Source organism: Tinamus guttatus, unplaced genomic scaffold (genome assembly GCF_059628265.1).
Source record: "Tinamus guttatus ecotype Peru unplaced genomic scaffold, ASM5962826v1 Tinamus_guttatus_pri_ptg000171l, whole genome shotgun sequence".
NCBI lineage: Eukaryota > Metazoa > Chordata > Aves > Tinamiformes > Tinamidae > Tinamus > Tinamus guttatus.
In genome coordinates, this window is record NW_028288705.1 from 2,859,843 (window position 1) to 2,965,936 (window position 106,094).

Here is a 106,094-nt window from a genome sequence, read left to right on the forward strand (position 1 = left end):
GATATTGTCCAAAATTTAGGTACCAGTATTCCAGCAGAGAAAACTCATAGATGCTAAGCTGAGTCATTTCAATGACTATGGATTTAGTTGGCTTAAGAGAAAGGCAAAGTGTCTTCTACTTCTTGACTGTGTCTTTAGGCTTTCCCTGAGAAAAATAAATAAAATAAGTAAGAGTTACCTAATTTAAAACCAGAATAACACTTCCCAACAATGTTTTTCATCTTTCAGTTTTGCGGAGTACTGCATATTAAAAATACACGGTAGTAGTGGCATTTAAGCACCATAATATATTGTAAACAAAGTAGAACTTTAATGTATGAACTTTTCGTATCGGCTTGAAGCGATATAATATATTGTAAACAAAACAGCTCTTCTGTAATAAACTTTTTATACTGGTGGTTATGTGTAAAATAAAGATGCTGCTTTAGTTTTCCGAGTGGTGATCGGTGTGGTCGGTGACAGCCGCGTGGGCGCTGGCGGGCAGGACGGCTGCTCCGGGTACCTTTCTCACTACGATGCCACTAAATCGCACCTGGCACCTGGCGTGTTAGTTCCTCAGCTCCAAAAATTATTTCAGAAGAGCAATTTCTTCCTTCCGATGGAAGGAGCAGGTAGCACCAAAGGACGGGCATTGCCATGGGAGTGCATCTGCCCTCCAGCACAGCCTCCTTCCCCCAGCGTCTCCAGGTGGTCCTGGGCAATTTTCCTCCAGGAGGAGGGTAATATCCATGTTAACAAATAAATACCATCCCCTGCTCTAGTGCAGTCCCGTAAACACTACCTGCAGGAAAAGAAAAATATGTAAATAAAGCGCACAGAAATTTGTGCACAGACATTTGCACACAACATTATTCTTAATTAGCAAAAGGTTTTGAGTTGCAAAAGGAAAATTCCCAATCCAGATTCTCTTATCTAGGCAATGGCCCAGCACACAAATATGTTGTGGTCAGTGGGAGGGAGGCCGGGCTGGAGTCTGCTCACAGGGGAGGCCAGTGGTGCTTTCCAAAAATCTCCCTCTTGTCAAAATAGGAGAGTGTGTGAGGAGCACAAGGCATGAGAGAAGACCCTTGGGCAGCAAAAGCTCTGTTGTGGGGAGGAAGATGGGGAATTTTTATATATATATATATGTATATATTTTCCTTAAAAGAGAGGAAAGAAGGATCTTCATTTTATGATGAGGTGAGGAGTTTCATGGCTTGGAGGGCTTTGCTGCTCAGAGCTGCCAGCTGGCCCACAGGGCGACTCCCGGCGCTCCTGGGGAGCGGAGGCAGCAGGGTCTGCCGGGGGCAAGGCGCCTTCTCCGAGCTGCACGCATGCCTGGTCCAGGTGCAGCTAGGTTTCAAGGCATATTAAGGTAAAATTATAATGATAAGGAAAAAATGCCAAGCTGTTCCAGATGCCTCTTCAGCTCTGTGCCAGCAAGATTTGCTCTAGTGCAGCGGTGAAACAGCAAGTGGTTGAAACAGGGCACCCACACACACAATTTCACAAGTAAAATCAGTCCCGCTCAGTGCCTGCTCTTCATTGCAGCCCTGAGCTGAGACAAGCTGTGCCCGGGCAGCTGCTGAGCTGCAGGGCAGCAGCATGTTGGTGACTCCCAGCCCCACATTTCCCCTGGGTCCCAGCTGGTTGCACGTGCAGGCACCCGCCTGGCAGCACAGTGCCCAGCAGGGCTGTGCAAAGACTTGTGCACACAAATGCAGCCCCTGCTCCCTAAAAAGAAGCTGCATTTCATTCCAGGAGACCTGGTGAGACAGAAGAGAGATGTGCTGCGGGACGTGGCTTTGTTAAGAGAGTTTAGAAACACAGGTAGTCACGAGTGAGTCCTCCTCCTCTGTGGCTTTCTAAAGTTCACAGCAGCATTCAGCTTATATTATTTTCAAGGGAAGCATCACAATATGAAGTTTAAAAAAAAGGGTACTATATATTTTTGGCTTTGCTCAGGATATTATTTATATTAGCTACAGAGAGTGAATTTTAATCTCTTTATAGATAGCCAAACAAAGGTCAGAAACAGGCTTATTGCACAAGTCTTTCCATGGGGATGTGAATTTTGCAGATTGCATCTGGCCAAGTGCAGCTCATAAGCAGCTCAGGCACTCGTGTGGGACATGTCTGCACAGGTTCTTTTCAACACTTTCCCCAGCACATCTCTGGTAGCTTCACCTGGCGGGGACAGCCAGCCCTGTGGCAGAGGTGAGGAAGAGGACAGGAGCCTGCCTGCAGGCTCTCTGCTCGTCTGAATTAGAGAATCACAGAATCACACAATGGTTCAGGTTGGAAGGGACCTCTAGAGACCATCCAGGCCAACCCCTCAAAAAAGGGCACCCAGAGCACATGACACAGGGTCACAACCTCCATACCATAGTGCTGAGGTTGGAGGTTGGCCCTGTTTACCACCATCTAGTATTATTTAAGTTAAAAAATGAAGAGAAACCCCTCTTTGAAAGCTTGGTTTTATTTAAAGCCTTTTACACTTCTGTTCATGTCTAAATCAGAAGCCTACATGTCGTAGGAGAAGGGGAAAGGGCTTAGCCTGGGACAAGCCGTGCTTCCAAAACATGCTTGGACCTAGTTTCAGAGTGCAACTAGATTTTACAGCGAGATCGAGGTGCTGGCTGAACTTGCAGTGACGCCATTGACACCATCTGTTGGCACATCCCACTCTCCCGAAAAGCCTGAAAAGCCAAACATGAGAGCAGGGAGTCATGCACACGAGAGCAGGGAGTCATGCACACAGCAGCTCTGGTGAGTTTGTGGCCCCATATAACCAACCTCTGAGTGCACTGATGGGCCTGCAGACACCTCCTTTCGGAGTCTCTGTTTACAGATCCCACTCCCGGCAGGCATGAAGAGGCAGTAGCAGAGTGACCATTTATGTTGAAAGGTTGCAAAATCAAACTGCGGGTAAATGCTACCAGCCTCTCCCCCTGTGCACAGTGGCGACAGCCCCTCGCTAGGCAGCTCCTCAGGCTTCTCCATGCTCTTCTCTTCCACACACAGCCTCCCACAGTCTTCCTGCATGTTATCAGCTTCTCAGAGGGGTTCACCACCACCCTTGGACAAATAAAACATATTTGTTATCTCCTCTCATCCTCCCCATCGGCCTGAAGAAAATAATCCCAATGCACTGATAAGATGCAAAGATTAAGGACAAAATACACACTAATTGTGAGTGCCTGATATGAGACACATTGGGCTTGTTTTGCAGAGTCTGCAAGTTTATAGCTCTTGATATATCCGAAGACTTGGATCCAAAGCATAGCCAAAGACTTCAACTTCCTTTGCAGCTGCAGGTGCTGAGTACTCCTGCTCATCAGGCTCAACTTTCACCAGCTAGAAAATAAATGCTCATCCCCCTCTGTGGTACAGTGATTTATCAGTTGCATGTAGGAGCACTATCGCAGGAACAGAAATCAAATTTGGAGCTCCAAGGCAGTGCTCAATTGCCTTAACCTTGCTACTACCCTCTCACTCACCTCACTCATTGCGTGCCACCTAAATTCATCTGCACATTTGGTTGGAATCCTGCCACAGCAAAACTCAGCTCCATCCCCCAGCCAGAGCCTCCATGCTTGTAGGTTCTTAGGAAAGGAGGATAATAAGTGACATTACCAATGGCTGTCTTTTAATTCATACACATAAAGCTGCCTGCATAACTGGCCAGGTCATTCTGTAATTCATGACTTTTTAGTATACAACATTTTGTCATCTCAATAAAATGCTCATCTAGCAGCGCATGCAGTCATGGGCGTGTGCAATTTCTTCTTTTAAATAGATTTGAGAAATCCTGAGTACTAAGAAGTTCTGGATCTTTGTACAGTGTTTTACTCACACATCTCATCTTTGGGCAGTAACCTGCAGCTCCCCTGAGAAAGCCGCTCTTGGTAGCAGCAGCAGACGGCCATCTTCGCCACAGGTCTCATATACCCATATATCTCATGTACTTGGGGATGAGAACCAAACTTTACTAGCTGTTTTTGTGGTTACTTTCTGAGAGCAGAAGAAAGAGGAGTTTCCATAGTAGGATCGAGTAGGTGCAAGCTCTGCTCTTGATCTCTCCACACCTGAGCACTTCTCTCCCATCCTTCCTTACCTGACTCAGGCATTTCTTCTATCTTAACTCCTGGGAGCCAGGGGAGGTTGTTTGCTTGCTTCTTTTCTTGCTTTGTCAGATAGTTTTTGTCTCCTTTCATAGGATATTTTCATAAATTAAGCAGCAGGGATCTCAAGCAGTTACATCTTGGGCAGTGATTAATGTGAATAGGTTAGAGATGCCTTAGAGCAACTCCTATGTCTGAAGAGATTCAGACTGCCCAGAGGCAAGCCGGTGAGTTCAGCTAAAAGCATCAGACATAACCTAAAGTTAGAAGCAATTTGAAGGGAAGAGGAGGCCCCTGGGCAAGGCAAGGCAGAAGGGGCCTCTCTGCCACCACTTGTTGCCAGCACTCACTCCAGGCTGCTGGCACAAGCCGCGCGGGTCCCGCCAAGGAGGGCGGTTTGGAGTCACAAATCTGTGTCGGAGGGATACAGACAAAAAGGCCCAATCTAACCCTTTCAAAGGTCTCCAATCACATAGCAATTCAGACTAACTCCGAAGGCGGTTTCATGGCTGCTCATTGCTGCCAGCTTGCTGCTCACAATAACCCACCAAGGTCCTCTCTTTCACTTCGTACCTCCTGGCTCTCATTTTATTTTTACTCTTGCCAGCTTCTCCCGCCAGCAATTCAAATGAAACCCTAGAAATTGTATCTGGAAAGGCAAATCCACACCACTTGAACTTCCTGTGCCTTGTTTTGGCCTCTTCTGCATAATCCATCATGCTTCGATTGTTGGAGCCTTGTCCAAATGGAGTCCCCCACCTGACGCTTCCCCCTGTCTTCATTCTACCATTCACCAGACTTCATGGGACAAACTCAGCTGCTGGGCAAAATCTTGATGTGTTCTGGCCTGGAAAATTGCTACTGAATCGATTTATCGCTTTAAGAGTCACATGTAATGTGACGAGTCCGTAGTGACGGTTTCACCTCCAAGGCTTATACTTGAAAGGAGTCAAATGCAGCTGAAACACCAGCCTAGTCTAGAAGCTTCTCCCACCCACCTCCCACCAAAATTATTAGATCTTACTAGTTTTTCAGCTGTCAGGAGTTACACAGATTCGCTCAGCAGTGAGGCTGAAAGTTTTTCCGTTTTTCTTTTTTTCTTCTGTTTTTTAATTTTTATTGTCATTTCTGGGTACCTTTGAGATCTATAGGAGTGACCATAGAACCAAATAGTTCTCTGTCAGCACCATGGAGATAAAAATGGGATGAGCAAATTCCCCCATGGGTCTCCTCAGCTGTTCCTCAACATCTCCCCAAAGGATGATTTAGTGATATTTTTCCCTACTATTTCTACTCCCTTCTTTGAATAACTTACAACTCAGTAAACTTAAATAAACAAAAATAGGCAAATAGACCACAAGTAACTGAAAAAAAAGCAAAAATTGCGCATGTTCCGAATTTCCCACTTCTAGCCTATTCAGAACAGCCTTTCAATACCACAATAATGATGTGTTTAAATGTACCCTTTTCCCTTGCAGTACAACATTGCTGTAACATTTTCGAACACCTCGTGGACCACCCATGAGCAAAAAGAGCAGCCACTGCATGGCCAGCACAACCCTTGAATGTGGTGTTTCCTTGGGGATGTGGAGGACAATAGGGAACCAGTTTGCTGGTTTGTATTTTGACTGCAACAGCTTTTGATCATTCAGATGAGTCTGTTCTGCTCAGGAAAGACCAGTTTTCTCTGAAGAAATGAGTCCCACAACCACCTAAGTGAAATGGGGGAGCTCTTAAGTATGGAAAGCACCTGAAAAAAGGCATGAGGATGGTTAAATATTTAGATTTCTTTTCAGTTCTTAAGTGGACTTGATCCATCCTCATGCAACAGCTCTGACTATGCTGCAATGCTCTCGTTTCCATTGCAAAAGTTGCTCTGGAAGAACTTAAGGTAAAACAAAAAGAAGAGCTGAGCACAACAGCTTGAAGGGAAGAAGAATGCAAAATTTCCACATTTATTTTTAATGATGCTTCCCCTCCTAACACAAGAGCATATGTGCTAGGAGGGCTACCATTTCTTTTTCATGTGGCCCCTTTAGCATCCCAGAAAATACAGAGAGAATTATTACAGGCAAAAGAGGGACTGGGCAGGAGGTCTGTTTTGTCCATCTTAATGAGTGCAGCCAGTCAAGTCCTTTTGGAACTGCTCTGGAAGGAGGAAATAAATCTATTAAAATCCTTGCAAGCTGTTTACAATAATTCTCACTTCATCAGCTATTAATGTCACCTTCCTACCTGCTGCCTAACATTGCCTTCAGGCTTCCTCCTCCTGCAGGCTTCCTCCTCCTCCTACGACTCTGTTATTTCATATCTCTGAAGTTATTATTAGGCCAATAATTTTGCAGTGGCAGTGGACAGTGCTGCCAAGCTGCCACCTCACTGCTTCAGTTGTGAAAACACAGCCGAATGGGTGAAACTGAAGCTGGCTTTTCGTAGGATGTGTCTGGAGCCTAGATGCTACTCCAGCTGAACCCGTGAAGGGTTGTTTGCCTCCAGGCTGTTCTGGATCCCTTTTTGCTCATTGTGGCCTCAAGACTGTCCCGGAATGGTGGGTATCTTGAACTGTTTGATCCAGCCCATTTTTCCAAGTTCGATAGAGCTCTCCCAGCTGAGTTACCCACCCAGGTTACAGGTGGCAGCAGTGAAGAGGGTCTGACTGAGTTCTTCTTCCTTTCAGATCTGACTGAACCATCTCTCACACAAAAGGGCAAGAGAGGACCTTGCAGTGATGCAATTTTCAATGACACACAAATTTAAAGATCTTAACCAAATGTTGTTATTAAAGAGGTGTAGCACGAGTTCCAGGAAAAAAAAAAAAAAAAAAAAAAGGTCCTCTTTCAATATCCATATTTTAAAAGAGATCTTGGATAATATACGAAAGATGAGAAGAAAGCAGCAAGAGCTATTCAGACTCATGGAAAAGCGTGTTAAAGAGTGAGAGCCTTTGAATACGGTTCAACAAGACTGGTTAGCAGACCGAAAGCCTCGCTGCTGCTCCAAGAGAAACCTCTTCCTCCCACACGCCAGCCTTAAAGGAAAAAAATATGAAGTTTTCTGCTGCAGAAGCCAGCTCAGTTGGCTCTCCAGCAGATCAGGTGAGTGGTAGAGAGGAAATCTTTAAAAGGTACCTCAGCCTTGGAAATGCTCTCTGAGGCTAAAACACTGAATCTAAAGAAATTTCAGACTGGATTCAGGGTATGCACTTTAGCATTGCTATAAGTAACCACTAGAAGTTATTTGAAATTATAGCAGAGTTAAGTAACCATTAGGTCTGACTTGAGACTTTAGCAGATTCTTTATCACCTTAGTCTTACACCCAGGACTTTGTAAAGGACGCGCTATTAGTTAAAGAGCATGAGAGGCTTGTTGCAGAAATGACTGGACAAGGTTCAATTCTTCCCGCGCTGCCATCGTCTGCCCTGAGCTTTCATCTAATGGCTTATTCTGTCCTTTAACACAGAAAATGACAAGTAACCCCAGAATTGGGGCCAAATGCGGGCGTTATATTCCTGATTACCTCTCGATGGTTTCAAACGACTTTATCGTTCTTCTCTTTCTGTTCTGTAAAACTTGGCTGGGCAGAGTTGTTCTGCGGTGCTGAGCAGCTCCACGCTTCACTGCTGAGATGAATGAGGCTTCTTAGTGCTTAAGGGCGCCGCTGTCTGTTGTTTCTATCCTGATTTTCTGTAAGAAAATGAAAAAGTTCAAAGCCATGTCAAACCCTAAAATGTAAAAATTCAGAAAATTCAGGGCTTTTTCATTTCATTCCTTGCTCTTGGGCTCTGAAGCATGTGTTTTTCATGGCAACTGCAAGTTTCTCCTTATCACATTGTTATGCAACAGAATCTAAATACATATTTATATATATGTATATAGAGAGAGAAGGAGTCACAATGAAAACATCCCAAATTTGCATCATTTAGACACAGGGAACAGAGAAAAGTTCAAAAGAAGGACAAATAGCAACAGGCCCACAGACAAGAGCCTTTATAAAAGCAGTTACTCATGACAGCTCTGCAGCAGAAGGAATGGCTCAGGGTATTTTAAATGAAGGAATTTTGCAGATATGATCATAGCCATGTGGCCTTCACTCTTCTGGGTATCAAGTATGGGTCACAGTGGGTTATGTGATTGTTCCTGCGTATCTTGGCAAGTTGGGTTTTCCGGGCCTTGCCAAACTCCACCCCGGACAAGTGTTGCCGTCATTTGCTGGCAGATGTTTCAAGGGATCTTTTTATTCAAGTGACAGCTGAAAGGCATTAAATTGTACAGTAAATCATTTAACTGGAGCCTAGAATGTGTGAACACTGAACCACAAGCTCTGACAGAAGAGAATCAGAATTTATTTTCTGTTCCGAAGAGTTTTAACATTAATGGCCCAATTTAACCACATATAACAAGCATAATCTGTTCAGTTTTCAGCAAGGTCTTCAACTGGATATTATACACCTCTTTGGTGGTTTCCTATAATTATTTGAGGTTTCTTGCTTGGGAGTTTTGTTTGTAAAATGAATTTTATTCTCTGGAAAGGTGGCAGAGTGTTCGCTGTGGAAGACAAAGTCTATCCACACACAGTTCAGCAGGAGCAGCAGCAAACCTCCCACACTTGACCTCATCCTGCCATGCAGGAACCAAGATTGAAGAAAGACAATCATCTGGGGTGAAAAGCGAAAAAAAAAAAAAGCCATGAAACTGTTCACATTTGCCCTCAAATTTTCCAGTCCTTGGGGAGAGCCCACTTTTTGTTTTCTAAGTTCCAAGAAATTCTGAGAGTTTTATATTAAACAATGCATTTTTATGGGGGGGAGGCAGTTGGTTTTAACAAATCAGCATTTTCTACAAGAGCCATTTCATCACAAACTCCCAAGACGCTCTGATCAGAAAGCATCCTCATCCCATCAGTTGCAGTGCGTGTAAGTGCAGGGGAGAGTTAAAAAGGAGAGCCGTATTCCGAAATCAAAGAGGAGCAACCAAGCCAAGGAGAAAGGCAGAGGCTGAAGAAGAGGGAGCTCAGCAGAGGCAGAAGAAGGCAGCTGCTATGGGAAGACTTGCTGGGAGCATCCTGGGAGCTGGGAATTGGGACTGGGAGCAAAGGCTGCTGTTGGCAGGAGAGCAGCCACAACTGGGGCCACATACAATGATTTATTTACCCTGTGCTGAACTGCCCTGGCAGTTGAGAGCTGGGGAATTCATTATGGATGATGGTGAAAGGGTCATGAAACCGTGAGAGAGAGTGGTGAAGTATTGGAACAGGCTGCCCAGGGAAGTGGCGGTGTCTCCGTCCCCGTCAGTGTTCAAGAAACATGTAGGTGAGGCGCTTAGGGACATGGTTTTGCAGGGAGGGTGGGGATGGGTTTATGGTTGGACTTGATGATCTTGGCCCTAATGATTCTATGAAGCCACGGATGGTTTTATGCCCAAACGCGCATTCGGCGACCCTGCGACATTCCGCTATGCTCCCAACGCCTACGGGGCCGCTGGAGGACGCACGCTGCAGAAGGGCCATCCATGCCGCAGCGCTCATCCGTTCGGCGCAGGGTAAGGAAACAAGAGCTGGGAACGGTGCCACCAGAACCCGAGCAGCGGGAGGCCTCAGCACATCGCTCACCCTGTCCACCAGCATCTCCAGCGCTGCGAGCGGCTGCCAGGCCGCCCCGCGGCCGCCGGGGCTCCCGGGGCAGCGGAATTTCAGCCCTTTCGACTTTAAGCAGTTTGGATGGCTCCCGTGTTTGAAGTTGCTGGAACGACATCAAACGGCCACGAGCAAAGAATGCCGCTGAAGGATTTATTCAGCCTGGATATGAGTGTTGCTGATGGGAGAAAAGGGAACAACAAAGATTTCTCAGTCACCATTGTGATCTCCCCATTTAAAAATATATAAAAAAATAAAAAAAGGTTCTTTTTTACTATCAAAACCATTTGGCTGAACATTTTACTGCAGACCGCAAGTAAGTTCCAAATTGCCTTGGTTACATAAATACCTCTTCCACCAGCGAGCGTTTGGGAAAGGAAAACATTTATAATTGAGTAGTAAACCCTACTGAGTGGCCATCGGGTGACACAATACAGCAAAAAGAAGCCAAATGTCAAACTTTGCAATTGAAAAACTACAGCTGGAAATATAAATTTCAAAACAAGAAGTGAATCAAAATGCTACTGTAATTAAGTTAATTCATTTCACATTGGTATAATAAAACACCACAGTATAAAATGTAAGAAATTGCAACATTTTTACATAAGGAAGATTTTTTTTAAAGAAAAGCATTTTTCTTTAGTTCCTGGTCAGTTTTTCCTATTTTATTCCAGCTCCAGTAAAGAACATAAATCCAATGTATTTTCTCTTTATCTTAAACTTGTCTTAAATTGAGTGTAATTATTACAAAGGAATTTAAAGGGGGAGATGGAACATTGTTTTTAATTGCATGTTAAAAGTTTCAGTCTTGGTTCCTCTGTGACTCTGGAAAAATTCAATTTTCGGGGGTGTTTTCAAGTGTTTATATCTTCTCCTTCAGGGAGGCTCAGTAGCAAAACACTGACTCATGAGGACTGCCGAAGTCTGTAAGGTTCAAGATGGGCAGTGCTCTCTACAGGACTAGGGCTCTGTTTTTCCTTACAAAGGACAGACTGGGAGAAAACGAAGAGCCATATTTAAGATCAAAATATATCAGTTTTGTCCAGCATGCATAAGATCCCCTGACCTGGAGACAGACGAAACAAGAGTTCATAGGTAAAGCAAATACTTGAGAAAAAGTCGTCCCCTAGAGGGAAGGTAAGGAGAAGATGCAGCCAGGCTTCTCCAGAAGGGGCACAGCGATACTATGAGAGGCAACAGGCACAAGCAAAGGATATTCCAGTTCAGTAAAAGGAAGTAAAAAGACAATTTATCATGCCAAGGTTCAAACTTGGGTCCAGGAGCCTGGAGAGGCTTCTTCACCCTCAGGGATATTCAGAGGACACAGCGCTGGGCAGCCTGACGTAACGTCCACACTGGCCCTGCTCCAAGCAGGGCTTTGGACTCTCCAAGGCAGAAGATCTCCAGAGTCCCTTCCAAACCACATTATTCTGTGCTGCTGGGATGGCCCCCAATGAAGGGACATGTCTAAGATCACAGGCAGGGATGAACTGCACCCAAGGTGTACGCTCTAGTTCTGCATATTGTGTCCCTCCATTGGAGCTTGAGACAGAGGATGGAATACTAGCCAGGATTTATGCCAGAGAAGGGAGACAGACATGATTTGCTCAGGCCTCTGTTTTGTTTTGGTTTGTTTTTTTAAAGAGACAACACAGGCCAGTTCAGCAGGGATGCATAAGCAGTACCCTCGGAATCTGAGAAAATTCAGCCTGCAGGTCCAAAAGATTTCTGTGGATGCCTTTGGATTTATAAGCACTGCTGTAAGTTTAAGGCACAATTTGTCCTTGCTCTGCAGTGGTCATAAACACTGATGACATTCTTCACACACAGCCACACTTTGCAAAGACCATAATCCTTGGGACACTGCATTTCCCCAAGATCTCTTGGCACCTCCCTGATGGACACAGGATCACAGAGCAGGAAAAAAAATTGTCTCCCCAAGTGTGCAACTTTCATTTTGTTTGAGAGAGCAACAGGTGAAATCAAGGGCTGATGGTTCGGGGATGTTTTCCCCTGCAGAACAGAAAGAAGAAGCCACACAGGACTGTACATGGAAAGGGAAGAGCAGCAAAGAGTCAAGGAGTGGATAAGCAGCAGCCTTAAGTACCACCCCAAACGCTACTACCTTTCACTCTGACCGGTGGCTACTTACCTCCCATTTCCCTGCTCAGCACACAAAGCAAAAATCCTCTCCTTCTCGTGGTTTCTTTCTGCCTGATGAGAACTAAAATACCTAAGTTTAAGTTAGTATTTCACAGCAGTTTGGAAATATGCCCTTTTTCTTGTGTGTATAGTATAAGTACCTGTTGGTGCAATTAGTCTCTGCTACAAGGGGAGGAACCAACTGCATCAACATTGTTTTCCTGCTGAAGTGCTGCTGCAGTTTCAGTTCATCTTACAAATGTGGCATTGTCTCCTAAAATTACATTACTAATTACAGCTAATACACCCAAGCCCTGATTAATGCAACTTTGATCTGGGTAGCACCCCTACGCAATCCCTCTGGCACGTAAATACCAATTGCACAACAAGGCTCAAATATGGCTTGAAAGTAAAGATGTACAGCCAGTTTATTTAGCACTCCTAGACTAAGCAAGGTGCTTATTCCGGTGCCAGATTATGACTGACTGAGATTTACTCACAGGGCATTTCCAACTGAGAATGTGCAGCCAATTGCAATTATTACTAGTCCAGTTGTGGGTTTTTGTTTGTTTGGTTGTTTTGTTTCAAGCCCATCTTTAGCTGCTATTTTGGCTGGACTGCCTGGTGTTTAGAAAATGACTGCCAACTTCAGCAGCAGAGCAGGATAGGGGAGAAGATGTAGCGTACAAAAACCAGAACAAGGCAGGTGTAGGGGATGGCAACCAACAGCGGGAAGGAAGGAGAAAGAGGAGAGAAAAGGAGAGAGAATGCACTTGAAAAGGGCAAGGAAGAAAGGGGGAAATAAGAGAGATAAAAGGAACATAAGGACACAAGAAGCAAGCTTAGAGAAGGGGAAAACAGATGTGAGAAAATGAAGGAAACTGACAAAGCAAATAGAGAAGACAGGTAAAAAGTGAAAATGAAAAAGATCAGCCAAAGATAGTTGCCTTGAACACTTGCCACGCAGGGGGAAGAGCTGGACCATTTACCTGCAGTTCTGTAGCCAGTTTAGGCTTCTTCTGTTGCAAGCAAGCACGTGAAATCCCCATTTCTCCTATTAAACAGTAACAGGCATGAGTTCAGGAGCAGAGAGCTCAGCGCAGCTAAACCAGAAAGCACTTGCCACGTGGCACCCTGTCCTAGACGCCTTGTGTACAAGTTTTTCCACAAAAATCAAAGTGAAGGAACACAGAAAGGCTTTACTAAAGGAAAAGCAGTTCAGGGTCACCAGCTTAGCAGCACACCAACACAGAACTAGAGAGCTCCTTAGAAAGCCAGGTGTAAAACAGACATATCTATTTGATTAACAATATGCAGAAGTTATATATTGAGGAAAATAATCAAAGAAACAGATTTCTTTTTTTTCATTGGACAAAAACAGGGAAGATTTTTTTTGATGCACCTGAGAGTTACAAGAAAAAGTCACAAGCCAAATCACAATGGTGCTTTTTATCATCCATGATGGCAAGTAGTCATCACAAACATTTGGTAGATAGATCAGGGAGTTGAGATAGAAAAGAAAAACTGGCAATCAATAGAAAAAAAATGAGCAATCTGAAAGCATTTACAAAATTATATTCTTTGAAGAGGTACCAAAATATATTTAGAAAGCACAGATCTCATTTTCCCCTTCTGCAGAAAAGAAATAAACAAAATTATTGTGACAGGAAGACTGACGTGAACAAAATCAAGAGACATAATATGCTTCTCTTAACATGGAGGGTGATCCAAAGCCAACATCTTATTTTTTGTAATTCTGATTTGCTCTTTTTTAAAATTCAAGTCTTATTTCTGCAATTTAACACCCACATTTAAACTCACCAAGATAAAGCATACAACTCTCAAATGAAATTCAGTCTTAACAGATGCAAATAGCAGAGTTATTAAAAATCAGGTGAGTAAAATTGAGAAAATGCATGCAACATTAAAATCTTAATGAAATTCCAGCTAAACAGAAGGCAATTCAGTGGAACCTGAATTTTTTTAAAGCAGGAATTAGGGACTAAACTCTACAAGAGTATAAAATCCTTTTGGTGACTCACAGTAAGCTGATCTACTGGAATCCTGCATAAAAATCCAAGGTAATTACTACTTAATCACTAAGTCATGCTGCCATGTGTGCCTAATTTTTGAGCAGGATGAAATACGGGAATTATCTCTTCAAGCAGCAGATCAGGTTAGGAAACTTTACAGGAAGAAGCTCAGGTTCCTATGTGTGTGCATTATTCTTTCAAGTTAAATCAGTTTAGCCAAAACCATGATTGGACTGCCCAATAACCTGGCCTCTTTCAGTTCTTTGGAGTGTTAACAAGAGTTTCTACCCATTTTCAATCCCTGCTCAGAACAGCCTTTTCCTATAATTAGGAAAAATAGGAAATTATTTACACACCTTTATACCTGGGTAACAGAATTCCTGACATCAAAGGTTTCTTTCCATGGCCTTGTGTAGATTTATATAAGAACAAAGAAATCAAATACGTGCTAAGACATAATATCATAAGGCATCCTTTATGACTATGGATCCAGATTCAGTTTATACTATATTTGCTAGTTTCGAGGGATCCATCACAGCCAAAAGGCAAATGTATTCATGAAACTGTACCAGAGGGATCTCATCTTATGTTTTTTTTTAAAAAAAAAATCAGATCACTTATTGCTCTAAAAAAAGCTTGCTAAAAAGCAGTTCAGGCTTGTAACTTCCTTGGACCCTTGGACAAGGGACTTACTTAGTAAAGACACAGCGGTAAAATGAGGCTAATACCACACACGTACATAGATGTCTCTATTTTGGCCTTGAACAGGGAAATTCTTAAGGCTTGTGGCATCCTTCGGGATAGCAGACATAAAGATATCCATATACCAGATAGCAGGAAGAGTCTGACTGAAAAGTGCTTTGAAAAGCATCTCTCTTCTGAAGCACGGTATTCAGGACAGCAAGACTTTCACCATTATAACTTCAATACAATAACAAGCAATGCATCCTGTGGTCTATTCCTATGCCAAAAGCAAATGTTCCTGCAAAATATGCAATTAACAAGATACTAAAATTGTTCTGCGGCTACGAAAGTGCTTGGAAACATTCATTTTTAGCTCTCAGATTATTTGGATAGATTTTTCCAGGAAGTGGCTAAATACATTAGTCCTGCAAGAACCACTGTCAACTTCAAACTTGTGTGTCACCTTATTCCTACAGGTTTGAATCTCCCACAACATTTAGATGCCCTCTTGTCGGCACTGGCAAAGCTATCAAGATATTGCTATCAGATAAGAAGAAGAAGATATTGCCATCAGATTTGAGGAAGAACTTTCCTGTGAGGGTGACAGAGCCCGGGAACAGGCTGCCCAGAGAGGTTGTGGATTCTCCTTCTCTGGAGATCTTCCAAACGCTCCTGGATGCCACCCTGTGCCACGTGCTCTGGATGTCCCTGCTGGAGCAGGGTGGGTTGGACTAGATGATCTCTAGAGGTCCCTTCCAACCTCAACCATTCTAAGATTCTGTAATAAGGCTTCACAGCTGTTTTGTGCTTTCAGATCCTGAGACATAACAGCATGTGATGTGATTACAGAAGCGTTTGTGGGAACAGGGATCCAAAGGACAACAAGACACCCAGAAGTGTTTCAAAAACCACTTCCATAGTTTTTATGGATTTCACCTGTAAGCATCTAGGGCTTGTGGCCATGCACAGTTCAGCACCCTGCATTAGGCATTTATTCCTTTCACAGCAGGGCAGGTGTCTATGGCTCAGGCTGGGAATGGCCAGAACTGGGCTGCAGTGCTTTTTCTAAGGAGTCCTTACGATGTTTATCCAATGAGTTATTTGTCTAAAAAGAAGAACCCATATTAGGAAAGGAAAGCAAATTCTGGGGCTGTCTCTTCCCATGAAAGGACCCAGTCACCCGTCCACACAAACTTTTAGACATTTACGTCATGCATCTGTTACGTGCATATACGACAGCGTGTCTTAAATTCCTTGTTGTATCGTGATCCAGGATCACAAACATATCTCTAACCTCACAGGTGAATGCTTTAACCACCGGATTTTATAATAAAGAAGGACAGCCACAACTGGTTTTGGAAATCATAGGTTTAAACTCATCTACAAAGAGGAAAAGAAAAGTGGCCCACTTTTGTGGCTGCTCCCCTAATTACTGAACCTCTGTAGTTTGGCCAGGCACCATATTTTATAGGAAGGAAGCACTGACCACTCCTTCCAAAGACAGGCACCGCAGCTGAAAGAAGCAGCTCAGGCTTTTTGCTCCATGTGAATGAAACTACCTTTTGAAGCCATATGTGACAAGGGGTTACGTTTGCTTGCATTTGGGTAACTGGTCAGCACGCTGGTGACTACGGGTCTTCTTCTGAGGCTCCTGGGCACTAAGGAGGCCAGGGAAGACAGTCCTGGGATTTTGTTTCTGTTATAGTGTAGAAAGTCCGCAATGCATTGTCCTACTTTCAGACAGCTAAATGTATTTAAGTTCTCACTTCATGCATGTGCAAGCAGGAGGAGAGTATTTGCTGCTGAGGATCAGAAGCACAGGGAGACAGCTCTCTCTGGCTGGCCAAGAAAAGTTAACAGTGCTCACTCTGACATTACCCTGCTGGCCCTGGGGCTTCCTATGGCACAGACAAATACCTGAAAATGATGCTTTGTTTGCACACTCAGCCATGGACCCAAACTGTCTGATGCTGGAAGTTCCAGCAGGTTCGTAGGGAGGGTTCCAAAAGAAAGTCCAACTGAGCTGCACATAAACTGCTTTTTAGATCCAACTGTTATTCCTGCAGATAATACTGCTTTTGCCACCTCTGTTTGTGTCTGCTTGGGGATTCCTGAAAATACAGCTCCTAGAAAAGAAAGAAGTTCCAAATTTTCTCCAAGTCCCTGGGAATGTCTCCTGTAATTTAGTTCTTCTCTAGGGAAGAAGTCCCTCTCTGCTCACACATGCATATGATAAACATATGGATGGTTAGGGAAAAAGGCTTAGCTTTCCTTCCTCCAACATCACTCAGTGATTTTTTTCACATAATGTAAATTTTATTTTTATCTCCCTTTTAAAACCCAAATCTGAAGGGACATCATGTAAGACGTAAATGTTACATTTCTGGGAGATAAGGCTTTCTCTCTGGAGAAGAAAGCTTGTGCATAATGTTTTTATTTCACCTCTTCCCTACCCTTCTCAATCTTTATCAATCATTTAGTCACAGAATGAGAAAACACCAGGATTTTTACTTAGTCTTCCTTGCTTCCCACTTGATCCAGGTCCTGTCGGCTATGTGCCTCTGAAACGCCACCTAGTCCAGCTGTGGCCAGTTTGATGACTACTAACCAAACAAACATAAGTATGAAGGAAGCTTTATCAAGATTTCATTCTTGATAATTTTGCTCTATAGAGGACCCAGGGTTTACTGCAGCGTAAAACAAGACTGTTTGAGAACAAGACAGTTCATCAATGAACGAGCAACTTCTTAGGCCCAGAAGCTCTAAAGGTTCCACACTCTGCTACTTGCATGGTTGTTGGATGAGAAAGGGACTTAATGCTGGTTCCTGCCATCATTCTGAGACAGTGTCATCAGATGCTACCAGCTAACGAAAGAGAAGTTTGTGGACTGGAAAAGTGCAGGAAGAAGTCAGAGATCTCCAAGTAGCCTTTCCTGGGACGAACGGCAGACAGGCAATGGAGAGGACTTTCCAGAAGTGTCGTGCCCATAGCTTAGATACAGTTAGGTACAGTAGGCAATATTCTGTTTCCTCGTCTTTGAACCACCTCCATCTTCAGTGACAAGATAAATACTTCAGTTTATCAACTTTTCCTTGATTTTCTTTTCAAGAGGAAATAATTGAGGTCTAATTCTATCAAAGTCTTTCAATCTTCAATCCCATTCTGCTTGGGCTGCATAATTAAGATATAGGAGAATCAGGGCCATGGACTAGAGGGAGTGTGCTGGCAAGAGCAACAAAACATCACTATGAGAATAGCTACAGAATCAGGGAAATGACTGTTAAAGGTTCAAACCTGCTTTAGAACTAGGCAAGGAATGTTTTGAGAAACTAGTAATTGCAGAACCTTGGTTCATGTTCAAATCAATCTGATTTATTTTAACTATCAGTGTAGTCTTTTTTTTTTCCCTCTCCATCCTCAAAAAAGGGAGAAATAAACTGTTACCTGTTTTTGTAAACAGTCTGATTTCTTGCTGTGAGTGAGTAGCAAATACAGAAGGCATTTTCCTTGCCCAGAGACATGATTCTGAAAAACACAATAAGGGCAGCAACGCTTCTGTTGAAAGTAATGATCTGATTTTGAAAGCTTGGCAGCTCTGCCTTTCTGCCAGGGACTGTGGTGGCTTTTCCACCTTGCAAACCTAATGCTACTTTTTATAGCTGCCCCTTCTGACTCTACACAAGAACAAAGCATGAGAGCTTTCACTGAGAGCAAGAAGACGCACCCACTTCATCTGTTTATTTTTAGAGATTTCTCATCATTGCTGTTTCTGCAGGTTCAAGCACTGTAGGCCTGTCAGGAGATGGAGAGGCCTTTCCTGCATGCTGCAGGCAGGTTCCAACATCTGCTCCGTCCAGAGGGTCGGAAAGCTATGTCAAAGGAATAGAAAAAAACGACACCACAATTGTTAGTTATTTGCTGGTATGTTTAAGCAATGAGATCAGAGTGGTCAAGCTGAAGAAAAGTTTGCTCAGCTCTGATGAGGAGAAACAAAAAGCTTCTGGCACATAGGTTTTCATCTTACAGTAAATCAAAGTAGTCTCTCATGAACAAAGCCCTTCTTATATTTTACAAACTATGAAGCACTCCAGTGGGTGTTTACTTGTAAATGACAAACAAAATGACATGCAGATTTCACAGTACATTGGAAAACACTGGTCAGAAGTTCGTTTATATTCAAAAGCGGTTGTTGTAAACTCGATTGTATAACATGCTGATCTTTAACAGCAAACATCTGCTTATTCCTTTCAGACATTTATTTTCCCACTTTTCTTCTAACAAAATGTTTTGAATACTGGATAATGAAAGGATCTCCATGCCATGTAGAATAGTCATGTGTGAGCATTTTCCAGACACATCACAAGAAAGTTCATATGGTTTTACTACCAGCAATGTACTCCAGAGCTGAGAGGTGCGTCTGCCACAAAGCAGAGGTAACTATAACTTCATTTTCATGTCTGTATTTCAAAAGACTACTCTTCAAACCGTTCCAAGTTGTCTGTAACCTTTGGAATATTGTCTACATTGAAAAACTGATGAGAAACATTTGCTTCCAAACCTGACTCTCAGACTGAAAATCAACAACACACATTGAATGCAGGCAAAAGTCATTTGCTAAAACATACACTAAAAGGACATTGTGACTATGTTGTATATCTGAAAACTATAGGTATGAATATCCATGTTATCAAATGTTCTTCACCTTCATTCTGTTCTGTCTGAATACAAAGGAAAACTTTTTCACTGTGAGGGTGGCAGAAAACTGGGCCAGGTTCCTCAGAGATGTTGTGGAGTCTCCATCCTTGGAGATATTCAGAAGTCTTCGATGGGCTGTAGGTTCAAAAGGCAACTCTCTTCATCTGACTAGCCCTGCTGTAACCTAAAAAAATAGAGCAAAAGCCAGATGGGGCATTTCTTTTATACAGTTATTTTAAGAGGATCTAGAGTTATCTGGTTTGAGAAGCTGTGTATCTGTGGTATCAGTACAGCTCCAAATTTAAAGAAAAAAAGAATGAACTCAACGAAAATCACCCTTATGGGAACATTACTTGACCCCTGTGCTGACTATTGCTTATTTCAGGTGGATATGTTCAGACAAATGTATTTCAGGTGGATGAGTGTATTAGGATAAGCAAACTGTACTTTTCAGAAGTGAAACCCACAGTGCAAGGAGCTGGGAACTCTTTAAAAGCAGTGATTTCAGTCCTCAAGGGAGGAGGAAGTGCCTCATGCTGCTCAACAGTGATGCAAATGGATAAGAAAAGGGAGGCCTTTCTGGCTGCCAGCCACAGGAACGGCTGGATGCAGGACTCCCAGCAGCTGGATGCACTGGACCAAACCACTTTGGGCACCATGGTGAGGGAAAATAAGAAAATAGTAGCATCATTACTGATTTATCCCTAGCAGGAAGATAGAAAACAAGTGCGACTCTGCCATCATCCAGTCATAAGTCTTATCTTGCCTGGTGTTAGCCAGCCAGCTAAATTTATGCTAGTGACCACGTGCTCCCCTTCCAATCAGCGAAACACCTCTCCGGAACAACTGCTCTGCTTGTCCTTTCAGGAGGGGAAGAATCCAGGCTGTAGAAGTGCCTGTTTCTCTCCTTTAACTAGAGGTGGCATTTAGAAGACTATCTTAGCTGCAAACATCTACGCTAGTCAGATGAGACTCTTTCAAAGCAAAGTCAGCGAGAAGAAGCCCAAAGTGTTTGGGTGCCTCGGAACCCAACTGTGTCTTTCCAGTGTGTATGAATTCTATGGCCGAGGGAAAGCTCAAACATTTCTGGGAAAAACACATGTTGTGAGGTTTACTTAAAAAATGAGTAGTAAAGGAGTGATTGAGCAATGTATATTCCCTGCCTGGTCTGCAAATTGAGTGGCAGCTGAGATGGCATTCACCCCAGCAGTGCTAGCCTAAAACGGAGACGCTGCCCGGTTTGAGCAAGGCGGCCGCACACGGTGAGGGCAGAGGCCTGCTGGAAGCACAGGCGTGGGCACCACGACGTGTGTGTGCTGGGCACATGGGCACCACAACGTGTGTGTGCTGGCTAAGGGGGCACTTCAGTGTTGCACAACGTGGCCTGCAGCAAAGGAGCTTCCATGTGATCCCAGCAACTTCCTAAAGGACATTTCCCTGCAGTACATAGAGGGCAGCTGTGAAGATAAGGCATTTGCAAAGCTGAGCTAGGAGAAAACAATTTGCAAAGGTTGTCGTCATTCTTAAATATGTGAAAATCTGGAGTCTTTGCTGGAAATTTACTACAATATTTCCATGGAAGTGATAGACACACAGTAATCTCACCGCTTCAAAGGATGCCTTACTCCTGAACATGAGGAAGCACTGGTGACACAGACAAACCTTTGCCATACCTTAGGGATGTTCCTCTTAACTTTCTTCTCCTACAGAAGACTCCAGGCAAAATTTTCTGATCAGAGCTCTTCTTAAAATATGGCAGATTTCCAACAAGATAAATTCACCGAATCCTTGTTATTTATAGATATTCACAGAGCAGCAGTTTAAATATTGGGGCTGATCTAGCCCTTACAGTCCCCTCTGAAGTTCATGGCAGATGATGATACTCAAACTTTTTGAAAATTTATGACCAAGACCTCAGATACAGCTATCATCTGGAGCACAGTTAATAATACGGAGCAAACTAAAATCAAGAAGCTGCAGTCCTCGATATTATGACAAGAGTTTGCTGTACATTTTGAGAAGAGTTTTTCATCTCTCAACAGGCACGGTCAAATTCTAGAGATACAGTTAGGGATTTGATTCCCTGTAGAAATCAGTGAAATTAGACATCTAAATGCATATGTGGACCTGGCTCAGAGATATGTGAAGAGTTTTCCAATTCGGCTAAAATCCTGAGGGTTTCCAGCAGCTTCAGCCTTCCAAGTCCATGCTGTGAGCTGCACCAGCCTTTACTCAACCAGGGAACCCCTTCAAGAGATGCAGTTGTCCTGTCTGCCTCTGAAAACTTGAGGACAGGGCTGAAAAGACTGATCCTAAGCAGGTTATTCGGTGTAGGAATAGGAATAATTCGGTGCAGGAAGCAGGAGTAGCAGAGCCAAGAAAGAAACCAGCCAATCTTTAATCTCAGTACCCACATGCAAAACCTTTGCCATGTCTTCTCCAGCATGCAGCAGGCATAACCCAAGCACAGTCACCTTATATGCTAGATCCTGTGGAGACAAATGGTGATCTGGAAATGAAAATTACCAGCTACAGTCAGGAATTAAATTCTAATCTGAAGAAAGCAGCTTTATTTCCTAGGCTTGTCCTGAGCCATCTCAACCTAAAGTTCCCATTCCCAGCAAATGGCTTTCACTAGGCTGTCACCACAAGATCCAGGGATTCTCAGCAAGAACGCAGACGACTTCCAGGCAAGGCAACTCAATACAAATCACTCTTTTCTTCAGCACAGGTAAGCACAGCTGTGCCTCATGCCCACTGCAGAGGACTTTAGTCCTTTTTAAAGAAGGAGTAGTATAATCCAGCTGTAGTTCTTCCCCTGAGTTTCCAGTGATCCTCATAGATGCTGTGTGCTAAGCCCTTGTGAGAGTGTGTAGATCTACATATGGGTATGCATATGAATATTCCACTTAGTCAATGTGTTTTTCTGTAATAATACTTCATGCCTCACAGGGTTTTGGGGAGAGATTGTAGGAGTGCTGAGGCTGCACAGGGAACCACATGGATTAGCGCTAGAAATTTTGGGGCTCAGCTTCCCCTGTACTGAATTTCCTTCAGGTCAGACTTTTCCGGCAAATCTGGAACTCAGTTAATGTCCTCACCAACATTAGGCAGTTCCTTAACACTGAATTATCTTTGACTTCTAGAGAAAAAAAAAACTAATCCAGAGCAATATGAATGCAGAGCAACAGATTCTCTAAATCTATACCTCGTTAGGAGGCGAAAGGAGGACACATCTAGAGGTGCTGCTCTGAAATCCATTTCTATCAGGCCTAATGTTGCATCACAGAAATTTGCCATAGCAAGGGAGCACTGCTGGTGCAAACCTCAGCTGTGGAAGTTGTTCAGAACTATCTGGGAACAGTTTTCTATGGTACTTCTTTCTAGTGCTTTTGGGTGACACTAAACTTTGAGACCTTCCTGTTCCATATCCTCTTAGTTACAAATATTTTTAAGGTTAGGAGATAACCCAATGTACATGAACCTGAGTCCTGACTCATTATTGCTGATCTCACCACAATTCCTACCGATACCAATGAAGTTTTGAAGTATTAACACACTGCAGGGCCTGTGCGTATCAGCAAAAGTGGCTATCGCTAAGCAGATGAAATGGTTAGCCTCAAATATCTCTCTGATTCTGACGTTCACATCAGCATGAGTTGACTTGTGCAGGTATCTTGAGCAGTCTTAACCGACAGGCAACTGAGTCCATGCAAGGGGCATCGTTGGTTTAAAAGACCTGAAGATTTATTTTAGCCACCGTGCCCCAGTGAGACTGAGACTGTGTTAAGTGACATACAAGCACTTAGGCAATGAACCAATATCTCAAGTCCAATGGCAGTGCACTGTGAACCTGGCCAAAGTGTAAAACAGCCTTCTGCTAGACCTTGACCACACTAAGGGTGAAATTTTACCCCCTGGGTCCCATCTCAACACAGCTGAGAGACTAATGGGGTTCCTACCCAATCCCAAATTGAAGAAGCACTACACATTTACCATTTCGAAGGGAGCAAGAAAACCCCTTCTCGGATGAGTGTCTTTGTCTCTACAGACTGATCTTCAAATCACGCAACAAATCAGGTGCAGAAGCAGAAGAATCCAGGTCTTGGACCTATCATCTGCTCAGTACTGATGTTCTATATATCTGTGCCATGCCGATGCATGATCCTCACTGCTCTCCTTCCTTCTGCCCTGTATAAGGTTGAGCTACAATGCTAGAGTAATAACTCCACTGTCGTTCGCACAACTGCTAAAATTTGCTGCTACTTGTTATGGAAAAAGTCTGATAGTTAAGTGCTGCCTGGAAATGTAAAGGATGACTTTCTCTAAATTTGGCAATAAATGGTAAATATGTAAACAAGGAACAGGATGAAAAATGTGGTAAGAAAGATTAATTCTTAAAGAAAAAGTCTTGGTCTTGCTTGGCTCTCTAGGTGACCACCAGATTGAAGAGTAAATGTTGTAAAATTTAGAAAATACAAGCCAGGGATGGAGAACATTTTCCATTTGTTTATTCTGTCTGTTGCAATTACACTGTGGTTTGTGAATCATAAATCATGGAGCAGAACTGCAGTTACTCTAACATTATTATACAAACTCCGTTCTGCACATAAATTTCCTGTAATCCATTTGTACCCTACAGTGGAGTTAATACTTCCACCTGCTTACTCTCTAGTCTGTGAACCCCAAACAGGTGAAATCAGAAGGAAATTTAAATGAGATCAAAAGATATGTTCAAAAGAATGGCTTAAGCCATCTGGAATCCCTCAGAACTGCCAATCACAAATACAAGACCCACTGGAATTTTAAGTGGAATTTCTTGCTTCCCTTTCTTTTTAAGCTGGAGGAAGTTCAAATGAACACTCAGCAACAGTTGGCACTTGCTTTGTAAGATGGCTCATTGTTCTGAGAGGTTAGGTCAGACCTACATTTCAAGGGCGCCAAGACTCAAGCCCTAAAAGGTTTCTGCTTTTGCCTAGGGAGCTCTTCAACACAGAAAAAGTGGATTACTCTTTATTTTTCCATTGTTTCTTAACATACTTTAACATGTCCTACATCTTTCTTTAACTGAAGCAGAACAAATCTAGGAAGGCCACAGGAATATTTGTCTGGCTTTTTGTTTGGAAAGTCTCTTTATTTAAAAGCAGCAAAATAAACAAAATAAGCCCCAACCCTTTGATTTCAAAGAGATTGGTCTGGCTACACAGTAAGCAGAGAAGCTATGGACTGCCTTGCTATGATTGGAATAATGTGTGCAAGTCGCCTACAGAATGAACAAGATTAGAAACCTCAAGTAAACACATCTTCAGTCTTAAAAGTCATAACTGCAATTACAGGGATCCAAGTACTCCAAAGAATCATCCAGTGACATACACTCTCCCCTCTTCTTCTCTCCAGGCTTTTAAAACAAGACACCCCAAAGCTAAGGTGGTTCTTTTTAAGCACTTCTACAGTTACTTTCAACTGTATCTTGATGGACCCATGCTTGACACCATATTTACCCGCTATGTATGCTTCATGGAAGCCAGACCACCCTCCTGCCAACCAGAGTGGCTTTTAGCCGCTCCTGAACGGACCAGGGGAGAAAAGTCTATCTTTAAAAGGGCGAATCCAAGCTTGCATTCCTCCATACTACAGAAATGAGACACGCAGCTGAATCCCTGTCTGCTTAGCCTGGCGTGCACGACCCACCACGGGCCTTGGTAATGGCAGTGCGTGGCTAAGGCTGAATCCAGTTTTGTCCTCCAAAGGCAATGTGAAACCCAGGGGCAGCAGCCCTGCAGACAGCAGGACAGTGTGGACATGCGGAGTGGGGTCCCAGAGCAAACACCTCCGGCCTGATCCCAAGGGCAGCACAGATATTGTATTTAGTCTGTATTTAACTTTGGCCTTAACATATAGAGGTGGTATTTGCATGGGATATTAGAAATATTTCATTATAACAGTGTCTCTGACGCAGAGACCACATTATGGAAGAACTCTTAAAGGAAAGTAAAGTAAAAAAAATCTCTTTTACGTTTCCAGGAGAGACTTAAATACATTTCTACCCATTTTCTTTCCAGGAGAGACATTTCTATCACAACTGAAGCCCACAATAACCATTGTGTGCTGAACCGTGTTTCATAGCCTACGAAGTAACCATTTCAGCCGTAGAAATCCAGGAAGACTGTATCAACCACACACATTCCTAGAAAACAGATACTTTCCTCTTTAAAATGCATGCTATAAATCTGCATAGACTTTCACTAGAACACACAAAGACACCCTTTAGCGGAATTAAAGAAGATCCTGCTGCTTTAAAATACAGGCTCTTCTACAGGAGTCCAGAATCCTGTAGGGGCAGTAGAGTGAATATGAGCCAGACTATTCATGCTCAGGCTTCAACACACAGAGAAGAAAAGAGTGAGACCCTGTCCCATTTCTCGATGGTGAAACAACTGATGAACCCCCACATCTGTCAAAAAGCTACCCAAGATGGACCACGTAAGAGGTACCGAACTACAGTTCTCTTTCTAATGAGATTGAAAGGGTTTATAATTTTCAAATGAAAAACACATACTCTTTCAGCAACCTTGCTGGACACTTTCTGCAAATGGAACAATGCAGATTGTTTGTAAAAATGAGCTTGCAGTCACAGTTTGTGTTATGGATTTGGAAAGCAGACTAGCAGCTCCTGGCTCGACTTTGTATCCACAGAGGAGTCCACCTACCAATACCACTGAGGGTCCTCTTTCAACAACCTCGGGGGGTTTGTGGCAATTAGAAGTCCCAAAAATGCACCTCCTTATGTCTAGTGTGTTTTGCTTTGTACAGGCAAATCCAGAGGCCTACAAAAGTATATCAGACTTTGTTGGCTGTAGAAAGAAATCTCCATATCTGGTTTTAACGAACAGTGCATGATTAAAAATGTTTTGTTTTATATCCAAGTAGAATTACTTCCACAGCAAAAGAACTCTCAAGTTTGGGCTAGGCCAGAGGTTTGAATGATGACTGACTCCTAGAAGACCTATCTGCAATATTCAGGAAGGAGAAATAAACGTTTTAAGAGTCTCGTGCTGCAATAAGAACTTTGCCTTCATTTTTGGGAATCATAGGCAACAACTGAGTTCAAATATTATATCTAACATGAGGAGGATTTATATTTAGCTCTCCTGTTGACACAGGAACCACTCGCAGAACTAGGAACTAGTAGTAGTTAAGGTGCCAGCGATCACGGTTTGAATACCTTTGTTCTGTGTAAGTAGAACAGAGTCCAAACCAGTAAACTATATACATCCTTGGGGCTTGAAAAGGGCCAACTTTCTACCAAGCTGAAAACAATTGACTCAAGTCATCTGGGAGAAGAAAAATGTTAATTAGGAGATGCTTAAGAACATTTACTAGATGCTAAGGAGGCCACAATACCACAATTGGGAAAGAAGGTTGTACTGGTTACAAAATAACCTCACTTAGAAGGAAAGCAAAAAAAGCTAAAACATTTTTTAAATAAGAGGAAACAAAAGAAAGGAGAAATTGATAGCAATGAATACAGATTAGGAACTATGGACTGAAAAAAAATGGTAAGACAAACAAAAACACACAGGTAGAGTTTTATGGCTAGGATATTTAAGAACAGAAAAGGAGTCTACTGGATAGACCAAAACAGAAAGGATTCCTCGTAATGGCTCCATTTTATTACTGAAGAAAAATGGTGGCCCTGCTGCTGGAGACAGTGACTTATCGTGAACTTGTGAAAAGCAACTGTTTCCTAAGCCCTTTACGAAAACATTTGACCTTGAAGACTTAAACCCCTCCATATTTTTTCTTGTCTCTATTTTCCCCTTTCTACACTAAGGCTTGGTTCCTTTCAACCCTCTACCTTAGTCTCACAGCGTAGGCTGCTAAGGCTGGCTCTTTGCCTTACTCTCACAGGCCCCGTATTAGCTTTCCCCCATTCGAAAAAAAACAACTGAATTTAGTCAGTACTCTTCCAAAAGCAAGCTAGGTCTGCCGAGGGAGCAGCAGAATCAAAATCTCAAGATAAAATCTTTACCCTCTGCTGCTTAACCCGGAGGAGAGAGTATTGCCCTTATCTTATCAGATATCCCAGTCTTCTTAAGATCATGATCATCTTATGACAAGGAAGGATTTTCACTTGTTCCAATCAAGAATTTTAAACTGAATTTTAAAGAAAAAAGGGAAACATACTACAGTGAGGTTCCATGGAGCTGAGAAGCAGTTCAAGGTAAGAGAAACGAGTAAAAGCTAGAAGAGAAATAAACCTGAAACTTTCAAACTTTAGAAAGCTGCACACGACAGAACAGTCTTTGCACAACCTAAATTTCAACGGGCAGGGATTATAACAACAGATTTTTATTGAGACATACTCATGAGAAAACAGTTTATTCACATAAGATACTGGATCGTCTAGATATTGTGAAATAGTGGAAGACTATAACTAACATGTCAAAAGCATGACTGAATGGAGAACTCAGAGAAAGGGCACATCTTAGCGTGTATTCAATTATGTGTTTCTTAAGTAAATAAACAGATACAAAATTGATAGTTCAGCTTCTGTACCCTAGCAACAGAATGTATAATCAATCAAACATTGGAAGGAACAAAATCCCACAGTTATTACAAAATTGTAAAAATCTCTGAAAGACAGTGCCAATTATAGACATTTTAGAGGTTACCAGCTTATACCCAAGAGGGATCTTTTTATTTTGAATTGGCTGCTGCAAAGAAACATTTCTTAAGGTTGTATGTAAGCCTGGAAATGATGGTGTCTGTGTTCATCTCCTTGTTGCCTTTGGCTCACTATGTCATACTGACCAAGTGAATTAACTTGTCTCTCTCTCAAACTATAAAACATGAGTATTTTCTATCTTCATAATCTTCAGACTGCACAGCAAACTCTTTAGTGTTCATCTTCTATCAGTATCAGCCATAATGAATTTCCAATTTTATTGATTCCTCTTGATGCCATAGCACACTTTAGCAATAACAGTAAGAATATCTTACTTGACAGTAAGTCATGATATACAGAGGTCTCCACATTCTCCAGCTGTGAAATGTATTCCTTAGGGAAAAAAAAAAGACTGTTCATTGATCTTCAGAGTAGCTCAGGTAACTGATAACCTGATAACACTGACAAGCATGAGGATGCCATTCAGCAAGGACTGCCTGAAATCAGAAAGACCCTGAAAAAAGCAGATAGCCCTCAGGAGTATCTGTCTTTATAAGAGGCACTGTCTGCAAAATAACAGCCTATAAAAATTCCACTAAAGGCCCATTACTACAATTGGTTAATGAGAAGACTGACTAAGCAACAGTGTTAACAGCACGAGTGGCTTCCTCCCTCCTTCTCTCCACCCCTCAGTAGCTCTTTTCTTCAGTATTTCCATCTGATCTGTTGTTATATTACACATTTGTTATATATTATTTACTTAATTATTTAATTACAGGTTTCTACCCACAGTTATTATTAACCATTACAGCAAGTTGGCACCTGATAGGGTGACACACTGTGACAGGAGCTGAGAGAGAAACAGAAGAGTAGAGCTAAAAGCAGAGAACTAGGAGAAAAGATAGTGGGGAGAAAACATGAGATTGAAAGCTCCACAGAACTGGAATTCTTTACAAATGCAGAAAACAAATTTTGGGGTTCTTACAAGAACAAGAACTCTGTGCTTTCTTAGAGACAGCAGGAGATGGTGTTCTTCAGCTTCTGAAGGAGGAGTGGAAAACAGCTTATTTCTTAATGATTCAGGGTTAGAGGCAAGAGATTTAATGACAGAAAATAAACTCTTATCACCAGCTGTACTGGATTAGCCCAAAATTTACCATAGCCCAGTCTACAGCACTGGCCAGAAAAGCCTATGAAGGAGCCTGATAACAGGGTCAAACACAGCGATGCTTCCCTGTTATATTATCCCAGGGATCAGAAGCCCTTGAGACGAGGCTGACATCTTCACGTTGAGTCAGCTGGAGAACGTGAGCCTCTGCTACAGAGATGTGTCTAGCTTTGCACTTCCAGAAAGAACAAGGCTTTCACAACACTGCTGTTTTGTAAAGGGTCAAAATTTGATTTTTTTTATGTGAATCTGAGGATTTGATTCAAATATGCATAATGGGAATTAGAATGGGAAACAAAAAAAAAAAAGAAAAAAGAAAAAAAAAGTTTCCAAGCAGAAGTTTTCAAGAAGATTAGATGGCACAGAGGAAGAGAACAAAACCAATGCTAAGCAATACCAGTCCTTGGAGGAGCTGTTGCTTTTCCAAGAAACAAAACCTGTTTTAAAATGTCTATAGAAAAGGACTACACCTAAAAAGAAGCCAAGCTATTCTCTGAACAGTGCAGAACCTGTAGAAACTGTTCTGGGGGAAATTGCTTCTAGCAACTAATAAATCATCTGGAATATTGTTGAGACCTGTTTTTCCAAAAATTATGTGCTGATGTACAGGATAACATGACAGTAGAAGATTTGAGGAGAAAACATGAGCTGCCATACGCTAAACCAGTAGAACTCCAGCATACATGAGAAAATCACTCTACTGAGAGTATGTGTAAGTCTGTGTGAAAGCAAGAGGGAAATGTCAAGATTCGTCTCAGGAACTAGATCAAAGTTTAAAGTTTGTCAGACTCGACAATCCATAAAGATTAGTGTCCATAGGAAGACAACGGCCCATAGAGACTGAAGAAAGAAGCAGCAGAAAAATCAGGACTAAACATAAAAATAGCAAAGGAAATGCCAGATTTGGGGAAAAACTCAGGGGAAAATATCACTTTATGTGGGTTGGGTCCTTTATTGCCCCAAAGTCCCACCAGGTACCCGGAGGGGCAGACAGGCAACCACGTGGGTGCTGAGCTGGGCACCAGGGCAGCCCCTCTCCGGTTCAGTGTGTCCAGGACAGGCTGGCAGGAGCCAGCCTGAACTATAAAATGGCTCAATCTGCTTCAGCAGATGGAACCCACAGGGTGCTTAATGTCTGTAGGCAGGCACTTGGGAATATTTAACAGTCAGGTGCATCTTACAGAGTGAAAAGAGCCTTTATATCTAATCTAAGCAGTAACTAGACATAAGCTGCTTTTCACTTAATTTTTCTCCATGTGCTCTAAAAGCTTTGCAATTATGCTGTTTGTATTTCAATTTTTGTACTTCTGTTTCTGATTTTCCACTTCCCACATCCTGGCTCGTGCCAGTGTGAGCATGGCAACAGCGCAGCATGGTAAACATTAAGACTACCCCTTCTACAGATGTGGCAGTCTTGAGATGTTTCCATAGTGCCCAACAAAACCACATGTTTTCTACAAAGCCACACAGGAAACAAAATGCTCCTTTTTTTCTCTGCATGAATATTTGGGCCTTAGCAATATGGGAGGGATAGAGGCATCTTCCAGGGGCAAATATTATTCAGGTCAGCATTAGGGCAGAGGGAGAAATGGAATTCAGAAGGTACTTCACCAAAATGCAGTAAGAGGTTTTCTGGGCAGCTCACTATTTTCCCACCCTTGTTACTGGGTCAAATTTCCTCAAAGCTGATTCCCAAAGGAAACTTGCTGAGATTATTAGGCCCTTGCACCTGTCCACCTGGTATGGCTCCCATGGAGAGCAACAGCACAGAACCATGTAGAACACATCAGGAATTTCTCAGAGCACTGACAAAAATCAACTGCTAAATCCACTGCTCTGTATCAAGTCCTTTACGAAACATGACCCTCTTTGATGTAAAGTTAAGGGAGCTTTTTGCATCTTAGAAGATTAATCTAACAGAAAGCATATGAATATTATGCTCATTGCTTAGTGTGTTGATTCTCTGTCCTGAAAAGTGTAGAAACCCTTCCTAATACTCGAAAAAGTCAAGTGCAAATCTCACACTGATAAGAAATATCCCAGGGGAACATACTTTATAGAAGCTCATCTCCTTGATGCTTTGTCCTTCAGTCTGCTCACAGTTTTGGCACCGTTTTATGTGAACTTCAGAAAACATAAGGCCTTTCTAAAAAACAAGAGACTATCTGTAAAGCCCTCAGAAAAACTTCAGCTTTATTTCTATGTGACAGGACACCATAGCTACACAGTAGAAGTCTTTTTTTTTTAATTTATGTAGACTAATGCTCAGAAAAAAAAAAAAAAGAGGAATGGAAGGAGAGGTGCACTGAGCTCTGTTGCAGCCATGACTTGATACCTGAAGATTTATCTGATGTGATGCAATACAAAAGCACAATTGGAGGCATCTCAAAGCCACGTGAGATTAGTCCTGCTGCTGGCTGCATGACCTACCAGATCTTCTCGGACCACACGGTGGGAATTTCTGGTCTAGCTCTTTGCAGTAGCTCCTTGTACTTCGTTTTCTAGGACATATATTTGAAGCAAGTTAGGGCTCCATGTCTGCTTTCTGGAACAGGTCTCATCATTTGTTGCTTTGGTGCTTGGCCTGTTTAGGAGCAAGGTAGCTGTTCTAGAGCAGCAGGGTGGAGAAGACCTGTAGTGGCCCAGGGTCTCCAAAGCCTGTAACAGGGAGCTGCGACTGCCCTGGGCAACCAGCAGTGGTACAGAACAGATGTCCTCAGAGCATCCCTAATGCACGATGTCCCTGCCAAAGAATCCCCCCCAAAAAAGGAAGACATGTTTGGGCAACAAAGACACTCTGATTTAGCCAGCGCCAGGTCTAGATGCCTGACAAGTCTCAAGAGGTAAGCAAACAGAGGAACATAAGGAGGAAAAAAAAAAAAAAAAAAAAAAGGGAATACATTTTTTTAGTGCTTTTTTCACTTTTTTTTTGATAGACTTTCCGTCTTTTCCATTTCTCCTACTTCTATATTGCAGGACATCTCCTTCCCTAGCTCAAGCTATCCTCACATCCCCTGCACAGGTTCTAGCCGTGCCTTCAATAGCTTTTCTTCTCTCCTGTTTCAGTGATTTTCTTGGCAGCTTGTTAATTAAGTGGGATCGTACTAAATTCCCTTTTGGTGCGATTGTGAAATATTGAATAACATCAGAGATTTTCTCTGAACTGTAACAAATAGTTGGATCCAAATCAGAAAGCAATCTGAGATTGAATTTGAGATGCCTGTGAGTATGAAAGAAAAAGAGATAGATTGTTTTCTCCTGAAGTCACAGCTAACAGTTGACAGAAGACGTTCCTTTCACAATGACTTATTGCAGAAATGAAGGATAAAAATTAGTGCAAATGAGAACTTACATACCTATTCTTCCTCAAACCAAAAGCCACTCTGTCCCTTCAGGGCTTCTCTGTCCCTTCATAACTTCCTTGTTTATGTAATCTGGGTGTTGTGTTCTTGCCAGTTGCATCTCATTTTGCACATCTCCAAGCATCCTAACTTGCAATTTTGGTTCAGTTCTGCCTTTGCTAGAAACAACAACAAAGAACAAAACGCACTAGTATTCTCTAAGAAGGACAAAGATCTGCCTGCAGATACTCTGCAGGCAACTGAAGTCTTTGTGGCACTTAGCCCCCAGTTAGCAAAAGCCAGAAACCAGCATGTTCCATCGGTAGCTTTTTGCTCAAAAGCATCTGTTTACAGAAAGGCACTTGTGTGCCGAACAGAGAGGACAAGTGCCAGAAGGAAAATGCCAGAAGATTGGCATGTTCCAAGTTAACTGATTTTTTTTTTATTTTATACCATAGGAAATACAATTTGAGTTAGGTCACCTAATATAAACATTTTAAAAACAGAAACTAAAAATCACAGTGCCTCATTATAAACGTGTGAAGTTTTGTCAACACTTTTAGATATTATTCTTTATTTCACTTTCACTAAGTCTATCCAAAATGTTTGAAACCCCATTCTTAGGAAACACTGGCCTACTTTTTCCTGTCATCTTTATACCTTATGCTTTGGATTCAAATTGATGTTTTTACATTCAGTATTATTCTTTTATATACACAAACAACGTGTTAGCAATTAATGTGCCAGTAGACAGTGCTCAAAAACACCCTGCACAAGTCTCACTTTTTTAACAGGCATTAGAAATCTGTGCACTGTTACAGAGATATTCCCCTTATGTAGCTCTTAAGCTTTCCTACACAATGATCTGTGCCTGACAGATCAAGATGTTTTGTTCATCAGCCTACCTATGTTTTCTATTTAGCTCTCATCAGTGATACTCCAATTTCTTCTAAAATTTCTCCTGTTCAGCACTCCGGTCATGGACTAAAACCTGATGTGTTGTCTGAGGGTGGCCTATGTCCAGCTGCCAGGAGGACTGGATCTCAGCTTTGGAGCATCCTTTCCCCACAGGATACATCATTGATGGCAGTGATTCCCGGCTAACTGGGCACCAATGGGATCTCCTTGCGTAACAATCCTCTTCCTTCTGCCATGTCCCTGCACAGCCTCCTGAGGAGCTGCTGTCTGGTCTAGGCTATGGGTCAAAGCCACCAAAGGATGATGTAAGGATAAAGCCAATTTCCTGTACTTTACCCTTAAACTCATCTCCTCCAAAAAACAGAAATGCCGTAAGTAGGTGCAGCATTGCACAGACCAGTAATCATAACTGAAGAGCCGTGCAGAATCTCCAGCTCAAGCTGCGAACTCAGCCCAATGAAAAGATACGCTATGACCAAGAGCGTCCCTCAGGTCTCAGCACCCTTCCAGAGTCCCAAGAATCTTCCAAATCGTAGCAGAAAAAGGAGTCCATTCTTACTCATCTGAGACCACAATTTGAAGGCAGGCAAGAACCAAGGCTGACATCTACTTCATATCCTGAAGGGGCTTTAACTTCAAACAAGAGTCTGCAAAACTTTGCAGCAGCATTGCATACGATTTCAAAAGCCAAAAAGAGTTGCTGGGAATACAGCTCAGGCAACATACTCATATTGCAACACTTACTCTGAGAGCCATTACTTGGGGTTGCAATGCATGAGGCATTCCCTGCCCCAGTCTGTTTCTGCATGGGAGTAGTGAGTGAAACAACATCAAGAATATGTTTCATCCATAATGATCTGCATATGTGAGTGGCAGAGCTTGAAAACTGAGCGGGCATATGATCTTTCCGACAGAGAAACAGCAGCAACAAGCAGGGCTTGCTCTCTGTGATCCTGGATGGGCTTTAAAGCTGCGGAATACTCATGATGCAGCTTAGCAATCCCATTTCCAATTAGCCAGCCCATTGTGCTTGAAAACAGGAAGATAAAAGAAGGGAATTCTTTTTATTTCTACACATATGGGATGGCTCTTTTCATCATCTTCAAAGAACCTTCATCAAAGCCTTCCACTTTCTCCAGCAGGACCTGAGAGCAGCACACACCTCTGAAAGGAGAAAAACCCCCGTACCTCACTCGCTCACTGCTTACACTGCTCTGACCACAACACAGCCCCCGTGCCCACGTCTCCACCTGCCCTCTGCACCCACTGCTCGCCCTCTGGAGTGAAACATGCCAAGACTGGGTGATTTTAAAGGTAAACCTGCCTCCTAGCAGGGGTCAGCAGAGCAGATAAGGCAGGAGAAAAGCCCTGCGCAGCTCTGAGCTGCAGCTTCGCTCCCATCGCCTTCCCTCTTCCACGCTCTCCTTCTCCTCTTCCTCTGAGAGACATTGCCTCCAAGAGGCAGGTTTGCTTGCTGCTGGCTCTGCCTTCTTAGAGCGGCTGGCACCTTCATCCCTCCTTGCATCCAGAATTTGGCAGCTGCCGTCCGAAACTCATCCTCGTACAGAGGAGACTTGGAAACGCACTGATCTTGTTCTGGCTATGCAAAGAAAACTGTGGGTTTCTTTTCCGGGAAGACCCTGATGTTAGCAGCTAAGCCTCCAAAAAAAAAAGAAGGAAACACGCGGGAGAAAGGCTTCCTGCCATGGAGATCTGCGGATGAGGTGCCACCAGGGAGTGACGATGCCTGCAGCCCCGCAGGCCCTTCCGCCTGCCGCCATTTTGTGCTCCCGTGGGCCGAGCGCCGCCATGTCATTGGCTCCTCACCCCTCCTCAGAGAGACCTCCAGGGTTTCAAAAAAAAAAAAAAAAGATCTATTTCTCTTTTTTTCCTGATACTGGGTTTCACTATATCTCAACCTCACAGGCACTGTGCATGTAGTGCCCTGGCTCCTCTATCACATTACCAAGAGCTGCACAGAGCCTCAGGGGCCAACGGCCACTGCTTTTCTGACCAGTGGCTGCTGGAAGTGCTGCTGCTTCCAGCACTGAGAGTGGGGTGGTTGGAGCAAGCTTCCCATGATGTTAATCCAAATAGCCCTTGATGCTCACAGTGCAGAACAGCAACGGTGTTGCCACCTCAAGAGGGGGTACAGAAAATGCCCCCTGTGTCCCCTAAAATGGACGGCAGCCTGAGAGTTAAGACACCATGTCAGTATAGGTGGTGTTGACAGGAGCTGCTCGGGGACACTGTTCACGGACATTCCTGGTTGATAGCCCCAGGCTGTAGGTTCCTGTAGAAGGTAAAAGCAAACTCTGAGGATAAGCGCAGTTTTTAAATGATGCCTTTCTTTGAAGCATATCTCAAAATGGAGGTTGAAAACCACCAGCTGCTCAATTTCCCCAGGCATTTTTTGGACTAATCACATTAGTGAGAGCTGAAGGCATATCTTGGTGTAATGGCCCAAATCAGGACATTTCTGGCTCTGCTCAGGCACATCAAGACATCTCTGTGTTGAAGCTCATTACTGAATGGCAAGCAGCAGCTCTAGCTGTGCCAGACAAATCACAGAGTCAATTTTTCAGCTTAATTTGACTAGATTTTTACTCACATTCGATTTGCCAAGAGACGCAGAGATGTCATAAGCAGAAGCAGAGCTCTGGCTGCTTTAGGGGTGTGGGAGCCAAAACCGGGGACTTTTACAGGGTGCCTGGGCCTCTCTTGCTATGTAGGAGCTGAGCAAGGGTTTGTATTTCTTTGTATTTCTTTTAAGCATCTTAATAACATCTTGGTCTTGTTGTAAGAGCCTAAGTCCTTAAAGGGATCTAGGGTGTTTGCTTTCAGATGACCTGCATTTTGCAGTGAAGCGTTGGGTAAGTCAGCACCAAGCCCGTGCATCTCCACATGTCTCTGCCTGCAAAACATGCCCCTGAAAAACTGACCAGTGAGTCTGAGGCTCAGCGGACTTGGCTCGGATACTGGCAAAGGACCTCTCTGAGGTACCCCAGGACCTGAGAAGTCAGAGCTGGTGGTGGCAGCGGGCAGCAAATTCAAACTCTCAGCAGGAATGAGAAGTTCTTCAAGGCGCAGGAAATCAAGGCTTGAGACCCCAAGTTTCTCCACAGACTCCAGATGCTGGACAAACACTCAGAGGTTCAACTGGAACATCCCCAGGGCAGGGTAGTGACCTGGCAAGTGTCCGAGAAGGATACTCACTAGCCTCATTGTATTTTATTTTCTTAGTAGTTTAGAATTTTTTTTTTCTTTTAACGTTTTGGATGAACCAGCACACTCTTATTTTCAGAAACCTGTCAGAGATAGGGCCACAGCTGATTCTGCTGGGCAGGATCTGGTAGCCAGTGCTGACCCACTCCAGGACGAAACAAATCTCTACCAGCAACACAGCACATCTAGCAAACTTCCCTCACCTGCCAGCAGCCTGAATCATGCCGGCCAGCTCATCCTCCAGAGATAAACAAATAAATAAATAAATAAAACGATTCTGCCTCTAGCTAAGGAAGAGTGTTTGCAGTGTTTTATCAAACATTGAGACCAGGTCTAAGTTTCCTTGGTTAGGAACGGCAGCTATTTTAGCAGCGTCGCTGGTTTTGCATGGAGCAATAGTGGCATCTAGTGATCACACCTAGAAGCACCCCGTGGATTTACATTAACAAGAGACTGTATGGGCTAAAGGCAGAGGAAATAGCGCAGACCTCCTGTTGGCAGTGTCTGCAAACCCGGTCTGAACATGCTGGATTTGTATCAGTTAGCAACATTCTATCCTTAAAGATTTTATTTTTAAGCATTTTTACTGCTGATGGTATTATGTCCCACAAACTCCCACCAACCCTCTCTTTCGGTCTTACCAACCCAGAAGGTTCAGCAGAGGCTTTAGACCATTTCCCATTGCCACACCGTGACAAAAGGAGCTGCTCCACAGCGTGACTGGAGCCAACATCTCCCAGTCGGGAAGGAAGTCAGTGGCTCAGCCCTGACTAGCTGGGATGGAGAACGTGGCAGCCAACATGGAGCGTCCTGCCCCTCTGCAGAGCAGACAATAGCCCTCTATGTGCGCTGAAGAAGGGCCTCTTCACCACGAGTGCCGGGGGCCAGACAGGGAGCAGTATTGTTGCAGCTGGGTGAAAAGTTTACTAGTGCAGTGGAAACACAGTGTAAAAAAAAATCATATACAGTAATCTTGAGTTCAAAAGGGCAGGATGTCTAATGCTTGACTGGTAGTGTGAGGAAAAAGCAAACCTATATTTTGGTGTGGATAAAACAGAGCAAACAGATGTATGTTTTAAAGAAAAAGCATAAGAAATTTTATGAAAGGATGTCACTGGGCGAGTAAAGAAAATGCAATTACAGATTCAGGTTGTGAAACAATTATAGGTTCTACCTGAATTGGGGGATAAACTTCTTGACTGTGAGGGTGACAGAGCGCTGGAACAGGCTGTTCAAGGAGGTTGTGGAGTCTCCTCTGGAAATCTTCCAAGCCTGGCTGGATGCCTCCCTGTGCCATGTGCTCTAGGTGTCCCTGCTGGAGAAGGGGGCTTGGACTAGATCATCCCCAAAGGTCCCTTCCAACCTCAACCCTCTGCGATTCTGTGATACCTGACACCGCTCTTGAACTCCAGAGTGACAAGTTTATATCTCATTCAGCTTCACTCAGCTCACCTCTCCTTGAGTGACTAGCACTGATGGCAGGCGAGCTATAAATCAACAGCCTATCCAACAAAGTTTTGATACTGGCCTTCCACATGGATGTTGAATGGCTGCTAAAGACGTCATCTCCTTTTCCTAAGAATGACCTTGCTCCAGTGCCCCTGACCAAACTCTTGCTCCACTAGCCCCTTTGCAGTGTATATTTGCACTGACTGCCTCCTGCCTCTGGCTCTGGGCTGGTTTGTGGCTGGGTGTCTTTTGGAAAAGCTGAGGGAATCAGCGGGAATAAAAAGCAGCATGTGTGTATACATGGGCAGAGAAACGTGCCAGAGAAACCATTCTTGACAGAGCACACAAGAACTCTTAGCACACAAACACCTCTTAGGTGCATCCTGAATGCTGAAAAACTGGTTTGGAAGAACTGGCTGCACTTCCTTAACCTCAGCACAGTGGCTCCGAAGCTCTGCCCTTTAGTCAGGATTCTCAGCCCATTTCTAAGCCTTTCGGGCTGCAGAGTGGGTGCATGGTTCTCTCCAACTTCCTGCTCATTTTGGAGGACTCCCTGCGACAAAGACCATAGCATTTCTCAGGTAAGGGGAGTGCAAAGGCCTGTGAACCTCGAGGGGAATATAGACTTAAATACACTGTAAAAAGAGACAGGTATGCATACATGGAAATGCCACCTCACTATCGCATTCTCTGTTGCCTCTTCCCACACCTTTACATTTGGATGTTGCCATCTTTTTTGGTCTGTGCTTTAACGTGGTCTGCTATGTGTGTTCCGCTCTCTGAATAACCAGAGGCGCCTCCAGCCAGAGGTCTGGATTTTCAGTGGCACTGCAGGCACCACAAATGCCCATCATCTCCTCCACAAATAATTCAGACTTTTATGCCCACTGAGTTTCACTTACCTTTCAGTGGCAGACAGGAAAGAGGGTGTATGACCTGTAGCTCTTCTTGAGGAACGCTATTTGAATCTCCTGTGCATTATTTTCACAAGACAGATAACTTTGGAGTTCATTAAATGCATATGCATTAGAGCACATATAGGACCTTCCATAAAGCACTTTGCAGCAAAAATACTATTCAAAGGGTAGTGCTAAAAAAGGCCTAAGTAACTTCATAACAAGGCTACAGCTTCAGGCTCACGTTTTCTGGCATTTATTATTCTTTTAATTCCTGGCCACGTCTCTATTATTTTGGGCTTTTGTTTTGGTGTGTGGCATGTGAAGGAGGAAACCTTGCTCTGGAATGCAGTTTCTGCTGTGCAGGTGAGCACGGCAGCAGCTTGCTGTGTGTCCTGCGCGAGCCTGGAGGTGTCCCCAGCGCTGCTGTGCTGTGTAACGCTGCCACCATCGGGTGGCTGCAGCTTGGGGAGTGGCTCTGGGGAAGGGAAGGCTGCGGCCGGGTAGCCCGTAGCACCTACAGGCCTCCTTCCCAGGCGTTTCCTGCAGTTTATGGTGAGGCAGGACGCAGGGCTCGGCAGACGCGCATGGCTGCTCCTGCCTCCCCCGCGGCCCTGTGGTCACTGCCAGGCACAGCCGCAGGCCGAGCTGGCGTCGAGGCGCTGCCGAGAGCCCTGCCGCGCGGCTCAGTCGTGTTCGTGCGGCAGCGCCCTTCCTGCGAGCAGCGCCTCGCCGCTTCGCTGTGGGGCAGCGTCACCACGGCTGGCGCCTCTCCCCAGGCCTGGCTTGCACCCATCCAGCCACACACAGGCCCAGCAAAGGCAGGGGGTGCCCACAAAACAGCTGTGGTCCCGTCGTGGCCGGCGTTCACGCGTGCGCTCCCTTCTCAATGGCGCCCTGTGAGCAGGGCCGCTGCGAGCTCCCTCGAGCTTCCCCGCTGCCGTCTCCCTTTGGCCGGGTGGGCTGGAGCCTCCGCCGGGCTCCGGAGCGGGCGGGCGGCACCACATGAGCCGGATCCCCGCGGGCGTCAGGCAGGCGACGGCCGGGAGGGTGAGAAAGTAGTTCAGCATGGGAGGAAAAACAGAAAGGCCTTTCCTGTGCCAAGGGTGTGGCAGAATTATTTTGGATTTTTTTTCTTTTTGCCATTTAAGAAATGACCTTAAGAGGAAGGAGGCCAGGCCTGTTTAACACGGTGGAATCTCATTTTTTGCTTCATTTTACTTTCTGCACTTTACGCAATATTTACCTGCTACTTGATATTTGAATAAGTTAGCTGGCATAAATCTAAGTTGTTTCATTACTTGCATATATTCATTGAAGAAGAAAAAAGAGACAGCCTCTCTGCAAGCAGCCACACAGAGCAGAGCTCACCCGAGAGCGCAGTTCTCGTGTAGCTGTCCCAGCTAGAACCGAGTATGGGACTGAACCCAGTTCTGGTGTGGATGTTCTGCACTGAAATGAATGCAAGCTAAAGGGAGTTGCACACTGATCATCTGAGCCTTTCATTGTTGCTTATATACAAGCTGTCTAGAAGAGGCGCAGTGAGCTCCACTCCCCAAAGCACCCACAGATGCTCCTTCCCTCCTCCCAAATTCTCTATTCACACATGTTGCCTCCTACAGCACCACTTCCTGCTGCGTTCTGGAAAGCCAATATAGTTTGATAGGGTTTTATCAGAGGAAGACTTGGAAAAGTTTGGGCGTTTTTCGTTTGTTTTTGTTTTTAACCTGAAATCAACTCTTTATTGCCTACAATTCTGAAAAACAGATTTATTCTATCATAAAAGAAAGGGTAGGCAATTCTGAACAATCTCAGAATAGCCTCAGATCTGTTTCCACTATAGGCAGGCCTATATGCATCCTTGTAACAGAATCAAGCAAAAAAAATACTGGAAACTTCTATGGTGTCTCCTCTTCTCTCCTGGGCCTCTTCTGAACATTCCGGCGCAGAACCAAGTGAAGCTGTTTTTCTGTATGGTCAGCAGAGAGACTCCTGAACTCTTAGGAAACACCCTTTGACCTATTGAGCACGAAATGCAATTCTAGTTAGGGGAGAAAAGAATGAATTCCAACTTAGAGAAAAGAAATTTTCCCACTGTAAACTAATGCACTGAGCTGCTCCTTCTCCTCAGTCTGGACAGTCCAAGTACAGGCCCCTCTGAGCACACTCATGGATACAAAGTAGGTCTAAATTTCTAGAACGAGTATTTTATTGGCATTTCTTTCCCAAGACCAGTATCTGCAGAGCTTGCTGAGTTTTCATTATTTAATCACATTTTAATATGTTGAAAATTCATGCAGTTGTGACATTTTATCAGCCTTTTCTTAGAATGACATTCCTTTTATTTTCACCAGTTCAGTATACAGCTGCACAGCACACTAATGCTAGGTAAAAACAGAGAGACTGAATCACAATGAAATTTGAAAAGAGCATTTCCTTTAAAGAGAAGCAGAAACAACTCTCAGAGTCCATAATCAGTGACTAAATTCTACATTATTTTAAATTTACTCATTGCTACAAATAATAATTGGTGACAATACTACTTTGATCCGAAAATAAAGCAGGGGCAAGATTTGGTCTACATATGTTTGCAATTTGTGATGTTCATACTTGTATATTATTTTGTATCCATACACTTATATAAAACACAATAATAAAAGTATTCCACAACAATAAACAGGATATATTGTACAGCTTATAATTTACGGCATATGATAAAACGGATATCACATCCTATAGATTTTATGACATAAATTAATAAATAGACAATCATATATTAATTTTAAAATTTAACAACAACAACAAAAAGATAAAAGAGGAAGATATCACACATAATGAGACTGATTCATCATTACTGCTTTTACTCCAGATCAGGGTCATGACAATTTTCCGTCACGGGAGACTTGGAAGTAATGAGGTAATGAATCACAGTCAATATGTACAATATGGCAGAGCTGCAGTATTTTAAGAGCAACCTGAATTTCTGGAATCTGAGTGCTTGAGCTTGTGACCCTCACATTGAGTTATCCACACTTAGTGCCTCTGCCTGCCTGCCTGTTTTATATATATATATAAACAAAACAACTGTTTTTAGTCTTATGATATACACCAGCTTTGAAGTACTTTAAGGAGGAAACAACAAAAAGAGGCTTCTGAGAAAATGTTATGAGAAATTAACACCAGGGATTGAGTCAGAAGTAGAAATTCAGCTTCTTTTTGTTTCACAACAAACCAGAAGCAAGTGATGGATCCCACGGCAGTCCAGGGGATCCAATCCACTTACACAGTGGCTGATATGTTGGCTTCTAATGATAAGTGGCACCTTAAGTATCTAATCACTCTATTTATAGGACTGAAACTCCTAAACTACTTTAGAACATTCATATACTTTACATACTGCAAAGCAGGCAAACGCGAATTAATTATAAAAATGGTTATAATATAAATACTAGCTTTTAAAGCCCACGATAACCAGGATGTATCATAATGTTCCAACAACTATACGTATATACCTAATTCAGCTGTGCTGAAACTCTCCAGCAGTCATATGTAATAGAAAAATAGCAAGCCAGTGTTGTGGGCAGACTGATGTCTGTTATTCTCATGCTTGCTGCCCACATTTGCATTATAAACTAAAATATCAGGAGAAGACTGCCATGGGACAAAAAGCATGGAATGCTGTTCAAGAATGTGCAAAGCCAGGTGGCCCAGGAGGTGAAGGCTAACATTTGACACTAAAGGTGGTATTTTTGGCTGCTGGAGCTGCTTGTGCTTCCGTTAGTTGCGGCTGCTCCAGCTTCTCGCACAGCAGGATGCTGAGGCCTAAGGGAGAGGCTGCAAAACAGACCTCAGAAGTGCCCTGGGGATAGGTTTTGGGTCAGGTTTTGCTGCCACAGATGGGCAGTTTGTCCTTAGAGCTCTGACAGAGACATGGGGGCTGAAGGGTTAAAGGCAGCTGGCAATTTTACATCTGCATTAGATTTGAAGGAACAGTATGTTTCACACTTTAAACCAATGTTTATTTTACCACAGAACCATCACAATCTACACTAGGCTGCCAGAGTGCATCCTCTCTGATCTATCCCATGCTACACAGGAGCACAACTTTCAAAGACACCTATTTGTACATCTGGTAACCACTTCTGTCTCCATTACTTTTGAGTGTGGAAACTCTTTGGGACACACATACGCACACATGAAAAAAACCAACTAATCAACAAACAAAACCCCCTTTTCTTTCTTGTTGCTGTCAGAAAGAGGAAGTGGGAGGTGGTAGGTCACCGTTTCCTGGTCCCACTGTTGCCACTGACAGACCTGCTGAAGCTCTTACTCATCTGTGGGAAGTGCACGGTTGGCGTTCTCTCCGTGGGGCCGTAGAGCCCTAAATTCCTGGCCGTGGCTGACTTTCGGAGCGGCTTGACACTGGGAAAAGGGTTGAAGACCTGTGGCTTGGGGGTACTGGGCTGAGGAGATTTACTCAGGTTTGCGCCGTCGCTGGATGCAGCAGAGGATTCAGATAAACGTGCCTGGCAGGATGGAGTGGATGTGGACCCAGCACCAGCTTTGGTGTCCGAGGTGAGGTCCAGCGCCTCCAGTTTCAGCTGAACCACGGACACGTCTGTGCCGGGGTCCTCAGAGACGGGCTGAGCAGACTGCCCGTCGGCTTCCTGGGGAGTCCTCTCATCCAAACCACCACCTCCTCTTTCTCCTAGATCGGGATGTGCAGAAGTCGCCTCCTTTGCCCCAGGGCTGTTGGTTTTACAGCTCTCACTCTGCTCATCTATGAGTCCAATGGTGTCCCCATAGCCCAGCTGGCCTTTGGCCCTGGCAATGTTCTTCCGATGAACTCGTATGTGGGTGCGCCACGGCGAGTTGAGCTTTGCCTTCAGATCTTCCTGGGGAATAGGGGACATTTTCCCTGTCGCGTGGCTTGGGATGTGAATGACGGCATTCTTGAGAGACCTGTTATTGGACTTCATCTTCTTGCCTAAAAGGAGGTGGTTTATCACCGGGGAATAGTTTACCTGAGAAGGGAGAAGGCTGGTAACTGGTCCTTTGTCTGAAAGAAAGTGTTTAAAAGAAACACAGGGTTGTTAAAGATCAAAACAAATTACTGTCCTAAGAATCTACCACCAGAGACAATTTTGATGCCTTTCTTGAGGTATAGCAGAGTCCGTAGGACTGACTCTAGTAAGATGACTGAATTTCTCTTACATCTTGGAGTCAAACAGAAAGCCAAAACTTGCATGATACCTGCTTCTTACCTATGGGTAAGTCTTGCACCAGATATTCTATGAAAATAATGGGCATCAAGAAACAGCTCTGTATTTTTTAGAACTGCAAGAATGGGAACTACAGAAAACTGGGTAGTCACAGAAAACAATTGCACGTCCACAACACAATCCCTTCATTGGGTAGAGTCTTGCACAAATTTTTTGCTCTTAATGCTATTTTTTGCTATATAAACTGAAAGTTTAATATGAATATTAGTCTCTGATTTTCCCCCACTCTTTTCATTTCTCTTCCAACTGTAAGAAGCCATTCAGTCCTTACATGATGTCAGCCAAATAAGCCTCTCCACGAGGCCTATATGACTGAAAAATGAGCCAGTATATTTTTAGTGGATGAAAACACAGCAACTCATTTCTAGTAGGTACTCTGATTAAACTGGAGCCCCGACTCAGTATTAGGTATCAGTTTGATTAAACCACAAACCTGGCCATTAATGATTAGTAAATTAGAAAGACATTTTTTAGCAATCCTTGGGAGTCAACATCTGTTTGCACTGTTTCAGCATGGCTACTGCCTTTGTCCAAAGCAGACACCTTGCTTGATATAAATGAGCTTAGTGGTCATGCAAAGTTGCAGCTGTATGGACTCAAATGCCCCAGGTAGGATGGGCTTATCAAATCTAGGAGAGGAATAAACTTCTTTACAGTGAAGAGATCCACCTGCAGGGTTCAATGCTGGCTTGGTAAGAAGGCCCCTAAGTGGGTGTACTGTGTGCAGCCTGCATACAGGTCCTCTGCTCACGCCTACCCTGGTGCTCTCTGGTTTGTCAATTGTGAAAATAGACGTAACGTAGCTTGAAGCAGGCTAAATAACAGACTAATCTCCAGCTACATTCTCATATCAATGTTGCTTGAACTAGACAGACTATGAACTGCAACAGACCGATCAAGCCACCTCCCTGATCTGCCCCGCGCTGGGGACCTCCGGGAAGTTAGGCTGATATGCACCAGCCACCCACTCTCCATCGGAAGCGTCTCACTTCACTTTTTACAGTGCACCACTATGTCAACTCCAAGAATGCCAAAGATTTAATTTCTTAAATCACAAAGATAAACAAAATGCACCCAGACAGCAAAGACACCTTTAAATACCATTGTTCAGTTGGTCCCTGGGACCCAAAGAGATCCCAGGGTCATCATCTTCAGATCCTGACAAAAGAAGAACAAAACCATCATCTTCTCATTTACAATTTGTGTGTATGAACTGGCACATCCACTTCATTACAAATATATTATATACTGTATCCTCTTTTGTTTCCTCTATTTGGTTAAATGTAAAAGAATATTATTTGACTTGCCTCCTATTATGCCAGCTTGTAAATCAATAAGTAAAGTTTGTTTCAGTATGTTACCTGCTCTGATGTACACATGGTGAACCTGCTGCTGCTGCTTCTTCTTTATCCTGGAATATTGCTTCTTCAGTGCATTTATGTCAGTGGTCATACGCTCCATCATCATGCTGTTAAAAGCAGCATGATATTCACTTCGGCAAGAGTCTATTGCTCCTGGACTTAGTTCTGCGATGTTGCTGGAGCCCAGACTTTGTTCTTCATTCTGATCTGCACAGAGTAGGAATAAAGAGAAGATGAGGAATATATCAGCACAGTCAAGAGTTCCTCAGAAGACCTGCAAGCATATACCTATAGTCTTTATTTACCTATGATTGATTGATTGATTGATTTAATGAAATCAACTGCTTTCATTTAACACAGCTGCTATAATTTTAAAAAAAGTATCATATCTCTAAAATAATACAATTGTGGAAATATTTTTAAAAGAGTAAAAACCAATTAACCTGGGGAGGAGGCCTGGGGAGGAGGCCTCTCTCCTCGAGCAGCCGCAGAGCGGCAGAAGCGCCGCGGTTATTCCCACAGCTGCCCCTGCTGCGCCGTCCAGCCGGCGCACAAGGGGTGTCTTTGTTAGGGATGTGTCTTTGCCTTTGGCTCAGGTCGCACGATCAGCTTGAGGCTCTAAGTGCCAGCGTGAAGGGGCAGATAGGGACTTGGGGAACGCAAACACCACAACTCCAAGAAGAGAGGAAGAAAATCCAGCGCTGAGGTCTCCTCAGAACCAAGTCACGGGAGTGGTGATGCACAGCCAGGTAGCAGCCTCTTCCTAACTAGAGCCATTCTGCTTCAGGCAGTGCCTCTGCGGAGCCAGTGAACAGTGCTGCCCCCGCACTAGGCAGCACTGAAAACAAGCAGGTCACCAGCCCCTGGGAGAGAAATCTCAGTCTGTCTTTTCCTGTGAGCCTCTCTCTGCCTCGTCTTCAGTAAAGTAATAAAGAAAGCTGAAAGCTGCACCTGTGAGAAGCTGTTTTGTAGGAATCCTCCTCCAGGGTATCATAAGATCAGTCTCCGAAGTCACTGTTTCACAGACACTGATGCGAGTTACAAATCACCTACTTTCCTCAAAGGTATGAGAATTTTACTTACAGGGCTCACATAGTTGAATGTACAATTACGTGAGAAATTTTCTTTCAATACTAAGGCATGTGAAAAAAAAAGGTAACATTTTGTCACCATACACGATTTTCTTTAAATGAAATTTGACACATCCAAAACATACAATTCTTGGAAGGTTTAGCCAGAAGGAATGTGAAGTGACCTGCAGAATTCAGCTGCTGTTTCATCACTCACAGGTTCCAACTGTATTGACCTGTATACTAATAAAGGTCTAGAATATTTTTCCAATTTTCACTCCTCAGAAGATGCTGACTACTCAATAGCTCTCTTCGAAATTAGCATCAGGATAGATTTTTTTTTTAATATATGCTTGCTTCTTTTGTGTAAGTGGGGAACACTGGGGTTGGTCTTTTAAAGTAGCTACCCCATTTACTGAACATATAAAGCCTTCAAGCTTTGCTTAGAAGGCATCTTCACAGACTGCAGAGCCAGCCTTTTGACATCTACTGTAATCTCTGTGTGAATTTAAAACACAACTTTCATAGCAGCTTTCACAGTTGAAGCTACAGATGATTCTGCAAGGCCATGCAGATTTAGCATGCAGATTTAAGATTCTTCACGATCAGTTGAGGCACCACTACCTTTGATCTGTTTCTGGTACTTCTGGAGCTCTGGTATCAAAAACCCACTTAATGGTCCAAGACAACCAATTGCATTGGCAATAGAGTCTTCATCATCTGGGTCATTCTCCTCATCACTGTCTCTGATTTTGCCAAGCCTCCTATCAGATGAGAACATAAGGGAGATAGGAAAGAAAGACATTATTATATATGATCACTAGCAAACATCTTCATCTTCTTCAAGGCTGTATAAGGGAAGATGCCACCTGTCAATATCTACCTAAAGATAAACAGTGACCCCATATGCCATAAGCAGCGCGGTCCAAACTTACCCTGAAAGGGAAGTTGATTTTACTGCAGCAGGGAAAGGAGTAATGTTGTACGTGTATTTCTCCCGTAATTCTGCCAGCTGTGGGAAGGGAAACTGGGCCATGGAGTAAACAGTCTAGGAAAAAAAAGAAATGCAGATTTTAAAATTGTCCTTTTAACCAACAGACCCACAAAAAAAGATCCCCCTGTACAGATTTTCATAGCTATGAGACTAAAGGCTGCACATTCTCATGTGCTGTAAAAAAATATAAATGGCCTATATTTTCTGATGCAATCAATATTTCCTGTAGGAAAAATAAAAAATGACTCACTAGAAGAAGACTTGGCTCAGAATAAAAAACACATGATGACATGAGAGGTAGCACAGGAGCTTGTGCCTGTGAAATATCCTTTATGTCTGAGAAAGCCTCAGGTGGAAAGAGGATAATCGGAAAATTACATTGTTTATGGAAATGAGGAACCTTACAAAATTGTTCATTTTATCCAACATAAGAACATAAGGTCTTTTTCAACTACTGCATTTATTAAGCAATAATTTTCAATCCACTTCTTGCTAGCGCTTTGCAAAAACTCTTTCCCCAGTTACGATTTCACTTACATAAATTTATTATTTCACTTACATAAATTTATTATTGAGTTTTTCTTCTCCTGGAAGATCCACTTTTCTGCCCAAGCACTCAACAAGACACTGACACTAGCACAAACAGGACGGAGCAGATCATCACCTGACGCAGACTGTTACTGGTCCATGTAAACCAGTATCATTATCCCAGCTGAGCCCCAGGAGTTTGTGTGATAGAAATCACTTTCTCAGCACAAAAGTTACAGTCAAACAGGAAGGACTTCAAAAAGCTAACTTTTTTATTTTCACAGTTAAATTTATTTATACCCATTTATTATATATATTTTTAATATATGTAATAAGCAATATATAAATAAAAGACTTCTGTGATAAACAAATAAACTGTTCTGCCATATTCTGCATTCAACAAAGCAGTCCTCAGAATGTAAACAACACTATAAAAAGAGGCTTTAATACATTTTATTCCAAGACCCGGGGATAAAGCAGACAAATAGTTGCAAATGGATTTACTTTAGCAATATTTTTCTGTAAAAAATGTAAAAATCTTGTACATCATCAGCTGACCCGCATAAAGACACATCATGTTCATTGCAATACTAGTGCAATGAATTTTTTTCTCACAAATTTACTAGACTTTTCTTTCCCTTCCTGTTTCCACATTTAAAATTATTCAGGGCATTCAAACAATTGGCACACAATTCATTTGGAGTCTTGATACCAAAAAGTAACAGCTTCTCAGTGCTTCTTTGAAAATCATAGCTTTTCCTCTATTTTGAAAATTAAACGTCTTCTGAAAGACAGCAACTTAAAAAAAATCTCATTAGTTGTGACAGGAAATCTTGGCTTGTACATTCTTCTTGTGCTGTAAAGCCAGTGGCGTTTTCATTTGAAGGCAAATGGTCTCAATTAAGATGAAAGGGAATTCTGAACGATTTCTACATAATCCATTCATGGGAAATGCCTTGTCTGGAGTAAGTGCACTAAGAAAAGCACAAAAACGGAGTAAGTGCTGGACCCTTCCTGCGAGGAGGACGACAGAAATGCTTCTCGGATGCAATGCAGGAGGAACATGCCCTGGTGGGATCAGGCACCGGGCAATAGTGCAGCTGAGTAGAAATCTGCAAGAAAAAGCTTTTATACCTTGGGGTATGAGCAGAGCCTAAGGTAAAGAAAATGCCTTTGGAAGCCCAGAATATGCACCGAAGCTTTGCCACTTCATGAAACTACAGCGCTACTGTGAAAGACAAATATTCTCTGGGGCCTGAACAGTGAGATCCTGGCAGTTTACCAGACCAGGGAATTTTATGATCTGGAGGAAAGACCTACCTCCGGCCCAACATGTCTGCCTGCTGGTTTGATCTCCATCACACTTTCCTGTTTCTTTGCCGTATGTCTCTCATATTTCCCTCTTCGTGGAGCAGAGGTGTGTCTGGAATTTATTTCTACTCTTTATGTCAACAGCCTTTTTTCAGGTAACTTGTTCCATATGCTGGTTATCCTTTATGTGAAGCAGTCAGGCTGGAGCCTTGTCTTTACTCCTTGCACCTACTGGTTTAGATTATGCTTTCAGCTTTTGTGTGTCGCCTATCTGTGTCTTTTCCAGATCTTGGGCAATTTCTTCCATTTAATGTACCCACTTTTAACTTAATTGCTTGTTATCAGATTAAGCTAAAGCCAACTGGCTAAGAGACCCACACAAAAAAGAAAAAAAACCCAAACACAAACAAAACCCACTCTATCTTGATGTAAGTTCCGCTGAAAATCCAAAAATTGTAACAATTGACACCTCTGATTTCCTCCTTTCAGCAATGTTTCAAAGTTTAACCATCTTGTTCCTAGTTTGCATGTGTCTTTGGATACCATTTAGTTAATTTTGCTGAAACTCTGCTAGTGAGATATGCCTACAAGTAATAATCTTGATGCAACCAAACTCATTAGTTTATTATGGCCATAATGGGCAGATTCTAGAAACATTTAAAAAAAAAATCTCTTCTGACCTTGAGTAAATAGGGTTTGTTTTGGTCAATCTTCTGCCTTGCTCTGAAAATGCAAAGCCACCTCAGCCCTCAGAAGAACACTCTACAAAGGCCATGGGCGGTGACTTCCAAAAGAGGCTGAGTGATTTTGCTTTTCCAGATAGCTCCCAAACACTTCCCTCAAGAGCAGTCGCACACTGGGTGAAGGCTTTTCTATCTCTTTTGCTTTCCCTGGTGAAAACAGAAAACAAACAAAACAGCCCCCCTTCCCCTCCAAAAAAATTTAAATACACTCAAATCAGAATAATAGTGTCTACATGAGATAGTCTGGAAATGTTACGATAACAGAGAGGGACTAATCCTCAGTCACCTCTACCACAGTAAACACGCAGGGATTCCTCTCCTTTTCCTGTTTTCTTCTCATCTCCTCCACGCTGGAATGTTTTTAGGTATACAAACTGAATTAATTTAGCTGCTTATGGAAATGCTCCCTTTGTGAGAAGGGAGGCCAGTGTGCACTGCTCGTAAACCAGCACACAGTGTCGAGAGCACCGCCTGGCACCTGGCATGCAGCCCTCTCTCTCCATGTTAGAGCTAAAGGGGTTTATTAACATGCCAATAAAATGACCTTCCTGAATACCATGCTTGTTTAGCTTCTAGTCCTGACTACACACCTGGCCTAACATCTTGAGTGTGCAGCACTTAGCCTTGTTGACCCAAATTCTTTAATCTGAAAAAGTGGCAGCCTTGTTTGCTCCTCAAATCCTTCCGTGCTCCCCACAGCACAACTAAAAGGACCTTTCGCCACTTGAGGGCCAGCCTTGCAGAAGCTTTAAGCCCTCCATTCCAGGTACATGCACCATCTATATGGAGGAGAAGAGTCTTCAAACGCCACACCTGTAGCAAGCATGCAAGGCAGCAAAGGGAACGCAGGCAAGGCTTCCTCTGATCCAGCTTTGGCATCGTCTGTGCTGCCAGCACTTGCTCCCGAGGCATCAGCCATGCCCGCCTCTATCTCCTACCTAAATAAACAGGCCTTTTAGAGCAGTTTGTTTCCTGGGGTGCTAGAAGTGCCCATAATTGTTCACTGGCTTAAGTGAGGACACAGGTGGCCCAGGTGCGAATGTTGCTGTCATGCAAGTCTTGAGAAGTGAGGTGAGGTGACCGCCACCAACAGACCTCCCTGGTACGGGTGGGAAAGCCCAGCTAGGCTATTAGCCCTTTTACACAACTGAGCCATCCTGGGAAAAAATAAACAGTTACGAGACACTGCTCTGATTTTGGAAAACCAATGAAGGTTTTGAAAGCAAAGTAGCCTAAACCTTAATCTCTGGCTGATTCCTCTGGAAAAGCTTTTAAGTAGTATATAAAATGACGCTTTTGAGCAGCCTGGCGCCCTTCGTTAACGCACTCGTTCATCTTCTCCATTTTGCCCCGCAGTGCACGGCGCGAGCGGCCGGACCGCAGCCCGCGCACGGTTCGGGATTCCGCTCGCCCGCCAGGCGCCGCGGTGCCGCCTCCTCCCCAGGAGGGCGCCGGGAGCCAGGGCGAGCGGCGAGCGGAGCCGGGGCTGCCGCCTCTGCCCCGCGGCCTCGCCAGGGCTGCCGCCTCTGCCCCGCGGCCTCGCCAGGGCTGCCTTCTGCCGCTGGGCAGGCACGCGGGGAACAGCCACGCTTGGCAAAACCCCTGGTACCTCCCGTGCCACCTCCGTCCCCGGGACAACAGCATCCTACCTGGCACTGCTGCAGGCATCACACAATTCACACCTACAGCGTAAATATGCCTGTACTTTGCACAAAGTGCTTCTCACCTGAAGCTGCTAATTCAACATATTCATATTATAATAACCATAACAGTTAAGAAAGAATCCTTCCAGCCCTGCAGTCTGTGAGCTACCTATGATATACCTTCCACTACACATAGCAAGGAAGAAAGAAATCCAGCACAGAGCAATGATACACAGGAGAAGGCATTAGCCCGTGCTGCCCTCCTCACACTCCTTGAGTCTCCAAACTGTCTTGGGAGGAACCATAACATCCACTTAAAAACCATGGGGTGATCTTTTACTTCAGGGCAGTACTTCACAGGCCTCTGGATGTGTATAATCCCAGGCAGCCAACATATACAGCTTCCAGTAATGGATATACTGTGTACAGTAACAAGAGTCATTGGCCAACTGCTGTAAACGATGCATACGATTTCATGTTCCCAGACTAAGCCAGGTAAGAAATTTCAGGTCAATTATTTGCTCTGATACTTGCACCCAATTAATCATCATACTCTAACTCATGGAAAACAGAGTCCTGGGAGTGTGTCATGAAGCCTTCACTAATCACCTAAGTAGACAACTTCTCAAGGATACTAGAAGAAAATGCATGTGCAAATCAATAAGATTGTGTCTGCAGCACTGAAAGGCCCTTTTCCCAGAACAATCTAATCTTTGTTCTTGTGCAATGACGTAAGCTTTAAGAATCCACTGAATACAATTATCTACAAATGCCTTTGTTTATAGTCCACTGACGACTGTTCATGGCCCCTTTTTTTATTTTTTAACTCATGAAGAGGCTTTTTTCCCTTTTCAATTGATAAACTCCAGTCTCCCAGAGTGATTGCAGAACAAAAAGGACACCCTGTAATGAATAACTGGCAAAAAAAGGCAAAACAAAACAAAAGAACATGCCAAAAATAAGATGTAGAATCTCTTACTAGTCGTTTTGTAAAGAACACCAGTTGGCCATTATATCAAAACAAACTTTGAGCTGTCAGAATGACAAGCGATTTTTATCAGACGGAGCCTAGTAGTTTTCTATGCTTAATGTATAAGATTTTAGCTTTAACTGCAGGTCATTTATTTGTTGCCCGGCATGTTATTTTAACCCAGTTACCTTATTTTTAATTCTTGGGAGAGTTTAGGTTTCTGAAGTACCTAAATAAAAAGTGTAATTCTCTACAGATCAGTACACAAAGAATGCAGTGATCACACAAACAGTATCTGTATCATGTTTACTCACCTGCATGAGCTCATTGCTGTCAATCAGACTGTCTTCTAGCATCTCCTGGGTCAGCTTGCCCATGGCGCTGTAAAACTCATCTGCAGTTTCACAACACTCGATCTGCCTACATCAAAATATACGTTGGACTTTTGTTTTATTCTTACATACTATTACACACTTCCAAACTCAAACTAAATTTTCTACAGTCATAAAATACACACTTCCATTGGTCAGTTTAAGCTCACTGCAATCCTCCCCACACCTTCAAATAACAAAATCATGCACCTCTCATTGGAAATACTGGTGCAGTGAAAGAATGGACTGAGTCCAATTTTCTGGCCTGACTGCCCATGACAAAGGATCCGTGCATGTAAGGACAGGCTCTTCATTGGGCTCCTTTCAGTTCTACAGCTTGGAAACTGATAAATGCTGCCTCCTGCTAACACCAGGGAAAGCTGAATGCACTGGCTGAGCTGCCTGTTGGCCAAACAGGAAAACGTTGTTTGTCCGGGAAACATTCCAGTGGAGAAAGTTAATGTGTGTGTGTGTGTGTGTGTACATATATATATGTATATACACATATATATAAAATTGTGTGTATATATACACACACACAATACACAATATACATATACACTATATATATTATATATATATATATATATATAACTGTAATTGTGCTCATGCAGTGCAGAAAACTGCCATATGCTGCATGCCTATGAACACTACTTCCAATTTGTCTCCAATTTTTACTTTTCTTTAAGTTTCTGAAAACATAAAATCAAACACAAAGTGTCACCTAAAGGAAGAGAAGAATGACTAAGATGCCTTTTTGAGCAGCTGTTGGATGTACCTTAGGTCCGTCAATAACATCCTCTCCCATGAAGGGAAAAATTTAGTTTTACTTCTAAGCCAATTAAGTGTGATGCTGGCCAGAGCAGAAATCCATCCCCTCAGAAATACTGGGAATGAATTTGAACTTTACTAACTTGTGTCATTGCGTAGGATTTGGTGCAGTTAAGTGCCTCTTGTCAAATTAATATTGTAATATCTCACAAAGCCATGCAAAAAATAATACTATTCTTTCACACATATACACCTACAAATTGGTCAGCTTAGCTACATATGTTACAAGCTACTCTGCAATAGCTTGATTAAAGGATGCACTGGCCTGATCCAATTAGAAAAGCTTTGAACTTTCAAGGCCCTTCTCCAGACCTCTCCAAATAAGAATTAATCTTATTCCCACCAGTTTTGCTGAGAACCCTTGTCTGACCTTCAAAGAAAATATAATTTATAGCTGGAGACGAGGAAACAAAGAAGAGTGGTTACTGATTAGCTAAAATTAATCAGTTCTTTGCACTTACAACAACTTCCACTCAAAGATACCAATAACATTTGCAAATATTAATTTATCTTTAGAGCATCTTCAAGAGGAAAATAAATATTATCATCCTCATCCTGTGGTTTAGAAGTTTATAGCTTTAAAAAGAAGCATAACTTTATTTTTTTTCCCAATTTATTGCCAAGTAATCCATACTCTTTTAATGTGGCTTGGGTGTCTTAGAACTATACACAAGTTATTTTTTTCCTTCCTAAAAAATATCCTTAAAGAAAAGGAGCATACATTCCTTGGCAGGAAATCTATCTCTGATAGCACTAGAAAGATCTACTAGGAAGGATCTTCAGTTGGAAAAAAAAATCATAGTTCAAGAATCACTCTGTTCTAAATCACTGTTTTGAGTAAAATTTATGGAACGATCTATTATTCATCTAAGCTTTATCTCAAGCATTTAAAAAATGAAACATCTATGTCTGTAAGATGAGGCTTGAGACCCATTTTGCCAGTAGCTTTTGGTCTAAAATCTAAGTCTAGCAAGCTGACTTGAGAAAAACAAAAATACAGGATAGAGAAGTAAATTGCATTTCTCCTTGGGAGTTCATCCTAAAAAGAGGCATCACACTAACAAGTGTTTCAAAAAGGAGCTCTAAAATCGCTTTTTTGTTGATTAAGAGAGCAGTGGTCAAGGCAACAGGACATTCTGTCACGGTATCTAAGATGAAAAAAAAAGTAGAACAACAACAAAATCCAAAAAGGTGTAAAAGTGGACACGGATTTTTTCATGGCCTTTGGCACACAGCATTTGTGAGAAAGTGTCCTGAGTTTGCCTAACTAAGAAAAGATGACCGTGATTTTCAGTTGAACGACTGTAGGCAGCAGAACGGGATTTCTCTGCCACGGCCAGGCTCAACATGGACTAACTTGAGGCCATCTCCATCCAGGGAACATGGCCCTTTCAGTTGATCCAAGTTTCATTTCCCAGGTGACACCAGCCTGTGTAACAGTTGGGTTTCCTTGGAATAGCCTCCTTCTTTTAAAGTACAGCTGCTGGAATGACCAAGAGAGCACATTGCCTTTTTCCTGAAGGATCAGAAGACACAACTTGATCTCCTGATCTACCTTAAGAATCGACAATAGGAAACCAATACTGAACCGGAGCTACCACTGAAATCTTAACATAACTTAGCTAAAAGAATGATTTGGCAGTAAAAATAAAAGAATGGCTGTGTAGCCAATTATCACAGAAACTTACTGGCTATCTTCCTTAATATCTTCCATATCTCATGAATTCACATATTACTTTCCCGATGCCCTTGTTTTTAACTCGGTCTTTCCTTACGTCTCTTTCCCTCAGAACACAAGCATAACAGAGCCTCTCACATTTCAAGAAAGCACTTCTCGTCCCATCTGCATGTCTAGAAAAATATTTATGAAAAGTATGACAATTGCGACACTCTGATCATTGTCTCTTGTTTCACTTCTCTAAATCTCCCTTTTACGACGACAGCATTTAGCTGAGGAGAAATAAACCAAATCACAAGCTCCTTCTAGCCAAAACATGGGGCCAATCTTCTTTGACTTCCTCATCTCATGTGATAACATTAATCATAAACTTACTGAAGTTCAGTTGTTTGGTTTTTATGACCTTTTTCTGCATCTCTGGTTATCACACCACTGCTGATTTCTGTTGAGTGCCCCCATATCTGTCCTGAAGTCACATCAAGCACAAGTTTGGTGTGAAGTGTGATTAACTTGCTCACTTGGTCTTATTCTTGCAGATGATTTCCCCACCTTGACACTTCCAATTTTTATAATCCACATGCTTTATTTTTGCCTTGATTAGAGTTAACAGTAAATTCTTCAACGCAGTGACTTTTTTTTTATCATGTTATGAGTTGAAACATTTGTAATTGCTGCTTATAAGTGCACAGAGAGTCAGTGCACTAGCAACTTTTATCTAGAGGTAGAGTACAAAGTACAATGGGACTACATGTAGCTTAATCCTAATGGGAATGATCCATGCAAGTTTAACTCATGAAATTAACAGTTAGAGGTCTTAGGCAATTATTACTCTAATTATCATTCTTCAGATTAAAAATGAAACACACTAAATGAATCACAAAATGTTACTGGCCTGTGCTGCTATTTTACTCTGAAAGGAAAAGGAAAAGGAAAAGGAAAAGGAAAAGGAAAAGGAAAAGGAAAAGGAAAAGGAAAAGGAAAAGGAAAAGGAAAAGGAAAAGGAAAAGGAAAAGGAAAAGGAAAGAAACCTTCAAGGAGAGAGCTGAATGCAGCCTCCAGGGGTTCACTCTCAGGAAAAGAAGGGAAGTGAGTACTGGTAGATGTCACAAGGAAAAATAAATGATATAGCTGCTCATTTCATCTGAAGTAACTGATCTAGCTGAACTAGCAAGTGCTTGGCCTGTAAGAACCCACATTTTCCACTGAAGTGACAAAACCCTCATTTCTCCAGGAAGGCTGCCCATTCTCTTTGGACAGTAAATATCTGCTATGACAACAGAGGTGGTTATGAAGGAGTAATGATCCTCTGCGTTTTGTCCTATGTGGCAGGTGTCTAAATCCATAAAAGATTTTAAGAAAAAGTTGGGTAGAATGTGCTTAGAAGCAGAGAAAACTCGTTAACTGGAGTTACTAGAAAATAACCATGTAATACTAAATCATCCTGTTAATAAGAACTCTTTTCTTGGGTAGGGCCATTGGGTTCACACCCTTAAGTTCCTCTCCTTGGAAGGCAAAAATGAGGGAAATAATATTCCCAATTTCAGGCACCTAAATTAAGCCAGCCTGTCACCCTCAAGTCTCTGTATTTCTTTCCATAGAGTATTTACAGTCTCCCTCAGTTTCCTCTGTACTTGAAATTCCAAACAATATTTCCGCATAGCATGAAGTCATTATACACAAAGAGCACAAATAACTGGAGACATCTGCTGCAGGAAGGGTTCACTCATCACCAAGCCGATCTTTCTGCAGTCATGATGATGTTCTCCAGCACACGTTTTTGAAGAAGACACAGAGACACTTCATGTAGACTTTTCAAAGCAAAAGTATTCTCTTGAAAGACCAGATCTTGTTTAGAACTAAAACCATGTTATTCAGAACAATATATATGTTATATACTTTGCTCATATTAAAAAGAAAATCAGATAAAAAATCATCACTTACTCTCCCAACTTTGCCCAGATAGCCAGGGCTACTCTCAGAATAATTTCAGAGCCTTCAAAGAACACAGAATCCCAGATCTTCAGGACCGTGTGGTTAGGCAGGCAAGTGGCAAAGAGAGTCAGGAACCACTGCATTGTGAAGACATTTGTAAGTGGGGGTTCATAGCCTCCTGAAAGGAAAAAAATGAAAGAAAAATCCTTAAAGTCGTTCTGATTCTACTGTTATTTTCCAAGGAGCATAAACTGATGTAGCTCTGGAGGCCTGAATCTACCAGTCATTCTAGTACTTCTGTTACTGCTCATGCCTTTTCAGGTTGCAGCTGTCCAGAGAGGAGCTGGGAACACGAGCAGTGGAGGAAGCGACGAACCCAGGCAGCTCTCACCTAGCTGCACTGCAGACAGCCCTGAGCAGCAGCACTGGTATTGGAGAGGCCTAGTGCCTTAGAAAAACACTGGCACAAGGTTTTGTACCGGAGAGATTGCTTTTTCTTCCCCAAAGCCTTGAGAGCTAAAAGCTTTATTTAAAACAAACAAGCAAACATTTCTGCAGAAACTAATCTAATGGAGGGAAAAAAAAAGTCTCTAGCTGCAAGGAGGTGACTCTCCTTTAAAGTCTTATCTGTTGTATTAAAGTCCTAATATACTGTCTTTGCTAAGCTTCTGCCAACCTAGCAAAGTTGCTGCAACACATTCACTTCCCTGCAATGTGACACAGTTGGCTAATAGTTTAAGACAAGATATGTTACTTCAGCCTGAAATTCTAAAATACTGCATTCTTGTTATGCTCAGAGTGATTTATGCAGCTGAGTGCCAGCTGACAGATAGGAGACCACGACCCAAAGAGGCTGCCACCTGCAAAAACAGTTTCAAGCAGCAAATGCTTTCTTAAGGCACTTTGTCCTTAAACAGTTTGGGCACAATCAGGATGTTCTTTATTTACTACTGTGATATGGTAGTAGGAATACTATACCTGAAATGCACAGTGCAAAGTCAGCTCTCAGGTAGTAAGGAAGTGTTGTTTTGTATCTGTGTATTGCTAGGCATCTAGGTGAAGAAATAATAACCAGCCCACACTCACTCTAACCTTGTAACTCTTCCTAAAACAACCAACTAGCTGTCACACATCTTTCCAAGGTAGCTCCTGTACTAAGCTTTGTTACGGTGTCGTCGCCCCACATTTTATATCCTTGTCAACACAATTCTGTTTGCAGTCAAATCTTAGACCAAAGTTCTCCCTCTTTATTTTTCATAAGAGAGCTGCCAATTTGCTATGCTCATCAATAATGGAAACAGGTCATTTTTCTTTCACAATTTAAGAATATATATTCCAAGCTGCATGTTCATGTAAATACTTAGAAGAACAGTGTTTATTATATAATTTTTTTTGGACCAGTGTTCAAATGAAACAATAGTAAGAAGGAATTTAACAGCATTATGTGTCAAACCTACCTCCACTTTCTCTGTTAGCAGCTTTTTGCAGGGTATCTAAGTGCTGGGACAGTTCAGGAAGTTTCATTCTTAAAAGATCTCGGAAAACAGCCATATCCACAGAGAGAGCCCGGAGATTATTGACAAAATAGCTATCAGGAAGTACCTTATCAATTAGGTAAATCATGATCTGTAAGAAAATTAAACAGAAATGTAGGACTGTAAGTGCCTGTTATTTTCTAAGAATAACTACAACAAAATATATATACATATATATATATACACACACAAATATTTATATATGGCGCTAAAATCTTATGTTACTGAAGTATAGCTTTGACCCAGTGGTGACACATGACTGACACCTCCGTTTACATGGATACGGGGCTCTGGGAAAAGCAACATCATTTTAAGTATCCACAGCTAATCCAGGTATCCACAAGCAATCAAGGCACAAAAGTTAAGAGAGCTCAGTCTCTTCAGACTTTATAGACAATTAATGACTGAAATCAGCTTCACAGTGTACAATGCCCAAATTGTAATCACTACTCAAATCAAAGGCAACTTTTCAAACTTCTGTCACTATAGGTGTTTATGAAATGCTCCAGAGTTCCACTACACGTGTCTGGCTGTAAAATGTCCCAATTAGAAGACTTGTCATTGAAAAGATTATCTCTTTTTTTTGGAAAATGTAAGATACCGTTCTTCAAAATAAAGAGCATTCTTAACACATTTTGGTAAATATGATGTGGTACTATGTATGCTGCCCTTCATCTTGTCACTTTGTAAGATGCTAAATTAAGCAACATGAGACAATTAAAGAAGAAATCTGTTTCAAGTGACACAGAAAGTCCAACTACATTGCTAACAGTTGATCAACTGGACACTGGGAAACTTTTAAGAATAAAGAATTGAAACAAAAGCATGCAGAAAATGATATATATGACCAGCCCAATAAAATATTGTAAAATTACATTTTACAACCTCTTTGTCTACGCTACAAATAGTGGCTGCATGTGGTCACCCTGCACACTGCTAGTCTCCAATATGCATTTGTTAAAATTTCAGAAAGGCTTCAGAAATCTCAAATACATGAGAAAATAGCAAAGAACAAAAAACTTTTTTGCCACACTGAATTCTGATCTACTTCACTGGCATCTGAAGAGTTCTGAGGAGGACTTGTATTTTTTAAAAGAATAGTTCCATCTATTTACCAGTTTGCAATACACATCTTTCACGGAATACATTTTTCATGACGTTCTCTACACTTTTCTTTTTATTAATTGATTTCGTATTTTTTTTCCCACAACAATGTCTTTTATTTGTGTTTAGATAACTTCTATGCATGGAAGCTGTGGTTTTCCTACTTCTCATAACTTCACTAGGTTTGTGCTCATTGGTAAGCTGGGCACATCCTCAGGCTGACCCTCACTAACAAAGACTCAGGCCTCCCTGCTTGGTCACTCACCCAACCTGCCGTGTTCCATTCTGGCATTTAGGGCCCAACCTAATCCCTAGGATTATGTCAGGGTGCTAACAGCCCTCAGGGATTTACCTCTTCAGAACTGGGCATGCTGGTGCTATCCTGTTGTCTCCACAAGACAAGGCAATCCCAGCATATATGGATGCCCACAGCTTGGGCATCCATAATTAGGTTGGTGTTCATAAACCTTTACCAATTGGATTTCCAGTACCACCACAATATGTCTTAGGAGCTTCTGGAGAGTACACGGTTACGACAAAATGTAACACATCTAGAGTTGAAAACACTGACAAAATTTTTAACAAGAATCATTCAAAGAAAATTTCCTCTATGATAAAAAGTAGGAATATTGTAGTATGTTCTTACTATTATAGATATCTTGTATGGAATGAAATATTAAATGACATCTAGCTAGACTCTATTTCCAAAAGCTTTATATTTTAAGACCTTTAAGTGAAATTAAGTATTTAGCATATTTAACATTATCTAAGGCAAAACAAGCAACTCATTCTCTAAAAAGCCACAATTATCTTTTATTAATTTGACCCCAACTCGCATGTATGAGCGAGTTTGTTTAAGGAAATTTGAACATGACTTTGGCATGTCCTGTATTAAGCTGGACTTTTTGTGAAGGAAGCTTTTAATTTGAATAGAAAATGCCTAAGAAATCAAAAATTGAAACGAATAAAGTAGCCCAGACAGTAGCTTCAAAACTATTCATTCTTATTTTAAATCACATTTTGTGTTCTCCTCGCAATTAATTTTAAAAGGCAGTAGATGTTTTAGCTTCCTCGCTGAAGCTGTCAATGGAAGTGGAAGGTTTCGGCTGCCTCTGCAGTCTAGGGGAGCTATGGGGGTTCTTCTGAAGCTCCACTCATTACTGATAGAAATGTTAACAGTGATAACATTCAAACTCTCCACTTCAGCTTGGACAGGATAACAAATAATTCACAGATACGAACCTGCATATTCCTTTGAGTCCTCCTCCTTTAGGCAGTCTACAAATTGATGCATTGGTTTATTCTAAAATTCACCAACTAAAGAAACAACAACAAATTTACTCACTTTCAGGGCATCCCCTTCATTGCCCTCCATCACTTCCAGGATGAGGGCAGCTAGGATGTTAAAGCCTTGACAATAGCCAACAGATTTATTCCACCTGGCATAAGCCAGCAAAACTCTCTTTAACACCACTCGATCTTGCTCTGCCTCCTGGCCACAGTAGGAACTGCAGCCAGTTCGGTGAAGGTCCTTTAAAGCAGAGGGGAAAAAAAGAAAAAAAATAAGACATTTCAAAGAGTTTAGAAGATTTGTGAGTGAAAGGCAAAACATGCACTATAGTTTTGATTATCTCATGAGTAGTATCTATAGTCTTAAATTACCAAGCACAGATGACAATTGTTGTAATCAGGGACACAAAGCGCTTTGCTCTGTGCACTCTAGGTACGATGACTGCAGAACATGGGCAATCTCTCCTAGGGAAACAGGCTGAGATTGAAAGCACCACAACAAGAGAAAATTTGTTAAGCTCTTGTCCAAAAGTGACTACTGGCTTAAGTAAGAAATGGCAATCAGCTCAGCTCAGAAAGATACAAAGGCAGAGATGTTTCACTATTGTGAAATAACAGAAAATATGCTCAATACCTATATTATAATACCTTTAACCTGAGCAAATATCTATATTTATTTATAAAATACAGAGAAGAGGAAGAATGCTTTGGAACCTGCCTGCTTAGTCGCCAGAAAATTCGTCAAAAATGTTCTAGTAATAGCTTGTTTTTCAGTAAAGGACAACCAGACAAAGGCAGAAGAAGGATCAAAAAAATGCAGAAGAAATAATTTTGGTGGACCAAGGGAAATTAAAGTATAATTTCTGCCAGTGCAGAAGCAAAGGAAAAAAAACAAAACAAAACTCTGTTTCTTAAAAAAAAAAACAAAAAACTTTTCATTAAAAGATTACTTGACTACCTTTACTATCTGGATGCCCATGGAGTCATCATCAGGATTACTTCTTTCATTGAAGGTGAAGCGCATGGTTTTATCCCAGTCAATGGCTATGCTGTGCAGGTACTGATCAGCCAGGGTCAGCCACACCTGGAAAGGTACGAAGCAAGCCCACAAAATGTGTCATTTCTCAATAGGAGCAGTTTATACATACAATGAGATGAACTTCAGCAGCTCTTCATGTAGGATATGCTCTTAGACTTGAATTATGTAGAGAGGACTATATTCAAAACAATTTCTGAATAATCAAAGCTGTATCTTGCTCCCTAGGGGAGGGAAATGGTCAGCACTGAAGTGTGTCCATCCCGGAATGTCTTGCAAACATGAGAGCCCGTTGCCGGAAGCTGGATCCACACTGGCCCTTCAGATGGACGTCCATCCTCCTGCAAGGACCTCCTGGCCAGGCCTGCCCTCCTAACCCACGAGGACTATTGTGAAATGGTAACGCAGCTCCAGGCTTTGCTCAAACTCCGCCGTGGATCCATCTCTCCCGGAAACTCCGCAAGACAAACCCAGTAGCGCTGCTCTCTCCCAGAGGTCTCTTCTGATCAACATTACAGAAGAGGGGGCGTCCAGTACAAAATATTTGGAGTTAGCCCCAAAGAATTACTTGGATCAGAGTAAGTTATTCATAAGAGGGCTTGCTAAACTGTTGGCACTACAGGTAGTTTTGAAAACAAACATTTTGACTACCCAATAATTACCAAAACAAATGTACATATGTATACTCAAGCTAAAGACTGGATCTTCATTAAGCATTTGAGAAGTTCCTGAACACTAGACACAACAGATCATACAATGACAGAACAGTGGGGAAGGGCTTTTCTCTTCAGAAAATTGAAAGAAATCATGAGCACAAACGGTCGAAGTTTTATATTAGCCACTAACCCTCCCAAGTGAGAAAAGTCATTCAGACACTTCCCACAGACTATTCCCACTTAGATAGATGCTTGCTGAGGGAACATATAGCCAGCTCACAGAATCACACATTCCCTGCATTTAAGCAACCCTTCCCAGGCTTTTGCAAAGGGAATGTGCGTGGGAATGTTGCCGGGGTCTGCCTCCAAACAGCCTTTGGCACCACTGTCACCCTAGTGATGTTGTTTGACCGGATTCTTCATTTCTGCCAGCCCCAGAATATAAATGTTATGAGCCACAGCTGCAATGCAGATGTCATCCTGCCCCTTCTGCTGCCAGCAAAGCAGAAAATCACCCATGGTGCCAACACATCAAATACTTCATTCTGATGGTACTCTTAAAATGACTGGGAAACCAGGGAACAGTGTGAAAAGGCATCAATTTTTTTTCTTAACACTGCTTCCCTGGTTTCTATTATGTGACCATGTGTGAGCAATGGGCAGGATGAGGAAGACGAGTGAGAAGAGAGACATCTGCCACTCAAGCACTAGAGGAACAAAAATGAAAGGGCAGCTATGAGAGACTTACTTGAGTGTGGAAGAGAACTATAAAGGAGGAAAAGGGCTACTGCGTGGATATAATGATTCACTGGAGTCACAGATTAAAAATAAAAATGTTGTGAGGAAAATGATAACCCTATATTTCTCCCATTTCCTTCCTCCAATTTATAAATGGACTGAACAGTATAGGTTGGGAAGGTCCAAAGCACCAAAATGATCCAAAGCAATAAAAATATACTGTTCAAAATATATTTAATAAGTATATATAGAGAGAATATTTTTAGTAAAACTGCATTTTAAAACTGAGATCATGTTTCTCATAATTTTTACAAAAATCAAATTCTTCTTCTTTTAATACTGGGGAACATCTAGTATTGTTAGAGCAAGCAATGAAGTAGATTTTATGGTCTCCCGCTAGACCCTTTCCTGCAACACCAGATCACTGTAATTTCACATTAATGGCACTTTCTACCACTCAACAGCACTGCTGAATTCCCCTATCTAAGCAATCTGCCTTTTCACATCAAATGTTTCTACAAAGCCTCTTGCCAGCATGAGCATTTATGAGTTTTGCCTTCATGACAGCCTCCACTGGAGAGATGCTCTCCTTTCAGCTGCTCTTCAGCTGAAAGGGGGATTGTGTTCACCTAAGCCCCGGGCAGAAATAACCTTACTGGTGTAAACTACATCTTTACATGTGTCCTCCGGCCCATCAGCTGCCCTATAAGGTGATTGAAGAACATTAACTATGAAGATCCCCTAGGACAAGTTAGAACTCCAAAATATGTGTTAAAAACACTGATAATATTTGTGGTGTTCATCTCTCTCTCTTGTGATGTGCACCTCAAAGCACACAACTACCTACCTTTCTCCGCCATTCTTTGGGTATGCCTGTTGGCAACCTGGCCACTGCCTTGAGGGCATCGTGCCACTAAAAGCAAAAACATTCAAAAAAGGTAAAAAGATGTCATTAGTTCAACGTAACAACATGGTCGAATCTACACCCCCTGAGACATGTACATACATTTCATTTTTCTGACCACATTTCTGTGTTTAATTTCTTGATCTCTTTTCAGGAAAAAAATAAATTAAGGATATAATAAAAAGTAATATTCTAGAATACAAAGATTTATGAGCTATCTTAGAAAACAAAACCTACTGCAGTTTCCAAATACTACTGGAACATCTCTTTATGCAATCAGAAATAATACACAGACATTATGAAGAGAGCAATGTACTCTTGAATAGAGCTAGTGTCTTTATTGAGAAGAATCCCATTTTCAAGTTCAGAGAGAAATGAAATAAATTACCTGCTGAAAACCATTTTGACCTAAAGATGGCTCAAGAGTGAATTTCAATTTTGTGTCAACGCCTAGAAACGAAAAGGGAGAATATAAGTGATCATGATTTTAGCCTAGTTCAAAAGAAAAAAAAATCAAATGAAACAAGATTTCAACTATATTTGTTTGAATAACTACATTTCAGTCTGTTTCTGTCAAGTCTTATCTTCACAGGGAATTCAAGACGTATGGTAAAAATGTATATAAACAACGTCTTTAAAGTCCTATAATCCCCTCTTCACTCCAACACAGTAGTTCAGTGTGATTCCTTTAACTTAAAAACACGTGGTTCACTGAATTCTAAAGGCCATATCCAAACATTGCAAACTACCATAGAAAACTACCATAGAAAAAACTACCAGAGAAAAAATATACACAGAGAAAAGGAGTTTCTTTCCACTTGTTTCAACTCTGTGATGTTAAAACACTTCATTCTCATTTCTAAATTGGTCATGTTAAAAATATTCTATTGCACAGGACACTAAACACATTAGAATCCTTCGAGCCACACTTGGTCAGTGTTTACCATTAAGCATAGATTTTATTTTCACCATAAAATCAAATTATGTTAATTTGATATCACACGTTAGCAGAGGTGCCCTAAAATGCAGTATTTTATAAAATACCAGGCTCTCAAGTCTGGCCCACACAGGATCGGATCGCACCGCAGGAGCCGCTGCGCTTTAATTAACCCTTTGGCCTTGTTGCCTGCCCCACAGTCCCAGCGCCGGGGGCTGCGGGCGCCGCTGTCCAGGGCGCCGGTGCTGAACCCCGGGGCCTGGCCCAGGGCCGAGGGGCCGGCTCTGTTTTTCCTCTGGAATTTAGTGGGATGAATTGCTGCATTTTCAAACTGTTATGCAGAGCTCCTCCTCTTCCTAGAACAGCAAGCCTAGCATTTTAGAGCGTGCGTTTTAACAGCCATATAAAAAGAACTTTAATCCTCCAAGGTGTTAAGTAAATTCAATCCATGCAAATCAAGTCGCACCAGGAATGCTCGGTGCTTTGGGAGGCTAAGCCTCTGAGTGTGGTAAAAAGCAAAACTGTAGTGGCATTTGCTAGTGCTCAGTGTTAAACATCTGTCAGCATTTGCATACTGAGTTGGTGATAAGTAAATTAAAACCTCGCTGCCAAATTAACAGGAGGACAAAGCCTCATCCTTCAGGTCTGGGGGATGGGACGTGGGGAAATGAAAGAAAAAACAAGCAAAAAAAAAAACAGTATTATTTAGAGCATTTTAGAATTGCATCAGTGAAAATTAACAGTTATTCCTCTAAGAAACAGTTTACTAGTATTCCACCACAGGGCTCCAAGGCACTCAGCACGGATTCCTAATAGATAAAGGTCTTAATAACATTTTGAAACAATGTAATAATGCCAGTAATGTATCAAGACACAAGCTTATCGCATTTGCTGTAAATGTGAAAAAGTAAGTCTCATTCCCAAGCAGTCTAGTGGGAAATAGTGGCCAGCCAAATACCTACACAAAGATACCATGCCCAAATCTCCTTTTGTTAAGGCAGCCTATCCAACACTGCCCAGCAGTGAAGAAGCCAAAACCTTCCAAAACCATCCTGTGCTCATTTCCAACACAACAGCCAGATATTGAGCATTTCACAGTTTTCCAAGAGTTAAAGACCCCTGAAATATCTCCTCACTTTGTCTTATCAAGTGCATAAGAAAGCTGCAAATAGAGAGGGAGAGGTGTATAAAAGAGCAAGCATGGTCAAAGCACAAGCATACCTCAAAGTAAAATAGAATTATCTGTCATTTATACAAACATTATGACCAGGAACCTCACACAGGGCAGCAAGATGGAGACTCTTGGATATCAGGCCATAAAAGCTTATAAATCACAGCAGAGAATGAAACAGTTGGGAAAAATACTAGAAATAAGAACTACATCCTACGGTAACACTAGGCTACATGGTTGGGTATCTCTCTACGGTGACATAGGGAGAAACAATAATGTCTTGTAGAAGCCATGGAGCTTATACAGAAGCCACAGAGCTTATGTCCCCTTACTTGTTCCCACTCCCAGTTATATGTCCAGAAATAACTCCAGAATTGCACGATATGATGTTTTTGGTCAGCTTGTGGGACGGGGGAGAGAGAAGAGCAATACGTAGTGAATGAGGAATTCACTCCCAATGTACAGGGACGGTGCCTTATTCCTGTTCATATAATGCTCTAAAGTATTCAGATTTCTTAAAAACAGAACATTAGGACATGGTTCAACAAAAACACTGTGTATAAAGATAAAATGAAGCTGCAAGAGAAACAGTAGAGGCTTCTCTCCCTTACACTTCCACCATGTGCTACACCTTGCCAGTGACTCCCTTTAGTCCTCCTTCAGCTGCCTTCTCCCCACAACTAACCTGGACTCCCCCGACTCTCCAACGTCTTCCTTCCCACTCACTATCCCACACCCTGCCGTAGATCTACACGGGATTTGCCCCTTTTTCTGCATTCTCTGTCTCTGGGCCACCTTTCTCTCCATTACGTAAGCACAGACTCGTGACCCTGTGGGACCTTGTGGGAACGTTTGTTTCCAGCTCCTGTGCACAGAGGGCTTGGCAGGACCGTACCACCCATGCAGCGATAGCTCCTTCTCCCACGGAGTGTGAGCGCTGCCAGGGAAAATCAGGACGTTTACATCAAGCCATCCAGGCTATAGGGGCATTTGACATATGAAATACCAGCTCCAGGTCACATGCTTTCAATACATGCTTCATGCCTAAAGAAATTATTAACCCATACAGGTACGAATTTGTTGGGAGCACACAGATTAACTTGCTTTACAGATACAAACATACATGTGGGTGTCGATGGCTGTCACCAGTCGAATTCCTGAATGCCAAAGCAGAGCCTCTCCTATGCCCTTGCAACGAGGTCACCAAAATAATTGCAGAAAAGCTATTTGAAGTAAAAACTGGCCCATTGGCCTTCCCACATAAAATACACTAAACCGCTAACAATAAAAGGCTAAAAGAGGGAAGAGCATCCACGTGGGATTCCCAAGCACGAGCAGTCTTCCGTTGCATGGTCAAAATGTAGCACAGGACAAAAAGAGCCCCAAGGGCAGAGAAAAACCTTGGGGCCAGCCAAGTATCTGGGCGAGGAACCAAACCCGCACTGCACAGCTCCGCTTGCGCAGAAGGATGCAGCCAAAGCCTGAGAACTTCTCCGAAGTACTAAACCAGAAAGAGCGTAGGAAGGTGACCTGTTCTGGCACATGCACATGAGCTACAGCAGCGCAGCTCCAAACGTGCAGAACACATCACTGTAGCTTCCTGGCTCTTCTTAGAAGCTCCCGTTAAACCTCTCCCATGGAAAGTCAATGAATATTGTATGGAAAAGAAACAAAGAAAAATGCCTAAGGGGGCTTCCTGCTACGGTAGGAGTCAGAATTTGGAAAAGACAAAAATGGCAGCACAAAGGGCCACCTTATTGTTGCTTCTCGTTTTAGAAAGATTCATAATCTTACCACCTGTAATTTATCTCTAAAAATATGTATTCATAGCTAAAATAAGGATAAAAGTAACATCCTGAGTAATCCTACGTGAACTATCCTTCTGTGAACAGCCACAGCTCACTGGCGAATATCAAAGCACATCCAAAATCTGCATCTCCAGAAACTTCTCAGTAGGAACAGGCAGTGGATACAGACCACCAAGGAAATTTGAAGGGAACTTAGTTAACTTATTTCAAAAAGCCTGAATGATGCTACTGCATTTACTTACCAGGTTAGGAACATGGAAAACCCAAAGCAAGGGGACTTCCTAGCCACAGGACTATGACATTCAAGGTTACACCTGCCATCACCTCTTCCAGTCTTCCTGGGAGTATGCGAATGTCAATGCCCAGATAATGATACTATCTGGAGTATTAGAAAACTGAAGGGAGCAGGGACCAGGGAGGATTATGAGTCAGGAAGCCCCTTCAATAGCCACAACCCACAGAACCTATAGCAGAAGGTACTTGAGACCTTATTAGAAATAAGCTCTCTGTCGATGTCAGAGACTATCCAGAACTCATCTGCAGCAGAGCAGCAGTCAGCGCTGGGCGATTCCTAAGGCTGACTCGTATACCAGTGCCCGACACACACGCAGCAACTACCAAGGGAAACTGCAGCTTACGGATTTCTGTGCATTGCTCTAGGTTTTGATATGCGTGCACAGAGCACCGGCTTACATGCTTTATACGTGAGGATTAGGCAGAAGACCAACATCATCCCAGCCACAAGTGACAGCTCAGACATTATAAATTAAATTTAGATTTCCAACGCTTGGTACAAATGGAATGACCCGACGCTTTGATGGTGAGCAACCGCGATCCAGCCCACTCTCCCTCCAGCTAAGACACCAGCTGACTGACCACCCGCCTCCTAAGAGATTTCAGCACTAAGGAGGACCTGGAATGAATGAATGAAATAATAAGTAAATAAATAAATAAATAGATAAGTGGGGAAAGCGCCAGCCGATGCCCTTCTCCTTAGGGGAGCAGAGACAAAGGGAGCTGAGACAAAGGCAGGAGGGACGCGCCTGGCTCGCTGCCCCCCCGGGCCGGCGGGAGAGGCGGCGGCGGGGCCTGCGCGCGGCCCCGGTCCCCCCGCGCGCCCCGGTCGCCCCTCGGGCCCGGGCCGCGGCCTGGCCGCGCGCGAGGCCGCCCTGGGCCTTGGCGGTGGCCGCGGGGCTACCTGGCTCCAAGGTGCAGAGCAGGCGCGGCGCCGTGCGCGAGATGCAGCTGCGCTTCCTGAGCACGGCGCTGAGGATGGTGCCCACGCCGCCGCCGCCGCCGCCGCCGCCGCCGGGCCGCCGGGCGCAGCGCCCGCCGCGCCGCAGCGCGCCCGCCAGCCGCTCCTGCCGCATGGCGGCCCCTGCCCGAGCCGCACTGCGGAGGCGCCGCGCGGAGCGGGAGGGAGGGGAGAGACACAGAGGGAAGGAGAGGGGGAGACGGAGGGGAAGGAAAAAAGGGAAAAGAAAGAGGAGCTCCCGCCCACAAGCATCACCGCCTGCGAGCCCAGCGGCCTCCCCCAGCCCCTCCGCGGAGGCGGCCGGCTGGGCTCAGCCCCTGCACCAGGGCGGCAGGGCCGCAGGGAGGGCGGCAGGGAGAGCAGCAGGAGCAGGGCAGCAGGAGCAGGGCAGCAGGGAGAGCAGGGCAGCAGGGAGAGAGCAGCAGGAGCAGAGGAGCAGGGCAGCAGGGAGAGCAGGGTGGCAGGAGCAGGGCGGCAGGAGCAGGGCGGCAGGAGCAGGGTGGCAGGGGGAGCAGGGCGGCAGGGAGAGCACGGCAGCAGGAGCAGGGCAGCAGGAGCAGGGCAGCAGGGAGAGCAGGGCAGCAGGCACGGCAGGGCGGCAGGGAGAGAGCAGCAGGAGCAGAGGAGCAGGGCAGCAGGGAGAGCAGGGCGGCAGGAGCAGGGCGGCAGGAGCAGGGCGGCAGGAGCAGGGTGGCAGGGAGAGCAGGGCGGCAGGAGCAGGGCGGCAGAGCGTCCGCTGCAGCCTCCCTGCCCGCTCTCCCTTCCCTGGCTCCAAGGTTTTGCCTCTCCTCACCCTCCCTCACACCCTGACAAGCCCGACTGGAGCCTCTCTTACTGCTAATGACAATGTGCTGAGAACTACACACCTCAAAAAATACCTCAAAATCTGCCCAACAGCATTTGATCAGGTGCATCTTTGAGTGCTACTCTTTGACCTAGCAACAACTTAAGGGTGTTGGATGCAAAATTTCACCTTCAGATTAGTGGCCTGACTGACAAGAAGCTTTGAGACCACGATAGCTGTCACAATATAAACCACTCCAGGCTTCAGTGGAAGAACAGACTTGCACATCACGCAGTGGGATTCACAGATGAAGGCAGCAGGACTTACCTGCCAGCCTCTGTAGCTTTGGAACAGCATTTCTTATCTCTTTAAGAAATATCTTTATTATCACTCACATTGTAATTATATGATATAAAGATATGAGATATGGCTACAGATAAGCAGTGAAGCCAATCATGTGAAAGAAGCACAAAATAAAATACATAAGCAAGGCTTTAAAAACAATTATAGCTATCTTTAGAAGTTACTTTTTTTTTTTTTAAGAGAAGTGTGATTTTGATCATGTTCCTTAAAATATCTGGTTCAGTTTTGGAGAAAAGTCACTTTGTGTGACTGCTAGCTGGCACTCTCAATACATAATTAAGTCTGTGTCGGTGGTTCTTTTTTTAACAAAGGTGACACTTCTCCACTGATGTAGATGATGCAGAATAACTTCATTTCAGCGCCAGCTGAAGAGGATGATCTGGTGCTTAAAGAATCAAAACCTATTCATCTCCTTCAGTGTACCGATTATACCAATGGGACTGTAACAAATATTTAAAAACAAATAACTGTTTAACCTAATATTTCTTACTCTTTTTCGAGCAGCATATATGAGTGGTGCCACGTTGTTTGTTTTTCATTTCAGGACTGACCACACACCTTGACCAAAGTCTCAGCATCTATAGCCAGTTTGGGTACCCACCATAAGTAGAGGATCTTGTAGCACCATTTGGTGAATCAGAGTCCCACAAAACTGAGCAAAAGCACATTGCCTTCAATCTGTAAACAATTACAAATCAGCTCTAAACAAGCTGTTTACATTTAACTGGCTAGGATAAAAAGCTGTTTTGGTGCAACTCAAGTGAGAATCTGGTGTTCTCATTACTATTTCTGCCCCTTGTCATCTTATAATTTTATGAAAAAAACTAGGAAACAGAAACAGGACAACAATTCTGTGATTCAGGACACTGCTCTTTAAGGACCAGCAAGCCATTAAGGGCACTTTCCAACAAACACGTCAGCCAACTAAAAAGCACCCCTGCCCTTAAGAAAAATGCAGCAACGAACTGCAGGCTCCAACAGAGGACAAAATGAAGCCAAACCAGAGTAATGGGTCTGACAACCCAGTGGATCATTAGCACAAATGGTTTTAGAGACATGGCTAAGCATGTATGTAAGCATGTAAGCCTATAACCAAGCACACACATACCTACCTCAGGACAAAGAGCAGAGCTTCTGGAAAAACAGTTGACACTTTTTAACTACTGATCAGGCTAAGATGATAATTTGCCACTGGCAGGACTTGCTCTCTACCTCTCCAAGGACTTGCAGACATCTAAGCATGTAATTGTAGAGATTTGCAGTATTCAGCCCTGTATATTGTAAACAGTCTTCGGCCACAGGGAAATCTCAAAGTGTGTGTAACTGCAGTACACGCAGACGAACCACCGTGGTTTCAAGCTGGTGAAAAGCCAAGAGTTTCCAGAGACCCAAAACTGTCACCAGCCACCATGAATCCAGTTTGATGCACCAAGGTATAGACATCTGCAAGCTTTCACCTACAGCTACTGGCAAGACAGACGGTGCTCAGAGACACAGGATTTTGAATTAAAGAGTTTTGGCTACCCCAGATATTTAGTAATTACCAAGCTGAGACTTTGCTTGGTTTCTCTGTCATTCATTTATCCCTCGCACACAACACAGTCACTTTCTAACAAAACTCTTCCTCTTCACTGAGGATCTCTTTGCAGCCTTCTCACCTGCTAAATGTGCCTTTTCAAGGCCTCAGTGTATTTTATAAGAAATATTATATCACAAGCATAACTTGGTCAATCAAGTCCTATGCTGAGTCCTACAATCGCTGCTAGCTCTTGGTCGGGTTTTGACATAGAGAAACTTGTTCCATTTATCTTAAATCTCTCTGCTCCTCAGTCCATTTCAATTTTGTCTGCATTGTGGCAATAAGGTAAAAGGTGCGGCTGGAAAGGATCTGGGGAAGGACCATCAGCACATGGTGCGGCGGCAGGAACTGCAGCCAAATTGGCTCCTGCTGTCAAAGGAAAGGACACTTCTCTATTACACATCTCTATGACACAGAAAGAGAAATGTGATTTTGGACTGACAGAGCCCCAAACTGGGCTCTGCTGCCAACCAACGAGGGTTCTCTTTACTGCACAAGGAATGGTTCCAGGGACAATAAAAATAGCAAGTTTGTTATTGTGTCTGTGCTTACAAGTTCAGCTTATGCACATTTAAGAAGCTGGGCTCACGAAAATGGTGCAGTGTGTTGACTCATACATTCATATTTGACACTTTTCTTTGCATTAGCTGTTACTTGTACCACTGTGGTAAGTAAATGTTACAAGAGACATCAGAAACTTGCCGTGTCCTGTAACAGATGCCAAAGACAAAAAGAGCAAGGGCCTTCCATACAAAAGCACACAGAGCAAATATAAACTGTTCATTTGCCAGGAAGTAACACCAAGCACGTTCAGAGCTAGGGAATCATGTTTTAAATGATTAAACTGAAGGAGTGTATAGCAGATCCCAGAAACAACAATAAACCTGAATCCAATGCTTTCTCTTCCTTTGAACTGCCCATACTCTGCTTACTTATTGCCCCCTTAAAGTGCACTTACTGCATTGGTGGGTTTTGAATAGCATCATTTAGCACTTCAAGGAAGTACCTTGGTGCATCTAGCACTTCAAGGAAGTGCTAAAACAGCAAGCCCACTTGTTCTCTGAGAAATCAAGTCAAACTACAGAGGATTTGGGGAATACTCTCACTAGAGAGAACTTTGTAGCAGTAGGGCTTTGTTTTTAGCTGAAATCTCTGAAAGAGAGTACTGCCTGTGTGTTGGCCATTATCAGTTGAGAACTTACCTAGAAAATGTAATTTAAAACAGGACTGCTTAGTGTAATGTAGGTCTACCAATCCACAAGACTACTACTCCTGTGCTAAAGATCCCACAGCTGTAGAGACACTGCACGATCCTTCAGCTTATCATAACCAAGACGTGGCCAAGAGAAGACTACAGACTTGAGATTATTTCCTGTGAGCTTTAATACTGCTCTCTCTCTCTCCCTTGCTTCCCTCCCACACATACTATGCACTTTTGCCTTCTCTGCTACATGCATGTATGGTAGGCCAGCATCAATGAACACTAGCAAGGCAGCGAAAAGAGCAGCTCCTTCCACAGAGCCAGCCCTCCTTGACCTGAGCATCATTGGCCCACAAGCACGTGCTGTCATTCTCTTTTAGGGAGTGAGAGGCAGTCATGCCCAGGAAGTGTATTTGCAAACTGCATGTTATTCACAATTATACCCCTTTTGCAAATTTCTGCCAGTTGAGATGCACTCTGAGGAGTCTGCCAACATCAATGAAGTAACTGGAAACATCCTGCATCTGTGGGGAGGGCATCTGGAAAGCAGCTGCAGAAGCAGTCGCTAACACACATGGCTACAGCATGACAATCCATTTCTTATCTGAGCAGGCACCGCGTTCATGGGTAGTGAATCAGGGCAGGTTAAGCTGGCTGCAACCCTCAGTTCTTGGCTTGCTCTCACAGCAGCACAGGAGATGCTCATGCCATAGGATCACAGCGGTGGCAACGTGGAAGCTCTCGAAAGCATCCCAGGCAGGACACAAGCGGTGCAGCGTCCCAGAAGCTGCTGCAGGCTGTGCAGCCGCAGCCGTGCCCGCACGTGCCCACAGCAGCAGGAACCCCTGAGGCCAGCGACCACACAGCAGCTCGTGCTTGGCTCCCCAGCCCCTGCACGACCCGTCGCAGCACAAAGACCCTGTTTACCTGAATCCTTTAGCAAAACACTGGGCAGTAACTACACGCTTTTGCTGTCCCTACAGCATAACACTGTAACATAACACACTGAGTTAGGAATACATTAGGATATACGTCACAAGTTGTTAAATCTCCTCACTATTATCATCAGCTCTCACTATCACACCACTAAAAGGTAATAATCTGTTGCATCTGGTGTCTCTAGGAAAAGCTGGTTTTGAAAAAAGAAGAGTTAAATAAACCGGTGTCAAAGGGGCTGGGTAGAAGAGGTGGCCTATCCCATTTCAGGCCTGCCACTGGAAAATGACTTTTCTCAGCTCAAGAGGAGAGAACAGAGAGAATTTCTGCAAAGTAGAAACCAACTCTTGCATTTTAAGCATCGTGTGCCATAAATCATCAAAAGCAATTCAGATATTTCAGGGAAAAATAATCTACCTTCACACTGTAAAACAGATGCGATTTTGGAAACCTTTACCCTAACTAACGGTTCTGTGGCTGCCCTGAGAGCACAAAATGGAGATGTAACTCAGAACTGCCACGTGGAAACGAAAAGGGTTTAGATGGGATCTCGCTTGCTCACGGGACAGGACTAAGTGACTGGTGGAGGACATGCTCAGCTGGCTTAGCCTGATAATCTATTAAAACTATTGCCTGTAAACGCTAATTCTGGGCTGCAGCACTACTGTGGTAGGTGCCATACAAGCCCAGCACAACACAGCTCGCCTGCTTTAACAGACCAGGTTGGCATCCACAGGTGCACATGGAGATGTTTTTGGTGAACACGATGGACAGCGGTGGCAATTTAGGAGCTGCCACTGCATTCCTGTGAGCTGCAAAGACCAAAGGGGCACATCTAAAGGAGGGCAACTATGCTGCACAAGGACAGCAAAAGGGGTGAGGAATTAGGTTTCAACCATCATCAAACATCACGATCATAGAATCATTATGGCTGGACAAGACCTTTGAGATCATCAAGTCCAGCTGTAAGCCCCTCAACACCATACCTGCTAAACCATGTCCCTGAGCACGTCATCTATATGCTTCTTGAACACTGCCATCATCAGCTCAAGTTCAACATGACTAAACACCGACCAGAAGAAACTGAGATGGGAAGAGGGGCTTGTTTTAGAATCTGTTAAGCAGGGGATGGAGGCAGGAAGCATGAACTAACTTTGGATACCGAATACAAAGTGACAACGGGGTGGCAGAGAGAACAGGCTGAGAAGGGCTCTGTGTGTTAAGGCAATGGGAGCAAGACATGGCCTAGATCTCCCCGACTGCAAGGAAGGCACCAGCACCTAGTGCACCGAAATGCCTATAGAGGAACGCTGAAATGGGGCTGTGTGCATCTCAAGCTGAAGTCCACAGTTGCACACACACGTCTTATATATATGTATATACACATGTGTACATATATTATATATATATATACACACATATATGCACACACACACATACACACTGTCTTCCAAAAGGATATAACTGCAGTCAGTGGAAAAGCATTTGCAGAAGTTTTCTGTGCCCCAAATAAATCCAACCACACTCAACTCGAGAAAAACAGCAGGTAAGTTGGTAACAAGATCTTCTCACACTGTGAAATTATGGGGGAAAAAAATCAAAGCCAGCATTTTTTTTCCTAATTAAGTTCAATTTTAAAGTAAATTCTAAAGCTATAAAGAGCATCACAATGTTCTATGTTGTCCTCATTAAGAAAATACAGAAGACAGAAAGGAGACCTACCTATTTCATCTGTCTCCTTTAGGGACTGAGAATAACAGTAGAACAGGTAACACAATTACATTTGTTTCTCCAAAGTGGACATTGGCACCTTATGAGTGAGGTGAAAAGCCACATTATGTAGGACTGCATATATAGGGACAATACACTTCAGACTTTATGCTACCATTTACTACAGCAATGGTTAAGAACTGGAGCAACAGTCACAGCAGTACTTAAATGCCCAGTAAAACATATATGGAGGACATTTTCAGTAAACAGGAATGAACTGGAGTCTCGGATAGTAAAAGCCTCTTTTTGTGAAATTCTGTGAGATGAATTTTGATTTTCCATAGAAATAATAATATTTTAGTAATGAGAATATTAGGAAGAAAAATCCTTGAGGAAGTCCTATGTAAAAATAATTAAAAAATCAAAAATAAAAATATTGCTAAAAATGTGAGTATAAAGATTAAGAAACATTATCTTCTTTTGCTAAATAATGGAAAGCACAGGCATGTCTTAGCCAGCTATTCACATCCGAGAATGCTGCTTAAATACCATGTTGTCATTAAAAATAAATAAATTACTAGGCTTATAGAAAAACTATTGCAACATATGAAAAAAAAATACTACAAAGCGCTACTCCTTTAGCAGGTATGATTTGTGGTTATGTTTAAGACAATATTTGCAGACGGATGGAGGTCACAGCACATTTCAGGCCTGCAGCTCTTAGAGCTCTTATTCCCTTACTAGAATTTGATTATTTGCTTAGCAGCTAGCATGGAATTTGAATTTTACAGTGTGGTTTGCTAGCTTGACCAGTCTGAAGTGCGGTTTGAGAAACAGCAAGGAAAACCACTGTGCCTGCAAGGTGACTTTTATCCACAGGCAGAACACTTTCCAACAATCTTCAATTAAAAAGTAATTGCCAAAGTCGGAGAAACGATGAACCACGGAACACCTTGGCCTTGGTGCTCCCCACCATAAGGGACCATGCTTATACATTAAAGCTCTTACATATCTTTTATTACTGCTTTTGCAGTGATCCTAAAGACATCCATCAAAGCTCAGGATCAGACTGTGCCAGGCTTTCCAAAGACCTGCTGCAAAAACGTCTTGTTCCCCCTGCTCACAGGTAACCCAGTCCCTTTTCCAGCATACATATTCTCAGGACAGAGCCTCCATGAGCGAAACTCTGATACAAAGGAATGGAAAGAAAAGTGCCGAGGGACTCTCTGCTGCAGCGGCTGGGGAGGCGAGCGGCATTCACTGAAGCCTGAAGCACTAAACATCCATTTTAACATGTACAACAGCATTTAAGTGTGAATTTTGGTGGCGGTGAAGACAAGATCTATCTCAGTGGACAATTATTTTTCCTTCAAGATCCTAAATGGCCCAATAACTACTGCAGCCAGCACTATTAGGCCAGATGAAAAAAAAAACAGTAATATACTGAAAAAAAATAAAACTGTTAAATATCTATGATGTCTAATGCAACGTAAGGACAAAACAGAGCAGGTCATGCTCTATATTTTGGCAATATGTGTTGTATACATGGTAGAGAAACATTTCAGTGATTGGTTCTAGGTTGCTGTGATTTTAGGAAGGTAATTACAACTATAGGGAGCTAAGTCCACAAGCTGTTTCACTGCTGGCAAAACGTAACAGGAAGTTTCTATTGTTTACTAAGACATAGTTTAATAACAGGCTTGTGTCACTCTTCTGTTTTAGTTTCTTTTAAAGAAAGGTTCTGGAAAGATGATGTAAGGTGGAGAGGCAACATAGACTTAACTTCCTTTGCAAATTTTAATTGTACCTGAGGAGCACTCACTCATAGCTCGGCAAGTCAAATTCAGGTTATAATTCCAAGAGAAGAAAATATTTTTTATAATCAAAGGTTCTCATTTTGGACTTCCTCCAGAGTTGCACTAGCGTAGAATTACAAATAGGAGCATCAATGGATCTGAGTGGACAAAGTTCACAACCTACTTTTCCTCACATCTCATTTTCGAATGCCAAGCCTGTCGCACAAAGCTCCAGAAAGGCAGCCGCTAGCGCTGGCTCACGAGCTGTGAATTGGTCTCTTCCTAGTACTAATTACCCGAAGCAGCTCTTATTCCCCATTTGATCTTCAGCATCCAAGAAATCTTTTCTTCGAAGAGTAACTCAACCAAAGCATGCTTAGTGTGCGCCACATTTGGAGAGAGAACACATTTAAAAGCCATGTAGTTTGCTGGGCAGTTTCAATGAAGACCCATTAACCCTCTCACAAGTTCACATGATTAAAGTGCTATTAATTCACTTGACAAAAATATATATATATTTGTTTTGAAATATAATCCATAGAAGAATTAACAAAGGAAGTAGTGCTAAGGCAGACAAGAAGAAAAGAATATATGTACAATCTAATTACACGACTCTTTCTCTCAGTCTACTTCCACATATAAAAGGATGTCTGTCACAGAAAGACTAAAGATGGTTAATGGCATCGTGTTATAGCCAGAGCTCACACGTCCATCCTTGGAGCTTAATTCTCACAAACCACCCATTGCATCCTGTCTGTTCAATACTTGCCATGGATGCTATGGGTTTTCACTACCTGCAGAAATCAGAGCAGTATCTGTCATCAGCTCAGAAGTGCATAAAGGATTTATGAAATATGGATGCTGGAAATACTTCTCAGGAGCATTCCTCGCACATCTCCTTCCGTAGCACTCTCTGTACTGCGGCTTCCTATCAAATTCTCATTTAGCACCCCAGCTGCAGGCACTGGGCAGACCTCAGCAGGCTACAGCAGGGTGATAAGCTCTGCTTCACGCAAATCCTGAACCTACATGGACATCAGTATCACAGCTTATTTAACCCAAAGAATTCAGAGAATAACACTACTAAACTAACCGAGCTCTACTGCTGATCAGGTGGCCATTACAAAGGCTTCAGCTGAACAAAGGAAATAGTGTTGACTGACCAGGTTGTTTCTGAGGTTGCAACTAGCTGAAGACGAAGTGTAGACAAACACCAGGCTACTTCTACTTTCTTACTGTGAGCAGGCAACAGGATCCTTCCCTTCATGCAGCTAGAAGCCTCCTAAACTTGAGCTGATCAAAAATCATCTTCTGAAATTACTGCAAGTATTAGAGAAATGACAGTTCGCTGATTACAAGATCACTTTGCTCAGGCAAATTTGTACATAAGCATCCCTAGATAACTAATAATAGAAAAAAAAAAAAAAAAACAGGCAATAATCTGCCATCACTTTTAATCCCATTTCTATGCTCAACAAGTATTTTACATAACAAATACTACATCCAATGCATCAACTTTTAATGGAACAGCTGTTGTTCAAAGCATAATTCTGTGGACTCAAAATTCTAAATGCACCAAGAAAATAATCCTGCAAAGTCAGTTCTGTAACAGCAGTAGTGATCTGGTTACACAGAAGACCATGGAAAAGAAGGTAAACAGTCAGCAGTCAACTTATTCATATATAAAATATATAGTGTTAGGTATATCCCCAACAACCATTTCACTATTGCCACAGCTGGCAAAGAATACTTACAACAGCCTACACCAGATGATGCAGCATAGGAATTAGGTAGTGATTCTGCAATCTATACATAGATATACTGAAAAAAATGCATTTTCTAACGTAAACTGGGTCTAGGTTCAGCAGCAAGATTATTACTTGCAGAAGGATTTACTGAATTTACTGTTCAGGTCCATGGTAAGCAATCACAGAATGATTAAGGTAGGCAGGGAGCTCTGGAAAGCATCTAGTCCAACCCCCTGCCCAAGCAGGGTGCCCTAGGGCGCGTTGCCCCGAAGCGTGTCCAGGTGGCTTCCGAGGAGCTCCAGGGAAGGAGGTTCCACAGCCTCACTGAGCAGCCTGTTCCAGAGCTCCATCACCACCGCAGTCACGCAGCTTCTCCTCATATGCAGGCAGAACTTCCTGTGCTTCAGTCTGTGGCTATTGCCCCTTGTTCCATCACTGGTCACTACCAAAAAGAGTCTGGCCCCAGCCTCTTGGCACCCTCCCTTAAGGTCAAGGCCTCTTAGTCTTCTCTTCCTTAGGCTGGACAGGCCCAGCTCTCCCACTCTCTCCTCACAGGGCAGATGTTCCAGCCTCCTCATCATCTCTGTAGCTCTGCGGTGGCTCCATGTCCCTCCTGTACTAGGGAGTCCTGAATGAAATACTTCTTTAAGAAAAGCTTATTTTGCATCATATGCACATTCAGGTGTTAATATCCAATTAATTTCTGTATAATACAACTATCGCAGAACTACTTGGAATGGGAAAACTGAAGACTTTATATAAGCCATAGCTGACGCTTCCATCACCTTAGGCAGTGAAGGGGGATTTCACCTTGGGGGATTTCATCATAACCCCCCAAAGAGGAAGAAGAAAAACCTGTAGCTTAAGAACGAGTTTGACTGCGCAGCTCCCTAGACCAGCCAGGCAATCCCTAGTGTAGAGCAGACAGGGAACGACCTGCAGAGGTGTCTGCCCATGCATTCCCACGAAGATCACTGGAAAAGTTAGCTGGAAACATTTTAATGGAAAGCACTCTTATAAAACACCAGCTTCTAAAGAGCACTGTGCCTACTGCACAACATAAGCTTTGATGAAAACATATTTCTCAAAGCTAAAAACATAATTCAATTTTCACTCTTTTCAGGATAAACATTTTAAGTTCATATTTCAAAAGAGCTCATTATTTAACAGGAAAAGGGTTAGAAGTGTCAAAAAATGAATAAAACAGTTTAGCTCAAGATATAAGTTTTCAGAATTTTGGTTCATAAACAATGGATTTTTGCAAGTGGACGTTTTACTTCACATTGCAAGGAAAGATTGTGGCTATTGTACTCTTAAAGTAACATTTCCCTCAGAGTGAGGGCTGCAGGTTTCATATTGCTTTAAGCACTAGTTTTTGACACCTTTTGAATTTAATTCTCTGAAAGTGCATAGACCACAAGAACTTTTTAAAAAGACACAGTTAAATTATACAGCAAATCTGTCCTCTCATTTTTTTTCAGAAAAAAAGCCCACATCCTTTACTTTTAACATTAGAAGAACAAATAATTTCTACTTCATTTTAGGAATCAAGAAACTGATATTAGACTCCAAGTGAGCTCTGAAGGATACCAAGCTTGTCATTGTTCGATCTCGCAATTTGCTAAATTCGTAATGAAAATGACTGCACAGTTTGCCAATTTTAAGTTCATATCATGGCTTTGTTTCTACAGTGGCAAATACCAGCAAGAGAAGATGACGCCTTTAATCAGCCAGCCAAGGTCTTTATCACAGAGTTGACTCCTTCCTTGTGGGTGACCTCCAGAGCTGCATGAAAGCCTCACTGAAGAACAAAACTTGCTGCCCTCACAAAGCATCAACACCTTGTTGCTCCATGCTCCACTCTTTGGCATTGTGCTTGATGACACTCACGCTTCTCCTCCCTCTCTCCACGCTCACTAACACAAATCCAGAACACCTGATCCAATTTACGTTAGCAAATACAAAATCTACCACACAACTCCTTATTGCACCGTTTCGCCGTGAGCCAGGGCACCGAGAGGAGCCATGCTGTTTGCAGCCCTCCTCCTCCAGGCGAGGGCTAAAGGGATACACAAGCAATCCTTCTCAGGCCCATGCCTCGCAACGTTTCCAGGGTTGCTGCAATCTTGGCTGGCTGAAGCTGAATGAGATATAATCAAACGGCATTTAACTGTATAAGAGCGTACACACAATTGTAGCTGGCTCTTTCAAAAGGCTCTCTGATGGTATTTTAAAGCATCAAACAATTTATTAACAACGGTGGATAACACTGAGCTAGTTGATTAAAGACCTACCTTTACTTAGAGTCATTTTTCCCCATGTACAGCCTAAACCCAAGGGCTTGTAAACTTTATCATTCGACCCAGATGAACTGCAGCCTGCTTGCCAACGGATCTTACAGACCAAAAGCACAGCCATGCCCCACTGTGCCAAGCGCACGCATTAGTCCTCATTCCATTTCTACTGAACACGGGTTCCGTGCTCCCCCTTTTCTGGCTGCCCCGTTACTTCACTCCATGCAAACGAGCACAAGGCATGGAATGGATTACAACCCCCCTTGATTAGCGGTGCTCTGGCCACCTCCACATCCCAAATCTCAAGTAATGTGGAGAGACTTCACTGCGTGGCGTAACTACCAGTTTGTTGACAACTGCGAGCAACAAAAATCAGCGGCAACAAGCTTCTTAGTTACATCCTCCTGGCTGCAAGGAGGCAACTGGCTGTAAGGAAAGCTCCCCTGGGGAAGGAGAAGAGACTGCTTTGCGCCTCACTTGCTTTGGTAACAGTTTACCAAGCGACAAAAGATGATTACCACATTTTCAAGCTCCTGATTTTATTTCTTCCCATTTCCCCTTTCCTGCAGAAAGGCATGCAAGAACAAAATATTAAGAACCATTAATTAAAAAATAAACAAAACCAATGATAAACATCGTTTATTTTGGTATTCATTTCAAAAATCTACAATACCCATTTAAATTATGAAATTCTTACCACACATGAAGGGTAAAGATCTGCAATACAACCAAGCACACATATATAAACGAGTTAATAGAGAGAACTACAGAGACGAAACATACAGTCCTTTGACTCATCTGAGCATGACTCATAAGAAATCAGCCCTCACAAGAAGCAAAGCACCTATTTTACCTGCACCAGGAGGAGCACATTTTTGACAGATCAGTTAACAGTTTGTGCTATAGCAAGGTGTTGAAGCAGATCAATCTGGCTTCAAATATCTATGCTACTGAGTGCAATTTAAAACATATTATTACTCAAACATCTGCAAAAAGAGCCACATTTTTCCAAATGAATGATCTGTTTCACTTCCACTTGGAAAACCAAAGAAGAGCATGAGATGAACACTACAAGTTTACAATAGTTCCTCTTTTAACCACAAACACAGCTACGAAAAATGCACAGACCCTAGTGTTTTGTATTCTTAATAAAGAAAGTACTTTCCTCTAATACGTAAGTCAGACTTTTGAGTAAGGAACATATTAAAACAAGTTAAAAATGTAGTCACTAATTCATCACACAAAGATTCAGGGAGTATTTTTGCTTTTGGGTTTTTTTTTAATAAGAAATAAAATTAAACCACGCTGCAGCAGAGAGGTCCTGTGATAAGATATGTGCATATGTCTGCAAGAGAAACTGGGATGCAAGACGGAATAATGTGCATAACTTCAAATGGATGCCTTTCTAGGCATGTACACAAGTGTTTGCCCCTGGTTAAGACACACATCTGAATCACAGCAACATTCAACAGCTTTCGAACATCTTAAAAGTTGGATTATGGGCACTGCTGTATTAAAGCTGTTTTGTAAAGCTGCACACAACCTTTCACTGTAATATTTACAGTTTCCTGTATATTTAAGGAACTTGCATCCTGTGAACTAAAATGGAGTCTCCTTCTCTGGAGCCTCCTTCTCTGGAGATCTTCCAAACCCACCTGGATGCCACCCTGTGCCACGTGCTCTAGGTGTCCCTGCTGGATCAAGGAGTTGACTAAATGATCTCCAGAGGTCCCTTCCCACCTCAACCATTCTGGGATTCTGTGAAAATTCACATGAGTGTCTGTCACGGTCTCGTAACTACTGAGGGAGACAGAGGGATGGAGAAAACCGGCAAGCAGGTAACTAGCACATGCAGCCTACGAGACTTGGAAAAGGGAGCAAGGAAAGCATGACAAAGACCAAGCAGGATGTGCTGAGGCACCGCGTGCACCAAGGCGGCCCTGTGCAGGGCTCTCCCTCGCGCCCACCAGCAGAGCTCAGGCTGGAGCCGTGAGGAGCCCTCAGAAGGGCAGGATGGGGCAGGGAGCCCACAGGGGCCTCCTCCCCAGGGCGCTGCACTCCCTAGCATGTGGCAGGGGCCTCCTCGCAACACGGGCTCCAGCCACCGCTGCCTTTCTACCCAGGAGGCTGGAAAGATAGAAGGGATAGAATGGAATATCCAAGTGATGCGCTCGGCAACCACCAACACTGCTGCTAACCACACGGACAAGCGCTGGTATTTCTGCAGTTAGGCACCAAATTACTCAGCCCCGCGGGCAGGAGCTTCTGAATAGGCCACCACCATCACAGTCGGGGGGAGTTACTGATCTCAAGTACAAATAAGCCATTGTCAGCATGTGTTCATCTGCTCCATACAAGCAGGCAAACACTTTGTGTGAACATTTATTTACCGGTTTATGTATGACTTTCAATCATTTCATCTAGTTATTGTCTAACCGCATTTGTAAAGCACTTTAACTTCATATTAAAGGAAGGATATGAAAGCCATCAACCTCTGAAAGCTGAAGAGACAAACCTTGAACTCCACAGGAAATAAAATATTCTGTCTCCCTCTGCTGGCTCTACAGTAAATCAGACCAGGAGGAGAAAAAGGGAGGAAAAAAAACAAACACACACGAACAGAAAAATATTTATTGTCACAAGAAAATAATTCCTGTGCTAAAATATTTTTTCATAAAAATATGACAGACTATTACTGAATGTTCTGGATACAATTTCAATCTATTCTATAATGAACCAGATTTAAGCATCCCTGCTTGCCACCAGCTGACTGAGCCATAACCATGTTGCTGAATGATTTACCTACCGATAATACACACTTTTTATTAAAATAAGATCAAATTTGCAATTCAAAGAAATTCTGGTTTGCAATTTTATTACTCAAACTTAATAATACAAGCAAGGTGTCCCTATACAAAAACAAGGAGAAAAGTATGAGATTAATTCTGCATATTATTTGGACGATAGTGGCAAAAGTAACAGACAAAATCATTTTTGATAAATACGCCTTTGCTGATTTTCTACTGAATTCCACCTGTGATACCAGCATAATCAGTTTTAAGCTCTCTGCTTGCTAGGATGGATTTGAAATAGGTTAACATATTTGAAATAGTGCTCCAGAAAAACTAAATTCTTGCTCTTCCAAATAAATCAAAATTACTAGAGGAAGATGCATGCACCTTTAAGCTATATTTGGTACCAGGCCATCAGTGTGATTTCTCTCCTACCAATTTACTTTACCCAAGTTTAAAATTTGTAGTATAATAAGGGTTTTTTTTACATGAAACTGGTCAGTCATTTATCTTACAAATCCAAACTAGTGCACTGTACTGCTCTTAGATGCTCATGTATCTAGCAGAGGAACTTATCCAGCATCCAACAGAGCTGCAGTCACTCACGCTTCTGATCAACATGTTCAGCGAGTTTTATTTTGCACAGTGTTTTGCTTACAAGCAAGTGTGACATGTCAGCTACCGGTGCCGGACTGACAACATCAGGAAGAACCCAGGAGGTGCTGACAGAGCTCAGCACCAGCCGGTAGCCGGCGACTCTTTTCTCTTCCCCAGCTGTTCTACCTGCTCAGCAGCTGGAGGCCTGCGTGTGCCACGCTGGGTCCTGCGCCAGGCATCTTCCGCAGGCCGAGCAGAGACCGAGTGCCAGCAGAGCTGGAAAGCTGACCCCTGGACAGCTTTCTGTGGGGTTTGCAGAACTTCAATATATTGAACTCAACCGTTCTGACAAAACAACGCTAGATTCAGCACCAGATGGGTTTTACACTTGCTTTGAAACAGTATTGTTTGCAATTGGTGTGTACAGCTGGTATTCAAGTGTCTGAATGGGATCTTAATGATAATTTAAGACGTAAATTCTATTCCTACATTGAGACTTCACTACTGCCACACTGGTAATTTTTCTTCTTATTTTCTATAAACATACCACTGAACTCTATATAAGCCTGCTCCAGAATGACTGTATTATAGATTTTGACACTTAAAAGTTATTTAATGATAACACCACTCCAAAGAGTTTTAGTTAACCTCTAAAAATTTATTTTGAAAAGGAAAATATGCAACAACTTTTCCTTAGCAACCTGATAAAGAATTTAGTACTACAGGTTATCATAATGCTAATGCTGTAAACAACAGCACGTTATAAATCTTCATAGCGTGTAACACAGTATTGCAAATAAAACATTCAGAAAAAAACTTTCAACAATAAACTGCTGCAGATTTATACACTGAATATTTTTAGAAGGAGAGGGTAGTCTATAGAAAATCCAGCTTACAAGGGCTTTCATGGGCAGCAAAGCTCAGTTACATGCCAGGTATGTTTTAAAGTGAATTTCTTAATGATCCATCACATTAACTCCTGGAGTTTTTTTGTTTGTTTGTTTGAAGTTAGAAGTGGAGACAATGGATGTTTCCAGTGCCAGTACAATAGTTCTGATGAGATTTTAAGGCCTCACTACATGTTTGGCAGCTACACTTCTTAAGGCAGAAGTCATCTTTTCCTAGACATTCATTCCTGCTTCTCCTATCATCATGCACAGAACTGAATCAGGGAACCTCTTCATACAGAGAGAAGAAAAGAAAAAAGAAAAAAAAAAGAGATTTTTCTTTTAATTGGATAACCTCTCCAGTTTGGCTCATTATATATCCCTCAGGGGTATTCAATAAATATAATAATACTTTTTTTCATATTTAACCAGAAGAGATTTAATATACAAACCTACACAGAAGCTTCAGAAAGCCTACACACACATGAATGGATATTAAGCAATAAACTGCATTACATTAACATTTCTGCTGCCATCTCAGTTATTACTAGCATTTAGAACATAATGCTTCTTTTCATTCATCTAAGAATAAACAAAGGATCCAATATCTGCAAAACCACAACACATTCATATTTAGGATGAAACACCATACCCCTTGGCACCGATAGGACTTTACCTTGCAAAAGCGGTCAGCGTGTTCAGACCTTCAGAATTTACAGCCAAATCCTCCAAATACTTAAGCACACTCAAAATTCACATACTGTCATTTAAAATGAGACTACAGGGTATGCTTAAGTGCTCACAGTACCAAGAAGCCAATTATCAAGCTGATGTTTAGTAGGAAAAAGAGTGAGAAAAACATTAAGTAGTGTTATGTCAGACAAGAACATTCATGCTCAGTTTTAAGTGGAATGAAAAAGTACTTGTAAATAGCTGACAATTAAGCTTCACTGCAACAGACAAACTCTTAACTAAACTACATTAGCATATGCCACTACAGTAAGGTTTTTGTGTTTTTTTTTTTTTTAATAAAATTTGTACATGCACCTCAAAGCTACTACAGGCATTTTTGTGATGAGGCCATGCTTTATTTACTGTACCTGAACATTTCTTTACCTGTCACGCTGCATGTTAATGAAAAAAAAATAAGATAGGGAATGTTAGATTATTTTCATATATCCTTTCTAAAGGCATCTTTTACAAATTTTTACAAAAACAAGATATTCATTTTAACTGTAACGGAAGTAACAAAAGCACTACAGTATCTTTAGATGATGACTGCCAAGCTAAATAAAAAGGTCCCATTGTGTTGAAAGAAAAGACTAGACAACTGAAGAGCAACATTTCTCTTCTTTCCCATGCGTTCGTTTTTAAACCCCCCAAAACCACCACCTGAGGAAAGGGGGTTTGCGTCACCACTCTGCCTCACTTTGAGCCAACTCAACAGAGAGGGGTTACAGACTGTTAATAATGCTCAAGCAAGACAACTCTATACGCTGTCTATAGAACTTCCACGTAAAAGAATTTCCACTTTTGCCACCTCTCTTAATGTCATACTAAAGTTAAACACAATATACACACCAATAAATAAATAAATAAAATCAAGAATTTCTGTGTATAAGGGCTGGCAGCCTATCTGCAGTAAGAGTGCCTCACCAATACATCACACCAACACAACCAGCACATGTAGTTAGCTCAAACTGTACTCAGTCTGCTCCCAGGCACACACCACAGCCATCCCAGGAAGCCAACCATAGGCAAATAGTAGCATAACCTGATCTCTTGGCTTTAAAAAATAATTTAGAAATCACATATAATCAAACATGAGAGCTTAACTGAACTACTGCCCGCATTAATGAAATAAACTACTTACACTAATACACACGTACTCAGAAGGGCACTTACGTCGTTTCTGGGAAACGGCCTGTAAACAGGCGGTGACAATATCACAGTTCTTCTGCACTTTATGCATAAGTCTGTCTTTCTGCTTCAGAAGGCGAAGTAGCTTTGCTGACTGAACGAAAATTCTGTAATTCAGCTCTTGTTTTATAGTTTTCAGTTCATCCACATCTGCCAATAAGCAGAGAAATTTATTTCAGACCGGGCCAAAACGCAAGTAAATAGCTCACTACAGCTGATGCAGAACAGGACTTGCCCCACAGACATTTACATAAACTTTCCACAAGTCTGTAGTTTATCGAACAAGAGTTCCCTATTAAAACTATTTGCAGGATTTGAGCTTAAGCCTTTTAATTTTGTTTTAAACTTAAGTACTTTTACTTATAGCACAGTGTCTGAATATTAAGAACTCTACTGCTATAAACTAGAAATATTATGGCAGATGAAGGCATCATGTATCCAGTAGCTACGCTGCTGCAGATGTAACCTAAATACAGTGTTGTCTGGAAGTGGGCCCACAGAAAACCTGTGTGAGGTGCGAACAAGTGCTAGGGACACAGAAACACGTTTAAGCTGCCTGCCAGGTTAGAAACACAATTCCAGGATGAGCTGTAAGTGGGAAACCCTTTCCAAGAAAGTGGCAACTAAGTTTGCGATTTACAGGATAGTGGAGAATCAGAAATGATTGCAGGGAGGGCAGTCACCGTCAGGACAATCCTGCATTTTGCACCTTCCATCAGTTTCAGCACCACCTCTCGCTCAGTGCCCACCAATAATTGGTATCTGGCAAGGGGATTTCAGAACCACATCCACTAATTTTAATAGCAAAAAGAGTAGACTGTATTCCTATTGACTTGTATACTCCTCACAAAAGGAGCAAGATGGATTTTATTCTTTCCAATCCAGCCCAGTTAGTTGCTCCTGCAACAGCAACTGATTATCCTTGCAGCAAAATTCATTAGTTTTGAATCTACGTCAACAAAATACTCCAGAGCAAGCAAATCTCTTGTTGAGTCACAGGTTCCCGCTGGACACAAAGAACATGGGCCGCATCTTGTAACATCATCTCCTTCAGAAGCCAAACACGGAAGCAGAGAGCTATTTGTACAGGTCAGAAAAAATACAGGCAAGTTTATTCATTTCCTGCTTTTTTTTCCCCTAATGAACAGCAAGAATGATTTAACACGAGAGGATTTATCAGGAGACAAGAGGCTTTTGAACAGTGCTCTTAACCAGGCCAGGCTGGAGATATAAGTCATAGCCTTTTATGAACATTCACTGTCACATCTGCTCATTATCCATTAGAATTATTCAACAGTTTCATTTTGATTAGTCAAACATTGCAATTTTATTTTCTCTTACATATCATTTTTTTTTCTTTCCTGGAACACTTGGGTTTATGTGCAGATAAACTAAACCTAACAACCGTAAAGTTGAGGTCTGCCAGGACCGAGAAGACCTGAAAAACCACCTGCCTTCAATGACATGGTATGTGCAGCATCCCTTCTAGCTTAACGAGACAGGGAGTTAGCACATCATAAACATCTAAATGTGTGAAAAAAAAAAAAAAAAAAGTTTCCTGAGAGGGTGCTCGGTCCATTAACACCATAAGAGGACCAAGAAATCTCCCGGGCAGGGACCCTCTGGGCGGCAGCGGGGGACGGGGGGCAGCCGGGCACTTCGTGCCCGGCTGCCCCCCGTCCCCCGCTGCCGCCCCAGGCGGGCTACGAGCGGTACCTTTGAGTCGCAGGTACTCGAGATGGCTCGGCCGCTGCTGCAGCCGCCGGAGGACGCGGGAGCGGGCGCTGCCCGGCGCGGCGGCCGCCTCGGCGCTGTCGGCGCGGTAGAGCTCGGTGAGCAGCCCGCTCACGAGCGACGAGGTGCGGCTGGCGCGGCGGCGGCCGCTGCCGCCACCTTCCTCGTCCTCCTCCTCTTCTTCCTCCTCATCGTCCTCCTCCTCGGCCAGGCTGTCGGCGCTGCCCGGAGCCGCCTCCATCTTCCTCCCGCCGCCGGAGTTCCGGCTCCGGCTCCTTCCACAACGAGGGAAGCGGGCAGCGCCCGATCCACCCCCGCGCCTCTCGCCGTGGTAGCGGCCGCGCAGCGGCGGGGCAGGGCGCGCGGGCCGCCGCACCTGCGCGGGGGGGTCGCCCCGCCCGTGCGCGCCGCGGCCGTTGGGCAACGGTCACGCTCGTGCCCGCGGCGCTGACCGTTAACGGCGGGCGCCCGCCTTTAGCCCTGCCGTCTCGCTGGCGGTTGGTGCGTTGTGCCGCAGACGAAGGCGAATACAATACATTAAAAAACGCACGAAAGAATATAGGGTATAACTCTAATTGCATGTTTATGAAGTAAAATTACACAAGTCACCGTAAAACACGGTACAAAACAGAGCAGGTAACGAAGTTTTATCGCTGCGGGGACCGCGTTGCTACCACAGCGAACCGCCCGCGCGGGGCACCAGGCGCTGCCGCTGTAGCAGCCGCGCTCCCCGGCGACGTTACCGGATCCAGAGCAGCTCACGCTGCGCTGGTGTCGCCCGTGCCGGAGCTGCACCGGGCCCGAACGGAGCCGCGCGGAGCCTCCACGCGCCCCAAAACGGCGGCGCCCGCGGGGGGCGGGGCCGCGGGGGGGGCTGGCGCGGGGGGCGGGGCGCGGCGCGCGCGGGCCACGTGACCGCCGGTGTCGCGGGTCATATGCCGGGGGCGGGGCGGGCTGCGCTCCCTGCCCGCGCTCCGCTCCGCGCCGCTGCCCCGCGCGTCCCGCCCGCGCTCCGTGTGTCCGCGGCGGTGCCGCCGCCATGTCCCCCGCGGCGGCCGTGGCGCGGCGGCTGGCGCTGCCCGCGCTGCTGCTGCTGCTGTGCCCGGCGCTGGCGGCCCGGCAGGCGCGGAGGCCCAACGTGGTGCTCATCCTCACCGACGACCAGGACGTCTGCCTGGGCGGCATGGTAACCGCGGCCCCGGCGCTCCCGCCGCGCCGTGTCCGTTAGCGGCGGTTGGGGTGACCCTGGGCGGGGGGGTGTCGGCGGCCTGAGCGGGGCCCCTGTCCGGCGCGGGCGCTGCCCGTGAGAGGGGCGCTCTCTTTGGGGCGAAAAACGGCGTCTCCGGGTCTGGTGGCCGCTCGCGCCGCTTGCGCAACGCCCGGAGCGGCCCGCGGCGGCACCAGCTCCGCGTCTGGGCGTCCCCGCAAACGCCCCCGGGCCCCTCTCTTGCAGACCCCGCTGAAGAAGACGGCCGCCCTCATCGCGCACATGGGAGTCACCTTCGTGAACGCGGTGAGTTTCGTGCGGGCCTCCCGACGCTGCCGGCCTCTGCGCCGCTTAGGGCGCCCGTCCTCGACATCCCGAGGCGGGCAGTCGGTTCACGACGTGTTTTGCCTTGTTTCTTAACACCCGTGTCAGGGCTTGACATAAATAGAGCTTGTGGTTGTGCTCAAAGTCTGAGAGAGACAATTTCACTTCCTAAAAGCTGCTGGGGTAACTTATTTACCCAGCCGAGTAAAACTGAGTAGTCTAAATAGCTATGTAATGAGCTAGGAAGTACTCGAAGTAGTTGTTTAAAAGTTCTAGCTTTATACACGCTGAAAACCTCCTTCGCTCCTCTCTTTCTAATGTATTAGTTATCCTGGTCAAAATAATTGATCAACTGGTCAGCAGTATTTTAATGGTCGCTTGTTGCTGTGTATGAAATGAATCTAATCTGTAATGTGGGGGGTCGGAGCATATGACGTAGACACCTAAAGCCACTTTCACCTGCAGCTCTGCACCGCTGAAAATACTTGAGATTCAATTCTGTGTGCCAAAACGCTTTGAAGCTGCAAAGTTGTTGAACTCTGGCCAGCCTATTATTTAATACTTAAAAGCCTCAAATTTTGAGGAAAACTTGTTTTACGGTACAAATCTTACCTTTTTTTTTTTTTTTATGCTGTCTTTCCAGTATGTTCCCAGTGCACTTTGCTGTCCCAGTCGAGCTAGCATTTTAACAGGAAAATATCCCCATAACCATCATGTTGTCAATAATACTCTGGAGGGAAACTGTAGCAGCAAATCGTGGCAGAAGATCCAAGAGCCATATACATTCCCTGCCCTGCTCAAAACTGCGTGTGGCTATCAAACATTCTTTGCTGGAAAGTATTTGAATGAGGTATTTTGTGCTTCTGTTTTTACTGCTCACTTGCCTTTTTCACTTCTTTCAAATATTCAGGGTTTTTATATTTGGAATAAAATCTACATTCAGTTACAAAGCCTCTCTGAGGCAGATTGGGAGAACAGAGATTATTAGATTTCCCAGAAATGTTACCCATCATTTTTTTGCTGAATCACTTGCTTGGTTTTTTGTTTGTGTTAAGCTAAGTTGTAGTTCATAGCACTTTATAGTAGGTCTTTAAAATTAAGCACTGATGAAACCTCTGAGAGGAGGCATGCCTCCTGACTAATGGACTTTTATTCGGAAGTAGCAGAGTTAAAAAGTTTTCATTTTTCCCTCTGTGCTTTCTGGTGGAAAATGCTGGTGTTGAATATGAATATTCATAGCTAGGCACAGCTCTGTGTCTGCTGATGTTACGAAGGCAGCTAGGGGAAGAGAAGCTGCTTTGGAGCATCCCTCGCCTCAGCGTAATCCCGTCCTAGCCGTTCGGGGCACCATGTAGGTGGGAGCGGGTGGCCCCAGGGAGAGCTGTTGTGTCGTTCTGAGGCACCCTCTGTTTGAGACTGGCCCTGAGGTGGCAGCTGCTTGTCCTGTTGCTGCCTTCAAGGCCGGCTGCTGTGGGGTGTTTGGCACTAAGGTGACAAGGGACGATGTGGTTCAAATTGCCTCTCTGTGCAGGGTGGTGGAGACAGCTGTTGGTTTACGCAGGGCTTTCTTGTGTGCTAACAATTCACAAGGTCCTAAGACTGGTTTGTCATGTATATGCCTTCTGATCACCCTTAATTACATGATGATATACCATATGCACTGTAGAATTTCTGCATACTTACAGGTGCAAACAGGAAACAGTATTTTGTTGGTGAATGGTAAGCTTCCAGTCACCTTCCTTCTAGCTATTTAATTCTGCTCTCTTTAAAGTGCTGTACTTCTGTCTCGTGTATACTTGGGGTTTTCTATTCTGAAATGAAATTGCCTTAACTGTGTTTCTGTCTAGTGTTAAGCAGATGAATGTGAAATGCAACTCCTAGCTTCTAGTTATCATACTTAAAACTGCAAATAATGGTCTCTACTTTTTCCCTCCTTTTTCTTTCAGTATGGCGCAGAGGATGCAGGGGGAGTAGGTCACGTACCTCCCGGATGGAGTTTTTGGTATGCTTTGGTACGTGGCAGTTGTCTTAGAAATACTTTTTAGACTGCTTAACAGTCCAACTTGTGTTCTAATTTTGCTGATTATAAAATAACAGGTGAAGATGATAACATTTTACAAAATTTCTTTCCTTTTTTTGCCTCTGTTGCATATAAACTTCTTTTTTAATGAAGGCTACTCCTATTAAGAGGTCTGGGTAAAAATTACTGGAAAAAAAAGTATAATACTAAAACACATGATGCTGCTGAAGACTAGTTTTGAGAATTCTGCAGCTTGGTTTTGACAAATATTTATGTTTGCCACACGCTTGCTGGCAGTTCACCTTGACTATTCCAAGGAATCAACATGGGTATTACTCCTTTAAATGTGCATATGGCTCTTCTCTTTCACAGGAGAAAAATTCCAAGTACTACAACTATACTTTGTCCGTGAACGGCAAAGCACGCAGGCATGGTGAGAACTACAGCGTGGATTACCTCACAGACGTCCTGGTAAGGAACTTGGGATGCCCATGGTACAGAGCTGCTCCGGGCTGCAGTGCACCTCGTGCTGGGGGTAGTTTTGTGTGCACAAGCTGTGGGCTGGGAAGTTAGTGTTGACTTCAGTGGCACATGAGGAAGTGAACATCATTGCAGTGCCAGCTGCATGAGCATTCAAGAGCAGTGGTCTTTTAGGCAGCTCATCTGAAATAATTTATTTCAAGACAAGGAGGTTTCATTGAAATACATGGAGGTTCTCTCACAGATACGAACTGGGCTGAGATTTCAGTGGGAAGTCAAGGCACTCAAGAGCAACTTTACAGCCTGTTTTGTTCGTTAGCTGTTAGTGCTGTCTTTTTATGCAGTTGGTTTGCAGTCTTGCACTGGAACTTTGATGAGTTTCACTGCCAGTGGGTTCCTAACAGACAGCTGCTTACCGGGAGCTGACCTGGTTGGTGTTTCTTGGAGGACACTGAACAGCTTTCTGATGAAATTTAGATTTTTACCCCGGCCTGGGCATGATTGGAGTTGATAAATCAGAGGCGATGCTATCCTCTTACTGCTATTGCACTTGTCTTTTCTTGATCTTTCTGCTGCTCGTAAACATTTTGACTAATAGGTTATTGCTACATAAAATGCTTATTTATGGTGGGCTGCCTAGTGATGAAGCAGGATTAGGGTAACTCTGTGTTGCATTCCGTGTTCACCAAGTGTGTGTTCAGCATTTCAAAGCTAGTGCTTGAGCTTAAGCCATTTGATGTGCAGTGTCGGCCAGGCCTGTGCTGTCAAATCCGCAGCGGCAGAAGATCATCAGCAGGAACAAACTGCTGCTGAGAGGCTTCCTGTATTGTGCAACACAACAGGCAATCTGCCCCCTCCTGACGGAGAGCATCTGTGTAACTAAGGCTAGTAGTGAGGATCCGCACACCTGGGTCTGTCTGCGGTGCTCCCGACGCGCTGTAGTTGGATCTCCCAACAAAGTCCAAGTTAGCTGGTTTTGCAAACCTCTCTGCTTCCTGCTGTCTAAAGACCTTCATGTAGGTCTCATCCTTCCAGGCTGACATGATGTGATTGAGGCCCAGCTCTAATTGCTTAGCTGTACAAGTTGAGAGGAAGGAAGAAGAGCTTTGTAATGTGAGGATTTCCTAGTGTGTTTTGCCTTCCAGAGGAAGAAAAGGAATTTGGGAAGGAATGGGGGTGGAATATGTTAATCAGGAAAGGAAAATGTGACATTTGAGTAGTTAATAACTGATCTGTAAGCAGTAACTTAAATCTTTAATTGCAAAGACTGACCAAGGAAAAGCTAAATCATAACTTATCTCTTCCAGACTGCCACTCACAACTGTATGTAGGCTCAAGTGAAAATGAGTGTGCAACAGAGGCACAAGCAGGAAGTTCCAGCTTCACGAGCAGAAATGTGGCACCCACTGGAAACTAGGGCTTAGTTACAGAACGAGCATAAGTTATAAACAGAGGAGCTGTGAACTGCTTCTTAGAGCAATTACCATTTCAGATGACTACTGAAACTGCCAAACTCTGATTTGCCAGGCAGGAGATTGTGTCTGAGAGCATCAGAAAGATTCAAGACGTTATCAAATAATAATAAAATCTCATTTTACTCAATAAAGGAAGAGTTTAGGTGGATTTTGTAGATACTTGGAGTAGATTGAATTAGACGAAAAGTTGAAGTCATTCTTTACCACCTTTTTATGAGTCTTCACAACCTAGATAATGCAAAGTAGAATGCTAGTCAGAAATATGAGACGGTTTGTTTAACATGAATGCTTGAGATGAAGTAATCACAAACTGCAATTTCAGATATAGAGGTGCAAGCAGTGAGTTTCTGCAGTAGTTCAACCATTCCAGTGCTGTCAAGCTCTATATAAAAGCTATAAGTATTTTTATATTTTGAGTAGTACTTGTTTTCCTATGGCATTACACCTTTTTTTCCCCCTCCAACAAATTTGACTGCAGGCCAACATGTCTTTGGATTTCTTGGAGTACAAATCAAACTTTGAACCCTTCTTCATGATGATCTCTACCCCTGCACCACACTCACCCTGGACAGCTGCTCCTCAGTATGCAAAGAGTTTTCAGAACGTCAGCGCACCAAGAAACAGCAATTTTAACATCCATGGCAAGGTAGGCTGACTGGGCAGAATCTGCGTGGGCTCCCTCAGTAATAAGAGCAGTAGACAGTTAACATGTTGCATGTTGAAATGTTGAGAAGAATAGGCTAATATGCCTACTGTTTAGTTATTTTAAATGTACAGGGCTGATTATTGTTACACTGAGTTTTGCTACTAATATCTTGTAATGGGTCATTGTGACTTGTGCAGTCCAGGCTGAGACTTATTTTTTGGGCTGAAGATGACAGCTGGTGGAATAGCTGTATGCTTACCAGTATGATGTACCTCTGAACAGAAGGGAAGGAAGGTTGCAAGTAGCCAAGAATAGCACCTAACAGGCTAGGCTAAAGTGCCTTCACTAAGGAGTGGGATCAGAATCTTTCCATGAAATAAGGTATGGTTGTATGCAGAGCAAAGGCAAAAGCTCTGCCCAGGCCTACATAATACAAAGCCAAATAACTTCATGTTTGGTAGTTAGTATCTGTGAGTGCAGAATTGTGATCTGTTTCACAGTGGGAACAGACTGACGTTGCTCCTCTTCCTAGAGACAGGGTAGCTGTGATCATTGTTAGTCAGCTTTCCTTCAACTGGCAGCGGCTGCTCCCGAGGCCCAAGTCTGTTCGGAGCTGCACTGGTGCCTAGAGCACATGCACTTCCTACAAGAAGGATAAACAGATGTTCAGGACTTGTGGCACTCAAGTCGCTGATGGTGTAATGTTTGCTGGGCAGTCCTGCATTGTACCAGTCTTCGTGGCTGAACCAATTTCCTGGTTTCCTTGCATGTTGTGTGGGTAAGGGGTATTGAAAGGAGCCAGGCAGGGGGGACCTATGTAAAGGGTAGGATGGAAATTCTTGTCAGGCTCTGGGCAGTCATGAGTGCTCTAGTATCTGTTTAAGATTCTCAACTCTGACCGATCACTCGGTATAGGCACCCACCTGGTTTCTGAAGCTGGACTGTTGATGCATCAGAGTGGTGTCACTAAACTCTCCTGAGACAGAAGTTGACTGAGAGACAGGTCATATTTTCTGTCATGTGAGTTATTTTGCCTGTGAGATCAGAGCACAGCTCTTCTCAGGTCCTGCTAGCAAGATACAGGATCCTGTCTCAAGGTCTCCTGGACTTCCTCCAAGAGCAGGGTGCAGGCAGAAAGCAGGACTTGGTGGACAGAGAAACTTGACAGGGACCCCACAAAGACATCTAGGTGCTTTGGGAAGTTCCTGAAACCTGTTGGTGGTATGGGCTGGATGTTTGGTCCTGGTCATCTGGTCAGCTTTCTTGCTGAGACAGACCTGGCATTTCTCCAGAGATATATTTTACAGTTGTCATAAAAGTAGAATGTGAGTATAACTGAACTAAAACTTCCCCCTTTCCCTTTGCCAAAGCAGAAAACAGGGAAACTGAGAAACTGCAGAACATGAGTCACTTCATTGTGAGTCCTTAAAGCCTGAGCCCTTTCATAGCTGGTCTTGTGACAGGAGGGAAATTGTATAACTAGAGGCTCTGCAAAGAGTGTCCCAACCAAATACAGGCTGGAGATGAGGATGAATGGATGCAGTTCTTTCTGACTTATTAAATGCAAAAGCTTAAAGTTGCACTCTCTCCCTTTTTTTCTGCTCCCTGACAACACAAATTTAAGCTGTACACAAACCTTTCCGTGTACCTGAACAGTGGCTGGCCCAGTGCAGATTGTTTCAGGATGTGTCCATGCATCATTTTTCATGAGTTAAACTGTCTCAGCTGCTGTTCCTGAAGACTGGGTTTGAAGCTAGAAGATACTACCCTTCAGCAAAACCAACACTTTCTGCCATTAAAAAAATATATATATATATCCATACCCTGTGGTATTTCTGCTCCCTTCAATAGCCTCCAATCCTGAGTTTATGGACTACCATGATATAATTATGGCGCTATTAAAGATTTTTGTTGTTGCCTCTCCATAAATTGATTAGCCCTTTACTTTTAATGCAGGAATTCCTGCCCTGCCTCTCTCCCTATGTTGGGATGTGCACACACCTGTCTCAGTCCCAAAAGAACCCCACTTTGACAACCAGGTCTAATCTTGTGAGGCTGCTCAATTCTTTTTTTTTTTTTTTTTTTTTTTTTTTTTTTTTTTTTCCCTTCCCCTCTCAGACCTGTATTGGGCTCCTTGCTGGATTTTGGTAACTATAGGCAGAACTGTTAGACCAGATCCTGCCACAAACTTCATCCCAGGTTGCTTTGAAAAAAGAATCCACAGCAGTTTTCTCACTGAGGCCTGTGTATACGGGAGCTCTCAGCTGCTCCCTCAGCTTAGACTTTCACACGCTGCGCAGGGGAAGCAGAAGGCACTTTGGCAGCCCCGTGTAGCCATGCACGGGAACCAAGCGGCTCTTTCCCCGCAGCAGCACTTGTGGTCTGTCCAAGGAAGGTTCAGAAGCTGGTGCGGGGCTATTGCCTCCTCTTCTCTGCTGCATTAACCTTTTGGTCTTTTTTCTTCAGAACAAGCACTGGTTAATTCGACAAGCAAAGACTCCAATGACTAACTCTTCAATACAGTTTCTTGATGATGCTTACAGAAAGAGGTATGAGTTTCTTCTAATTCCTTAAACTCCTATGATTAGAACTCTTAGCTCTTCAAAAAATATATATTCTTTTTTCTTTGAGGGCTGTAGTAAATCTGACAGTTGACAACACGTAACCTGTAATAGTTTTGGGGGATTCACCTTGACAGACCTTGTTTCAGCTTGATTTTTTGCAATAGGCTTTTGAAATCTTTTGCTTGCAAATGTTGCTATCGTTTTTGGTAGAGACCAGTCATGCTGAGTTTCTTCACTGTTGCTCTGACTTTCTGTGTACAAAATGTATGCTTCTTCAGAGGCACTTGAATTGCAGATTCTTATGTGGATACCTCAACTGCAATCGATTTATGTGCCAGATAATCTGTTCTAGTAACCTTGTCTCTTCAAATGTGCCCTTGTTAAATGGGAATACCTGTCATAACCGACTAGTTAAGGAGGATGTTTCTTTTCTTTTTCTAAGAGATGGGACAGGGGGGTAAAGTGAAGGTACATTTAATCCCTTATTTTATTTAAGTGTATGTGTAAATAAAAGTGGGTATGGGCATATATTGTAGGAATATTTTCCTTAAAAGGTCTGAGATGGATGCTAGTCTACCTTTAAATGTTAAGCTCCATTTTGGGCAGTTACTGTGTGCTAGCCTGTCACCTTGAACATGGAAGGCTAAGTTGTTCTTTTTGGGTGCTAGCTTTATGAAACAAGTAAAATTATGCACTGAAACTTTAAATACAGCCTGAAGACGGTGGAGCCCAAGAATATAATAATCTAGTTAATTCAGCATAATACTAGTCTGTAGAGACCTACTGTTGGTTTGTTGGCAGCAGTCAGTTGTTGCAACAGCTGACACGACACAGGAAGGCCTGTACAAACTCCAGAGTAATGAACCCCAATATTGAAAGGAGAATGCAAAATACTTGATATAGTTTTCAAGCAAAAAGGATCCTGCATAAATAATTTAGTTCAAGGAATATTTGTGTTTAATATTAAAACTAGACATACATTACTAACACAGAGCAGCAAGAGACCTTGTGGGAGATCACTCTGACTCTTTGCTGCTTGTGTTGCTTCAAAGCTGGTTTCCAGATAAGATTACAAGTATCAGCATTTGACCTTTCGCAGACACTACAGAACAAAATCAACAAGAAGTGAAGCCAAACTGTCTATTTCTATCTAAAACTGCAGCCTCAATCAGTACAGTAATCTATCTAGTTTGTTTTCAGAATACATAAAATCTGCTTATGGAGTGTGCACTGCTGATTTAAAGCAACAGTATGAATGCTAACAAAATTCCTAATTTTTCTAAACTTCAGTATTCTGGTATGAATTACTTTCATGTTTCTGTATAGGTGGCAAACTCTGCTGTCAGTAGATGACCTGATAGAGAAGTTAGTGAAGAAACTGGAATTTCATGGAGAGTTAGATAACACTTACATCTTTTATACCTCAGATAACGGCTTTCATACTGGTAAGGTGTTCACTGCTTACTGAAAACTTCTAGATTATCTCAGAATTCTTTACTTGCCACCCTCCAGAATACGGAGACAGCAGCTGTGGAAAAACTATCCATGTGGGAAGTACTAATTTGTGTTGCAATTGTTTGTTGCTGTTGTTTGCGTGTTACTCTCTACCACTATACAGTAGTATATGTACAACTAGGGCAGAAATGGGGGAAAAGGTCTGTGTTCTGTAGAAGGAATTGACCAGTAAAAAGCTGCCTTCAAGAGCTCTCTTGGTATCATGTTTCACAACTGAAAAACCCACAACTAAGCTGTTAAATCCTGTAAAAGGTGGTTTGTATTTTCAAGTGCACATCTTCCCACTTAGTTCTTGTACTTATTGTTAGGAACCTTTTCTGACTACTTAAAAATGGTTCTTAGAAATTATATGGGTTATTGCTTTTTTTTTAAAAAAATACTTTTTTCCCTTTCTGATCTTGTTGAATAGGCCAGTTCTCACTGCCAATAGACAAACGGCAATTGTACGAGTTTGATATCAAAGTTCCACTGCTAGTCCGAGGACCAGGAATAAAACCAAATCAGACCAACAAGGTAATCAGAACTGAAGGCAAAGCTTGCTTTTAATATCGATTCACAGTTACCAGCTTTAGATGTACTTCATGCCCCTGCACACTTCAGTGAAATCTGTAGGGCAGTGCAAGCAACAAAGACCTGTTTTGTTTTATTTTTAATCTAAGAGCCTCTGTCTTTGATCAGTAAATTGACAGAATCGCAAACTGCAAAAATGAGGTGCAGAGACTACCTAACACTTTAAAATATATGTATGTATTTTTCTTGGAAATGTTACAGATTCTGTTTAGATGTACATCAAGTTGCTAGTACTTAAAATACGCAAGTCTTATTATACCTGTTAGGCTCCAATTTTCAGAAGTAAGTTTCCCTCACCCTACAGATGCTTGTTGCAAACATCGACTTGGGTCCCACTATTCTGGATATCGCAGGGTATGACCTGAACAAGACTCAGATGGATGGGATGTCACTACTGCCACTGCTGGTAAGCGGATGGACAGGGATAGTAAGCAGTAATGCTAAGGATTTTGTTCAAAGTGAACAGGACTTCAGCCAGTGGATTTTTTGTTTCTTTCAGTTCTAAGTAAGAGCTAGTGCTCCCCCTGCTAAATTCTGGCAAAACTTCCCTGGTTTCATAAAGCAAATCTGACCTTCCAATAAGTGAGCAGAGGCCTATTTAAATAAAGCTGCTTGTAGCTGATCCTTTTAGTTTTAATTAAATTTAGTCTATAAATTGAAGGCGGATTACTTGGAAAGGTAGGAGATCATCCAGATTTAAAACAGTGCTTTGCTATTAAAACCTTCTATCCAAGTCTTAAGCTGTTCTTTAGATGGAGGCAGGTAAAAGGCATCTAGTTTAAACTGTCGCAGTCCAAACTCTGGATTCATGCTTCTCTTGCATAAGTGTATGGTAAAGCTTTTTTCCACTTCTAGCTTTTTAAAAGTAGCTACAGGTAGATCAGCTTGAAACTTAGTTGCTGCTTGAAACTGTTTCTTAAGCCAATGCTATCTTTTTATTATTATTGTATTTATTTTCGTCTGTTGTGGTAATTTAATTTAAAAGCTAAACAAACGGCCCTATTATTATTGCCTATAATACAGTAGTATCACCTGGCAACGTGCTTCCTATTTTATTTTATTGTGTGATTCTGAATCAAAGCTAGGACTTTAGGGCACCACCTTGTTGGGGTTTGGGTTTTTGAATTGGATCTGTCTTCCAATTTGAACAAAAGGCTGTATATCACAAGACTGACTCAATGTGGGGCCCATGACTCAAACGGCTGTGGAAGAACGGCCCTGGTGGGAGCCCAGGGAAAACTTGCTCTGTTTCCCAGTGCACTCAAGTCATGAACTTCCTGTTCCAGAGAGGAGACAAGAACGTTTCCTGGAGATCGGACTTCTTGGTGGAGTACCAAGGAGAAGGCTACAACGGCAGCGACCCTACCTGCCCTGGCCTGGGACCTGGCGTGACAGTAAGTGGGGCCAAATCTGTTATTATCAGAGACAGCTGCAGAGTTAAACCTCTTTGTTCTGTGGGCTAACATGGCTCTGGAAATAAGCTTCTAGAGAATAGTTTTCAGCATCTTGGCATGTAGGAGCCAGCTCTGTAGTGCAGTACAACAGAAATAAGAGATGCCATGCGCCCAACCATACCAAACTGATACCTGCATGTGGTATAGAGCATAAGCCCCCTTTCTATGGAAAACAATAGGGCCTCCGGACTAGAGGACCCCTGGAATTATCTGTAAAGATGTGGCCTTGGAAATGGGTGGCAGTGATATAATGTTCCTTACAGGCCTCTGGAGGCCTTGCCACACAGTTTTTATCTGAAACTGTTATGTCACTAGATATGCTGTGAAAATCCGAGGTCATTTTACTAGTGGGCTGTTTGGTTTTGTTTTGCCATTCTGTTTGCTGTACTTGAATTTTGTCTGGGAAGCATCATATTTTGGTGAAAGTTAACTAGTTAATTTCTCAAATTCAGAACAGCATTTCTGTTTAAAACTCCCAGTGGAGACTAGCACCTGTTTCCTAAGATTTTGGTGTTCAGCAGTCACTGTTGCTGTAGGCTTTGGGGAAAGGACTGCTAGCTTCTCTGAAGTGCCCGTGTGCTGCTCTCCTCACAGCACTGCTTCCCGGACTGTGTGTGTGAAGACTCCTACAACAACACGTACGCCTGCGTGCGGACCCTCTCGGCCTCGTGGGACCTGCAGTACTGCGAATTCGATGACCGCGAGGTAACTCTTGGTCTCGCCAACGGACGCCAACGCGTCACAGCTGCTAGGCACTGTCTGCAGGCTTATCTGTCTCCAAGGTTTGCATGAGTGCTCTGTGTGGCAGATGAGCCTTGCCTGCAGGATAAGCAGCAGTGCTCAAATACTGAGGAGGATGTTTGGCCAAAACTCTGTGGTTGGGTTTAAAAAAAAAAAAAAAAAAAGGGGGTGGGGGAGAGGGAGAAGGAATAGCCTAAACTGTGATAACTGCCTTCTAGTATTGGTCATCTCACAGCCTTGTGGGCACCTGGGTTCTCTTCTCTTATCATAGTTCCATGTAGCAGATTCTTTTGTACTACAAATATTTTTGTTACAAGGTACTTCTGCTGCTCTCCTTGCATTCAATTGCTGCTCTTTCTCCCTCCTTCCTTTGGGGAGGCAGGGGAAGAACTGATACTAGGTTGAGCTCTAGGTTGAGACTAGAACTTATGACTAGGTTGTTGCAGAAAGCCAGGATGACATGCAGGGGTGATTAACAGTCTCTGGCCTCTTTTCCACTTGCTGACAACTTACGATGAAGCAGAATGAATGCTGTATCTATCTTGGTAAAAGTAGACTCCAAAGCTGATCTCGGATTTTGTCATCTTGTTTTCCTGTAAAAAGTAAAGCTGCTGCAGTTATGGGTTACCCATTTTACCAGGTCAGCTGAACTTGGACTAATAACACCAGGAAGATGCAGCAATGTGGATTTTAAAACTTTGTGCTGAAGAAGAGACCTTGGAACTGTAGCTTCTGTGGAGGTGTCTTTAGGTTGGATACAGCTAAGTTGCTGTCAGCTTTAACTGACATCTGCTGCAATTGCACCTACTGTAGCACACGCAGAACTCTAGCTGTATTCTTGAGATGTTTGCCCAGTATTTGTTCTGCAAAATGGTTCAAAGACCTATTCTGCCAGAAGCTGAATCTGCCCTAAAAGCAAACCTCCAAAGTGCACAAAGCGTTTTTTCTAGTATACCTTTATTCAGCATACTTTGTATGCACACGTAAGACGTGTCCGAGTTGTACAGCTGCATATCCACAGCAGCCACACAAAGGTGACCTGATGGCTCTGCGTCTGTCTAGATGAGTCAGTGAAATGACAGCCGTGGCCAGGAATTTCGTCATGGTCTCTTGCTTTGGGTTTGTGAGCTTATGCATGGGAATGCTGCAGTGTAATACTTTATATCTTATGCTGTCATACACTGTTCTTCCAAAATAATGTTGTTAGCCTCGATGAGCTCTTAGTATACTACAGGCACTTTCTTCTCTTGAGCAGGTGTTTGTGGAAGTGTACAACTTGACTGCAGACCCGCACCAGATCAATAATATTGCTAAAACGATAGACCAAGAAATTCTGGAAAAGATGAACTATCGACTAATGATGCTGCAGTCCTGTTCAGGAGCAACGTGCCGCACGCCAGGTGTCTTTGATCCCGGGTAAATACTGTTTTGACTGGCTATAGTGCTGTTAAGTGTAACCATAGATAAGCTTTCACAGCGGATGTTTATGGTGGAATGAGTATCACTAACATATGCTTTTGCTTTAATGGGAAGGACTTCCTGATTCTTATTTTAATCTTCATTGTAATTTAACCTGCTAAGCATAACTTGATGTGGCATAGCTAGTATTCTTCTGGTAACATCAGCATATTCGTTCTATATCATCACGGCTTATCTGTTTTTGTATGTAGAGGGAATGTCCCTGCTGTACACTCTCAACCCCAGCCGTTTGTATAGCACTGTACCAGCTATTCTGCAAATAAGCAATTTCTAGGAGTATTAGTTACTGTGTGCTACCTGGAGTTCACACACATGGTTTCCTTTTACAGGTACCGGTTTGACCCACGCCTCATGTTCAGCAATCACGGCGTTCGGGCTCGCAGGTTTTCTGCCCAGTCCCTATAGAGCATTTAGGAGCTCTTTGTGATCAGCTCCCACTGACCAGTTTCTCCAGTGACTGCAGCAGGTCTGTTTCTCACCTTTGATCACAGCTGGAAGACTATTAATGGGCTGTTCAAACCCAGTTTGGAAGAAACCCCCTCGTCTTTAGCTGGTTGCCTTGTGCAACATGTAACTTTACAGCTGAACTGTAATTCTAAATTGTCAGACATAGCTAATCTGTCTTGCTCAGATAATTGATTACCACCTTTGTCTTTCAAGTACTTTTTTTCTTATCACAGGCATAGAGGTGACCTATGGCCTCCAAATCTGAACACAGTTTTTTTTCTTAAAAAAAAAAAAAAAAAACAAATACACACTTGAATGTGGTTAGGTAGGCAGGAAGTGCTCACCCATGTTCACACCCTGTCATAGGGACTTTCTGAAATGCTAGGCTTAATTATGGGTTTCTCGTGCTGAGCTCAAAGCTGTTGATGACAATAGAGAAGTCGCCCAAAATGGCACAGGAAGGCACTAGCCAAAACTAGGATCTGACTGGCGAGTGTCTTGTGCAGAGTTAACATCAGAAAGCTAAGCCCTTTCTTTGGGCGAGACCACTTCAAGTGATACTAATGCATTTGATGGATCTGCTTGGGTAGCTTGTAAACAAGAATGTAAATTCAACCTCATTCTAGTGTGGGATGCTAGAGTAGGTTTGTGTACTACTGTGACTTCCAGAGGTAAGGTTTTAGGCTTCTTAATGAGTTATCATTAAGATGTGATAATGAATATGAATG

At 43.1% G+C, this 106,094-nt stretch overlaps 2 protein-coding genes across 5 annotated transcripts; one reads left to right on the forward strand and one right to left on the reverse strand.

The window, feature by feature from the left end:
* Positions 1–43,183: 43,183 nt before the first annotated feature.
* TBC1D30 (TBC1 domain family member 30) lies at positions 43,184–90,689 on the reverse strand. Of its 4 annotated transcripts, XM_088522984.1 has the most exons (14): positions 90,427–90,689; positions 88,696–88,860; positions 65,321–65,382; positions 64,876–64,941; positions 62,557–62,682; positions 61,654–61,839; positions 59,127–59,295; positions 57,679–57,847; positions 53,172–53,277; positions 47,604–47,716; positions 47,293–47,432; positions 45,599–45,805; positions 45,339–45,395; positions 43,184–44,014 (listed from the first exon to the last, which is right to left on the reverse strand). In XM_088522984.1, the coding sequence occupies exons 1-14, from the start codon at positions 90,683–90,685 to the stop codon at positions 43,233–43,235; spliced, it is 2,607 nt and encodes an 868-aa protein (XP_088379110.1). In that variant the 5' UTR covers positions 90,686–90,689; the 3' UTR covers positions 43,184–43,232. The 4 variants fall into 4 exon arrangements, with proteins under 4 accessions (XP_088379110.1, XP_088379112.1, XP_088379111.1 ...); XM_088522986.1 differs by lacking the exon at positions 45,339–45,395; XM_088522985.1 differs by lacking the exons at positions 88,696–88,860; positions 90,427–90,689 and adding an exon at positions 70,047–70,224.
* A 779-nt stretch (positions 90,690–91,468) lies between these two features.
* GNS (glucosamine (N-acetyl)-6-sulfatase) lies at positions 91,469–105,786 on the forward strand. The gene is made up of 14 exons (XM_088522973.1): positions 91,469–91,630; positions 91,898–91,957; positions 92,619–92,825; positions 93,922–93,987; positions 94,368–94,466; positions 96,429–96,596; positions 99,063–99,145; positions 100,487–100,605; positions 101,085–101,188; positions 101,550–101,651; positions 102,532–102,639; positions 103,294–103,404; positions 104,696–104,856; positions 105,249–105,786. Exons 1-14 carry the CDS (start codon positions 91,484–91,486, stop codon positions 105,322–105,324), a joined length of 1,611 nt encoding a protein of 536 aa, XP_088379099.1. The 5' UTR covers positions 91,469–91,483; the 3' UTR covers positions 105,325–105,786.
* The last annotated feature ends 308 nt before the right edge of the window (positions 105,787–106,094 follow it).

Excerpts from the sequence above, each read along its gene's own strand:
- TBC1D30 (XM_088522984.1), bottom strand. The coding sequence starts at position 90,685 with ATGGAGGCGGCTCCGGGCAGCGCCGACAGCCTGGCCGAGGAGGAGGAC. Across the intron at positions 88,861-90,426 it reads CGAGTACCTGCGACTCAAAG|ATGTGGATGAACTGAAAACT; the intron begins GTACCGCTCGTA and ends GCTTATTGGCAG. Across the intron at positions 65,383-88,695 it reads GGCCGTTTCCCAGAAACGAC|GCGTTGACACAAAATTGAAA; the intron begins GTAAGTGCCCTT and ends TTTCGTTTCTAG.
- GNS (XM_088522973.1), top strand. The coding sequence starts at position 91,484 with ATGTCCCCCGCGGCGGCCGTGGCGCGGCGGCTGGCGCTGCCCGCGCTG. Across the intron at positions 93,988-94,367 it reads GGAGTTTTTGGTATGCTTTG|GAGAAAAATTCCAAGTACTA; the intron begins GTACGTGGCAGT and ends TCTCTTTCACAG. Across the intron at positions 101,189-101,549 it reads AACCAAATCAGACCAACAAG|ATGCTTGTTGCAAACATCGA; the intron begins GTAATCAGAACT and ends CTCACCCTACAG.